General features: G+C 39.5%; 4 protein-coding genes and 3 non-coding genes across 7 annotated transcripts; 5 read left to right on the top strand and 2 right to left on the bottom strand.

Moving 5' to 3' along the window:
• The first annotated feature begins 46,566 nt into the window (after positions 1 to 46,566).
• Positions 46,567 to 46,639, top strand: trnar-ccg. The gene has a single exon. It is a non-coding gene; the product is annotated as a tRNA-Arg (tRNA).
• Positions 46,640 to 48,841: 2,202 nt separating this feature from the next.
• On the top strand, positions 48,842 to 48,914 carry trnar-ccg. The gene has a single exon. It is a non-coding gene; the product is annotated as a tRNA-Arg (tRNA).
• A 501-nt stretch (positions 48,915 to 49,415) lies between these two features.
• trnar-ccg lies at positions 49,416 to 49,488 on the top strand. Its single transcript has one exon. It is a non-coding gene; the product is annotated as a tRNA-Arg (tRNA).
• A 1,824-nt stretch (positions 49,489 to 51,312) lies between these two features.
• Positions 51,313 to 56,361, bottom strand: slurp1l.S (secreted LY6/PLAUR domain containing 1-like S homeolog). The gene is made up of 3 exons (NM_001088645.1): positions 56,301 to 56,361; positions 53,821 to 53,940; positions 51,313 to 51,576 (listed from the first exon to the last, which is right to left on the bottom strand). Exons 1-3 carry the CDS (start codon positions 56,347 to 56,349, stop codon positions 51,479 to 51,481), a joined length of 267 nt encoding a protein of 88 aa, NP_001082114.1. The 5' UTR covers positions 56,350 to 56,361; the 3' UTR covers positions 51,313 to 51,478.
• Positions 56,362 to 67,269: 10,908 nt separating this feature from the next.
• pde6h.S (phosphodiesterase 6H S homeolog) lies at positions 67,270 to 77,459 on the bottom strand. Its single transcript, NM_001094262.1, has 4 exons — positions 77,420 to 77,459; positions 70,263 to 70,444; positions 69,443 to 69,483; positions 67,270 to 68,008 (listed from the first exon to the last, which is right to left on the bottom strand). The coding sequence occupies exons 2-4, from the start codon at positions 70,406 to 70,408 to the stop codon at positions 67,932 to 67,934; spliced, it is 264 nt and encodes an 87-aa protein (NP_001087731.1). The 5' UTR covers positions 70,409 to 70,444; positions 77,420 to 77,459; the 3' UTR covers positions 67,270 to 67,931.
• Positions 77,460 to 89,399: 11,940 nt separating this feature from the next.
• On the top strand, positions 89,400 to 104,647 carry arhgdib.S (Rho GDP dissociation inhibitor (GDI) beta S homeolog). Its single transcript, NM_001087191.1, is given in 6 exon segments — positions 89,400 to 89,421; positions 99,538 to 99,721; positions 100,616 to 100,699; positions 102,236 to 102,312; positions 103,288 to 103,351; positions 104,163 to 104,647. Coding segments are annotated over 5 exon segments (603 nt in total). The 5' UTR covers positions 89,400 to 89,421; positions 99,538 to 99,543; the 3' UTR covers positions 104,363 to 104,647.
• A 2,448-nt stretch (positions 104,648 to 107,095) lies between these two features.
• Positions 107,096 to 127,849, top strand: erp27.S (endoplasmic reticulum protein 27 S homeolog). Its single transcript, XM_041561696.1, has 7 exons — positions 107,096 to 107,246; positions 111,458 to 111,549; positions 112,816 to 112,953; positions 113,177 to 113,293; positions 115,262 to 115,387; positions 122,325 to 122,522; positions 127,751 to 127,849. The coding sequence occupies exons 1-7, from the start codon at positions 107,144 to 107,146 to the stop codon at positions 127,790 to 127,792; spliced, it is 816 nt and encodes a 271-aa protein (XP_041417630.1). The 5' UTR covers positions 107,096 to 107,143; the 3' UTR covers positions 127,793 to 127,849.
• Positions 127,850 to 130,515: the final 2,666 nt, after the last annotated feature.

Genomic DNA, 130,515 nt, shown 5'->3' with positions numbered 1-130,515 from the left:
CGGCGACTGGCGCGGCGCTTTGTCGCCGCGACCGCAAACGCAAGGCTATCTCCCCGTGTGGAATAGCCCTAAAACGTATATATTGGTGTCCACTTCGAGAGTCTGTTTACCCTCCATGTATGCAAAAAAATGATCCTCAACATAATTGTGATATACTGGCATAGATGCTATAATTCATCAGTGCAGTTGCCTATATAAATCAATCAATGGCTTGAAAATTAAAGCAAAGGTCCAAATTGCTGTTATGGGGAACCACTCTGGTGCAATTTAGCATCTGTTAGTAAATCATTCCCAGTGTATTTGAAGTTTTTTTTAAAGAACTACCCTCAAACCTTCCTGTTGTATGGTAAATAGTGCAAGAGAATACCTATGCTGACATGGTTTTCTGGTATCTCTCTGTACAGACTATGAGCAAACTTAGGGACTGTTCCTGCTTAATTGTGCTTAGTACAGGGGAATACCTATGCTGCCATAGTTTTATGGAATCTCTCTGTACAGGCTATGAGCAAACTTAGGGACTGTTCCTGCTTAATTGTGCTTAGTACAGGGGAATACCTATGCTGCCATAGTTTTATGGGATCTCTCTGTACAGACTATGAGCAAACTTAGGGACTGTTCCTGCTGAATTGTGCTTAGTACAGGGGAATACCTATGCTGCCATAGTTTTATGGGATCTCTCTGTACAGACTATGAGCAAACTTAGGGACTGTTCCTGCTGAATTGTGCTTAGTACAGGGAATACCTATGCTGCCATAGTTTGTGTATAAATTTAAATGTATGTATAAATACCCCATCAGGGGTGACATCTGTCAGATGAGTGGCAATTCCATGTATAAATACCAACAAAAATCATAACAGAAAAATGGCACAACTGCAATTTTTGCTAGCAAGGAAAGGGTTAAAATTCACAAGGCCGTGTAATAAACATGATTTGTAGCCTTAATTGGCCAGCATTCTTTCTGCACTAATAGTCTGGGGGGGGGGGGAGAGGATGAATCTGCAGCACCATGATTTCTCCTCTCATGAACCCACTATTACTATTATTCTATGCAGGGGATTTCCAGACGTGCTGCAAAATCACTTTGTCAGGCTGCCAGCAGACAGAAACTGTGGGTACCAGCCCGGCAATGCAACAAGTGCCAGTCCCGGTCTAACAACATACCTCGTCATTTACTGCAGTGTGGGCCTGGCCGGCACTTTTTGTAACTCGATCTGACTGCTGCTGCACAGTCTCTATGTCTAAACGGACTAACCCAGGCTTCTCTCACAGCATTTCCAGCCGGAACGGATTGGAGCAGGGGAGTAAAGAAGCACCCGGTGACGAACGATCCTTTTCCCATCCCACCTCTCCGCCGCTCACTCGCTCAACCGCATCTTAATCTGCTGCTACAGTCAGCCTACGGCCAGCACTGGTTAGCGCACGCAGGAGTGTGCGTGCATATTCTGCTGATGCTGTGCTAAAATGCTTGCGGCCCATTTGACCTGTAAATTGAGCGGCCCTTCGGGCAATTGCCCGAACAGGCAAATTGCCAGTCCGGGCCTGACGGATAGACAGACAGACAGACCCACAGAGAGACAGGGGTCTATCGATAAACAGACAGACACACAGAGGTCCATGGATAGACAGACACTAAAAGATAGTTGTAGATGTTTAATAGACAGACACACAGATAAACGTCTCTGGATAGATAGACAGACAGACCCACCGAGAGATAGGCAGAGATGTGAGTGCACAATGCAGCATTCCTTTGATTCCTTTTCAGAAGATCAATTTCCCCTTCCAGGAACGTCTAATATTTCCCATGAGTCCCTGCGGCACAGCAAGGGGGGGAGAGGCAGCAATGATAAATGGGGTATAAGGTACAAGACAGAAATAGAGATTCTCCCATAGACACAACCAACATTCAAAGCTCATTAACTGTTCTCTGGTTTCCCGGGGGGCATAGTGAGCCCCCAATTACATTTATTTGATTAGGCCTGCAATTAAATATTAATTAAGACTGCTCTTTCCTCCCCTGTTGCTGAACTACAACTCCCGGAACCTCACTGAGTGCAGTAAGATCATGGATGTGATAATAAAGCCAGATACCAGCTGACCTATTTTTGTTACAACAGCGCCACCTTCTACATTATAGGGGTACTGCAGCTCCACATAGCAGTGCTGCATCAGTGTTATACGGGACAAGCTGGGCAGGCTTACTTTCTGGCAGTCTCCCGTTACAGGTTCAGACTTTATTATTACATTATCTGCTGCTTGTTCATCCCATTTAGCAATCTGGCCAGACTCACTTTCCTTGTGATAGTGTCAACCCAAATGCCTGAAAACCACTCCTCGATTCAGCATCAAAGTGAGCCTGCCCAGTTTGAAGCTTAGGATTTCAGGCAACATTATGATTGGCTCTTACCAGGACTGTAACAATTATACATCTAGCCAATGTAATTAATTCACAACTTTTGATATAAATTAATTTTCAGCGCAATGAACAGAAAAGACCCAAAGGTCTCGACCAAGCAGGAGACTAGTGCATCATGAAAGCGAGTGATGATAGATAAAATCTCATATAAAGCAGGGGATCGTGCAAGATGTAACATCATGGGGGTACAAGTCGTGTGGGTGCAGGATGCGGCGCGATCTTCGGGCTCCGGCTGGCCCCGAGGTGGAGTGGACCCTGGTGCAACTGCACCCTTTACTCCCCCAGTAGTTACGCCACTGGGTAATTGGCATCAATGAAATGGAGCCCATGGCATCAATGAAATGGAGCCCATGTCTTCAGAACAGCTTAGGGCCCAAGGTTTACTTAATGCCCAAAGTGTGGCATTATGAACAAGGCCTGTTCGGAAGAGCGCTAGCATTACCTTCATTATTGTGAGGGTGACCTGTTTAACTTGGACTGACCCAAGAAGTCCAGCCTGATTGGGAGACACTTAATATGTCCATACAAGGGAAGAACCACTAATGTGATGAAGTTTGCCACCACTGCTGGACCAACTCAGGCTGATTCAATCCCACCCAGACCAACAATGGCATCACATGGTGGGTATGAGCAAAGCCTAAATACCATTTCCTTAGAGATAGTAAGCTCTGCAGCATTCGTCCCTCAGTTTGTGCAGCAGCAGCGCCAGTACGGAGGAGCCGTTCTTCTGGCCTCGTCATACAGCAGCACCGTGTCATAGTTACAACGCCTGGAAATCACTCCTTGTCCAGGTCGTTCATCAGAAATCTTCTAACCTGTCCAATCGACTTAATGACGGATTGCTGTGGTATGGAAAAATGTTGGGACAATCCACATACAGTCCAAAAATCTTATGAACCTTCGATTTGTAGGACGTCATCTTTGTGTCTATGGCCAGCTTTAAAGGAAAACTATACCCCCGAAACAATGTAGGTCTCTATAAATAGATATTGCATAAAACAGCTCATATGTAAAACCCTGCTTCATGTAAATAAATCATTTTCATAATAATATACTTTTCTAGTAGTATGTGCCACTGGGTAATCATAAATAGAAAATTGCCAAGTTAAAAAATAAGGGCCGCCCCCTGGCATCGTACGATTCACTGTGCACACAAACATTCCAAACAAAGCATACATGTTCCTGTTACAGTTAAAGCTGTAGTATTTCTGGTCAGGTGATCTCTGACGCAGCACACACACCAGCACAAAATGGTGGTTCAAGGCAAGAGATGGAAAAAGGCATGTTTATTAAATATATATTCCAGTTTGGTAAGATTCTTTAATATTCAAATTAATATGATGTAAACTATCTGTTACTTAAGTGTTCATTTTGGGGGTATAGTTTTCCTTTAAGTTGGCCATAGATGTAAAGATTTTTTTAAAAGATCTTTTCGTTATCGTGAGATTATCTTGAAACAATCATTTAAATGTACGATTTGTCCATCAACTAAAAGGACCATTTCAAGCAATATTGTCTAGTTGAAGTCAGGAAAACTGAGGGGAGCTGCCTCCTTGGCCCTGCAAACATAGATAGATTTCACTGTGACCGCTGAAATTTTTTTTACCTAGCCGATCAATTTTCTGACAGATGTCGGGCGAAAAATCATTAGATGCACGATCGTTCGATTCCCACTAACCTCACGATAATTTGATGGATTGGTTGGATTGCACTAAAATCGGTTATTCACCAAAGAAAAATCTTTGCGTCTATGGGGGCCTTTAGCCACTGTACTGTCTGTGCTGGCTCTGCAAGTGTATAAGTGTGAGTGTCTGTGTAAGTGTGCGTCTGTCTGTGTAAATGTGTTTATGCAGGGTCGGACTGGGGGGTCAGGGCCCAACGGGGCTGCCACATCAGGACCCCCATTACTTCCCAAGGGCTCCCTGTCCCCAGTCGCAGGCCCCCCTCCCCAGCAAACCCCCCTCTGCCCTCTCCTGCCCTCGCAGCACGTACCTACTTTATCTCATTAGTGGGAGGGGTGGATGGAGCATGCGGGCAGAGCCTGACAACTGGGAGGAGCAGAGTTCACAATATGTGGAGCGGGTCTGGGCCGGAGGGGCCCACGAGGGGTGGGGCTCATCGGGTTTTGTCCCGCCGGCCCATTTCGAGGCTGTGTGTATGTCTTTGAGTATGTGTGTGACTGGTTTTGCCTCTATATGAGTGTGTCAAGTTGTGTCCCTGTTCTTGCCATATTACCTTGAGGGGTAATGTGATGTGGGGGGACTGACAGGTATATACATGTAACCCTTTTGACCCTTTTTTTAGTGTTACACATGGGGTGCTTACCTGATGGCACGGGACAAACCTGAGCCACTCCGCAGTGATAATGGCAGATACTGGGTACTTGGTACTTACTAGCGCAGTGCCTCTGCCTATTGAGATCCGGGAATGCACCTACAGGTGGCCTCACTAGGAAACACAATAATAATTCACCCACAGTATTTGGTAAACGAAATAACTGTTTATCTAAAAGTAAATAGCCAACTAATACAAGCAGCACTCCTAACAAGGCGGTAAAAGGGGCCTTACTATGTAACTCACTTGCGCTAACTCCTTTAATGTATTTCCACAACACAGTTTCTGTACTCTTCAAGAGATCCTTTATTATATTGTTACTTAAAACAGGATACTCACTCCAAAAGTCTCTTTTAATGATTCACACAGATCCTTCAGACGAGTCCAGCACTTGCAGCCCTGTAGTGTGACTACCAGCCCCTTTGGATATTCAAATAGAAATCCCCTACTGATGCTGGTTTCTCTGATCTGGATTTCTTTCACATTCTCTGTAACTCCAGGCACAGTATCTGGCATCCATGTGACAGCCTGGTCCGAATGTCTGCTTTGGTTGGGCCTTCCAGCTCTCTGGGCCCACCAGCAGTTCCTCTTTCTCTCTCTGTCCACTGCATGGTTCTCTCTGCCAGGTTGCTCTCTGCCAGGCTATGTTGCTTCCTTTTCCTCCTGGCCCCTCCCTAGCTGCTGTGTAACTTCCTGCAGCACTGAGATCACTGTATAGCCAGTTGCTTACAGCACTGGCTTTGTGCCAGCTCCCTTACAGGCAACTATTGCAGAGGGATAAGTGCAAGGATTTTGCACTACTTCCCTATATACAAATGAAAGAGTTGTGGATATAGAGAAAAAATGCTTGACAAATAAAAAAATAATGAACCAAGCATGGGCTACAACTCATAAATACCATAATTCGTATAATATATTTACATAAATAATTATACTCAGTAATTGTCTATGAGGGATGGGGGACCTTAGCAAGGAAAAATTCAGCCCTAGAACTGTAGAAAATGATTTCTATAGACAGTAGTCACACCAGTGACTAAGTGATTAAAGGGCATGTAAAGAAACAATCTTTATAAATCTGCCCCTAAATAAACCCAATAGGCTGGTTTTGCTTCCAATAAGGATTAATTAAATCTTAGTTTGGATCAAGTACTTTGTGCTGTTTTATTACTACAGAAAAAAAAAGAAATAATTTTTTAAAATCTGGATTATTGGAGTCTATGGGATACAGCCTTTCTGTAATTCAGAGCTTTCTGGTTTAATGGGTTTCCGGAATACCTGTACTAAAAAATGCAGAGACAGTTAGGGTTGCTGACCCACTGGGCCTTAAAAAAAAAGCTGTTGAACTGAAGCCTGCCTAGCAGTATAAAGATGACAAATGAGCGAATGTAATATTGGTCGTTAGTGAAAAAATTATTCGCAATTGGTTCCCAAAATGTATAAAGAATATAGAATTTTGCATTTGACACCTTTGCCTCTGACTTGACAGTAGGCTAGCCTCCTTGAATGACTGGGAAGTTTTTTGGGGTGATATAGGTACACAGTTGCTGATTAATGAGATGTAAGGCCCCTAGGCTACACTTTCCACAGGCCCCTCTTTTAGGCTAGTCCCACAAATTTAGAAATACAGTTATATGAAAAAGTTTGGGAAACCCTCTTAATTCTTTAGAGTTTTGTTTATCATTGGCTGAGCTTTGAAAGTAGTAACTTCCTTTTAATACATAATATGCTTTATGGAAACAGTAGTATTTCAGCAGTGACATAAAGTTTATTGGATTAACAGAAAATATGCAATATGCATCATAAAATTAGAAAGGTGCATAAATTTGGGCACCCCAACAGAGATATTACATCAATACTTAGTTGAGCCTCCTTTTGCAAATGTAACAGCCTCTAGACTCCTCTTATAGCCTTTGATGTCTGGATTTTTGATGATATTCAGGTTCGGGGGACTGTGACGGCCATACCAGAATATTGTACTTCTCCCTCTGCATAAATGCCTTTTTGTCGATTTTGAAGTGTATTTAAGGTCATCGTCTTTTTGGAATATCCAACCCCTGCGTAACTTCAACTTTGTGACTGATGCTTGAACATTATCCTGAAGAATTTGTTGATATTGGGTTGAATTACCCTCGACTTTAACAAGGGCCCAGTCCCTGAACTAGTCACACAGCCCCACAGCATGATGGAACCTCCACCAAATTTGACAGTAGGTAGCAGGTGTTTTTCTTGGAATGTGTGTTCTTCTTCCTCCATGCAAACTTCTTTTTTTTAGGTTATGACCAAATAACTAAATTTTTGTCTCATCAGTCCAAAGCACTTTGTTCCAAAATGACTGTGGCTTGTCTAAATGAGCTTTTGCATACAACACGCGACTCTGTTTGTGGCGTGAGTGCAGAAAGGACTTCTTTCTCATCACCCTGATATACAGATGTTCTTTGTGCAAACTACTGTGAATTGTAGAATTATGTAGAGATACACCATCTGCAGCAAGATGTTCTTACAGGTTTTTGGAGGTGATCTTTGGATTGTCTGTAACCATTCTCACAATCCTTCACATATGCCGCTCCTGTGTTTTTCTTGGCCTGACAGATCTGGGTTTTACAGCAAATGTGCCTGTGGCCTTCCGTTTCCTGATTTCATTTCTTACAGTTGAAACTGTCAGTTTAAACCTATGAGATAGCTTTTTGTAGCCTTCTCCTAAACCATGATACTGAACAATCTTTGTTTTCAGATCTTTTGAGAGTTGCTTTGAGGATCCCATGCTGTCACTCTTCAGAAGCACAACTTGAAATTGGCCACCTTAAATGGGAACTCCACAAAAACATAACTTGAGCTTTTTGAAAAGTAAACATAATTTTAAGCAACTTTGCAATACACATCAATTAAAAAATATGCAGACATTTTGTGATTTTTAATGGTTTCTGACAGTTACCTAAGCCTAGCCCCCTGCTTTCCTGCTGATCTTTCTGACTACTTTGCTGAGCTGGCTGACTACTGTTACTTTGTATCAACAGCCAGCTGACCTTAGCCTGCATCCTCCAACCCCCTCAATTCCCTGCACATGTGATTTTAATAAGGAACATAACATCACAGTGCAATGCATTGTGGGTTATGAAGTTCCTGCATGCTGTCTGTAAGCTGTGGAGAAGTTGTTACAAATTGTAACATCAGTATTTAGTCCCACCTTCCCTGCCAGGATTTCACATGATGCAGAAAGAGAAGAACTGTCTACTTTTTGAAGAAACAGGTAACTGTGATTGGTATATTAGGGTTTTCTGTGTTATGTGGGCCTCTTTATCAAATTTTGGTTTGGAAGCCGGAGTTCCCCTTTAAATACCTTTTCTCATGATTGGACATACCTGCCTATGAAGTTCAAGGCTTAACAAACTAATCCAACCAATTTGGTGTTGCCAGTAATCATTATTGAGCAGTTACATGCATTCAAATAAGCAAAATTACAAGGGTACCCACATTTTTGCACAGCCAGTTTTTCACAACGGAATACTGCTTCACTAAAAATCTTTGTTCAGAAAACATCCCAGTACTCAGATTTTCCTGGGAAATGAAAGACATACCACTGTTATCTTTTTTGTTGAAAGTGGAGTAAATTATTGTGCATGCTGAGAAGGGTTCCCAAACGTTTTCATATGACTGTATACAACAACGAATCAGGATCTAGGGTGCAACACAATGGGCCCATGATCTAGCTTTTTCAATTATTATTTAAAGTTTCTTTTCTTCTTGCCAACGACTGGTGATCCCAGAACCCAACGGGTCTTAGAGAGCTCAGACACATGTCACACACTTACATGCCTTCCCTGGCTGCCTAATCTTCTCCCAGCAGGTACAGTGCACCCATTCTGACTTGACCCAAGCCCAGCAGTGTAGATAAAAAAAAATTTCTTTGAAGAATATACAAATAATAATTGAGAAAACTAGATGAACCCGTAATCACTCTTGGCCCCCTTGACTATATCCTAGGTGTAGCCTATTGAACAATCTGCCCCTGTACCCACAGCTGTGTGACACAAACTCCTTGTGGAGTCTCATACCCCCAATCTATTGCCTCTCTAGCTACAAGCACTCCATAGGGGGGTTTATTAATACTGTAACTGGGCTCTCTACATGGTTGCAATTGGAACACGTTTTAAGGATCATATCATGACAATTTCACCCTTTTGAACTCATAGCTTCACCTGGCCAAGTAAAAACAATGTAAGGGCTATTCAGGGCCCCAGTAAAACAGACACCTAAGCTTCTGATATTTATCTCTTCAGCATTCACCTCTGGGGCTTAAAGGATAACTAAAGCCTAGGTAAGTAGGCTAGAAATGTTGTACATTATGTATTGGGCTTCTGTACCAGCCCAAGGCAACCACAGCCCTTTAGCAGTAAAGATCTGTGTCTCCAAAGATGCCCCAGTAGCTCCCCATCTTCTTTTCTGCTGATTCACTGCACATGCTCTGTGCTGCTGTCACTTATTGAGCTTAGGGACCCACTCACAATATACAGTACACATACTGTAGAATATAAATGTCACAATATAAGGCTGACATTAATAATCAGCCCTGTACCATCAGCTTTATTACAGACAAACTTCATTTTCTGCTTGATAATTTGTGACGACCCCTAAGCTTAGCTTCTCAACAGCTGCTCAGAGCCCACTGAGCATGTGAGTGACACAGACACTTTCCAAGATGGTGACCCCCTGTGACAAGTTTGAAGTCCTGGACCATTGCTGCTATTGACAAGCTGAAACTTTAGACTGGTGCAATAAGTTCATAATATAAAATATGGCATTTTTAACCATATTAATTTTTAGGGTTTAGTTCTCCTTTAAATAATTTGAGAGAAGCATATAATACATAAATTTAATGGCACCTCAAAGAACAAGGTATCCATAAATATATTTGTTTCTATCAACAAGGAGAAACAGTTAATACTATAAGTGGTGAGATACTTAAACTGGTTGTTCACCTTTAAATTAACTTTCAGAATGGTGTAGACTGATATTCTGAGACAAATTGCAATTGGTCTTTGCTTTTTATGATTTCATGGTTTTTGAATTACCTTTTTTATATCTGCATCTATCTGATTGCTAGGGTTTAATTCTATCTGCCAAGCAGGCAGTGGTTTGAATGACAATAGTGTTGTACCTGTCTCACGGAGCAATAATTTTGGTTTTAGGTGGGGGTGGGGTAAGTAGAAAAAAGCAGAACAGAAGGCAAATAATTATAAAAAAATATTAAAAAATTAGACCAACTGAAAAGTAGCTAAAATGTCATTTTGTAAAGTAAACTACACCTTGCATAATAAGTTTATTCAGTTGGTGTTATATAGAAGTGCATACAAACTCTGTTCTTCCTATGCTAAGAAATGTATGGTCTTAAAGTGGATAGTAACTAGAACACCATTAGCAAGGCTTGATCAACTCCTCTCCCCTCTCTATCAGACCGGCTCCCTCACCTTGTTTCACTAAGTCGCCACCACTACCTACGATGAAAAGCAGAGGGATTCTAAGCCCCCAGATCCCATCATTTCCCAATGGAACAAAGGGAGTGAACGTTTGGATTACACTATAAGCCTATGGTATTTTGGGAAATTGTTAGACTATCATGATTTCCTTTCAATTTTTTAAATCTAGTTGGTTTCTGTAAAAAGAAAAACAAAAAAAACACTGAATGAGAAACATGAGCAATCCCTTCAGCTTGTCGTCTATGAGCAAAGATATGTATTTATTTGTATGAACAAATTAAAGCACAGTGAATTCTATTGAAATCCCTTGAAAGTACAGTAGAACCCCATCACATTTTATATAGCCAGATTTTGTTTCCCCATGATTGATACAATTTTTTTTTTTTTTTGCAGTCTCATACAGGCAAGTGGTCTTTTCTCCCGATTTCATGCCATTTTGATATTGTCCCCTGGGAAATGTTAAATCTGGGTTCTACTGTACATCTGAAAAAATGTTTGTACCTGTACCTATCTTTGTTCTTTAATTCTAATTTGGCCAAGGTACTGGGGTCCTAAAATCTATATCTACTAAATAGTGCAAAAGAAATGTAGGTTTGAAAGCTGCTTATTTTAATCCCAAACGTTTATGAGAAGCCTTTCTGCTCATTTAACAGAACAGCATTTGATTTACTCAGGATACCCGGTTTTCCCATTGTATATCTATCTGTTTAAAGGAATACTGTCATGGGAAAACATGTTTTTTTTCAAAACACATCAGTTAATAGTGCTTCTCCAGCAGAAATCTGCACTGAAATCCATTTTTCAAAAGAGCAAACTGATTTTTTTATATTCAATTTTGAAATCTGACATGGGGCTAGACATATTGTCAGTTTCCCAGCTGCCCTCAGTCATGTGACTTGTGCACTACTGCAAGTACTACTGTACTGCAAGTTGGAGTGATATCACCCCCTTCTCCCCCCCCCCCAGCAGCCTAACAGCAGAACAATGGAAAGGTAACCAGATAGCAGCTCCCTAACACAAGATAACAGCTGCCTGCTAGATCTAATAACAACACAAAAACATTTTTTTAAAAGCCAAGTCCCACTGAGACTGATTCAGTGATTCAGAGAAATAACAGCCTGCCAAATAGTTCTTCCATCCTAAAGTGCAGGCGCAAGTCACATTACTGGGTAACATACAATATGTCTAGCCCCATGTCAGATTTCTAAATTGTATATAAAAAAAATATGTTTGCTCTTTTGTGGATTGGATTTCAGTGCACAATTCTGCTGGAGTAACACTATTAACTGATGTGTTTTGAAAAAACATGTTTTCCCTTTATGTATCCCTTTAACATGGCAAAAGTAGCAGAACATTTCACATTGTGAACTTTGCTTGACAAACTTACGTTTTGTTTTTTTGTAGTAGAAGCTATTCCTTTAGCCCTCATGACATAAGGCAGTACTTTACAGTACTTTGAATCACACACTTTAGTACTGTACCAATGGAGCTTACAATGGAATTTCCCTAGTACAGACAAATTTAGTCATTTACTAAAAGGCAACTGACGCTACAAATATGTGAATAAAGCTGAAGCACCGACTCACACAGAGGAGCATAAAGACTGCACGTAGAAAGCACTTTTGTTCAAAGCCAAAACCAGTGCAGCAATTAAGGGCTGGGACACACTGGGCGATTTGGGGAGATGTAGTCGCCTGGCGACTAATCGCTGCGACTTTCCACGACCAATCTACCCCGAATGCCTCCCCTCGCTCTGCGCCTGGCTAAAATGAAAAATCGCCTGCGCTAATCACACGCGGCGATTCGTTTTCCGAAGTCGCCCGAAGTTTCCTCGTGAGGCAACTTCGGGCGACTTCGGAAAACAAATCGCCGTGTGTGATTAGCGCCGGCGACTTTTCATTTTATCCAGGCGCAGAGTGAGGGGAGGCATTCGGGGAGAAAAGTCGCTGCGATTAGTCGCCACGCGACTAAATCTCCCCAAATCACCCAGTGTGTCCCAGCCCTAACCCATAGCCAGCTATTTATTCTGAGCACAGCCCCTTTCAGGGTAGAACTCCACGGGAGATTTTACCTGCGATACCTTCCGTTCCGATCTGACACGACTGTCGGATGCAAACGCTGCATGTTGCGTCTTCACCCAACAGTCATGTTGTATGCAATCAGCTTCTACGTGTGACATTACTTACATTAGATTTGGCGCAACTGACGCAACACCTGATATTACTCTCATCGCGTCAGAACGGAAGGTATCGCAGGTAAAATCACCTGTGGAGTTCTACCCTAAATGTGTTTTTTGTTATTTGTTCAGATAAACAGGGCAACAGAGACACTGAAACTATTTAAAATGTCCAACTTTTTGGTTCTTGCCACAACTATGGGAGGGAATTGTAGCAGAATGCCACGTCTTATTTTTAAGTCACAAAGATTAAGGAAGGGGTGGTATATTCAGTGTTCATTATCTCTAATTAAATAAAAATTATACCTTCAGAATGAATCAACAGATAATTTATACCATAATCAGTGACATTAATATCAGTAATTGTTGCCATTTTACTGGTCTGTGGAGATCACCTGACAGGAAATAATGCAGCTTTTACTGTAACAGGAAGTGTGAGAGTAATAAACAGAGCTCTGTCAATTCAATTCATAACCTAGCATGTATGTGTGTGAACACAGCAAATCGCATGAGCTAGGGGTCGGCCCACAGTATTTAAAACGGCATTACATGTATTACATACGAGCTGTTTGATGTAATATATTTTTATAGAGACCTGCAATGTTCATGGGTATAGTTTCCTTTTAAACAAAGTCAGTTAATAATGAGCGGGTGGAAAGCAGATAGAAACAAAGCAATGATCAGTCAATGCTTTATAAATGGATAAAAAAGGTTTTATTTCACTAAGTAATAGGGATATACCGGATCCACTATTTTGAACTTGACCGAACCCCCTGAATCCTTTGTGAAAGATTTGGCCGAATACCGAAGCAAATCCTAATTTGTGTATGCAAATCAGGCAAGGGTAAAAAAAGGAGAAAGTTCTTCAAAACTTTTTTTCTTCCTTATTTTCTGACGAAAACCAAGTGATTTTTAGGGGCAAATTTACTTACCTCCATAGATCCGCCAGCATTGTATTCGTCAGGACATCACAAATTCACAAGATCCGAAGTTCCGCACAAGTTACCAATCGTTTCCGAAGTTGCGCTAGCGAAGTTACGATGAGTGGTCCGAAGTTGCGCTAGCGAAGGCTAATTTGCATACGGCGCCAAATTTTCATTTCAATGGACGTGTATGCAGCAGCGCATACAGAACACTACACAAGCGCAGGGAAACTTAATAAAAGTTTATTTAGGTGTTCTAATGCCCTACACATGTGCCCACAGTATAGTTTAAGTGCCACAAATGTAGGGGGGAAGGTGGGCACCCTAAAATAAATTTCGATATTTTTCAGACTATCAGCGTTTTTTGGGACTTAGAAAAAATTTAAACTATTTTGGGACTTAGAAAATTTTTCAACTTTTTTTTTTAAAACTCCTATCTACTCTATTGTACTTCGCCTGCTCTAACCTGGCGAAGTAAACTCTGGCGAAGGAGGTCACATTCAGAAAAAGACCAATGTTAGTAAATTTGCGTATTTTCACCCCATTCGCCAGAGTGCAACTTCGCAAGCGTTAGGGTGCAAAGTTACGCTAGGCTATCATCATCGCTGGTGAATTTTTGCCAGGGTGACTGATAGTAAATTTGCGAAGTTGCGAATTTTCCCCAGCGTTAGTCACTTCGCCCTTTAGTAGATTTTCCCCTAAAGATTCAGTTCGGCCAGGTACGAGGATTTGGCCAAATCCGAATCCTGCTGAAAAAGGCAGAATCCTAGCCGACTATCGAACAGAATCCTGGATTTGGTGCATCCCTACTATGTAGGGATGCACCAATTATTATTATCAATTATTATTAACAATTATTGTTATATTATTAAGTACTTGTAAATGTATTTCCCTGGCCATCCCCCGTCAGCATTAACTGACGGGTATCCCCTCCCACTGACAGATGTGTCCCCTAGCAGAGTTTAAAGCCCCACCTACCTACTTCCTCCCTGTCTTCTTTTTCTCTCTGCGGTGTCCTCTGCAGGAGGTATATTTTTTCTTTTGTGGCTCACCCGGTCCTTTTTAGGGCTGGAATCCAGGCGCAGTTGGCCTCTCTCCGCCTGAAGCTCCAGGTTAGCGTTCGCCTTAGCGCATTCGCTCTGGGGATCCCTCTTAGCGGCCGGGGATTACAGGTCTGTTGACTCTAACTCGCTTGGCGTTTGTTTGCCGTCGCGCGTGCGTTTTTCGCGCGCGCGTTACTTCTGACGCCCGCGCCGGCGTCATCACGCTGCGCCTTTTGGCGCCAGTTCTTAACCGGTTTTCGGCATCCTTGCCTTTGGCCTGGTAGTTTTTACTGTGCTTAGGCTCCTTAGGATTGCCGGCTGCCGAGAATTGTGCCGCCCCTCAGGTTATGGTGAGTCACTTTCAGGTAAGTGTTTACTTCGAAAAGAGGCATTATCTGTACTGAAAGTAAATTGTTTCTTACAGATGGAAGATTCATCTGGGAAAAAGAGGTTGGCTTCTGGATCTGAATCTGATGTTGTGATAGTCTGCAGAGCTTGCAAGAATCCCGCTGTTAAGGGGAAGAGGCTCTGCAAACAATGCATCCTCGAGTTGCTTGACAAGGACTTTGGTCAATCTGCTCCAGCTAGCAAAAAAGCAAGATCCGTAGAGCTGGATAGTCAAGCTTCCCCTTCGGGGGCTGAGTCTGCCTTATCTGATCCGTCTCCAGCGGATATCTTGTCATGGATTTCTCAAGCTGTGTCACAGGGCATTAAGGAAGCAACGGTGAGTCCAGGCCCTTCAAATCCTAGACAACAAGTACCGTATGAAGAGTCTGAGGAAGAGGAAGATACGGAGGATGAATCCGATCCCTCTTTTGATGTCAAATTAATTCCAGCCTTGATCAGGGCTGTGAGGCATTCCCTTACTCTGCAGGATGAGGAGCAGACATCCACGCCCATTTTTGTCTCCAAAAAGGTGAGACAAACTTTTCCTATGCATAAGGAAGTTGAGGAGTTAGTATCAGCCGAGTGGCAGAAGGGACCAAGAAGAGTTCCGGTCGAACCTAGATTGGAGAAGTTCTACCCCTTTCCTGCTGGAGTCTCCAAGGTTTGGGACTCTCCCCCTACAGTAGATGCTCCTGTAGCACGTCTTTCTAAGAAGACGGCATTACCAATTGATGATCTCTCAGCACAGAAGAGGATGGAGACAGAGTTGAGGAAAACCTATTTGGTTGCTGGGGCAATGTTGAGGCCTTCAGTCTCGCTAATTTCAGTAATCAAGGCCATGTCTCTTTGGACAGAGTCAGTGGCTGTTGATACCAATGAGGAGACTTTAAGCGAGCAGTCTTTGCAGGTTCTGGAAGACATCAAGATGGCATGCAATTTTTGTCTCGAGGCTGCTGTGGATTTAACCAGATTGGCGGCTAGAAGTATGACTTTTTCGGTCGCAGCCCGTAGAGCCTTGTGGCTTAAAGCTTGGTTTGCGGATACTGCCTCTAAGAATGTTCTATGTAAACTTCCTTTTGAGGGGCAGATGCTCTTTGGAAAGGCGTTAGAGGAGATCATTAATAAGTCTTCAGGAGGGAAGAGCACTTTTCTCCCTCAAACTCCCAGACGTTTTAGGAACCCTCCTAGACGTCAGGATTGTTTCATGCCTAGACGTAGGGATGACTCAAGATTTTACAGACCAGGCAAGGAGTTTTTTCGTGCCAACACTTGGAGGACAGGGCAGTCCAATGTGTTCAAGGGGTTCAGACCCAAGGAAACTAGATCCCCCAAAAGGCAAGCCAAGCAACAATGATATGAGGCCTGTCCAGATTCCTGTGGGAGCAAGATTATTAAAATTTGCAGGGGTCTGGGCAAAGGAGACGAAGGATGTTTGGGTAAAAGCTATTGCGACCCGAGGTTATATGATAGAGTTTCTTTGGAAACCCAGATACAATCATTTCATCCAGACTCCGGTCCCTCGGGAGGAAGACAAGAAGGTTTTTTTAAAGGAGTATATCCAGAAACTAATTCTGAAACAAGCAGTGATTCCAGTGCCCAAATCTCAACAGCGAAAAGGCTTTTATTCTCCCCTGTTCCTGGTCCAGAAAAAATCAGGCGATATGAGGCCAATCCTGGATCTCAGGAAACTAAACAAGTGCGTGAGGGTTCGCTCCTTCAAGATGGAGTCCATCTTAACCATCAAGAGGGCAGTAAGTCCTGGAGACTGGCTCATCTCAATCGATCTAAGAGACGCATATCTGCATGTGCCCGTCGCGGTAGAACATCAGTGTTTCCTCAGATTCTTTTTTCTAGGGCAGCATCTACAATTCACCTGCCTTCCGTTTGGCCTTTCCACGTCACCCAGAACATTCTCAAAGGTCTTAATAGTTGTCATTGCAAGGTTAAGGAAACAAAACATAGAGGTTTATCACTATTTGGACGACCTATTAGTTGTAGCCAGAAATCCAGAGATCCTAGAAAGACATCGAGACACAGTGATGTCAGAGCTACAGAGGTTCGGATGGTTGTTAAATCTGGAAAAGAGCCAACTTGTACCAACTCAGAGATTAGTCTATCTGGGAGCTCAGATAGATACATGTCTAGGGATGATTTCCTTGTCTCAGGAGAGGATCTTCAAGATAAAGCAAATGATGACAACGGTGGTGTTTTTACACTGTCTTCCAGCAAGACAATTTATGCAGGTTTTAAGCAGTTTGACTTCAACAATTGGAGTAGTTCTTTGGGCCAGATGGAATATGAGGAAGATTCAAAGGCTATTTCTGATGCAGTGGGATCGACACAGGAAAGATTGGAACCAAATGATTTACTTTTCAGTGGAGGCAAGGAATCAGATGTTATGGTGGCTGAATGCCTCAAATCTTCGGAAAGGATTCCCTCTGCTAGATCAAAGGCCATTAAACATCTACACAGACGCTTCGGGCTCCGGTTGGGGGAGCACATTGCCAGCAGTGGTCAGTCCAAGGTCGTTGGGAGAAAGATCTATCTCATCTGCAGTCCAACATCCTGGAATTAAGGGCAGTCTGGAAAGCTCTACAGGCTTTCGAACCTCTACTTTGGGCAGAGGAAGTCTGCATAAGATCGGACAACGTCTCAGCAGTAGCTTATATCAGGGGTCAGGGAGGCACCAGGAGCAGGGCAATGATGAAAGAATTGAATCCCATTATGGAATTTGCCCAGTCATGTCTCTTGGGGATAACGGCAGTTCATATTCCCGGGAATCTGAATTGGAAGGCGGACTGGTTGAGCCGCAAGCAAGTAGATCCTGGAGAATGGAGCCTCAACAGCCAGGTTTTTCGGAAGATATTGGGAAGATGGGGGAGACCCGATCTGGATCTCATGGCCTCTGTGAACAATCACAAACTTCCAATCTTCTTCTCCAGAGTTCCATGCAGGGAAGCGTGGGCGACGGATGCATTTGCCCACAGTTGGAACAACCTTTGGGCTTACGTATTTCCCCCATTCGCAATGATCTTCAAGGTTTTGAAGAAGATTTTGAGGTCCCGGATCGAAGTTGCCGCAGTCCTACCGGATTGGCCGAGAAGGCCTTGGTATCCGTTGTTAAGGAGGTGGCGGTGGACAAACCAATGAGACTCCCTTACAAACCAGACCTTCTGTTCCAGGGTCAATTTCTTCATCCTGCTCCTCAACAACTAAAGCTAGCGGCATGGAGACTCAGCTCAACAGGCTGAGGGAAGAGGGCTGTTCGGAATCCCTTATAAATACTTTGTCAAAATCTCGGAAGAATAGCACTTCTTTAAAATACGATAGGATTTGGAGTGTTTTTCTTCTTGGGCTACGAAGGAAGGATTCAATCCTGAAAACCCAGAGGTGATTCAAGTGTTGGAGTTCCTTCAGTTGGGTTTGGATAAGGGCCTCAGCACTAGTACCCTTAGAGTTCAGGTATCGGCACTTTCAGCAATTTTGGGAGTTCAGTTTGCCAGCAATCCTTTGATAGTTCGCTTTTTCAAGGCTGCAGTAAGAATTAGACCACCAGTTAAGGAGCTTGCTCCCTCTTGGGATTTGCCGCTTGTGCTGGAAGCTTTTTCAGTATCTCCTTTCATTCCTGAAGAGAACATATCCATGTGGGATTTAACTCTGAAGTCGGTATTTTTGGTGGCTATAGCTTCAGGTCGAAGGGTCTCCGAACTGCAAGCTCTGATGGCTAACCCTCCTTACACAGTTTTCAGTGATCAGGGAGTGACACTCAGACCAAGTTTATCATTTCTGCCGAAGGTGGTGTCTGAATTTCACCTAAATGAACCGATATGTCTTCCAGCCATTGACAAAAATTCAGATCAGGAGAAGGATATTCCTGAAGTTCTGGATATAAAGAGATGTTTGGAGAGGTATCTGATCTCTACAAGACCCTTTAGGAAGTCTGAAAGCCTGTTCATTATCCCTTGTGGAGCTAACAAGGGTCAAGCGGCTTCGATTTCCACGATTCGTAGATGGATCATTACTATGATCAAGAAGGCTTACTCGCTAAAAGGGCAAGAAGTACCTGAGGGGGTCAGGCCCCATTCAACCAGAGGTATGGCGACGTCTTGGGCGGCAGAAGCAGGAGCACCTACAGATGCCATTTGCAGGGCAGCTACCTGGGCTAGTCCTAATATTTTTGTTAAACATTATCGTTTAGATGTCAGGCTAACCAAAAGAGCTGATTTTGGTCGTAAAGTTATTCAAGCAGTACTGAATTCTAAGTAAACTGTTTGATTCTCCCACCCCTTGTTTCATTGCTTGGGTATTACCCGTCAGTTAATGCTGACGGGGGATGGCCAGGGAAAGGAGGAATTCTATCATACTTACCGTGATTCCCCTTTCCTGGCCATCCCCTAGTCAGCATTCCCTCCCGAATCTTAGAGCTTTTTACAGAGACAGGGAGGAAGTAGGTAGGTGGGGCTTTAAACTCTGCTAGGGGACACATCTGTCAGTGGGAGGGGATACCCGTCAGTTAATGCTGACTAGGGGGATGGCCAGGAAAGGGGAATCACGGTAAGTATGATAGAATTCCTCCTATATAATATACAGTGATGTGCCCTAAAAAATGTATGGGTTTTACATTTTCAATTAGATACACCCTATTATTTTCCAGCTGGCTTCTTTTATAATTGATCATGTTATCACTTATGTCACAATCCCACTCCATATAAACACTCTCTGAAGTTGAATGCAGGGGGAGTTATAACAGTGTTTAGTGTGGGTCATGTGACCAATGATGTCATAATGCTGACTCCAGATACAAACTCTCTTATAGCGTCTGATTTCAGTTGTGTCAGTTAGAGTGAGGAAGCTGAAGAGTGTGGATGTGCAGGTAAGAGACCTGCAATATATTTATATTTGTGATGATCTAAAATATATGTTAGGGCAGCGTGGCCATTCACACCACTTAGGTGCTGTACTAAAAGAGAATGTGGTGTTCCCCACACTATAACTTCTCCAAAAGGGCTGTTTAAAAAGATGGTTTAGTTAGGAGTTGAATGCAGAGGGAGTTATAACAGACAGGGTCATGTGACCAATGATGTCATAATGCTCACTCCAGATACAAACTCTCTTATAGCATCTGATTTCAGTTGTGTCAGTTAGAGTGAGGAAGCTGAAGAGTGTGGATGTGCAGGTAAGAGACCTGCAATATTTTTATATTTGTGATGATCTAAAATATATGTTAGGGCATCGTGGCCATTTACACCACTTAGGTACTGTACTAAAAGAGAATGTGGTGTTCCCCACACTATAACTTATCCAAAAGGGCTGTTTAAAAAGATGGTTTAGTTGGGAGTTGAATGCAGGGGGAGTTATAACAGACAGGGTCATGTGACCAATGATGTCATAATGCTCACTCCAGATACAAACTCTCTTATAGCATCTGATTTGAGTTGTGTCAGTGTGAGTGAGGAAGCTGAAGAGTGTGGCTGTGCAGGTAAGAGACCTACAACTGAACTGAACAGAAATGTTAAAATGTAAAAAGGGTCACTTTTATCTGAATTGCACAAAAAAAGATAACACCATGTCTTTTACCACAATATACCTGAAAGTAGTGGTTAGAAAAACTTACACCTAGACTTACACCTCCTCAAAATAGATTGTGTCATCATTTGCAATTGAGTTTTAGTATTTGGGAAAAAGTGGCAACTGAGGAAGGCACATTGGGTGGGATGAGTTTACGATTGTCTTGACACCGAGTGAATTTGTAAACATCCTGCATTACTTCAAATAAGTTCATATAATGGAAAAAAATATTTTTGGGAACAACAGCCTCTCTGGTGATATTAAAGTATGATTAGACAAAGGAAAAAAATCACCATTTCTCTTTCAACTGTCTGGGAGAGTAACCTCTTTGGGTAGTAAGCCCCTTCCTAACAAGTCAAGTTTTCTGTTTGGTATGTCTGTGATTAATTGGGACCATGTCGTAATGTTGGGTCCTCAAAGTAACCAAGTTTCCCCCCACCTGTTAGCATTTGATAATTAGGGTCAAGGGTAGCTGAACTTATATTGTCATGCCCATCTTTCAAAAGGTCTTTACCAGTCTCACCAAAGAAAAAACCCTAAAGAGAGTAACCCCCAATATAAAAAGAGGCCAACTAAATTGGTACAAACAAAGTTAGTGATCAGGTGAGGGTGGTCTATGATACAGTTCACTTGTATTGTTCACAATAGTCTTGTGCTTGGTCTAAATCTGCACCTTTTTGTCAGATAACCAAAAAATATATAATTTATTCCTGATTGTGATTGTGTGTTTTTGATATTACTGTATTATGCGTATGAAATTGCAAGAAGTTTATTTGCCTTGTCATGTTTTCATATTGTGTGTTCAGTCTATTGTTTTAGAAAGTTATAGAGTTATTGTCACTAAGAATGAGTTGACATGCAGAGAGTGTCTTATTGAGGTTGATATAGAGCTTTATGTTGTTGTGGTGGTCATTTGAAATTGATACAGTGTAGAAATAGGTGCAAATAGGCAGTATTGCAGGATTCATGAACATAGAGGGGTGGAGAGAGGTGGCATCAGCGGGGGGTGACGTGTGCCTGGGACTTTTACTTCACACACAGGTCACTCCATGGCCCTTTCCTTTACTCTTGTATCATCCAGGAGCAAAGTAATGGGACTCACTGACAATTTTAAAGGCTAACCCGAGCCTACCTTTAATTTGACTTTTCTCCTTTTAAGAAGTAGTAGGTAAAAAGAGCTGAGTGGCTCAAAGGCTCGGCCGAGCTTACCTTTAATTTGACCTTTCTCCTTTTAAAAAGTAGGAAAAAAGCCTGGGGGCACAAAGGCTCAGCCGAGTCTACCTTAATTTGACTTTTCTCATTTTAAGAAGTAGTAGGTAAAACGCGCTGAGCGTCTTATAGACTCGGCCGAGCATACCTTTAATTTCACCTTTTTCCTTTTAATAAGTAGTAGGTAAAAAGCCTGGGGGCACAAAGGTGGGGGCACAAAGGCTCGGCCGAGTCTACCTTAATTTGACTTTTTTCCTTTTAAGAAGTAGTAGGTAAAAAGAGCTGAGCGACTTAAAAGCTCGGCCGAGCATAACTTTAATTTGACTTTTCTCCTTCTAAGTAGTAGTAGGTAAAAAACGCTGAGCGGCTCAAAGGCTCGGCCGAGCTTATCTTTAATTTGACTTTTCTCCTTTTAATAAGTAGTAGGTAAAAGGAGCTGAGCGGCTCAAAGGCTCGGCCGAGCCTACTTTTAATATGACTTTTCTCCTTTTAAGAAGTATTAGGTAAAAGGCGCTGAGCGGCTCAAAGGCTCGGCCAAGCCTACCTTTAATTTTAAAAAGTAGTAGGTAAAAAGCGCTGAGAGGCTCATAGACTCGGCCGCGCATACCTTTAATGTCACCTTTTTCCTTTTAATAAGAAGTAGGTAAAAAGCCTGGGGGCACAAAGGCTCGGCCGAGTCTACCTTAATTTGACTTTTTCTCCTTTTAAGAAGTAGTAGGTAAAAAGAGCTGAGCGGCTTAAAAGCTCGGCCGAGCATATCTTTAATTTGACTTTTCTCCTTCTAAAAAGTAGTAGGTAAAAAGCGCTGAGCGGCTAAAAGGCTAAGCCGAGTTTATCTTTAATTTGACTTTTCTCCTCTTAAAAAGTAGTAGGTAAAAATCGCTGATCGGCTCATAGAGTCGGCCGAGCCTACCTTTAATTTGACTTTTCTCCTTTTAAGAAGTAGTAGGTAAAAAGCGCTGAGCGTCTTATAGACTTGGCCGAGCATACCTTTAATGTCACCTTTTTCCTTTTAATAAGTAGTAGGTAAAAGCCTGGGGGCACAAAGGCTCGGCCGAGTCTACCTTAATTTGACTTTTCTCCTTATAAGAAGTAGTAGGGGTAAAAGAGCTGAGCGGCTTAAAAACTCGGCCGAGCATACCTTTAATTGACTTTTCTCCTTCTAAGTAGTAGTAGGTAAAAAGCGCTGAGTGGCTCAAAGGCTCGCCCAGCTTATCTTTTAATTTGACCTTTTGTCCTTTTAATAGTTAGTAGGTAAAAAGCGTTGAGTGGCTCATAGACTCGGCCGAACCTACCTTTAATATGACTTTTCTCCTTTTTAAGAAGTAGTAGGTAAAAAGAGCTGAGCGGCTCAAAGGCTCGGCCGAGCTTACCTTTAATTTGACTTTTCTCCTTTTAAAAAGTAGTAGGTAAAAAGCCTGGTGGCACAAAGGCTCGGCCGAGTCTACCTTAATTTGACTTTTCTCCTTATAAGAAGTAGTAGGTAAAAAGAGCTGAGCGGCTTAAAAACTCGGCCGAGCATACCTTTAATTTGACTTTTCTCCTTCTAAGTAGTAGTAGGTAAAAAGCGCTGAGTGGCTCAAAGGCTCGGCCCAGCTTATCTTTAATTTGACTTTTGTCCTTTTAATAGTTAGTAGGTAAAAAGCGTTGAGTGGCTCATAGACTCGGCCGAGCCTACCTTTAATATGACTTTTCTCCTTTTTAAGAAGTAGTAGGTAAAAAGAGCTGAGCGGCTCAAAGACTCGGCCGAGCTTACCTTTAATTTGACTTTTCTCCTTTTAAAAAGTAGTAGGTAAAAAGCCTGGTGGCACAAAGGCTCGGCCGAGTCTACCTTAATTTGACTTTTCTCCTTTTAAAAAGTAGTAGGTGAAAAGCGCTGAGCTGCTCATAGACTCGGCCGAGCTTACCATTAATTTAACTTTTCTCCTTTAAGGGCTCTTACACACGGCCGTTCCGACCTGCGCTCCCCTGCGTTCCGTTTGTTGGCGTTCAGCCGCAGGGGAGCGCAGGAATAGACGCAAGTAATGATTTGAAATGGGGCTGTACTCACTCAGGCGCGTGTAGGCGCCGAACGCAGGAAAAATGCAGCATGTTGCGTCTGAACCTGCGTTCGGCGCCTACACGCGCCTGAGTGAGTACAGCCCCATTTCAAATCATTACTTGCGTCTATTCCTGCGCTCCCCTGCGGCTGAACGCCAACAAACGGAACGCAGGGGAGCGCAGGTCGGAACGGCCGTGTGTAAGAGCCCTTAATAAGTAGTAGGTAAAAAGCGCTGAGCGGTTTAAAGGCTAAGCCGAGCCTACCTTTAATTTGTCATATCTCCTTTTAAGAAGTAGTAGGTAAAAAGCGCCGAGCGGCTCATAGAGTCGGCCGAGCATGACTTTAATTTGACTTTTCTCCTATTAAGAAGTAGTAGGTAAAAAGAGCTGAGCGTCTTATAGACTCGGCCGAGCCTAACTTTAATTTGACTTTTCTCCTTTTAAGAAGTAGTAGGTAAAAAGCGCTGAGCGTCTTATAGAATCGGCCAAGCATACCTTTAATTTCACCTTTTTCCTTTTGATAAGTAGTAGGTATAAAGCCTGGGGGCACAAAGGCTCGGCCGAGTCTACCTTAATTTGACTTTTCTCCTTTTAAGAAGTAGTAGGTAAAAGGCGCTGAGCGTCTCATAGACGCGGCCAAGCATACCTTTAATTTCACCTTTTTCCTTTTAATAAGTAGTAGGTAAAAAGCCTCGTGGCACAAAGGCTCGGCCGAGTCTAATTTATTTGACTTTTCTCCTTTTAAGAAGTAGTAGGTAAAAAGCGCTGAGCGGCTCAAAGGCTCGGTCGAGCATATATTTAATTTGACTTTTCTCCTTTTAATAAGTAGTAGGTAAAAAGCGTTGAGTGGCTCATAGACTCGACCGAGCCTACCTTTAAAATTGCTTTTCTCCTTTTAAGAAGTAGTAGGTAAAAAGAGCTGATCGGCTCAAAGGCTCGGCCGAGCCTACCTTTAATTTGACTTTTCTCCTATTAAGAAGTAGCAGGTAAAAAGCGCTAAGTGTCTCATAGACTCGGCTGAGCCTACCTTTAATTTGACTTTTCTCCTATTAAGAAGTAGAAGGTAAAAAGGGCTGATTGGCTCAAAGGCTCGGCCGAGCCTACCTTTAATTTGACTTTTCTCCTTTTAAAAAGTAGTAGGTAAAAAGCCTGGTGGCACAAAGGCTCGGCCGAGTCTACCTTAATTTGACTTTTCTCCTTTTAAGAAGTAGTAGGTAAAAAGAGCTGAGCGGCTTAAAAGCACGGCCAAGCATACCTTTAATTTGACTTTTCTCCTTTTAAAAAGTAGTAGGTGAAAAGCGCTGAGCTGCTCATAGAGTCGGCCGAGCTTACCTTTAATTTAACTTTTCTCCTTTTAATAAGTAGTAGGTAAAAAGCGCTGAGCGGTTTAAAGGCTAAGCCGAGCCTACCTTTAATTTGTCATATCTCCTTTTAAGAAGTAGTAGGTAAAAAGCACTGAGCGTCTCAAAGGCTCGGTCGAGCATATATTTAATTTGACTTTTCTCCTTTTAATAAGTAGTAGGTAAAAAGCGTTGAGTGGCTCATAGACTCGGCCGAGCCTACCTTTAAAATTGCTTTTCTCCTTTTAAGAAGTAGTAGGTAAAAAGAGCTGATCGGCTCAAAGGCTCGGCCGAGCCTACCTTTAATTTGACTTTTCTCCTATTAAGAAGTAGCAGGTAAAAAGCGCTAAGTGTCTCATAGACACGGCTGAGCCTACCTTTAATTTGACTTTTCTCCTATTAAGAAGTAGAAGGTAAAAAGGGCTGATTGGCTCAAAGGCTCGGCCGAGCCTACCTTTAATTTGACTTTTCTCCTTTTAATAAGTAGTAGGTAAAAAGCGTTGAGCGTCTTATAGAGTCGGCCAAGCATACCTTTAATTTCACCTTTTTCCTTTTAATGAGTAGTAGGTAAAAGCCTGGGGGCACAAAGGCTCAGCCGAGTCTACCTCAATTTGACTTTTCTCCTTATAAGAAGTAGTAGGTAAAAATAGCTGAGCGGCTTAAAAGCTCGGCCGAGCATACCTTTAATTTGACTTTCTCCTTCTAAGTAGTAGTAGGTAAAAAGCGTTGGGTGGCTCATAGACTCGGCCGAGCCTACCTTTAATTTCACCTTTTTCCTTTTGATAAGTAGTAGGTAAAAAGCCTGGGGGCACAAAGGCTCGGCCGAGTCTACCTTAATTTGACTTTTCTCCTTTTAAGAAGTAGAAGGTAAAAAGAGCTGATCGGCTCAAAGGCTCGGCCGAGCTTACCTTTAATTTGACTTTTCTCCTTTTAATAAGTAGTAGGTAAAAAGCGTTGAGCGTCTTATAGACTCGGCCGAGCTTACCTTTAATTTGACTTTTCTCCTTTTAATAAGTAGCAGGTAAAATGCGCTGAGCGTCTTATAGAATCGGCCGAGCATACCTTTAATCTCACCTTTTTCTTTTTAATAAGTAGTAGGTAAAAAGCCTGGGGGCTCAAAGGCTCAGCCGAGTCTACCTTAATTTGACTTTTCTCCTTTTAAAAAGTAGTAGGTAAAAAGCGCTGAGCGGCTCATAGACTCGGCCGGTCATACCTTTAATTTCACCTTTTTCCTTTTGATAAGTAGTAGGTAAAAAGCCTGGGGGCACAAAGGCTCGGCCGAGTCTACCTTAATTTGACTTTTCTCCTTTTAAGAAGTAGTAGGTAAAAGGCGCTGAGCGGCTCAAAGGCTCGGCCGAGCCTACCTTTAATTTGACTTTTCTCCTTTTAAAAAGTAGTAGGTAAAAAGCGCTAAGCGGCTCATAGACTCAGCCGAGCCTACCTTTAATATGACTTTTCTCCTTTTAAGAAGTAGTAGGTAAAAGGAGCTGAGCGGCTCAAAGGCTCGGCCGAGCTTACCTTTAATTTGACTTTTCTCCTTTTAATAAGTAGTAGGTAAAAAGCGTTGAGTGGCTCATAGACTTGGCCGAGCCTACCTTTAATATGACTTTTCTCCTTTTAAGAAGTAGTAGGTAAAAGGAGCTGAGTGGCTCAAAGGCTCGGCCGAGCCTAATTTTAATATGGCTTTTCTCCTTTTAAGAAGTAGGAGGTAAAAAGCGCTAAGCGGCTCATAGACTTGGCCGAGCCTACCTTTAATTTAACTTTTCTCCTTTTAATAAGTAGTAGGTAAAAAGCGATGAGCGGCACATAGAGTCGGCCGAACATAACTTTAATTTGACTTTTCTCCTTTTAAGAAGTAGTAGGTAAAAAGCGCTGGGCATCTTATAGAATCGGCCGAGCATACCTTTAATTTCACCTTTTTCCTTTTAATAAGTAGTAGGTAAAAAGCCTGGGGGCACAAAGGCTCGGCCGAGTCTACTTTATTTGACTTTTCTCCTTTTAAGAAGTAGTTGGTAAAAGGCGCTGAGCGGCTCATAGAGTCGGCTGAGCCTACCTTTAATTTGACTTTTCTCCTTTTAAGAAGTAGTAGGTAAAAGGAGCTGAGCGGCTCAAAGGCTTGGCCGAGCCTACCTTTAATTTGACTTTTCTCCTTTTAAAAAGTAGTAGGTAAAAAGCGCTGAGCGGCTCATAGAGTCGGCCGAGCCTACCTTTAATTTGACTTTTCTCTTTTTAAGAAGTAGTAGGTAAAAAGCGCTGAGCGTCTCATAAACTCGGCCGAGCATACCTTTAATTTCACCTTTTTCCTTTTAATAAGTAGTAGGTAAAAAGCCTGGGGGCACAAAGGCTCAGCCGAGTCTACCTTAATTTGACTTTTCTCCTTTTAAGAAGTAGTAGGTAAAAGGAGCTGAGCGGCTCAAAGGCTCGGCCGAGCCTACTTTTCATATGACTTTTCTCCTTTTAAGTAGTAGTAGGTAAAAAGAGCTGAGCGGCTCAAAGGCTCGGCCGAGCTTACCTTTAATTTGACTTTTCTCCTTTTAATAAGTAGTAGGTAAAAAGCGCTGAGCGTCTTACAGACTCGGCCGAGCATACCTTTAATCTCACCTTTTTCTTTTTAATAAGTTGTAGGTAAAAAGCCTGGGGGCACAAAGGCTCGGCCGAGTCTACCTTAATTTGACTTTTCTCCTTTTAAGAAGTAGTAGGTAAAAAGCACTGAGCGGTTTAAAGGCTAAGCAGAGCCTACCTTTAATTTGACTTTTCTCCTTTTAAGAAGTATTAGGTAAAAAGCGCTGAGCGGCTCATAGAGTCGGCCGAGCATAACTTTAATTTGACTTTTCTCCTATTAAGAAGTAGTAGGTAAAAAGAGCTCAGCGTCTTATAGACTCGGCCGAGCATTACTTTAATTTGACTTTTCTCCTTTTAAGAAGTAGTAGGTAAAAGGCGCTGAGCGTCTCATAGACTCGGCCGAGCATACCTTTAATTTCACCTTTTTCCTTTTAATAAGTAGTAGGTAAAAAGCCGGTGGCACAAAGGCTCGGCCGAGTCTACTTTATTTGACTTTTCTCCTTTTAAGAAGTAGTATGTAAAAAGCGCTAAGCGGTTTAAAGGCTAAGCCGAGCCTACCTTTAATTTGACTTTTCTCCTTTTAATAAGTAGTAGGTAAAAAGCGTTGAGTGGCTCATAGACTCGGCCGAGCCTACCTTTAAAATTGCTTTTCTCATTTTAAGAAGTAGTAGGTAAAAGGAGCTGAATGGCTCAAAGGCTCGGCCGAGCCTACTTTTAATATGAATTTTCTCCTTTTAAGAAGAAGTAGGTAGAAGGCGCTGAGCGTCTCAAAGGCTTGGCCGAGCCTACCTTTAATTTGACTTTTCTCCTTTTAAGAAGTTGTAGGTAAAAAACGCTGAGCGGCTCATAGACTCGGCCAAGCCTATCTTTAATTTGACTTTTCTCCTTTTAAAAAGTAGTAGGTAAAAAGCGTTGAGCGTCTTAGAGAGTCGGCAGAGCATACCTTTAATTTCACCTTTTTCCTCTTAATAAGTAGTAGGTAAAAGCCTGGGGGCACAAAGGCTCGGCCGAGTCTACCTTAATTTGACTTTTCTCCTTTTAAGAAGTAGTAGGTAAAAGTAGCTGAGCAGGTCAAAGGCTCGGCCGAGCCTACTTTTAATATGACTTTTCTCCTTTTAAGAAGTAGAAGGTAAAAAGAGCTGATAGGCTCAAAGGCTCGGCCGAGCTTACCTTTAATTTGACTTTTCTCCTTTTAATAAGTAGTAGGTAAAAAGCGCTGAGCGTCTTATAGACTCGGCCGAGCTTACCTTTAATTTGACTTTTCTCCTTTTAATAAGTAGTAGGTAAAAAGCGCTGAGCGTCTTATAGAATCGGCCGAGGATACCTTTAATCTCACCTTTTTCTTTTTAATAAGTCATAGGTAAAAAGCGCTGAGCGTCTTATAGAATCGGCCGAGCATACCTTTAATTTCACCTTTTTCCTTTTAATAAGTAGTAGGTAAAAAGCCTGGTGGCACAAAGGCTCAGCCGAGTCTACTTTATTTGACCTTTCTCCTTTTAAGAAGTAGTAGGTAAAAAGCGCTGAGCGGCTCAAAGGTTCGGTCGAGCATATATTTAATTTGACTTTTCTCCTTTTAATAAGTAGTAGGTAAAAAACGTTGCGTGGCTCATAGACTCGGCCGAGCCTACCTTTAAAATTGCTTTTCTCATTTTAAGAAGTAGTAGGTAGAAGGTGCTGAGCATCTCAAAGGCTTGGCCGAGCCTACCTTTAATTTGACTTTTCTCCTTTTAAGAAGTTGTAGGTAAAAAATGCTAAGCGGCTCATAGACTCGGCCGAGCCTACCTTTAATTTGACTTTTCTCCTTTTAAATAGTAGTAGGTAAAAAGCGTTGAGCGTCTTATAGACTCGGCCGAGCATACCTTTAATTTCACCTTTTTCCTTTTAATAAGTAGTAGGTAAAAGCCTGGGGGCACAAAGGCTCGGACGAGTCTACCTTAATTTGACTTTTCTCCTTTTAATAAGTAGTAGTTAAAAGGTGCTGAGCAGCTCAAAGGCTCGGCCGAGCCTACCTTTAATTTGACTTTTCTCCTATTAAGAAGTAGTAGGTAAAAAGTGCTGTCTCATAGACTCGGCCGAGCCTACCTTTAATTTGACTTTTCTCCTTTTAAGAAGTAGTAGGTAAAAAGTGCTGTCTCATAGACTCGGCAGAGCCTACCTTTAATTTGACTTTTCTCCTTTTAAAAAGTAGTAGGTAAAAAGCGCTGAGCGGCTCATAGAGTCGGCCGAGCTTACAATTAATTTGACTTTACTCCTTTTAAGAAGTAGTAGGCAAAAAGCGCTGAGCGTCTTATAGACTCTGCCGATCATACTTTTAATTTCACCTTTTTCATTTTGATAAGTAGTAGGTAAAAAGCCTGGGGGCACAAAGGCTCGGCCGAGTCTACCTTAATTTGACTTTTCTCGTTTTAAGAAGTAGTAGGCAAAAAGCGCTGATCGGCTCAAAGGCTCGGCCGAGCTTATCTTTAATTTGACTTTTCTCCTTATAAGTAGTAGTAGGTAAAAAGCGGAGTGGCTCATAGACTCGGCCGAGCCTACCTTTAATATGACTTTTCTCCTTTTAAGAAGTAGTAGGTAAAAGGCACTGAGCGTCTCATAGACTCGGCCGAGCATACCTTTAATTTCACCTTTTTCCTTTTAATAAGTAGTAGGTTAAAAGCCTGGTGGCACAAAGGCTCGGCCGAGTCTACTTTATTTGACTTTTCACCTTTAAGAAGTAGTTGGTAAAAGGCGCTGAGCGGCTCATAGAGTTGGCCGAGCATACCTTTAATTTCACCTTTTTTCTTTTAATAAGAAGTAGGTAAAAAGCCTGGGGGCACAAAGGCTCGGCCGAGTCTACCTTAATTTGACTTTTCTCCTTTTAAGAAGTAGTAGGTAAAAAGCGCTGAGCGGTTTAAAGGCTAAGCCGAGCCAACCTTTAATTTGTCTTTTCTCCTTTTAAGAAGTAGTAGGTAAAAAGCGCTGAGCGTCTTATAGACTCGGCCGAGGATACCTTTAATTTCACCTTTTTCCTTCTAAGTAGTAGTAGGTAAAAAGCACTGAGCGGCTCAAAGGCTCGGCCGAGCTTATCTTTAATTTGACTTTTCCCCTTTTAAGAAGTAGTAGGTAAAAAGCGCTGAGCGTCTTATAGACTCAGCCAAGCATACCTTTAATTTCACCTTTTTCCTTTTAATAAGAAGTAGGTAAAAAGCCTGGGGGCACAAAGGCTCGGCCGAGTCTACCTTAATTTGACTTTTCTCCTTTTAAGAAGTAGTAGGTAAAAAGCGCTGAGCGGCTCAAAGGCTCGGCCGAGCTTATCTTTAATTTAACTTTTCCCCTTTTAAGAAGTAGTAGGTAAAAAGCGCTGAGCGTCTTATAGACTCGGCCGAGCATACCTTTAATTTCACCTTTTTCCTTTTAATAAGAAGTAGGTAAAAAGCCTGGGGGCACAAAGGCTCGGCCGAGTCTATCTTAATTTGACTTTTCTTCTTTTAAGAAGTAGTAGGTAAAAAGCGCTAAGCGGCTCATAGACTCGGCCGAGCCTGCCTTTAATTTGACTTTTCTCCTGTTAAAAAGTAATAGGTAAAAAGCGCTGAGAGGCCCATAGACTCGGCCAAGCCTACCTTTAATATGACTTTTCTCCTTTTAAGAAGTAGTAGGTAAAAGGAGCTGAGCGGCTCAAAGGCTCGGCCGAGCCTGCTTTTAATATGACTTTTCTCCTTTTAAGAAGTAGTAGGTAAAAAGCGTTGATCGTCTTATAGAATCGGCCGAGCATAACTTTAATTTGTCTTTTCTCCTTTTAAGAAGTAGTAGGTAAAATGCGCCGAGCGGCTCATAGAGTTGGCCGAGCATACCTTTAATTTGACTTTTCCCCTTTTAAGAAGTAGTAGGTAAAAAGCGCTAAGCGTCTTATAGACTCGGCCAAGCATACCTTTAATTTCACCTTTTTCCTTTTAATAAGAAGTAGGTAAAAAGCCTGGGGGCACAAAGGCTCGGCCGAGTCTACCTTAATTTGACTTTTCTCCTTTTAAGAAGTAGTATGTAAAAAGCGCTGAGCAGCTCAAAGGCTCGGTCGAGGATATCTTTAATTTGACTTTTCTCCTTTTAAAGGAACAGTAACGTCAAAAAATAAAAGTGTTTTAAAGTAATGAGAATATAATGCAGTGTTGCCCTGCCCTAGTACAACTGCTGTGTTTGCTTAAGAAACACTACTATTGTTTATATAAATAAGCTGCTGTTTAGCAATGGGGGCAGACATTCAAAGGAGAAAAGGCTCAGGTTACACAGCAGATAGCAAATAAGCTCTGTCTGTCTAATGGTGTTATCTGTTATCCATTAGTTAACCTGTGCCAAATAGCCATTTTTCAATTTCCGCCATTGTTCCACCGCAGCTTGTTTATATGAACTATAGTAGTGTTTCTGAAGCAAACAGATCAGTTTTACCAGTGCAGGGCAACAGTACATGATATTTTCATTATTTTAAAGCACTTTAATTTTTTGGTGTTACTGTTCCTTTAATAAGTAGTAGGTAAAAAGCGTTGAGTGGCTCATAGACTAGGCCGAGACTACCTTTAAAATTATTTTTCTCCTTTTAAGAAGTAGTAGGTAAAAGGAGCTGAGCGGTTCTAAGGCTCGGCCGAGCCTACTTTTAATATGACTTTTCTCCTTTTAAGAATTAGTAGGTAGAAGGCGCTGAGCGTCTCAAAGGCTTGGCCGAGCTTACCTTTAATTTGACTTTTCTCCTTTTAAGAAGTTGTAGGTAAAAAGCGCTAAGCGGCTCATAGACTCGGCCAAGCCTATCTTTAATTTGACTTTTCTCCTTTTAAGAAGTAGTATGTTAAAAGGGCTGATTGGCTCAAAGGCTCGGCCGAGCCTATCTTTAATTTGTCTTTTCTCCTTTTAAAAAGTAGTAGGTAAAAAGCGCTGAGCGGCTCATAGAGTCGGCCGAGCATAACTTTAATTGGACTTTTCTCCTTATAAAAAGTAGTAGGTAAAAAGCGCTGAGCGGCTCAAATGCTTGGCCGAGCTTATCTTTAATTTGACTTTTCTCCTTTTAAGAAGTTGTAGGTAAAAAGGGCTGATTGGCTCAAAGGCTCGGCCGAGCCTATCTTTAATTTGACTTTTCTCCTTTTAAAAAGTAGTAGGTAAAAATCGCTGAGCGGCTCATAGAGTCGGCGAGCCTACCTTTAATTGGACTTTTCTCCTTATAAAAAGTAGTAGTTAAAAAGCACTGAGCGGCTCAAAGGCTCGGCCGAGCATACCTTTAATTTGACTTTTCTCCTTTTAAGAAGTATTAGGTAAAAAGCGCTGAGCGTCTTATAGACTCGGCCGAGCATACCTTTAATTTGACCTTTTTCCTTTTAATTAGTAGTAGGTAAAAAGCCTGGGGGCACAAAGGCTCGGCCGAGTCTACCTTAATTTGACTTTTCTCCTTTTAAGAAGTAGTAGGTAAAAAGCGCTGAGCGGCTCAAATGCTCGGCCGAGCTTATCTTTAATTTGACTTTTCTCCTTTTAAGAAGTTGTAGGTAAAAAGCGCTAAGCGGCTCATAGACTCGGCCGAGCCTACCTTTAATTTGACTTTTCTCCTTTTAAGAAGTAGTAGGTAAAAAGCGCCGAGCGGCTCATAGAGTCGGCCGAGCATAACTTTAATTTGACTTTTCTCTGTTTAAGAAGTAGTGGGTAAAAAGGGCTGATCGGCTCAAAGGCTAATGGGCAAATTTACTTATCTCCGAAGTTGCGCAAGCGACAGTTTGGTCACTTCACAACACTTCTCTAGGCATAGATTCGCCAGGGCAGCACAAATTTACTAAAATCCGAAGTTGCGTCCAGGGAGCCGAAAGGTATCGAAGTTTCGCTAGCGTTAATTCGTCAAGCAAAGCCAAGTTACACTAGCGATGCCTAATTTGCATATGGTTGTAATGATATGTTAGGAAATGTAGGGGGGAAGGAGGGTACCCCATAAAAATTACGATCTTTTTCAGCGAATCACCCTGAAAAAAGTAAAGGACACCAGTGTTTTTTGGGACTTACAAAAAAATTCAACTATTTTTAGAGAAACTCCTATGTACTCTATTGCAGTTCGTCTGGTCTGAGCTGGTGAAGTAAAGTCTGGAGATAGAGGTAACGTTCACGTTCAGTAAAATCCACATCTTAGTGAATTAGTCTTTTCACCAGAGCGCAACTCCGCCTGGCATAAGGGAGTGAAGTACCGCTAGAGTCTGTCTACTTCGCTAGCGAATTTACACCAGGCACCGTTATTAAATCAGCGAAGTGCCAAGATGATGTAACGCTGGCGAATTTTCACTAGCGTTCGACACTTCGCCCCTTAGTAAATTTCCCCCTAAGCCGAGCAAACCTTTTTTTTTTTTGTAACTTATCTTTTTATTTGTTTTTACCAAAAAGCATTTGCATTGAAAGCTACATAAATCCTGTTTTAAATCATGTAATAAAAATGTACTGTAATATCATTACTAATAAAACATAAATAAAATATCATACATTTCGTATTTTGTGTCTTTCTTTTATACAATATGTTCCGCATATTATACTTCAGTTACAGTTCAGTTAGCTGATAGAATCACACGTTGCTTATTCCAAACCAGAATTAACAAAAATTCTTAATTAACAGTAGACACTCACTCATAAGGCTGGTTAGAGATGTTAAAGGAAGTTACGTATACATAATAACAGGGAATTTTATGCTCTATATATAACCAAAACAATAAGGTCAAAACTTTTATCCAGAAACAACGGTAACAAGTCGTTTGTTATAACCATGCTTCCTATTTACCATTATTCCCTGACACATTTATCATTCTAATGTCTGTTCAATTGAAATGAGTTCCCATGCTGACCATTTCTTCAGGAGATCGGACACTGTGTTATTGATAAGTGAAATCCTATGTTCAAAGTTTTTATTACTGTTTATTTCTGATAAATTTCCCTTAGGGAGGGGATGTTTGATGTTTTCCATTTAGCAGCAATGTATATCCTAGCTATAGTAAGTACATGATGATTAGTAACCGTTGTTGAGCATTAGCAAGCTCTATTACAGGTTTACCAAGTAAGAATGTAAGGATATCTCTCTGTATATTGTCACGTGTAAAACACCTTATAAGGCTTAGAATGTCGTCCCACAATGGCTGAATCAGTGCACAATTCCAGAACATATGAAGTACATCTCCTGGAGCCTCACCACATCTCCAACATAATTGTGAAACTGCAGGAAATGTTTTATGTCATCTAACTGGGGTTAGGTACCAATGCATTCATATTTTATAAATATTTTCCCTTTGCTTAGTACATGTAACACAGCACTTTGCATTTTTCCAAATTAATTCCCAGTCCTTTTTTGCAATCTCCATGTTCAATACTTCATCCCATTATACCATGTAAGAATGTTTATAATCTCCTACTAAAAAGGGGTCATTTTCAGGCGACTGTTGAAAAGCGCATCGCCTCGTGTGGTTAGCACAGGTGTTTTTACATAGGCGCCCATACAAAACTGTCGCCTGCGCTGGTCGCGGCGACTGGCGCGGCGCTTTGTCGCCGCGACCGCAAACGCGTGGCTATCTCCCCGTGTGGACTAGCCCTAAACTTCAATTTTGTCCTATTCCAAATTGCTATAGTAAGCAGTGTTGTTTTAAGCATTGGGATTGCTAAATTTGGAATTTTCAAAGGTGCCCAGAACCACACATTGGGGTGATACAGTTGAAACTGTGCATTTTCAATTCTTACCCAGACTAGTTCGGAGGACCAATGTGTCCAAGCAAACACTTGACGTAACTGAGCAAGGTAGTTTGGAAAGTCTGTAAAAAATACGTAGGAATCTCAATGGGCAAAGTTTCAAAAAGATACAGGAATTTAGGAAGGACATTCAATCCGATTTAGGAAATTTTGCCGAACCAGGAAATAGCCATATTTGCCCACTTAAGTAGATGCGACTTGACTGTTTTAGCTAGCGGGATAAAATTCTGTGTGAACGAGTCTTTGTATGTAGGGGTAATTTTAGTACCTAAATATGTAATGTAATCCGTTTTCCATTTGTAAGTATAGGCGGATTGTAAAATGCTATACATTGCGCTTGTCATATGAATAGGTAAAGCCTCAGTTTTAGCTATATTTATCTTATAATGGGATATTTCACTATATCTATCTAAAAGCTCATACAGTGCTCTAAGAGAACTATTGGGAGAAGTGAGAGTCTTTAAGATGTTCATTCCCTATCTTGAGGCCAATAATATCAGGATTAGATCTTATATTTGCTGCCAAGGGTTCTATGCTCAAAGCATAGAGCAAGGGGGATAAAGGGCATCATTGTCGCGTTCCGTTAGAGATTGTTATAGATTATATAGATCAGTTTTCCAGAGTAATTTAAGGTAAGCACTAGGATTAGCAGATCACATTCTCAAAGCTGTAAGGTAAAGGACCTTGTAAGTTTAAATGTTTTAGGAGAGCAAACATGCTAGGGATGGGCGAATTTTTTTGCTTTGTTCGGCGAAAAAATGACGTCCATAGATTTGTATGGTGTTGTGCATCAAAATAAAAAGATGCGCGTCCATAGACTTTAATGGGCGTCAGCGACATTTCACCGGCTGCGAATTTTTGGCGAAACTAAACGGGTCAAATTCGCCCATCCCTATGTATGACCACTCCAAGCGGTCAAAGGCCTTTTCCTTTTCAGAAATGTCTGTAGATGAAACATCATAGCACACACACCATACAAATATGTAGAGAAGGAGCCTACAGTAAATTGTGTCCTCATAGCTTGTGGTTTACTACAATGCATTAATGTCATTTTAATTTGGAATTCTACAGTGCATACTATACTCACCAGCAGTGTTCTTTTTTATGCATATTTTTTAAAAATGTGTGTAAAAGAGATTACTTTTCCACATCACATTTGTTATGTTTGCTGGCCTCAAAACACTAGTGCACTGCTTTGAGGGAACACTGATCACTTGTAACTACAATTCACATAATGTAAAACTCTTAGGGCCTATTTTTCAAATTGTGCAAAAGTATGCAAAAAATGGTGTAATAATTAGGGATGTTAGGGAATTGTAGCACTTTTTGCAGGACTTGAATTTGATAGGATTTTAAAGGGATTGTCCACCTGGCAATTGGTTTTTAGTTTTTATTATTAGTGGTTTTTGGGTTATTTAGCTTTTTATTCAGCAACTCTCTAATCTGCTATTTCAGCAATCTGGTTGCTAGGGTCCAAATTACCCTAGCTATGAACTGGAACGGACCTAAATAGAAATTCCAGTAATAAAGGGGGAGATGACCAACCCATCATTTGGAACGTTTTGAAGGCATTCCCGCATAAGGGATACCATATTTGTTTGTTAAACTAAAGGTAGACTACCCCTTTTAAATCAGAGAAAATGCATTCTGTATTATATATATTGGTGGAACCTCAAAACAATGTATAAATTGTGGTAAATATTGGTTGTTATTTACTCTCACTCTGAAAACCAACTTAGATTACAACTGTTTTACCAGGTTGGGGTTCAAACATAATTCAGTACAGCTGAGATGTATGTATATTTTTATTTGTGTAGTGCTCCTTGAAGGCAAAGCACTGTGCATCAGAACAATAAATTAGTAGAACGAATTGGGGGGTCATTGCAATAGTAAATACAAATAAGCAGTGCCGGGCCAAGCCGACCAGGTGCCCTAGGCATAAGGGAAGTCAAGGGAAGGAGACGAGAGTGATGGATGGGAGGGGACTGAGGGGAGAGTGACGAAGGGACGGGGATAGAGGGGAGAGCATTGGGAGGGGAGAGCATCCGCTGGGAGGAAAGAGGAGGAGAGAGCCACAGAGAGGAGGGAGTACAGCAGGACAAAGGGCAACAAACAGGGACTGGAGGTAGGCAGAAGATGGTTTTACAGGTCTTTGCCCGGCACCCCCCTTTTGTTGCGCCCTAGGCAGGTGCCTCTTCTGCCTACCCCTAGTTCCGGCCCTGCAAATAAGTACAAAAATACAATACAAATAAATATAAAGTACAATTACAATACAGATTACAGACACAAATCTGGGCAATATTAAGTGCTGTAGGTTACAGTGGATGACACAGCCATATAAATGCCAGTTTCCAGTTCAGGTGTTATGCTAAAGCTCCAAGAGGTAGTCTTTTTAACTTCTGAAGATACTGAGAGAGGTCTCTTCCGGGCCCAGATGCGATTTCCTTACTGCGTTTGCTGCTGTGTGGTCTCCAGCGGACCCCCTAGAGGGAACAGGCCCATGTGCAATCACACATCCCATTCCCCTGGTACTTACGCCACTGGGTGCAACCAAGCATGCTCTGAGAGGAGCCGAGGATTCGGCCAGGAACATACAGAGAGATGAAACGTAGTTAGCTGCTGAAGAATGCAGGGCTTTAAAGTTTATGAGGAGGAGTTTGTAAGTTATTCCTTGTTTTATGGGAAGCCACGATAAGGCCTTCAGCAGGAGATGGGCCTGTACCCTTTTGGATGAGAGGAGGATAATTCTGGCAACAGTAATTAATTCAAACTGTAGAAGGAAGTAATGGGAGTTAGGGAGGCCAGTTGATTACAGTATTCTAGTTGGGATAGGATGAGAGCATGCATGAGTGTTTTGGCTGTAGCAGGTGAAAGAAAGGGACGGATTTTGGCAATATTGTGTAAGAAAAATTGACAGGACTTGAAAGTGGTGTTAATGTGATCAGATAAAGAGAGAGAGAGGAGTCAAAGATTACCTCCAGACAGCGTGCTGAGTTGACAGGATTAATGAGCAAACAAACAATAGAGATAGTAAGATGTAACTAGGCTAGATATTATTTCAGTGGTTATTAAATATGGGGGTCCGTTTACTAAAGCGCGATAGAAATATTCGCACAAAATATAGACAAATTTGTCGGCAAATATGTTTTCGCCAGTTTACTAACCTGCGGTAAATATAAATTTCCGAATTTTCTTGCGCAAAAATATGTTTTCGCCAGTTATCGCATTCGCTGAAAATAAAGCTACGTACACATTAACGCCTGGTTTACTAAACAGCGAAATGTGCAAAAGACAAAAACTTACCCAAGAATATTCGCAATATTTTACCGCCACCTATGTAGTGGCGTAAAAGTATTTTTTCACCAGAATATTCTCAAGGGGCAGGAAATATCCCATTATACTGTTTTTTTTTACCCATCATTCTTTGCTGACAGTCGAGAGATCTGTAGCTATTGCTGACAGGATGTTTTGGCTTCTGCTTCTATCTGTTGCAACAGCAGCAGTTTCAGCTCAGAGTCGTATTATTGGCAGCGGCATCACAGGATTCGTCAGCCTCTACACTTTTTTGGTTTCATTGTGATTGGCTACATTAAACTGTGCATTTCACATATGACTGGTATGATTTCTTGTTCCTATGATTCTGTTGGCAGAAGGGTTTATATGATGCAGACATGTTTGATTGGTGTTACTCTGGTAATGTTGTTGGATGGTATAATCATCAGTCAATGAAGTTTATGAGTTTTGAAGATGCATTTCTGGCCATAAATATCACAGTTAAAATTGCCATAATGACCGTCATAAAACAAGACTATTTTATAGCATAAATATTCGCAAAAACGTAATTTGTCACCAGAAAATTCGCAACTCGCTAAAATTACTGCTAATGTAAGCAGGTTCGCTAACGTAGTTACCACAAGTGATCGCAATGACTTCTGAGTGCGTCGTTGTTTAGTAAACTTAGTCGCTGCGAATATTCTGGCGTAAAAATATTCTCAGCGATAACATGCGGAAACTTAAAGTCAGATTTACTGCACTTTAGTAAACGGACCCCATGGTGTGATCTGTGAGGGTATAACTACAAGTGGTTCCACAGCAAAATCTTTTTAATACGCCCAGACATTAGGGAAGTTGATATGCTTCCAATGCTCCCACAGTTGGTATGTCTTCCATGTCTGCCATACCCTGATTATAAGGCCTATCTACTATACTGGTACTATAAGTCATTTTTTATAATCCCAATGCATCATTTTTACCAAGCATTCCCAGCACTACTACCCCACCCCTAAAAAAATGTTGTGTTGCATAACAGGAGCTTTCAGTAAGTTGCACTAATTTGGTAGAGCTGATACTACTAGGGTATGACAGATCATGTGGTGTATAACAACATTTATATTAATTCTCTTATCCTGGAAATACCACCTGCTGGTGGCAGGTAAAAGGTAAAGGTCAAGTTTGCACCACAGTGCACTGTGCCCAATTTTTTATAGCAGTTCCAAATGGCACTTTTTTTTGTTGCACTTTGGAGCAGACACAAGAACTTTTGTGATGATATTGTATGTGGTGCAATTTTGTGCTGAATGTTGTGATTGCAAATCAGCACTTATCTGTCATGTTTATCATACATGTAGAATTGTCTGTATGCGGGTTTGATATTTTAGAGCTTTGCAGCTGTTACGGTTCTTTTAAAAGACAATATCAAATTTTAATGTTTCATTGTATCGTAATCCTCATAAATGATCAAAACAGCACAAGTCAAATAATATCTGCCATAGAAGCTGATACAACAAGACTGATTAATAATCACAATGTACGGACTGCACTGGGTCTGCGGATACGAATCTCTACATGGTCGCTGGTTGCTCTACAGGGAAATAAAAAAAGCTGCTCGAGTTCTGGGAAGTAAGGTGTGGGGGCTCCACCCTGCCATTTGAAAGTATGATTTTATTTTTTTGCCTTTTAAGAGAGTGGTGCCCTATTGATAAACTTTAATTGTTTTATTTGCCTCTAAAAGAGATATGGTATGGAAGTGACCCACATTAAACTAGAACCCGATTTCAACTTGACGGCTTCCCTTCTGGCTACACAGCATCTTATGCCTTGAAGAGTAACTAAACACTATATTTAAATACTGATCATTTAGTTAAAACATGTTACGTATACAAGTGGCTCAGTATAAAGATATACAATGCCACCAATGGCAAGAGTGGATATAAATAAGTGCATATTTATGATCCGTATACATGCTAGGAATTCTTACACAAACTTACACTGAAATTCTACATTCTGATTTCCCAACCCGTTACTTTGCTCTTAGCAATGTATAAATCATTTTGCAACTGCAGAGATAAGCAACTTCCTCCCTAGTGTACAGTACAGTGAAAGATTTAGTGGGGTTGTTCACCTTTCTATTAACTTCATTAACTAGTATGATGTAGAGAGTGATATTCTGAGTAAATTTTGCAATTGGTTTTCATTTTTTATAGGGATGCACCAAATTCACTATTTTGGATTCGGCCGAACTTCGGGAATCCTTCTTGAAAGATTCGGCAAATATCAAACCGAATCCTAATTTGCATATGTAAATTAGGGATGGGAAGGGGGAAAACATATTTTACTTCCTTCTTTTGTGACAAAAAGTCATGCAATTTCCCTCCCCGCCCCTAATTTGCATACGCACATTAGGATTCGGATTCGGTTCGGCCAGGCAGAAGGATTCGGCCGAATCCGAATCCTGCCGAAAAAGTCAGAATCCCAAACCGAATCCTGGATTCGATGCATCCCTAATTTTTTTATTTAGATTTATTCAGCAGCTTTCCAGTTTGGATTTGGACCCTAGCAACCAGATTCCCAACCAGTGGCTCATAAGCATCATATTGCTCACCAACCCCTTGGATGTTGCTCCCAGTGGCCTCAAAGCAGGTGATTATTTTTGAATTGCTGGATTGAAGCTTTTGATTTGTACTGCCAAACCCAGTCTCTTGGTGGCTGCAAGTTCACTTAGGGGCCACAAATAGCCAATCTGAACCCATATTTGGCACCCCCGGAACTTTTTACGTTCAAATGAAAAGGTTGGGGAACCCTGCTCTACTGTATACACTGAGGGGCATATTAACATTGGAGACAAAGATCACCAGTGGTCTTGCAACTTGTCACATCTTTGCTTTTGATTTCTAACTGTTCGAATCGAATTGGTTTGTACAGAAGGCCTTTTCAGCAACCAATGGAATAAAAAGTATTTTAGTCTAGGGATGATAGGGATGCACTGAATCCAGGATTCGGTTCGGGATTCTGCCAGGATTCAGCCTTTTTCAGCAGGATTCGGATAAAACCGTGTTCCTGGACGAACCGTATCCGAATTTGCATATGCAAATTGTGGGCAGGGTGGGATTTCAAAGTAAACAAACTTTTTTTAACTTTTTCTTTTCCCGCCCCTAATTTGCATATGCAAATTATGATTTGGATTCGGTATGCCTCTTACTTAAAGGGGTTGTTCACCAGCTTTTTCCAGTTCAGTTCTTTTTTTAATCACTATCCATTTTTAATTTTTTACCGTTTTTCAAAATCGAAGTTAAAAGTTGAATGTCCCTGTCTATGGTGTCTCAGTCTGGCAGCTCAGTGATTCAGGAGCAGATTCTGCAGTTACAATTTGCTACATTTGGTTGATACATTTCTCAGCAGCATCTCTGGAATATTAGCAACTATTGTGTCAATTCTAACAGCTGCCTTTAATGAAACTGAGGGATTCTGCTCAGCAGCACCAAAGGAAATAAACATTTCAACTAAATGTATCTATTTAGAACCATTTATAGGGTCGGCGACCCCCCCCCTCCTAGAGCTGCTTTAGAAGACGAAAAATTACACTTTACACTTCAAAATGAGAAAATCAGCCACACATAGAAAAAGTCTTTATTTCTGGTGAACTATCTGAAACCAACTGAACTGAAAAATAAGTGTTGGAAGGTGAACAACCCCTTTAATGGTCTTAATTGTGCTCAGCTCACTTTTTCACATTTGAGGCCTTTTACCCATTCACAAATATTTTATTTAAACAATACATTAAAATATTTACAGTAAAAATATATACTCCATAAAAACAGTCAAATCTTGAATAAAAAAAGAAGAAGTGAAAGATCTCTCAGTCAGTTAAAAGGATGTTTTTTTTTTAGCACTGTGACTGAACAGTTGCCTGCTGCTTCTCAATGCATTCTTTTAGTTTGTCTTCTGTTAGGGAAAGCCTTTGCTCTAAAATCTCCACCGTCGGGAAGGAAGAAAAGTTTTTTAATATGGATTAAATATTATACAATCATTGTCATATAAAATGAAAATTCATTTTTGAGTTGTTAATGCATTGTCCCTTTCCCACCACCCCATGAGCACCTCATGCTTTGGGTGGTTAGTTCTGGTTCTACCTGATGGAATATATCCCTATCAGGGACTAATATTGGGGACATGCCGTCACATCTGCTCATTTGATGACCTTGTGACACAAGCAGATCTTGGCTCGATTTGACCAGACTTCTGGGGTTTTCTAACCAGTCACATATGAAGCCGGAGATGTAAACAGCTATTTATTTAGTAATTAATTAGTATAACAACAGGTATGTTTCCAACTGGTGACTATACTGCAGCACAGTTTAATTTCCCTGCTCAGTCATTAACATTCCATTCAAAGAACGGAGGACTAGAAGACAAAGAATGTCAAAGAAAGGAGGCTTGTGATGATGCAGTGGAAAGGGTTTTATTGTTAGCGAGCTTTGTAGATGTAGATCTTGTTGTCTAGAGAGGATGTATTGTAAATGAGTGTTCAAAAGAATAGGTTACCAGATCAGCACTATAAATGTCAAATATGATTAACCCATTTGCTGTGAAGGAAAATGTGACATACACAGAGCTGTCATTTCCCTTGTGATGAGCCTTCTGCCATAAATAGTGATGTGAGGGTCGGGATTTCCCGCAACCCAACCCTAACCCGCCCTCCCTTAGCCCTGGCTTCCGGGTTGCTTTTATAGACCAGCACCAACCTGCCCCACCAATGACGTCACAAAAGGGGCAGGAGCAACGTCTATAAAGGACGAACCCTGAAGTCGGCATTTGACGGTGGCGGGAGAGCAGGAGAAGAGCTCAACCCACACCTGCCTTTCACCAGCGAAGAAGGGTGCAAGGACGGCCCGAACCTGCCCGACCTGCGGGCGGCACACATATCACTAATGACAACCCCTTAATAGTGCAGAGACTCTCTCCAAAGTTAGAGGTGACTACCAAATTCTGCTAATTATAGGAGGAAACTATCATTTAGTCTTATCTGAGAACAGACCCTTCACCCCCTCCTCTACTCAAACAATATAAAACCCAATACCAGAGGTTTCGTCAACTGATCCGTAGACTAGATCTAAGGGACCTGTGGCAAATACATCACCTCAATGAGAAAGCCTATACCTTTTACTCTGCCTGCCACCACTTATACTCCAGACTAGATTTCTTTCTGATTTCTAGAAACCTCCTTCCCTAACAGGCTTCTACTGACCTAATTCCTATTATGTGGTCAGACTATCACGCTGTCACACTAGACATCCACTTGTCTTCCACGTTAAGGAAAGCCACCCATTGGCGCCTGAACGAAGGCCTCTAAAACAACCCCAATATATATGCGTTGATCTCTCTCAGACTATTAAAAATGATTTCATAGATAACGCTCAATCAGTGGGAAGATCTCTGTTTTATAGGAAGCACATAAAGCGGTATTAAGAGGCAAATTCATCGCTATTGCATCTGCCAAGAAGAAGGGGAACCAATGTGTAAAAGAAACGGATCCGCACACACACCGATTAGTGCAGTCGGGGATTATCCCCTTTTATTCAGCCACCAAACATCAATGTTTCGGGGGGGAACACCCACCCTTCATCAGGATCAGGATGAAGGGTGGGTGTTCCCCCCCGGGTGGGTGTTCCCCCCCGAAACGTTGATGTTTGGTGGCTGAATAAAAGGGGATAATCCCCGACTGCACTAATCGGTGTGTGTGCGGATCCGTTTCTTTTACACATTGGTTGCTAAGGGACCCGGCCGGGTCAACGGAAGGAACGCACCACCAGCTTGCAGGATTGGTGAACTACAGGTGTGCGGTAGGATAATTACATTGTAATGAAGAAGAAGGGGAAGACACTCACTAAGATAACCATGCAACATAAACTTAGCCTTTTGGAAGGTAAGGCACACTCCAACCCAACTACCAAATTACGCAAGGAGATCCTTGAGGTTCACAGGTGGCCATAGACGTAACAATTACAATCTTTCTTGGAAAAGATCTTTCCAAGAAAGATCGTTTGTTTCAACACACACGTGTAGAACTGAATCATCAGATATACAGATAGAAATAATAGAATTCTACCTGTATCTGACAATTCAGCACTAACAATGGGCGATGTTTGGGTGCCTTCAAAGGCGTCCGATCAAAATTTTCCATCCAGCCCGATCGATGAGCCGACCGACATACAAGTATTCTGCCGATATCGGTCGGCTCTTTTCCCACCATATAGTCACCGAATATCGTATAAAAATTTGTTTTGTACGATATTATCTGTGCGTCTATGGCCACCTTTACTCACATCAGGAGAATTGAAAAAGCCTTAAAGGGCAACTAAAATAGAATAAGGCTAGAAATGCTGTATTTTGTATACTAAACATAAACTTAATGCACCACAAGCCTAATAAAACAAATAATTTATGCTTTCAAAGTTGGCCACCATCTTGTAACTTTGTTAAACATCTTTGCAAGACCAAGACTGTGCACATGCTCAGTGTGGTCTGGGCTGCTTAGGGAATTGTCTTAAATGATCAAAACAGCACAAGTCAAGTAATATCTGCCAGAAGCCGATACAGCAAAACTGATTATTAATCAGAATATGCAGACTGCACTGGGTCCTGTGTTGTCATGTTATCTAATGTGGGTTTTATAGTTTTTGTATTGTTTAATACAAACTTTCTCCAACTCTGCAGAACCAGTGGCTGCAGCAAAATAATCCTCCAAATAGAAGTTAATCTGTTTAAATCTGGCTCCATCATCTTTGTCCCTGGAGCTGGAGCAGTAAAGGGGATGTAAAGGCAAAAAATAAAATCCAATACAAATCTGTACACAGTCACGACTGCTCAATGGAGAAAAAAACAAAGCTGCTTGAGTTCTGCATGGCTGGGAAGTAAGGCAGGGGCTCCCCCTGCTGTTCATAAGTATGATTGTTTCCCTGCAGAGCAGTTAGGGACCGTCTGACAATTCCTATCCACAGCAGTAAATGAAGGGAGAATTTCACTGCATACAGTCAGGTTTCTTATAAAAACTGTTCATATTTTTTAATTGAAGTATATTGGAGATAGGTTTCTTTTTCATTAAAGAAGGTAAAAATGGGATTTTATTTTTTTTTGCATGCCCTTTAAGCGCAACTTTCCATTTTTTGATGTCTATATAAGTGTAGTGGGCAGCTCCATACATGTAGTACATGTACCTTTCCCAGATACAGTCAGGTGATCCTAGTAGTGGCCAATTAAAGGGCAACCATTTGGGTTGTTGGTGTAGTGGTGTAGCATCACTGAATAGGTTATCCACTTTATTGTAATGGCTAAATGAAAGTCTCAAAAAGAACTCTGTGAGGAATGTGGAATAAACTCAAAGGCTTCCAATGTTATATACTGATGGATTTTATTCTAATATGACTTTAATGCAAGGGGTTGCACAAAGTACATAATGATCATATATCTTTGTAACAATAATACATCCTAGGCCTAAGTGCATTTTTCCCACCTCCTCATAGAAGAACTCATTTACACATCTATAGATAAGCACAAGGGCTCATTAACACAATCAAAGGGTTAATTAACACACTAACTCACATAAACACTGATTTACACATCTCTACTATAATACAACCACAGATAAGGAATGATTTGACTGGGGCATTCTTTGTCTATTCCATGGTTTTGCCTTTGTGGAGCCCTGCAGAAGTTATAATAGTGAACAAACTCACAGTTTGTATTTGTACAAACAAGGGGTCAAGCATGAAGCCAACTTTACAGGAACTTTTCTGTCTCATTCCAGTCCTCAAAGTATCTGCCTTTCTGTAGGAGTTTCTAGTAAGTAAATCTAGAGCAACTGGACTTCCTGAGTAATCAATGATGACGTTGCACTACTCATCCGAGCAGCTTCTTAAGTTACTTGTAATTTCCACAATTTTTTATTAGATAAAATTTGTTTACGTGGTGCATTATCATTATAGTAGGAAGGTATTTACATGTATTCAGAATATAGAGCTTAGTATTCTCCACCATTTACATAGTTCAAAAGTGAGTTTTACCTAACTCATGATTTGTCTTCACTGTGCATCACCAAGGCCCAGTGGCCTAATGGATAAGGCATCAGCCTCCGGAGCTGGGGATTGTGGGTTCAAGTCCCATCTGGGTCGTGGCTTTTGAATAGATTACATTAACAGCAGATACAGTATCATGCTTCTCAACAACAGCTGTTTATAGTACATTGTAACTACATAATACAAAAGAATAATTCCATGAGAGATGATAGTATTTGCATATTATGATATGTTTCTCCATAGCCTTTTAAAGCCTAAATTTTGAGGGGCATGAAGACAAAAATGTTCTCATCTTTCAACATTGTACTGAAAGCTTGATCTGAAATCAGGCATTTATTACTGGCAATGTTGAATGTAAAAAGAAAGTGTCTCATCCAAAATATTGGTCTGAATATAATCAACTGCCTTTATTGTAATAGCTGTAATAATTTGCCAAGTGTCCCAATGGATAATTCATGAGTCTCTGGAGCTGGGGATTATTAATTATATTCTGACCTGGGTCACAGAGTTTAAATTAAACAAACAATGAATAAATTCATACTTATCAACAAGCATTAGTTTATGATATGTTGTCGTTAAATGTTACAGAATAAGTGTTCATATAGTGATGATAGTGATATCTTTATTCTCCTACCACTGTGCACTAATACATTTCTCAGTATGGTGAATTGTACGCAGCTTTTGTTTTGGTTTAATGGTTTCTATCACTCAAATTGTTTATACCGTATATACTCGAGTATAAGCCGACCCGAGTATAAGCCGAGGTACCTAATTTTACCTACGAAAACTGGGAAAACTTATTGACTCTAGTATAAGCCTAGACACAACTACAGCCCTGTCTCCCAGCAGTGCACATTCCGCCAAAGCGACCCCCCCCAGCGATCAACCGGACTTCTTTGCAAAGTTGATGGTGACAGAGAATTGCCAAACGGATTACTGTGTGCATTGTCCCACTGTCCCACTACCATGTGCAGAGGGTGATGTTTGATATTGCCATCACTGTTAATCTTTCGTATAACCAACAGAGGGCGCTGTGTGATATTGCAGTCACTGTTATTCTTTCATATAACCAACAGAGGGCGCTGTGTGATATTGCAGTCACTGTTAATCTTTCATATAACCAACAGAGGGCACTGTGTGATATTGCAGTCACTGTTATTCTTTAATATAACCAACAGAGGGCGTACTGTTATTCTTTCATACAACCAACAGATGGCACTGTGTGATATTGCAGTAACTGTTAATCTTTCATATAACCAACAGATGGCGCTGTATGATATTGCAGTCACTGTTATTCTTTCATATAACCAACAGAGGGCGCACTGTTATTCTTTCATATAACCAACAGAGGGCATTGTGGGATATTGCAGTCTCTCCCCAAGTGTACTGTTGGTATAGGAATGATTAAAAGTGACTGCAATCTCGGCTACGCGGGTCGGTACCGCTGACCCGAGTATAAGCCGAGGTAGACTTTTTCAGCACATTTTGGATGCTGAAAAACTCGGCTTACACTCGGGTATATACGGTAATTAAGGCTAGTGATGGGCGAATTCGACCCGTTTCGCAAAATATTCACGAAACAACGAAAATTTGCCAAAATGCTTTAAAGTATATGGTTGCCAAATGTTTTTGTCGCGCGATGCGGAGTGTCAATTTTTGTGTTGTTGCATGACAATTTTTTGCACCCATTGAAGTCTATGGGTGTCATTTTTGAGGCGAAAAGCAACTAAAAATATTGCTCATCACTAATTAAGGAAATTGATTTTTTTTTTTTTAAATAATGTGCTTTGATTCTCGGTTCTACTTACATTTGTAATCTATAGCTATAAACAACTGAGTTTACATACTTAAATGCCATTCAAATGGTTTACTGAAAGTTCTCTCATTAATTTGAATGAGTAAGTTGTGTATCTGGAAAACCCCAGCTGCTGGTTTTATCAACCCACCACCAGCAGCCCACAAACCCAAACTGGAGATGATATAAGCAATCCACCTTACCATCTTAAAATATTTATTTTACAAAAATATAAACAAAAAAATAGTATTTTTAGTTTTTAACATTTTTAAACAACCGAGTTTACATACTTACATGCCATGCAAAGGGTTTACTGAAAGTTCCCTCGTTAATTTGAATGAGTAAGTTGTGTATCATCATAATAAGAAGGTATTTTCCATGTATCCAGTATCCTTCACTATAAACATTGTTAAAACTGGGGTTGCTTGTCCAGAACTCACAGTGCAAATGCATTTCATTGATATGTGCACAGATTTTATAACAAACAGCAACAGCACAACACTGGCCCAGTGGCCTAATGGATAAGGCATCAGCCTCCGGAGCTGGGGATTGTGGGTTCAAGTCCCACCTGGGTCGTTGCTTTTTAATTAAGCTTCATTAATGGAAAACAAGAGTAGAATAATAGTCAGTACACTGTTAACAACGTAGGCGTTTCTACTACACTTTGGCCAAAACATGTTACATGTGGTAAAAACACCAAAGTTTCTTTTAACAATTATTTTTAAAGGTTGCAATGGCAAGGATTTGCCTACTATTCTTAGAGCTTATTTCTGAACAATGGTATTAAAAAAACTGGCTTTTGCTTGCTACTTTGCATCTTTTTCCAGTGTGTTTTTCCAAACCTGTGTTTGGGTAAAACTGCCCATTTCAATGTTACAATTTTTCCAACTTTGCAAATACTGTGGGTCATGGGTTTTCCATAGGCTTTTAATGCACGGACTTGTTTGCCTGCCTAGAGGGGCATTGAAATGTTCTAATTTTACTTGTTTACATGAATTTGGTAGCACTGTTTCTCAGCCATGAATGTAGCCTGAAGGTGTTGCATCTAAAATACTACTATCAATCAGCTATAAGGTTGGCCCAGTGGCCTAATGGATAAGGCATCAGCCTCCGGCGCTGGGGATTGTGGGTTCAAGTCCCACCTGGGTCGGTCCTTTTAAGTTAATGATGCGTGGTCTAACTGACAAGCAGATATTTACGTTGTAATGGAATGTTACATTCATGTATTATTCAATCAAAGATGATACTCACATAGCTGCAGTATATACTGCTTGTACTGTGCAGTGAAATATTTCTCAGTATAGAGAATAGTTTTAATTTGCATCTTCCTCAATGTATTTATTTCATTAACCCACAAAGCAGTTTTTTTTTTTGAATAAATGGTTTCTATAAGTCAAGTTTTCATATTCTGTCTTTTTCCATCCTTGGGGTAAATCTTGAAAAATGTTAGGTTTTTTTCCACGAAAAAATTGGATTTCATAGAATGTATTGTGTTTTTAGCATTCAGACTTTAATAAATAACCTCCTGGGTGTCAAGTTTAGCTTTTTCAAACATTACCAACTGGAGTAAATTACAAAAGCTATCATATTTTCAGCTTCTTAAACCATTTTTTCAGATTTTTGACCACACTCCAGCCCTAAGAGTCCTTTACCTAGTAGATTTTCACCATAATATAAATGCATATTCTATCTTCCTTTTGTGTGGATTTGTCTATAGCTTAATACAGGTATGGAATCCGTTATCAGGAAACACATTATCCAGAAAGCTCCGAATTACGTAAAGGCTGTCTCACATAGGGGCAAATTCACTAAGATTCGAAGTTGCGCCAGGCGCAACTTCGCCGCGCTTCGCCAGGCGTAGTTTCGCCAGCGCTCCGCAAATTCACTAAAATCCGAAGTTGCGCACAGGGGTAGCGTAAGTTTGCGAAGTTGCGCTATCGTTGATTTTCCAAGCGAAGCAAAGTTTCGCTAGCGATGGTTCATTTGCATACGGAACCAAATTCAAATTTCAATGGAGGAATACGTATCAGCAGTACAAATGCCTATAAAACCTTCAAAACATCAAATAAAATTTTTATTTTGCCCTACACATTGCTACACAATATGTTGGCACTATATAAATACATGTTAATAATAAATACACATGTGCCCACTGTATAGGTAAGTTGCCATGAGTCAGGAAATGTAGGGGGGAAGGAGGGGAGCCCCAAAAAAATTTTCGATCTTTTTCAGCCTATCACCCATAATGTAGAAAACACACCAGCGTTTTTTGGGACTTAGAAAAAATTTTGACTTTTTTGGAAGCAATCCCTATCTACTCTATTGCGCTTCGCCTGGTCTGAGGTGGCGAAGGAAGTCTAGCGTAAAAGGTAGTGTTCAGTACACTGCGCGCGTTAGTGAATTTGCGTAGTTACGTCCGTAGCGAAAATTCGCCAGGCGTAAGGGTGCGAAGTAACACTAGTGAATCAACGCCAGCGTTCGTTCACGCCAGTGAATTTGCGAAGTAACGATAATGCCCAACGCTAGCAAATTGACGCTAGCGTTCAGCGCTTAGTGAATTTGCCCCATAGACTCCATTATAATCAAATAATCAAGATTATTGAAAATTATTCCCTTTTTCTCGGTAATAATAAAACAGTAGCTTGTACTTGATCCTAACTAAGATATAATTAATCCTTATTGAGGCAAAACCATCTTATGGGGTTTATTTAATATTAACATGATTTTCTGGTATACTGAAGTTATGAAGATCCAAATTACAGAAATTAGGGAAACTCTCAGGTCCAGACCAGTCTGGATAACAGGTCTCGTACCTTTATATGACTTCCTATCTTTTCTTTATAGGAAACGGACTTCCTTGTTGAAAATCATTATCCGGAAAACCCCAGCTGCTGGTTTTATTAACCCACCACCAGCCCACAAACCCAAACTGGAGATGATATAAGCAACCCACCTTGCCATCTCAAAAAATGTATTTTACAAAAAAATTTTTTTTATTTTTAACATTTTTAAAAGCTTAAGCATTAGGAACTATTGGTAAGAACAAGTTAATAAAATGTAAAACCAATTTCTAATCATTGCAGAATTTTGGGGTCTTTGCGTGGTTCTTAGCTGCAGAGGATTGTAGCAAACTTCTATACTTAGTTGCAGAGGTCAGTAGAACAGCACCGAACATTAGGATCAAAGCTCTTCAGTATTGCACAGTTTCCCTCAGTGATGCACCCACGAGTCAATGAAACTAATAAAAAATATAATGGAGAAGAACAAAATGAATGTTATGTTTGCTGGAAGGCATTGCTTTGACAGTGAAGGTCTTTTGTTCCGAATATATATTCGAAAAGGATGTGTCTACTTTCTCTCTCTACTCAGTTTTGGGCCCCATAATCTGACCTGTATCCATATCACTTACAGTATCATGTTCTATAACATTTCTCTGGATGACTTGGTCAACCGTGTTTTGTGAGCACTGAAACATCTTTGTGGTACATATGCCATTAAATGGTTTGGGGACATTACCAAGGGCTGTCCTACTTAAGTTTGTCATTATAAAATATCAAAGTGACAGGACAACATCAGAACACATAGCCTCAACCATTTACCCCTAGCTGCAAAAACTGCCTCCAAGTGTGGGCTCCCACCACCAACAGATTATATGCATTGGTATTAAAGGAGTAGTTCACCTTTAAATCAACTTTTAGGTGCTAAAGAATGGCTAATTCTAAGCAACTTTTCAATTGACCTTAATTTAGTATTTTAATTATTTGCCTTCTTCTTCTGACTCTTTTCAGCTTTCAGATGGGGGATCAATGACCCCATGTAAAATAACTAATGCTCTGCAAGGTTACATATTTATTGCTACTGCTTATTACTCATCTTTCTGTTCAGAGCCTCTACTATTTATATTCTAGTCTCTTATTCAAATCAGTGCATGGTTACTAGGGTAATTTGGACCCTAACAACCAGATTAATGTAATTGTAAACTGGAGAGCTGCTAAATAAAAAGCCAAATAACTCACAAACCACAAATAATAAAAAATGAAAACCAATTGCATCATACTAAAAGCTAATTTAAAGTTGAACAACTCCTTTAAGAGGGCAACATTTCTGCACTTTTTTCTAGGCATCCATGAGGAGTAATTGATATGTATTTTAATATGACAGACTAAACAGATATTTTTATAACTGCATGAATATAGAGAACACTTTATTTGATTTATAATGTGTTACCTCAGTTTGGTCACTAGGGGGTCTCTATCATGCTTAATTCCATACTCTATATATTGAATATAGATTCTGTAGCCAACCAATTTTTTGAATACTAAGAAAGGGCCTCAGAAGAATGCTCACATGAAAATTTATGAACCTCTGTATGATATACATTCATGCAGACAATTTCTTTTGATATAAAGAAATAAGCTGCAAAATGTAAGAATGGCAATTGCACCTTAAAGGAGAAACAAACCCTTAATTAAAAAAATCCTACCCCCCTACCCAACATAGACCCCCCTACCCCCAGCCTAGCTGCCCCCCCTGGGCAAATGGCCCTGACTCTTTACTTACCCCTCCGTGCAGATGTCCAGCAGAGTTCATGGCAGCCATCTTCAGCCGCTTCGGTAATCTTCGGAATGAGACCGGCGAAGCGGCGCATGTGCAGTTGGAGAAATTTTCCGCTTCGCGACAAATGCGCATGCGCCAAAACTCATGAAAATTGCTGAAACAACGGTCTCATTCCGAAGATTACCAAAGCGGCTAAAGATGGCTGCCGTGAACTCCGCTGGACAGAATCTGCACGGAGGGGTAAGTAAAGAGTTAGGGGCATTTGTCCGGGGGGGGCAGCGAGGCTGGGGGGGGAGGAGGGAGGGAAGTCTATGTAGGGTATGTTTTTTTTTTATTAAGGTTCTGGCCACCAGGGCAGATTAAGGGAGATTAGTCGGCAGGCAACAAATCTCCTCTTCTTCGTGGCGACTAATCTCCCAGATCTGATCTAAAATAAAAATCGCCTGGGGGCAGATTAGTTTTCCGAAGTCGCCTGTAATTGCCTCACGAGGAAACTTCGGGCGATTTCGGAAAACAAAGCGCTCCGAGTGCCTGCCCCCATGCGATTTACATTTTAGCCGGTGGAAGGCAGATCGGGGAGATTAGTCGCTGCGAAGAAGAGGAGATTTGTCGCCTGGCGACTAATCTCCCCGAATCTGCCTATGTGGCCAGACCCTTAGGGTTTGTTTTTCCTTTATGTGATGCCAAGAAATAGTAATCATGATCAGGAGAACAATGCCATTCAAACGATGTCAGTTAATGGTTCATCCAAGTAAAAGACTACAATTACATTGACAAAGATGAACTTTAGTCTAATGCACCATGCATCCGATCAGGCAAATCTAACTAAAGGGCACGGCATGATAAAACTGCCCCCTTTTAGAATCTGCAAAGTTAAATCACCTTCCCAACTATCTGTCATTTCTTGTTCATTGTAGACACTTACCTATGGGCTTGGAGCGCAACATGACAAAGCACAGAGTGGAATCTCGTTCACATGTTACTGTAGTAGATGAGCATGGTCTACTGCCACTGCATGCGCTTTTCCGACACTTCAAAGCTTCAGCTGCATATAAAGAGAAAAACAAAACTTAAAACACTCAACAGAAACTTCCCTACCTTCTCTTGTAATAGGTTAAAGGTGACCATTCCATAAGCATCAATCCCACATCACAGATTATACTGTGCTAGTTCCTTCTGGAGGTCACATCATACTCAGATACCAAACTCTCTATCACAGCTTCAGTCTGTTGTGAATGTGGACACTCAATTCAGCTCATCATTCTACATTAGTACCTTGTCCTGGATCCCAACTAAAATATAATTAATTCTTATGGGAGGCAAAATAATTATATTGTGTTAAATCAATGTTTAAATTATTTTTTAGGCTATCACAATTATAGTGTGTTGAATTAATGTTTAAATAATTTTTTAGTCTATCTGAGTTATGGAGATGCAAATTACAGAAAGCCTGGAAAACCCCAGGTCTTCAGCAATTAGTATGAAAACTCACATCCAAGGTCCTTAAAGGGATACTGCGTATCTTGACAGCGCTATATAAATAAATGATGATGATGATGATGGGAGAAATTTTTTTTTTTCAAAAGGAATCAGTTAATAGTGCTGCTCCAGCAGAATTCTGCACTGAAATCCATTTCTCAAAAGAGCAAACAGATTTTTTTTATATTTAATTTTGAAATCTGACATGGGGCTAGACATATTGTCAATTTCCCAGCTGCCCCAAGTCATGTGACTTGTGCTCTGATAAACTTCAATCACTCTTTACTGCTGTACTGCAAGTTGGAGTGATATCACCCCCTCCCTTCCCCCCCAGCAGCCAAACAAAAGAACAATGGGAAGGAAATCAGATAACAGCTCCCTAACACAAGATAACAGCTGCCTGGTAGATCTAAGAACAGCACTCAATAGTAAAAACCCATGTCCCACTGAGACACATTCAGTTACATTGAGAAGGAAAAACAGCAGCCTGCCAGAAAGCATTTCTCTCCTAAAGTGCAGGCACAAGTCACATGACTGGGGGCAGCTCAGAAAATTGACAAAATGTCTAGCCCCATGTCAGATTTTAAAATTGAATATAAAAAAATCTGTTTGTTCTTTTGAGAAATGGATTTCAGTGCAGAATTCTGCTGGAGCAGCACTATTAACTGATTCATTTTGAAAAATCTTTTTTTTCCCATGACAGTATCCCTTTAACAAGGAAACCTCTCCCTGCATTGCAGCTTGATCTGGGGAACACTTGCTTCCCAGGATTGAGAAATTACCCTTAGTATGTCAGAAAGCTGATCACCAGAGGACAGACTTGAGTTTGATGCACACATAATTTTAGTATCAGATTTATTTTTATAATACACTATTATTATTATTATTATGGGTTATTTATATAGCCCTGAACTACGCTATCGTTTTTTGCACAGCTTATATAATTTACATCAGCCCTGCACCAGTGGAGCTTACAATCTAATGTCCCTCTCACATTCATACAACACTATGGGGGAAACGTAATTAACTCTCAATCGCTATTTAAAATGGCGTTTTGCGAATGTTTAGCGCTACTCAAAATGAAAAAACATTCACTGTTGAATATTATATTGCGCATTATCACTAAGCAAAAGTTAGCGTTAACGCCTGCTCTGTAATTTGGTTAATTATTTTGTCGCGAAAAACAAAATTTTATTACATACACTGCAACAGCCATTTGGTTGCAAACTTTTCGAGGAAGACGTTGAGGTCTCAAATTGGTCAAAAGGATGCTAACATGTCACATAACCTGCCTTTATGTTTTTGGAAATGTTGGAGGAAAATCTTCACAGAAAAAAAAAAAAACACAGCAATGGTAACCACTGAGCCACTTGTACTGCTCATTAGGATTGGCGAATTTGACCCAGTTTGATTCGTCAACAATTCCCCGATGCCTATTAAAGTCTATGAGCGTCAAATTTTTTTTGATGCGTCACCATTCAAGTCTATGAGTGTCATTTCCGCGGCAAAACATTCACCTGTCCCTACTGCTCATAGCTTGGCTTTTGTCTAAAAGCTGACACTCTTCGTGCTATGTGATACTTGAGGTAAGTGTGAGAATCATCTCCCAGAGAAATGGATATGCATGTAATAGTAACAGAGAACCGACTCGCAGAAAAGTGCATTTGCTTGCAGACAATGTATATATGTCTATATGTCTCATAAAAAAAACACAGCCACACACCCATTTAGGAGGGTTGTTATAAAAGGCAACCCCTTTGAAACTGTGAATTTGTAAAACAGTTGTTAAAAGAAAAATCTATTTCAAACCTTCATGTATTTTAAATAATCTATTTGCCAGTAAAGCCCTAATTGCAAGTGGATCCATTTATAAGGACAGAAATACACAATAGAAGCTGAAGCCGCGCATGGTACAAAAACACTCACCATTTAGCAGCAACATCCCCAAAACGACCAAAACAACTGCAGTTTTCATAGTGGGTTTCTAAGTCAGCTCTTCTGTGAACTCTGCCAGCAAGATCCCCTTTTATCTATATGGATTGCACAATCACTAAAGGCACGTTATATTTCTGGGAATTTGTGTAACCCTTGATCAACAAGGGTAAACACTGAAATAAGCTGTTACAGGAAATGTTGCAAGGTCACTAACCGAAAAAAGTAACAAACAGTGACATACCTACCAAATCTCAAATTAGGTGGTCCTGATATTTTCCCCATTTATACATACTTTTCTGACAGTCTGTAATGTTTTCAAAGGGGTGGTTTACCATGAAATCAACTTTAAAGGGATACTGTCATCAGAAAACATGTTTTTTTCAAATAGTTAATAGTGCTTCTCCAGCAGAATTTTGCACTGAAATCCATTTCTCAAAAGAGCAAACAGATTTTTTTATATTCAATTTTGAAATCTGACATGGGGCTAGACATTTTGTCAATTTCCCAGCTGCCCCAAGTCATGTGACTTGTGCCTGCACTTTAGGAGAGAAATGCTTTCTGGCAGGCTGCTGTTTTTCCTTCTCAATGTAACTGAATGTGTCTCAGTGGGACATGGGTTTTTACTATTGAGTGTTGTTCTTATATCTACCAGGCAGCTGTTATCTTGTGTTAAGGAGCTGCTATCTGATTACCTTCCCTTTGTTCTTTTGTTTGGCTGCTGGGGGGAAAAAGGGAGGGGGTGATATCACTCTAACTTGCAGTACAGCAGTAAAGAGTGATTAAAGTTTATCAGAGCACAAGTCACATGACTTGGGGCAGCTGGGAAATTGACAATATGTCTAGCCCCATGTCAAATTTCAAAATTGAATATAAAAAAATCTGTTTGCTCTTTTGAGAAATGGATTTCAGTGCAGAATTCTGATGGAGCAGCACTATTAACTGATTCATTTTGAAAAAAATGTTTTTCCCATGACAATATCCCTTTAAGTATGATATAGATTGGCCACTTCTAAGCAACTTTTCACTTGGTCTTCATTATTTTATTTTTTTATATCGTTTTTTAAATGACTTGCCTACTTCTTAGGAGGCTTTTCAGCTTTCAGACAGGGGTCACTGACCCATTGGATCCTAATAACCAGATCGCCAGAATTGCAAACTGGAGAGCTGCTGAATAAAAAGCGAAATAGCTCAAATACCATAAATAGTAAAAAAAATAAAAACCAATTGCAAATTGTCTCAGGATATTACTCTCTACATCATTTTAAAGTTTAACCCTTTAACTAATAGACATATTTAAAAAAGAAAATAGCTGTGTGAGTTCAGCAGAATTAAGATGGCAGTTTTCATTGTTGTTCAGCAGCACACAGTTCTAGCACCAATCCAAATTCTTGTTTTCCCCACTGCAAATTGCATGCCCACTGCTTGATAAAAAAATATCAGGACTGTGGACAAAGACAATAGATGCCCTATGTCAGCTCAGGGGTGCCCAGACTTTGTTACCCTGTGTTTTAATTGTGGTTCTATGAGTCTCTCGGAAGTAATTCAAACACACCAGCTAGTATAAGCAAAGGTTTATTACATACATAGAATGAAGAAGATATACATTACCGAATGAGTAAAAGAGCGAAGCAAACAATCTGCAACCAAGTCTGGGAGATCCCGGAACAGTCAGCAGATTGAATCCCTCAAACGGAGCACGGATGGTCCTGTGGCGGCACGCGTCAACCCCACAAGTGAGATCTCAACTGACCAAATGGTGACCCCCAGTTTATATATGCTTTCAAACAGTAAGCTCATTGAGAGGCTTAGTCAATAACTCATAATGATTTGGTTAATAACAGATCTTGTTTCCAACAAGCACATCCGAAACAGAGATCTTATCTTAGCTAGCTGGTAGCTGAATAGCATATTGTGCCCCTATTTATAATAAAGAAGAGTCTGATAAGGGCTTCAGAAATCATAAGCATATTAGATAATACATGATTTCTCTTGCACAACGCTTCATTATACAGGATTATGGGTTATAAGGCTGCCTTGTATACTATCATACAAAGCTTTGTTATACACAATTATACGTTATAAAGCTGTCTTTTTACTCTATATTGGGCTCAACATACGACATCGGGTTCAACAGCAGAACAGTTCTTTGTGTTATATTTTTATACAGTTCTTTATCAAAGTATTGCAATGAGCTATTGAGTTTAATCAGAGTATTACCATGAGCCATTATTGTAAAAACTCCTATTAATACACCCTGGGATAAAGTCCTGCAGCAGGTCGGGTAACTTACAAAGCTTTCTTTTTCAGCATGAAAACCAGCGTGAGTTAGGAAACTCTTGAGGGGTTTTCTTAAAGATTGATTGTGCCGTAAAAGCACAAGCAGTATTAATTGGGCCCCTGTATTGGACAAATATGTGTTTAGAATTTAACTTACTGTAGCTGGTGTTGTCTTTATACAAGACAGAGATTTTGTAACACACAGCTATTCATTGGCACACCAGAAACATTGTGATGCATGCTATTATTTTCTTTATACTTCTTCTCTGTTCCAAGTTCCTGTACATTTTCTGACCAGAGCATGAAGAGTCCCTGCTCCACATAAAGTTGTTCCCACGCACATTGTTTTTGACAGCACAAAACTGAATCCTGATTGATGGATCAATAAAGGACGGCCTAACCGATGAATTATTAACTTTGAGGGCTTTGCTAATGTTTTGCTTAAAAAATATCTAAACGGCCAATAGCAACCAAAAACAGTAAGAATTTTGTATTCATTTACATAAAATAAACTTTAATCCTCTACTGGTAAATTCTGTGTGTTCATTTTCGAGTTTCTAATATTGTTTATAGAATTAAGCTTAAATAGCCACAGGGCCGCCATTCAAGTTCCAACAGAGCAATGCAATATCAGCTGTTCAGAATACAATGATTTTAGAATTGCAGGTGCAGAATAGACAGATTTTAATAAACAGATGGCAATAAAATATTTTCACTATGTTGTGTTTTTTTATTTATTGTTGCTTTTTACTACACCACTCAGGTTTCCACCCCTTCATTTCTAGTCCTTCTTTTTCTCACTTCTTTTAGCCACCCAGTTTTGCCTTCTCCGTTTTCCTGCAAACTGATATACTTTTTCTTATTACAGTGCATTGGCGGAGTCTCCTAACTTTAAAATTGATTTTAACAAATCTGTTCTCTACCAATCCCTTTTTAGAATTGGCTTGGTTCTTTTAATTAATATCCAGAGCTGTTAGCCTTTCAAGTACCGCATTTGATTTTCTCTTTCTTTAAATTCTCCTTACTTTCAATGACACTGAAGGATCTGTGGTTTTATAGTACAGCTTAGCCTCTCCACAATGAGATAGATACGGTTAATTTGAGACCACAGTCCCCAGTGTTTGTCTTCTCCATTGTGTGGAGTCCCAGGGCATAGAAAAACCTCTTATAGAAGTTTTTGCGACCTCTCCACCTCTATTATTTTCCTTTTCCTACCTTTTTTCAGATGTCGGTCCTGGACATACATTTTTAACTTTCATTGAATTAATTCACCTTCTAATTAATTATATTTGCACTAGCACTTTAAATTAATGAATTCAATTTGATATTGTTAATTCAATATAATTGCTACCGTCTGTAATTACACTCGGTAATTCCACTTATTAGATGAATTTAGTTAATTAGATTACAAGCAGGGAACAGCTTTTTAAATTTAATTAGTTGAATAATTTTTTTCAAGATAATTAATTAATCTTAAAATCATGGACATTGATTGCACTATTGAAGCACTGGCACTTTGATTAATCAATGAATTTCTGTACACCAATTCACAAATACGAATTAACACCACATTAATTGTGTTCACAATCTTTTTTTATACTGTATTAAAGAGAGTGGGGGATTTACTACTTTTTCTCTTTCAAATAAATTAACTGATATTAGTAAATTATACCTCCCTCCCTCTTAAAGGTGAATTTCCTAGAGTAACAGGCCTGCCTCTCTTTTTTTGTTTTTTAACAGTGCATTGTTTGTCACTATTTGCATGTGCTTTTCTTTCTGATATATTCCCGAATATGCCATTTTGTTCCCCTGTAGTGCAAATTACCAACTAGGATGTCCCATATACTGTATATCACAATCACAAGGAAAATAACTAGATCTAGGTGCTTAATCTCCAGGTGTTAATAAGCTTTGAGAAAGCTTTGCTAGTTGAGAAACGGATGTTGAGTTGTACAACAATTACCACTAGGAAGCAGAGGTCTACATATTTTACTGATGGATAGGACCTCTACTACAAACAGGAGATACATTTATCTCCCTATGTTATCCATGATATGGCATTCCTTCCCCTTCTAGCTCAATATGATCTTGCATTGGGTTGATGCACTTTAAGACTGAAGGAAGTGTACTACTTAATTTATCTTTAGTGATGGGCGAATGTGACTCGTTTCGCCAAAAAGTCAGTAAATGCATTGAAGGCGAAGGGCGACAATTAATTTTTTTGTTGCGCACAATTTTTTTCACCTATGGGCATCTTTTTCACGCTGAAACCTGCCGAAAAATGTAGCTAATCACTATTTATCTTTTATTCAACACTGCAAACTTAACCTCATTCTTGCGAACGAGCAAGATGAGAATATTTCACTATTTGTAACTGTGTAAATATGTCCTCTTAAACATGGAACTTTTTAAGCATCGCAGACTTTTTGTCATAGGCATGGGGAGATATGTTGTTGTTTGAGACTGTGTAAAAATGCTCGTCACATTAAGAATACATGGAAACACCATAATTGAATGAGTGACATGTAGGTAGCAATATAACCCCTTTTTTGTATATGAGTTATAAGATGCTATTTTAAGACAGATGTTATAAATGTGCAAATAAGTCATCTTTAGCAAGGACCCGCCTTAAAGGAGAACTAAACCCTAAAAATTATTATGGCTAGAAATGCAATGTTTTATATACTGAACTTATTGCACCAGCCTAAAGTTTCAGCTTGTCAATAGCAGCAATGATCCAGGACTTCAAACCTGTCACAGGGGGTCACCATCTTGGAAAGTGTCTGTGACTCTCACATGCTCAGTGGGCTCTGAGCAGCTGTTGAGAAGCTAAGCGTAGGAGTTGTTGCAAATTATCAAGCAGAAAATGAGATTGGCCTGTCATATAAGCTGATGCTACAAGGCTGATTAATAAATTCTGACGCTAATTGCACTGGTTTCTGTAATTCCATGTAGTAATTATCTGTATTAATTACTAATCAGCCTTATACTGTGAAATTTCTATGTGTACTGTATATTGTGAGTGGGTCCCCGAGCTCAGTAAGTGACAGCAGTACAAAGCATGTGCAGTGAATCAGCAGAAAAGAAGATGGGGAGCTACTGGGGCATCTTTGGAGACACAGATCTTTACTGCTAAACGCTTGTCTGGGGCTGGTACAGAAGCCTAAAACATAATGTACAACATTTCTAACCTACTTCTTGAGTTTAACTTTCTTTGTCCTTTAAAACTGTTTTGTCATTATTTTTCTTTGGGTAAGGGTGTTTTAACTTTGTTGGTACAATCATTACTAAACATTGCTTTTTATATATATGATAAGTAATGGTTGGCTATGCCCCTAGTTGCTTTCCTATAGACATAAAGCACACTGGGTTTCAGTACCACAGGGCAAATAGAAATGGTCACATGAATACCAGAATTACATTTCCCATGTACAGTAAGCATTTAAATGATTTATTTCTTGCCCATAATGGCTTTATATCATATTGCATATTGTTCTTTAGGTAACCGTATGCTTTGCTCAAGTTTTAAGTATTCTAGTAAGTATGGCCATCTCTTGCATGAAGTAAATGGGGGTCGCCATGTCAGCTTCCAACATTCATGGCAGCAGTTTCTGTTTAATGACCGCTGGCTTCACCTGTAAACTGGCTGATTCGGCTTCTACAACAGCCATGAAGCACAAATTAATTTAGTAATTGTATTTATTAAAATAAAGAAAGGCTTACATTCTTACATTTCTAACATAAATATCTTGTGTAGCACACCCGTGAGTGGGCTTTGGCTATGTGAGTATACAGCTGCTTGTAATCCACTTGTACCTGGGCTATTCCCAGCAACTCCATGTACCTTATGTGTTCCTCAGGGCAGCAAAGGATCCAGTCACTGAGAGATTTTCTTACAGCAAAATAACTGGTTTAGTAACAGAGAACAGGGTAGAAGAAATATTCGCTTTAGGCACATCACAGTCAAATGCAGAAACACAATCCCTCACATAGAGATCCTCAGCCAGGGGTCCTGAGTCTTGGCACCCTACCTAGTCCTCAACTCACCCACTAAAGACCCTGCACCAGTGGTTCACATACCACGGGGCTCTAGCACCATTATTCCTCCTCGTTGGAGCGGAAGCTGCTCGCCAACTCCCCTGAGCCTTAAGGTGGCCATACACAGGCCAATAAAAGCTGCTGACAGACCGAGGGCCCTCTGACGGGCTTCCCCGATCGATATCTGGCCGAAATACGGCCAGATGTCAATCGTCGGATCACGCCCGCATCTGTTCGTTGATTTGGCCCCGCAATCCGACCGCCCGTTAGCCATCATTAGGATCCGATCGTTGGGCCCTAGGGCCCACGATTGGATCAGCCCGATATTGTCCACCTCAAGGTGGGCATATAGGGGAGAGATCCGCTCGTTTGGCGACATTGCCAAACGAGCGGATCTCTCCGTGTATGGCCACCTTAAGTTTCACTCCTAGAGTGACTGTAACAAATCTACCCAACACTAATTAGCCTAATCTAACTTAAACAACTGGATCCCTGGGCCTCTGGCGACATTGCCAAACGAGCGGATCTCTCTGTGTATGGCCACCTTAAGTTTCACTCCTAGAGTGACTATAACAAATCTACCCAACACTAATTAGCCTAATCTAACTTAAACAACTGGATCCCTGGGCCTGTATCAACCTCCCATGGAGGTGAGGTCCCAGGAAAGACCTTGAGAACATGGTGCTATATCCTTTTTTACTTTCTAACACTACCCCCTACTGGGCAACTCTTGAACTACAAGGGACCCAGGAAAAGGGACATAGCAGCCTGTGTGAATCAAAAGACCACTTTAGTTGTCCAAAAATTCAAAGGGGAAACTGTCTGAGAAATGTCTCACCTTCAGGGTATCTACACTTGTGTCTTGTAATCTCCTGTCTTCCATTCATTAAATTTAATGGTATTGTTAACTGCTTTGCATCATAATGCAAGAAAATGTTTGCTAATTTATACCGTAAATTGTCACAGTTACATACACATTTGTTAATAATTTGATTTGCTCACTGCAGCTAATCCAACTGACCACTAATTGCTTTGGGTTCTTGGGATTTAGTATCTGTCTTCCTTCCTCATGAGTGTCAGTTTGAAAATTAATCTGTGAAGGTGTAGACTCTGGAGTTAGAGCTCACAACAGAGGAAAAACACTCACCCATTTTCTACTCATTCCTATGGGATTTTTAGAAGCATATTTATCAGTGGGTTCACCGTTTGAGAAATAAGCTTCTAAAAATCCCATAGAAATAAACAGAGAGAGACCTTTTCTGTTGTGAGATCTAATTTCACAAATCTGCCCTTGAGCACTAAGGTTTCATATCCACTTATTTGGTTTCTGTATTTATATTAGAACTAGTACCCTTTATGTTTGTGACCGAGAGCTCTCTTTTCTCTATTCCATTGCACTCTTTTTTAAAGGTTACAAAATATACAAAACGGTGAAAAGTAAATAATAATCTCAATGATAATTATTTTAGGATCTGATTCTAAATCTGACTTGCAAATAGAGAAAGGCAATCTGCACTAACCAATAAAAAGCGCAAGAGCACTGTAAAAATAAAAAAGTGCAATACTTAGTGCAATAACATAGTAGTTATGGTATATTATGTAATATATTTAATACAACATGTAGTATACTAATAACATGTATCAAGCAATGGGAAATAACTGCTAATGAAAATGATAATATATATATATTATATATTTTTTATATGTTTATATAATAATATATATAAAATAGTTGCAGATGTTTGATGTTATGTTACTTTTCTTTGTATTAAAACTAACTTGCATCCATTTAAATGCAATTTCTAGACCCCTGCTGCTTGAATCTTAGATCTATGATAACATACAATTTTGTAAATTTAATGAGCCATAAATATGCATTTTGAAATATACGACCCCACCCCCACTGTGTTACTCCTCGTCCTGCAAAATTATAGTTTAGAGTTTAGGTATTTAATAGGAAAGAGAGAAAGAAACACTTTGTCAGCATTCTGATTAAAGAGAACTAAGGAGACTTTAATCAATTCAATTCAAGCAAAACAATAAATTGCACAAAAAATACATTTTCAGCTGCTTCTATGAGTCCAAGTTAGACTGCCAAAAAATAATGCTTTTGAATGCAAAGCTTCACATCACACCTGCTTAATATCAGTAATGCAAACATAGCCATGTGATCTATTTTCTGGAGAAATGCTTAAAGAAATTCTATACCTCCCCGATCCATAGCTCATAGGTAAAACCCTGTGTCATCTAAATAAAACATTTTATACATTTTTAGTAGTATGTGCCAGAGGGTAATCCTAAATAGAAAATTGCCATTTCAATTACTTAGCAGCGCCCCCTGGGATCGTACAGTTCCCTGTGCACAAAAACCAAACCAAGAGCTCATATACATGTTAGGTCACATAAGCCAATGAATGGACAATGTTTTGTCTTTTACTCCCATATTTCTTCCTGTTACAGTTAGAGCTGCAGTATTTCTGGTCAGGTGATCTCTAAGGGAGCACACAGACCATGACAAAATGGCGGCTCAAGGCAAAAGATATAAATTATATGATTACAGTTGACAGTTTTCATGTCATTTGTTGTTCCACATGACACAAAAAAACCCTTTGCATAAAATCCCAGGTCACTAGCATTCCAGATAATAGATCACATGCTTGCAAAAACAATTAATTAGCTTCTATAGGGTAATTAGCACAATGACATCTTTTGAACCATAAAGTTAATTTTACTACTTTAATTAATGGAACCTCAATACGTTGTCACTATTTTTGCCCCTGTATTGCAATGCCACAAGGTGGATTTTGAAATGAACATTCCCTGCCTATACATCAGAGTGATCATACATTATCAGTTGTTTATGCTTTCATCTGATGTAGAGCTGTTGAAATATATAACCTCCAGGTCAGACTCTTAACCCAGTTAAAAATAGATGGGACATGACAATGCAACAAAACTGGTCCATCTAATCTAATCATATTACCAAAGCATCTCTATATATGCAAAGCAAGGCAAAACATATACTGTAGCTATAACCTTATAAAGAATATAAATATCATCATTAGACCTGGTCAAATACAAATACTGCAGTGTTTCTGTGTAACTTGCCATGTGCTTAATATATGAGGATTTAAGTCTGATGCCTATGGAGTGAAGAGTCGCAAGATGCTGGGATGGGAATCAACTGAAAATGGCCCAGTGCCAAGTAGTGCAGTGCTGGCTTTTAGGAATTGAGAGAGGACTGCAATGCATTATTGTTGGGCAGGCCAAATGGTGGGTCAAGATTCCTATAATTGTTGAATACAACTTACACTTGCGCACCCTGGCGCTCCGAAGACATAAATCCCTGATGCACAGTGAAAGAGGTATCGGCCACCTCAAAACCAATATGGGAAAGGGAATAAAATCACCGGCACACAGGGATAAGACTAGCAGGGCAAGCCCTTGAAAGCATTCCGAAATAAATCTTGTAAGGCGTTGCTCTGCTAGTATTATCTCCATGTGCCGGTGATTTTGTTCCCTCTCCCATATAATTGTTGAATGCCATCATCATTTTATTGGGATCTTACTTTTAGTTGTGTCAGTAGAACAAAAAACTCAAATTTTGGACAATTATGACCCCTTTTCAGCTTTTAAAACGAAATAATGCAAGAGTTTTGATGATTAAAGGACAAAGAAAGGCTTCAACTGCACCCCACACAATATCCTTTTTGCCTTTTTGCCTGCCTGTGCAACTTTATTTTTTAAAATTCCACTGTTTAATTTTTTAAATTTATGCTGTTCTCCCTTTGTTGAGGCTGCCATTTTAGTTATTAATACGTCATCAATATGGCGCTGTGGAACTGAAAGTGCACCTGTGTAAAACTACCAGGACAGCAGAGCTAACAGAACAGGGCAGTATGGCAGACGGATGTAGAAGCAGCATTAAAACACACCGATTGGCTCACGGGAGAATTTACTACTAAGAACTTGCCAATCAGTGTGTATTCTGTAGAGACATGCGTCACCGTGGAAAACATCATAGGCTGCTGTCATTGATGCAGGGCTAGGAGGCAGGGCTTTCTGGGGTTTAGTGAAATTTCTTGAGAACTAAAAGGTGCACTCACAAATATTGCTTATGTGCATGCAATGCCTGTACTCAATTGTTCTGTGCATATCAGAAAGTCCTGATAAAATGGTAAAGTGATATACTATGGGAATTTTCCATAAAGGAGTAAGTGGTTTTTCCTCTAACATGGGGACTGCACTGACAAAGCACTTAATCAAGAGAGGAATGGGAAGAATGGAGGGCATCACTGTATGTATGGCTTTTAATAGAGGTTAAACTCATTCCTACCCTTTCCTTGTCCTTGCAAAGTAACTACATGATTTGGAAATAAAATAAAGTTATTATTCATGCCAGTTTTTGTAAATGTTTAAGAACGCATATCAAATTGTTCTTTTCATCCTTTACATTAAAAGTCTCTGTATTGACAGTTACCATGGTGAACAGAAGACAAAATAAACATGAATAATTAGAAACATATTCCTAAAAACAAACACCTGCTGTTCTCTGTTTTACATTTTTGTTTAAAATCAGGGAAGCTTTAATAAGCCAATAAAAAACAAAACAAAATTTGTAGATAAAGTAAGACTCAGAAAGCCCTTTTTAGTGCTTGTGGATTGTAATTTAATCACATAAAAACGATTTATTTTTTAATGTCTGTATAAGGTAATGTGTACTCACACCCCATTTCATTTCAGTCAACCTCTACTCTGTAGATCTTATTATAAATAATTTCCATTACTGTATATCCTCCAGTGGTTGATAATAACAATCCCAAATTTGCTTATCCCTTTGTCAAATTGTAGGTTCTCAAGGATTGTGTCTTTGCTTCTTTTAGTTTCATTACTATTCTTAATATAGTTTGTTAGAACCACTGTTGTGGCCTTTTGACGAATATTAAAACAAACATTCTAAATAATTACAATATTAATTAATAATAATGTATTATAATGATAATTGGTTCCTTTGTGATTTCTATTTATGGATCCCCACATCACATTTTATACTGTTAAATAGACATAACTGACATTCTTCATAAACCCTGTGAGAATTAAACAGCATTTAACAAACAGCCCAATGATTCAGAGTTGGAGTTCAGTAGTAGCTTGTTGAAGATCCCTGGATTACACTGAGGTTGGTTAAATAGAAATTGTACATAATGTAATCACTTATTTCCAGGTTGTGTGTTATTTAACAGGATAATGAGAAAGTCTGATGATAACCCAGTGAAGCTGTGTAGATGGGTAAGGCTGCTGCAGAAGTTAAATGATTCCAAATTGAGCAAGCTCATGGAGCTCCAAGTGGCCGAACGCCTCCCAAGGGCAGATCACTGTGATATCTGCAAATAATACAAAAAAAGTGCATGTTGCATGTCAGTAATACTGCAGTACAGATATCTATTAAAAGTCATAACCATAGGAACACGTAGGCAGGTTAAGTTAAAGCAACATCCCTAAAAACAGATTAGAACAAATAGCATTTCTAAGTACCATAGTCTTTGCAGTTTTTAGGTGTGTGTAAGCTTATAGTAAAATGAGCAGCACTGTTGGTCTTCACTAGTAGCTATACCTCAATATGTGCTCTGGATAAGAACCTGATTCTCACGGAGTAACTCCTCGCAGAGGTGTGGAGGCAGGGTGTAGTACAACTGTAACAATAATCAATAATTGGGCACCAGTGGTTCTTAAACATTTAATCATAGAACCATTGAAGCTCAGAATAATCCACATAGGAAATATAAGCCCGGAACATTGAACAACAGTGGACAGGCATATACTCACAAGTACCACTGGTCAGTTTAAGTTCCCGCAGGAATGACAGCATAAACAGATTCTATGAAGGTACACCCAGCTTTCAGTATTTTCCCTAACGGAGCAAACTCTAACGCTTAGTCCCTACTTCAGGGCAATTGGTACCTGGGATCATAATTCCACTCACACTTCTGCTCACACTAATGGAGCTTCAGCTGCTCGGCTAACAGCCTAACTATCTATCACAGCTAGAATGATCTATGAAAGTGAGCTAGCCTATCACTTACTAGACCTGACCTGTCTAGGTTCCACCTCACCCTTTCTGCCTGCTCAGGTAAAGGGAGTAACCAAATGGACCCTAAGCATATGTTTGCTCAGATAATATAGTTTCACACAATGCCACCCAGTGGCTAAACCCAGGATAATTAGGGGTCAGGTTTTGACCCAGGAGATGGAGTATAGCTCCTGTATAATTAGGGGCCCTTAAATGGCCAAATTTTAGGGGAGTGCAATATAAATGGGCAATACATTTATCAGTCCCCTACATGTGCATTAGGTAAATATAATTTTTGCTTATGTACTTCATTTTGGGGATGGAAAATAACACCTGGCAATGCTACTATACATTGTGCATGGGACTTTAGGTAGCCAGACATGTAGGGATCTGTCTACCTTTAGCACCTACTGCTTAAATACATATATCTAATGACAATTGTATTTATAGTCTGCATTCTTTACATTTGAAAGAATAAAATCAGTGCTTAAATGGCCTAACTAGGTGATTTCAGTGCTGAGATATGTGTAGGGACTAAAAGCTCTATTAAGCAGGATCCTCTCTTTAGCCTCTGTATTGATTAGTATTTATATGTAATTTGTATGTATTATGAATATACCCTTCAATTGTAAAATGCTGCAAAATATAATGGTGTTTTATATGCACAAATAATAATAATGATATTATGTCTTTATAGTTATTTACTACTTTAAGATAAATTAAAATTAATGTTGAAGTTGCTTCTTACCAGTTCCTAGTCCTTCCATCCCTGGGATGTCGTCGCCAAACCTACAAAGTCAGTAATTTATTTGATTTAATAAAATTATTGTCTAAGCAACATATAGCATAATAAAACAAAGGTATTAAAAACAGTCTTAGGTAAAAATGTTCAGTAACTCCATAGGGCTTGTTTACTATGACCCTGGTGCAAGTGAAAAAGTGTGCCCCACCTACAGCAGTATTTATAATGTGACCCTAATTGCAGAGTCCAGGACTGATGGGCACAGAATTTCCATAACCTTGATGTCTACCATAGGGCAGGCAGTAAGTACAGGTCTCAGTTGCAGATGTGCTACATGGAACTCCCTTGCACGTCTGAATGACACGTAAGTTAGAGAGGAGCGCCTATGTGACTCCCTCTGCCCACCCTTGTAAATACAGTCCTTCCAATTGCAGGCAGTGCTGTATTCATTAGGGGCCACAGATCTAACATGGAGTCAAGGACCTTCACAAAAGTGCAGAATAGGATGCAAAGTGCAAGAAACATGGTGGATTGTGTATTTTCTCTCTGCTTTGTTTTTTGTTACTTAGCCATTTCACAGGCATTTCAGAATGTAATTAGAACTCAAGAACAGCACCTATGGCCCACCGCAACAGTTATCAAGATTGCTTCATTGGATGTCTAAGAATGTCCACTAGCAACTAATCTGACCAAAAAGTCAGCAGGCTGTATTTCCTTCTTATGGCTTTATAGGTCACAGCTGTTGACTTTTCATGACATTTGCAGTAATATGAGTTAATGCACAAAAATACAACTGTTCTCAAATAATAATGTCTCATAAATTTACCCTTTTACTCCTTTTTTAGGGGGCTTGCTCTTGAACTGACGGGTTGCCCTTTGCTTGAACTTGGGGGGTCCCTTGCGTGGAGTGGTGGGACCTCCAGTATTGTTGATAGGAGCCAGAGCACTGGATGCTGGTGAGCTGGGGTTCATCACCAAGATAAAGTGTTGTAATTCAGTATTAAAATTCTGTGGATCAAGAATAAATACAGGTCATTGTATTGCATTTCTGCACAACGATCCCTATTACGCTGACATTTACTGTATCTGACATATACTTATAATACACAAAAGCCATGAATATCTTGTCAATTATATCCTTATAAACGGTGACTAGTGATGTCATCAGTTATAAATGGTGAGTAGTGATGTCATTTTTGTCACATGACTCACTAAAACTTGTGTATTATAATAAATAAAGTACCTCCTGTTGCAAAATATGAGGATATCAGAAGTAACCTCGGAGTTCCATGACCTGTATAAAAACACTCGGCCTTGTGCTTTTATATAGTCATGGAACTACTCTGTGACTTATAATATCCTTATATTTTACAATAGGGGGTACTTTATTCACTATATAAATACTATTTTATAATTTGGATCTTCGTACCTTTAAGTGTATTAGAAAATCATATAAACTTTAAATAACCAAATGGGTGAATATTTTGAGTATATGGGAGATGGCCTTGCTGTAATTCAGAGCTTACTGGATAATGGGTTTCCAGATCCCGTACCTGTACTATAAATTATAAATGACATGTAACTAAAGTGAAAATAGAAAATCACCCGTTATATAAGGGGAGGTAATAAAAAAGCAAACATTTGTAAAGCAAGTTGCAGATAAAACGATCCTGGTTCAAATGGGAGGACATTCTTTTGGTCCGTGGACCATTTTTTTCTTTAGATACGTTTAAGATTAGCCAGTATAAGTTACCCTTTCTACATTAAGAGCAAATGTGATTCCAAGAGGAGGTTAAAGATGCCCTAGCAGGTGACAATGCTAATACATGTAATTACTCTATCACATATTAGAAACAACTGAAAAGAAATGAATGATATTACTTATGGTGGGATTACTGTATGCAACATGAGGAGGCCGATTCACAAAGGGTCGAATATCGAGGGTTAATTAACCCTCGATATTCGACTGGGAATTAAAATCCTTCGACTTCGAATATCGAAGTATTTTAGCGCAAATAGTGCGATCGAACGATCATTCCTTCGATTGAACGATAAAATCCTTCGAATCGAACGATTCGAAGGATTTTAATCCAACGATCGAAGGAATATCCTTCGATCAAAAAACTTAGGAAAGCCTATGGGGACCTTCCCCATAGGCTAACATTGAGTTCGGTAGCTTTTAGATGGCGAACTACGGGGTCGAAGTTTTTTATTAAAGAGACAGTACTTCGACTATCGAATGGTCGAATAGTCGAACGATTTTTAGTTCAAATCCTTCGATTCGTAGTCGAAGGTCGAAGTAGCCCATTCGATGGTCGAAGTAGCCCAAAAAACACTTTGGAATTCAAAGTTTTTTTACTTCGAATCCTTCACTCGAAGTTAGTGAATCGGCCCGAGGTGTTTAGATCACTAAAATCAAAACATATTGAATTATCCAATCTGATAGTAATGGCAATTTCTGAAATCAGTGTAGCCATCATGATTATTGCTAGATATGATGCAGGCTGCAAAAGGCATAGGTTTTAAAAAAATATTCTGGGTTTTTACATAATCCTTTTTTAAAGATGTTATTGTGTAAGTGTTTTATACAGACAAAAAAGATGCAAGATTTGGGATCAATACTCCCCTGAACCAGCTTGGGAGAGGGCAGCATTACATCAAAGCAGACTTTGTTTTTTCCTGTCTCTCCATGACAACAGAAAAGAGCAGAAGTCATTATTTATTCTTTTAGGTTGATCAATTGTGATCCCACAACCGCTTTATTGGCCAATTGGCACAGCAGCGGGATCAACAAAGACAACGATAATTATATTTTTGAAAAAAAATACATTTCTGGAATGAATATTTTGCATTTCAAGATTTCACATTTCCAAAATAAACATTCTAGTTTATTTTAACCATATTCCCCCATTCTTTGACTGAAGACTGAATCTATTGAAATGGTTGGAGAACATTCAGAAAGTGCATTTAGTTAATTGCCACTCTCACTAATTAAATTCTTTGCCTCATCAGATCTGCTTAGGCAACTGCCTCTTTTAATCATGGGTCAAAAGAGCATCTGACTGATAATTATAATTTCTTAATCCAACCTTAAACTGTTACAGTCAATTCTGGTCACCCTCAGGAAGAGCAGGATAATACATCCACTTAAACTAAATCAGGATCAAGCCTTGAAAAATGCCCAGTGCTTACATGGAACAATCTTATGCCAGGACTACTGTGTGAACTGCGCATCTCTCTGCTTAAAAAATACTCTACATAAAGAGCATGAATATAAGGAAAAATAAATATCTGTGCTCATATTGGTATTAATATTTGCAAGCACGGGTGTGTCATTATTTAGTTATAAACAAATCCTTGTGAACATATATGCAGCATACTTATGCACTTAAATAATAATGGATCAGTGTTGGGTTACTTATCTAAGCAGGGTCTTTTTGTTTTTCAAACTGTATAGGTCACAATATATTAAGTGGTGCACATTATTAATGCTGTTAAAAAAATTATTTGTAACCTAAGGCCTATGACACACAAGGCAAAGGAAACATTCCTGGTGTTGGCAGTTTGAGAACACTCACGTTTGCCATAAAGATGACATATACTGTATATGTTTCTTATGCTTTTAAAGGAGAAGGAATAGCATTTTACACTTGGGGGTGCCAAAAGTTAGGCCCCCCCAAGTGACTTCTTTTACTTACCTGACACCCAGGGCCAGGGGTTCTTCTAGCGACCATCATGGAAAGATCCTCTCCCTGCTTCTTCTGGTCTTCTCGCGGTTGCGCATTCGCAGTAGGGCGAAAAGCTGAACTTTAACGAAAAAGCCGGCTATTTCGATCTACTGCGCATGAGTCTGCACTGGGAAATTTGAAAACCGATGAAGCAGGAAGAGGATCACTACATGGTGCTTGCTAGAAAAACCCTGGGCTGGTGCGTTTTTCTGCTGATCTGGACACCAGCCCGGGGTGTCAGATATAGGCACCCCAATTGTAAAATGCTATCCCTTCTCCTTTAAATGGGACGTGCTTTTAGCTGGGGAAAGGTACTATGTCCACAATGCTAATCAAATCAACTAGTGTCCCATGGGCCTGAACAGCTCAACATCTACGGCCTTATTTATCAAAGTCGGAATTTTTCTGATTATATTAATGATAAAAGTCCGACCAAACTAGAATCCACGATTTGACATTATTTATTATTAAAAAGTCATGATTTAATCAGATCAAACGAAAATCTGAATCATATCATCATTCATGAGTTTAAGTACAAAATACAAAAAAATTTTGAGGAAAAAAATTACAAATGTTAATAAATAACCCCAAATCCCCTAACTGTGTGCCATATAAAAACAGGACGTTTTGCAATATTACATGGATTTTATCATTTTCTATGTTAACAAAATGCATTTTTGCAGTCACAGAATATGTGGTCAGCAGGAAAAATATTTTTCACTTTATAAAAATCAGAAATTAATTTTGGGCCGTCATGATAAATAATATTTTTTTTTTAGTTCATGGAATTAATGTTGTAGCTCTAAAATGTTTTTTTGTGTTCACAAGTTAATTTTACCCAAATAAAATTATTTAGCGTTTGACAGAATCTGACACCACTTGACTTATTGCCTTTTATGACATATATATTAGGCCCATTATTCGTGGCATCTCCAGAATCTGCTATTTTTAATGGACCTAGAAACATGCTGACAATTATAGCTATTAAACATATATTGTTTGGAAATTCTGACATCCATCAAAAGATATAGCTTATGGATAGGAAATGAGGATAGCAGTGTAGACTGTGGGTCACAAAATAAGTTACTCTTCCTCCCATTCCAAATATTAAACCACTTTCAATTTAATCATATTGCCACTTACAGTTTTTTACAGTGAGAGCTGTATCCTCTGGATAAACTGGCATTTAGACATATTACCCTATATAATAAAGTTCAAGTGTCTCTGCGTCCAGTCCCTGTGTCCGTGGGATTGCGCTACTGCGCATGTGCCCCACGGACCGTCTATGGCTACATATGTTCTAGCGCCCGTTAATTTAACGGGCTTAATGTCTAGTATATATATAATTTGCAATAAAGATATTGTTTTATTACACTGGATAGTGGGTCTGAGCAGGAAAAACTGTGGTTCACTCAATTCGATAAGGAGATCTCTTATTCATGATTCCCACCAATAGTCATCAGTGCTAGAGTATGAATTCGATGACCATTTTTATTGCAATCAATTATGTGTTTGTTTGTTTTGGTTATTCTCATCAAAAACTGGCCATACAATACTTGATTTGCTTTTTAGACCTTAAGCTGTCCATAGATGTTGAGATTTTTAAAAGATCAGATCCTGATCGTGAGACCACGATCTTCTCAGAACGATCGTACGAATTGACCGTCAACTAAAAAGACCAATTTGCTAGGAAAACAAAGGGGAGCTGCCTGCTTGGCCCTGCAAACATAGATAGATTGCACTGGGACTGACAAAGATTTTTTGACCTGGCCGATCAATTTCCTGACAGATGTCGTCCGAAAAATCGTAAGATGTACGATCGTTCGAATCCCACTAACCGCACGATAATTTCGAAGGATTGGTTGGGCTTCCCTAAAATCGGTCGTTTGGCAAGAAGAATTGTCACGTCAATGGGGAGCTTAAGGGTGGTGTGAAAGCAATATGCACAGTGTTTCCCTGTCCAGGGACAATGTTCCATTGGCTCCAGAACCACTGCAAATAGCAGTTAATCAATTGTTATTTTTCCATTGCAGTTAAATGTACTAAATATGACACAGCATGACATATACTAAACGGCAAAAGTAATTAAGGACCAAGTGCTTGGAAACCAGAATAAAAAAGCACCACCTGCTTTAGCACACAGATATAAGTGACATAAAAGCAGAAGTCTAGTGAATAGTTGCACTGTCAATAGCTTAAACGTCAGCTTCCCCTTTTCTGATACTGAGAGCAAAGCCGTTTCCTGTTTGCACCAGCCTTAACCCTTATAGTCTCCTTATTACAGATGACAAATTACATACGTACCTTTTTTTTTTTGCAATTCTGATTACTATAATGCAGCAGACACTCAGAATGAAACATGTTCTCCTATTCATAGATATCTAATAAGTAAGTTAAATAATATTTTATCCATGGTTATTTTAATCTGCTTACAAGCCTAAACACCCTAAAGCCCATTAGCTGTGGTTTATATGATTCTAAAAGAACATAACACACTCCACAAGAGGTGGGACTACAAGACTTACAAATGTTGAGCTCAACACACACAGCCAATAAGATTCTTTATACTTCATCTAAAAGTATGCCATAGAAACACATAGAAAACATACATCATTAAAAAATAGGCCACTGAAATGACCTAGTGGGTGATTCCCAACTGAAAAATTTGATAGCTATAATCAATATATACTATAATATTTGTAACTTTGTACAGAGAAAATGGTTAATCCAAGATCCCAAAATATAATAGTATATGCCCCTGACTTTACTCTCTGCAAAGACATTTAAGAAAGCAGGCTTTAACTTAAAACTAAATTTGGTTCCATTGTGCATAGACTGGATAACATTAGCGATTTGGTACAAAAGCAAAATAGCAATTAGGACACATTTTTAGGTATATAGACATGGAGCTGGGATCCACCAAGCACTGCCACTATACTATCACAGCATTAAAACCAGTTTTAATAAAGTATTTTAAATCCCTTCTATCAGGGACCTCTTCCTGTCTGAAATTGTTCCACTGATTGCAACAAGCTTTACCAGTTCCAACAATAAAATGGTTGTGTAAGTTCCGCAATTACAATTCACATGTAAGAATTTCAGTGGAGCTTAAGAAATGCACTTTGTATTTCACACCTAATTTTGTATTGTTTTTGTAGATAAAATGTTTAACAAAACTTTGCAAAACTCCAGGATATATTGGGATCATATTTTTCCAGTGCAACCTAAAGAACAATGGCAGTAAAGTAAGGCTGAATATCCCCACATAAAGACAAATCAACTTAATGCTGGCAAATAACAACATGATAGCATCATTTCAATTTCATCATCATTTTATGCACTACAATTTAGAGCAAACCTGACACCTTTCAGCTTGAACAGCTCCATGTAGTTTCATAAACTGCACCCTGTCCTGCTAATGTAGGGGCAATAGCACTTGAAGGGGCGCATTTACTAAGCTCGGGTGAAGGATTGAAATAAAAAAACTTCGAATTTCGAAGGTTTTTTTTTGGCTACTTCGACCTTCGACTACAACTTCAAATCGAACGATTCGAACTAAAAATTGTTCGACTATTCGACCATTCGATAGTCGAAGTACTGTCTCTTTAAAAAAAACTTCGACCACCTACTTCGCCACCTAAAACCTACCGAGCATCAATGTTAGCCTATGGGGAAGGTCCCCATACGCTTTCCTAGCTTTTTTTGATCAAAGGAAAATCGTTCGATCGATGGATTGAAATCCTTCGAATCGTTCGAACGATTATTCCTTCGATTGTATGAATAACGCTAAATCCTTTCGATATTCGAAGTCGAAGGATTTAACTTCGAGGGTCGAATATCGAGGGTTAATTAACCCTCGATATTCGACCATTAGTAAATGTGCCCCGAAAAGTCCTGTTGCCAACACTATCCTAATTCCCTATTTAGGAACAATCTCAATAAAGTTATCAACATCCAACATCTCACTTCCGCTTTATTTAACAAGAATTAAATAAAACTAGCCTTGAAACCAGCTGAGGGAAGAAATGAAGGGCTTCCTGGGGTTAGATCCCAATGTACTACCAGATACATTCTACTCTGCCAACCTGACACTTCAGAGAAAATATCCAGATCATTCCATCCCAATTTTCCACACATTTGTATAGCCCTCTAGTGTATGTTAGCATTTGACAAATAACAGACAACCAGCCCATCATGCTAAATTATGAATCCTAAACCTGAAACAGTTGTTTGTATATCCAGAAGTCATACTCACAAATCCAAGTGCTGGGATATGACATGTAACCTCCTGCTAGTTGCACACAGATATCCATCATGAACCAGATGATCCTATTGAAATACCCTGGAATGCGTAATCTGATTTACCGGAGATTACAGAAATAGCCAATAAGGAGGCCTGGAGAATTCTTGGCTTTGACAGATGGAAGCTAAGAAACACTTTTGTTTTGCTGCACATGTCCTGCAGTAACTACAAAACAACAACTTAACGTGATTACAATCGCTGTATCAATCTTATAGAATCAAGAATCACAATTTAACTTCTATTTCACGTATAATGTAGCCGTAGTATTTGTGAATTTGTTTATCATAATACATATAATTTATTATAACAACTGAGTGCATGCTTACTGTTAAACCAATTTATTTCACAAGACTCCCATTATATCTTTAATTTTAAGAGAATCCGGAAAACCCAATATTCAGAAAGTCTCCCATAGACTCCATTTTATCCAAATAATCCAAATTTTTAAAAATGACTATTGGAAGATTGAAAGTAAAGCATTACATTTTTCTGTTAAAGTTTTAAAGAGGAAAACATTTTTAGAGGGATTTATTATACTCCAAAGCTGTTGAAAATTAAAATCTGAAAATAATCAAAGCATGTTTTTTACCTTTAGGATTCCATAATAGTATAATTCAAGTTTTCGAGGCAACGACTCGAAAAAGTCGAGATTTCGGAATGTCAATTCAAAAATGTAACATGATTCCAATTGACACTTGATTTTGTTGCTCAGTTTTTTTGGAGAAACATTTTGTAAATGAAGGTCATTCAGGTTTGGGAGTTTGGTCGAATTAAAGTTAGAAAAATTCGAGTTTTAGTAAATAACCCCCTAAATGTAGGTCTTGCCTAAGCAGCTAAGTACAGGGCTCCAGAGAACCTTGCATGCCCATGTTGATTTTCTGGGATGTACAAGAGACATCCACGTCCCACCCATGTGCCACCTGAAACTGTGCTCCATTTCATAAGGTGTGTCTGTCAGTAGTAGACACTAGTTATGTGCGGGCCGGCCCTATACCCGCGGGACCCAGGGTTGGGAGCGGGTCCGGGTTCAGCTCTTCTTCCTGCTCTCCCCGCCCGCCACCTTGCACTGCCAGCTTCCGAGTTCCTTTTTTTATAGATGCACGCCTGCTTACCCCTCCTCTTTTGTGCCGTCATCGGCGGGGCAGGCGCGGGTCTATAAAAGGAACCCGGAAGTCGGGTGTGGGTGGGCTGAGGGAGGGCGGGTTAGGGTTGGGTGCGGGTCAACTAGTAGACACAACCACCAGGAAAAATTGCAAGTGTATTATAAGCAGAAGACCTGGCTTGTTGCCAATTGGATTTTGAGAAATATCAAAGCAGATTTGCTACAATGTATTTTTATACAATAGTCATAGTACAACTAGGAGCAACCTTTGGTTCTCAAGTAATTGCAGAACTATACCAAGCTTTGCTGGTGAAGAGTGAGATGTATAGGAGTAGCAAAGCTTGTCTATCATCTTTCTTAAGACAATACAACTGCTACAGTACATTCCTGGCTGTACTTAAGGCAGTGCGGCTAAAATCACTTCTTTTAATTAGTTAATGTTATGTAGTATAGTCTTTGATGATTTATTTAAATTCTGGAAGATTAAAGGGAGATGCTTTTTGTTGCTGTTGGATGGTACAACTTGAAAAATAATAAAGAAATAAACCCAATATAACAGTAAGCAGTGGTGTAACCAGTGGCGTAACTAGATGTTGCTGGGCCCCACAGCAAATTAATTTTAGGGCCCCCAACATATCCAGTATTTGTCCTGTTTTACCAATATATGTTCAAATTGCTCATCAATGAGAGCCTCATGGGGCCCCCTGTACCTCCTGGGCCCCCCTGCAGCCGCAGGGTCTGCTTCCTCTGTAGTTACACCCCTGGGTGTAACTAAATGTCCCACAGCAGATTAATTTAAGGGCCCCCAACATATCCAGAGGTTGACATGTTTTTCTAATATATATTGAAATTGTCCAATAATTAGGGTTTCATGGGGCCCCTATACCTCCTAGGCGAAAATAGTTTTCTAGTTTCCCTGAAAAGGAAAAAGAAATACAGTTGTACATAAAGGTCACAGACTCCTCTTCTATTTTTTATATTGTAATATTATTGGTAGGTTAGTGTATTTAATATTATAAAAAGAGTTTTTTTTAAAAAATATATATTGTTTTTATATTTTGCATCACGAGGACCTAGGTGAGATTTCAATACACTCTAACAAGTATATTGACAATAAAGTTTTCTTGATAATTAAGACTTCTTTGTATTATATTATTATTATTCTTCTTTCTTTTATATTATTATTATTGGGTTTATATGTCCAAGCCCTTAGACCTCCCTCTTAGTGCTAAAAGTCATGACTAGAGAGGACAGTGCAGAAAATGCACAGCTAACATAGCACAACACCCCCCCCCCATCTATAAAATACTAATATATTCTGCAGCATTGTACAGAAGGGTGTATACATTAAATATATAAATTATATACAAATACTGGTCACTACAAGAAGTAAAAAGGGCCCTGCTAGTACAGCTTACAGTCTAAAAAGCGATAGTACCATTACTGTATAAAAATATAGGAACATGTCAAAAAGCAAGTGAAAAACACCTGTTCATTCTCATTTCTCACATCATTTCTTAAATAATCCAGACCAGATGGAGAGTAATTGGTAAATAAAAGCAGTCCCCTGCATTAAAAGGCATCTGCTGCAAGCAAATTTGCTACACTACGTAACTACTCTATTTTGAGATAACAGGAAATCAACGATAGTTGCCAAGTCAGTTAAATTGCATTAGTGGCAGATGGTTTGATTTTGGTCATCTAAGTTGCTGTAACAAGGTCTCCTCTGCTGAGGAACTCATTCTGTACACACATTAGAGAGACTACTGAAGGCTGTGTATATCCTTTATAATTATGTGAAAGGATTTGTCACTTTTTAACTTTTGTAGTGTTCTTTTAGTTAAAGGGAGTGTTGCAGTTAAAAAATATTTGAAATATGTGAAACATGACAATATGTTTTAAATTGTTGAATGTTGCCCCTGATATTGCTCATTACATAACAAAGAAACCAAGTACAAGTATGGGATTCTTATTCCGGAAAACCGTTATCCAGAAATTACGGAAAGGCCATCGCCCATAAATTCTATTATAATCAAATAATCCAAATGTTTAAAAATAATTTCCTTTTGATCTGTAATAATAAAACAGTAGATTGTACTGAGATATAATTAATCCTTATTGGAGCAAAAAGCAGCCTATTGGGTTTATGTTTTAATGTTTAGATCATTTTTTAGTAGACTTAAGGTATGAAGATATAAATTACAAAAAGATCCATTATCCGTAAAATCCCAGGTCCTGAACATTCTGGATAACAGGTCCCATACCTGTGTACCATATTAAGTTTGTATAGGTTTGGCACTTCGTATCTGTATCCCTTTCATGAAGAACGCCTATAGTTTATATAGTTTACAACAATGCAATTCTAAAGCAAATAAATTAATTGTTCTTCCTCCTACACCCCTGCTAAAATCCACCCAGACTCTTGGTCACTGAAGGATCTTAAAACCACAGTTCATTAATTGTCAACAATGGCACTTTGATTTAGGTCCAGTACAGCTCAGTGAGGATTTCACAGCTCATATTTGTATTCTAAGGAATTGGTTTGTCGTATTTTAGCTAAAAATTCACTGCCGCTTGTCCTGGTGTTGAGTTCTGCTCTGTATGAAAAGCATAGTTATTGCACCATTTTCCGACCAACAGCAAAAGAAGCTTACACCATTTAAATAAACTTTTAGTATGACGTAGACAGTGATATCCTGGTAAACAACATGCGACTTTATCTCATCTGACTTTACATTCTAGCCTAAGGGCATCAGATTTTGTAGTATCCTACAAAATCGTATGCCGTTGTGCGTCGTTGTTTGGTGCTGCATGGAGGATCAGATAAAATCTGGCCCACAAAATCTGATGAAAAGCACTCGTGGCATGTTATCCTTAGCTAAATTTTTCTGTCGGAACGGCAAGTTGTGTCTTCATCCGACAGTCTTATTGTGTGTAGTTTCTATGTGCAATTTTTCATTCAGTCCCATTATATTTTGTCACATGCCACTAGATCCGATTTGTCACCTGCGTTTTGCCGTTCCAATGGAAAACATTCGTGGAGTTCAGCCCTTAAGACTGCAGTGGTCATAGGAAAGGGGATTTAAGGCTTTTACACAGGGGCGTTTTTTGCTGCTCTCCCCTGTGTTCTGCTTTCTTCCGTTCAGCAGCATGTTGCAGTCCACCTGCGTTCGGTACTTACAGGCGTCTGTGTGAGTACAGCCCTCTTGACAATAATTGAGTGCGTTTACTCCTGCGCTCCCCTGCGGCTGAACAGAAGAAAGCGGAACGCAGGGGAGTGCAGCAAAAAACACCCGTGTGTAAAAGCCCTAAGGATTTCACCCAGCAAGACCTAATTAAATTTTTTTCAGCTGAATGAAAGTTATTATCAGTGAAACTGATACAGGCTGCATAGCTTTGGAACTACTCAGGTGTCATTACGGTATTTTAACGACCTAGCCGGTAAAACACCAGTCAAGGCCGGGGCAGGTATTAGAAATTTTATCGGCAATGTAGCTGCAAAGTAGTAGTTGTAGTTGTAGTAGCAAAGCCCTTGGCCCGCCCCCAATTTGCTGTCCATCGCGCTTGTTGCGCCGAACCCTTTTTTCGTCCACCCCTTTTACATAATGAACCGGCCCTTTTGCTCCCACCGATCGGTATTTTTTTTTAGAAAAGGTGGCAACCCTAGGGGGCAGATTTATCAAGGGTCGAATTTCGAAGTAGAAAAAAGTAGAATATCAGAGTCGAAGTTTTTTTACATCGAATTTGGCCATTTGCGGTCGAAGTAAAATAATTAGATGGAACGCTGAAATCCTTCGAATCGAACGATTCGAAGGATTTCATCCTTCACTTGATTTTTCTTTGACTTCAAAAAACATAGAAAAATTGCTCTAGAAGGTCCCCATAGGCTAACATAGCACTTCGGCAGGTTTAATTTGGCGAAGTATTGAAGTCGAAGTTTTTTTAAAGAGACAGTACTTTGATTATCGAATGGTCGAATATTCGAACAATTTTACTTCGAGACGAATTTGAAGTCGTAGTATCCTATTCAATGGTTGAAGTACCCAAAGAATTACTTAGAATTTCAAATTTTTTTTACTTTGAAAATTCCCTCGAATTCACTTCGAACCTTGATAAATCTGCCCCTAGGTGTCATGGATGTATGCAATAAACATGCATCCAATAAATACACACGCTTAATCATATCTCAATAAACATTTTTATGGTAAAGAATATTTACACCTCAGCCCACAGAAGATCTTTTTTATATACAAATGATCCATGTTATTTTGTAGGCGTGGTTCCTAATGAAATCACACAGTAGCCTTTATTTATGGCAGTCTACAATTAAACCCTTAAAAGGAAATCAAAGCCAATGTGTGGCGCAATGACAAGGGGTTTTGCATGAAGTGCAACTCTCTGTGCCAATTTGAGCAGGAAGTTTGTGGTAGACTACGGATATATCTTGCTTGCTTCAATGCACATTACTAAAGCAGGTTGGCTGGGGAAGCCTTGTCACAGGGCTCGTCTAAGGCTCCCTAAAATCAGACCAGATGGTGTTTTGTTCTACTAAAACATGAATTATTTTAATTATAATTTTATCACTTATATATAACAGTTATTCAGTTATCAACAGAGAATGTTTAAAGCACCTTAAATTGAGGTGTTTTAAGGAAAAAAGTGTCAAAGTTAAAAATATCAATTGTCATGCTCCAGCTAAATTAAGCTGGACTTGTGCATGAATTTGATATAAACTTAAAGCGGTATCTGCTTGCAGCAATGGTGTTAATGAACAATGCAATCCACCATGTTCGTGTAACCGCCTATTTTATAATATCTCTGTGATCATTCCTCTAACAAAAGCTAAAACAAAACTGATTTTGTTCCACTCTTCCTCAAAGCAACCAACACTAAAGAATATGTAGATCTTAAACTGCACCAAGTTATCAAGGGGCATAGATGCTAAATTGCAAAAGACTGTAGAACTATAGTGAATTATAAACAAATGCAACACTACTAAGCTCCAAGAATCATTCATGAATGCAGTATAATGCAGTGTAATCCAGTTAGGGGACATGGTCCCAATCTGGACTAGGGGTAGGATACAGAAGATGTATGTCCTGGTACCCCCTCCCCCCAACTTTGCACCCTAAGCATGTGCCTCTTCTGCCTACCCCTAGTTCCGGCCCTGGTGCAATGTGCAAATTGTCTTATTTTTTGCCCATAATGCAGTGTTTTTACCCAGAGTTCCAGCATAGCTGAGAGCACCTGCTAAGCTCCAGTATGAGGCATCAAAAATGGCAGTTGCGACTATTGACAAAAACCTGCTGATGAGTATTGGAACATTTTAAAAGTTGTAAATTTACAAGTTGTAAACCGTGCATGGATGCTGATACCTTTAGGAACATCAAATTAGATTTTTAGAAGGCGCACACCAATTTTAATTCAATAGTGAGGTGCTTGTCCCATGAAGACCGCCCAAGTAAAGTCTCCCAAAAATTCAGTATAAAGATAAATATAGGGACTGCACACTCGAATTTAAAAATTCTAAATTTTATTACATTTACAAAAATACACTTACATTTTCAGCTATGGCCCAATATTGGCCCATAGCCATAAACTATTGCAAAAAAGATAAAAAGGCCTTTTTATCTTTTTTGCAATAATTTATGAATTTTGCCCCTGATGAAGACCACGTTAGTGGTCGAAACGCGTAGGGCCAATACTGGGCCATGGGCCAATATTGGGCCATAGCTGAAAATGTAAGTGTATTTTTGTAAATGTAATAAAATTTTGCCTTTTTAAATTCGAGTGTGCAGTCCCTATATTTATCTTTATACTTTTAGGAACATCGTGATTGCTCACTTTGTATCCATTTTACTGTTTTATACTTCCCACACCTCTTGCATTTGTAAATGCGCCAGATCTGATAGCTGAATGCAACTCTTTTAACAGCACAAACACAGGGCTAACAAAGTTGTCTATTAAGCAGCAGTTTGAATACCTAAGCAGCTTTGTCTGCAGCAGATTTCCAGGGTGGAGAGATCAGGCCCGTCATGCGTCTGAACATTCTAAAATCCTGTCTGAACTATCCTGGGAAAGCAACAATGTGTTAAGATAAGGGATCATTTATCTAAGTCGATACTGCTGATGGCACGTTTTAGTAGTCTGAGGTGGTTACTTTTTAAACGTCCCGTTCGGTTCATTTCCAATTTATTTTGGTATGACAAAACAATAAAACACAAACTGGAAAGCGATAATCGAGCCCCACAATGCATTAACTCCAGTATCTAAAAAAACCTGAACTGCAGAGCCTTGCTATAATCTTCAGGTATTGTGATGATTGCACCCCACAGGATAAACTGCAAAATAATATGTATCCTTGAACTGCTGCCTCCTTGCATTAAACTATAATAGGAGGAGCATGCCATTGGTGTCTCCATCATCTTCGCAATACTCCTTTGTGCCATTGTCCATAATCAGTATTGTAAGAAGAGACCCTGCTGCAGGGAAGCTCAAGTGGAAAAGGGTCCATAAGGGTGGTGGCAGACGAGGCTACTGGGGGAATTAGTCGGCCAGTGACAAATTGGCTCTTTGGGCGACTACTCTCCCCTAAATGCCTTGCCGCCAACTAGAATGTAAATCGCCAGCAGGATGGCACTCGGATCGCTTTGGTGTTCCGAAGTCGTCCGAAGTTTCCTTGTGAGGCAACTTCGGAAAACTAAACGTTCCGAATGCCATCCCGCTGGCTGGAAGGCATTTAGGGGAGAGTAGTCACTCGAAGAAGAGGTGATTTGTCGCTGGGCGACTTATCTCCCCCAGTAGCCTCGTCTGCCACCACCCTTAACCTTTCTTATAACATCAAGTTGTTATTGCCCAAAGGTCCGTGCTATGTACATGTAGGGGCATTGCAGGATGCAGCTCAATCATATCAAGATGGGGGGCGTATTAAAGAAATTTTGTGTGAGGTCTACAGGGACTTCAAGTGACACGACTGTAATTGCCCTGTGTCTTAGGTGTAGAGGTCATAACTGACCCTTATTTAAAACTATAAAGAAAAATGGGAGTTCATTTTATACAACACAAGAGGGGTGAGGCCCTTAAACATATATAAAAGGATTACCGTATATACTCGAGTATAAGCCGACCCGAGTATAAGCCGAGGAACCTAATTTTACCTACGAAAACTGGGAAAACTTATTCACTCGAGTATAAGCCTAGACACAACTACAGCCCTGTCTCCCAGCAGCGCACATTCCACCAAAGCGACCCCCCCAGCGATCAACCGGACTTCTTTGCAAAGTTAATGGTGACAGAGAATTGCCAAACGGATTACTGTGTGCATTGTCCCACTGTCCCACTACCATGTGCAGAGGGTGCTGTGTGATATTGCCATTAATGTTAATCTTTCGTATAACCAACAGAGGGCGCTGTGTGATATTGCCATCACTGTTAATCCTTCATATAACCAACAGATGGCGCTGTGTGATATTGCAGTCACTGTTATTCTTTCATATAACCATCATCATCATTTATTTATATAGCGCTGTCAAGATACGCAGTGCTTTACTGCAGTTATAGCAAACAGGGAATAAATGGTGGATAACAGACAAGGATTACAGAATACAATAGGGTTTACAAACTAAAAGGTTAGGGTACAATTGAGACATTAGGATTGTATAAACTATTTGTCATTTTTGATACAGCAATGATTAATTAAGGTACATCGAATAGGCCTCTTTAAACAGATGGGTCTTTAAGGAGCGCTTGAAAGTTTGGAAGGAAGGAGAAAGCCTGACAGCTTGTGACAGAGAGTTCCAGAGAAAAGCAGAAGCCCGAGAGAAGTCTTGTAGACGAGAATGGGCAGAAGTGATCAGAGGAGAAGTGAGGCGAAGATCAGAAGCAGAGCATAGGTTTCGTGAAAGAGTGTATTTGGAGATTAGAGATGAAATATAGGGAGGGGTTTCATTATTAAGGGCCTTGAATGTGAGTGTAAGTAATTTGAATTTGATTCTAGAAGAGATTGGGAGCCAGTGAAGGGACATACATATGGGAGCAGCTGATGTTGAGCGGCGAGCCAGATGAATGAGTCTAGCGGCCGCGTTTAGAACAGATTGGAGTTGTGAAAGGTGACTTGTTGGAATACCTGTGAGGAGTAAGTTGCAGTAATCAAGGCGGGAGATGATGAGAGACTGAATCAGTGTTTTAGTTGATTCTGAACTGAGATAGGGTCGTATTCGAGCAATGTTGCGCAGTTGAATACGGCAAGATTTTGCAAGTGTTTGAATGTGTGGTGAAAAAGACAGATGAGAGTCTAAGATGACTCCTAGGCAGCGTGCCTGTGTGGTGGAATGAAAGGTGGTGTTGTTTACGGTGAGTGATATCTGAGGGACAGGGGAAGATCTTGGAGGAAATATGATGAGTTCTGTTTTAGAAAGGTTCAGTTTCAGGTGGCGCTGTGACATCCAGGAGGAGACAGCAGAGAGACAGTCTGTGACTTGGGAAGGGATAGAATTAGAAAGATCAGGAGTAGACAAGTAGAGTTGGGTGTCATCAGCATAAAGGTGATACTGAAGTCCAAATGACTGAATACGTTTTCCTAGTGAAGTTGTATAGAGGGAGAACAGCAGGGAACAGAGCCTTGAGGAACTCCAACAGAGAGTGGGAAAGTAGTAGAAGTAGAGTTAGAGAAGGAAACTTTAAAGGAACGGTCAGACAGATAAGATGTAAACCATGAAAGAGCAGTGTCCCGAATGCCAGATGAGTGTAGAATGTCAAGGAGGAGTGTGTGGTCAACTGTATCAAAGGTTGCAGAGAGATCTAGAAGGATTAGAATGGAATAATGACCTTTAGACTTTGCCAATAGAAGATCATTGGTTACTTTGGTGAGTGCAGTTTCAGTCGAGTGTGATGGGCGGAAGCCAGATTGCAAGGGGTCGAGGAGGGAGTTGTGAGTGAGATGCTGGATCAGGCGTTTGTAAACAAGCCTTTCTAGTAATTTGGATGCGAATTGAAGAAGGGAGACCGGTCGATAGTTAGTGGGAGAGCTGGGATCAAGGGAAGGTTTTTTGAGGATAGGAGTGATTAGTGCTTGTTTGTATAATGATGGAAAGGTACCAGTCGAGAGTGAAAGATTGAATAGGTGGGTAAGTGCCAACAGAGGGCGCACTGTTATTCTTTCATATAACAAACAGAGGGCGCTGTGTGATATTGCAGTCTCTCCCCAAGCGAACTGTTGATATAGGAATGATTAAAAGTGACTGCAATCTCAACTACTGCCCACTGACTCGAGTATAAGCCGAGGTAGACTTTTCAGCACATTTTGGATGCTGAAAAACTCGGCTTATACTCGAGTATATACGGTACTGTGTCATTTGTATTTGAAGTGCATCTGTCTTTGTTATACATATACAATCCTGTCATTGCACTTTTTTATTATTTGGATTCTATCTATGCATTAACCACGCGAAAAGGTTAATTGGCTCCTGACAAAATCAAAGTTTGCTTGAATGTGATAGGGACCTTTTATAAGCTCTATAAGGGTGGTGGCACGCAAAGAGATTAGTTACAATCGATAAACCTTCACTATTTCAGGCGACTGATCTCCCACCAGCAAGAATGTGAATCACCGGTAGGATGGCACAAACGTCGGAAAACAAAGCAACGCACATTAGCCACCCGCAGTAGCAAAGATTTATTGCTTGCAAACTAACCTCCCTGTGTGGCACCACCCTTAGGTGTGGTACTGATGTAAATAATGTACAGTATAATCTTGGCAATATGCAGAATAGACGATTGAAAGGATAGACACTGGGGCATTTTAACAGCACTGAGAAAATAAACTGAAATCTGTACCTGTATAATTCAGGCAAAATGAACATACGAAGAATGAGTTGTGCAACTCAAATAGATTCCATTCTTTGGTGATAAGACAAAAGCACTTTTATTTTACAGTTTTCATGCATTTTCAGAAGTTCAGATAACCGAAAATAAATATGGTTTTTAAACTGGCAATACCATAGCCCCTTATTCTGCAGAATAAGTGCCGTTGGCTGCTAGGGGCTGTATTTTATTCACAGCTTGTAGACCAAATGTGTCACCTGTCTCTGAAAAAAAAACACAGAGACAGATAAAATCAAACAGTATAAAATACACAATTAGACCTTTGTTCTTTGTTAAGGTGCCACTTCCTCATTCTTAAACTGGACAGTATTTCGGTACGACTGTGAGATATTAATTCAATCAGTACAGGTATGGGACCTGTCATCTAGAATACTCAGGGCCTGGGGTTTTAAGGATAATAATTTGGATCTTCATATCTTTAATCCATTAAAAATTATTCAATAAACATTCAATAAAAATCAATAAGATTGTTTTGCCTCTAATAATGATTAATTATATCTTAGGTTGGATCAAGTAAAAGCTACTGTTTTATTATTTTCTAAAAAATATAAATTATTTGGATAAAACGGAGTCAAGGGAAAGGGCCTTCTTGTAATTCGACATTTTCTGGATAATGAGTTTCCGGATGATGGATCCCAGTTGAATTTAGTGGATAAGTGTCATCCCCTTATAGGCTAATTCATATCCCAAACATATACACTCCCAACTAGCTGTTTAGCCTTGCTATTAGTGAGCACCTGATGATTGCTGTCCTGTTACTGATATCTCTGGGTATAATGAAGAGATGCTGCTCTTGTCATTTTTTTTAAAACAGAAAGGCGATTAAATTTGCAGCACTTCCTGTTAAAGTGGTTTCTACAGAGAAGGGGGGTGATTGCTTCACCAAGTTTCCTTCCCCTTTTCAACCGACAGACAGAGAAGAGCATAGAGGATAGTTTCTCTTGCAAGAGCGACACATACGAAAAACTAGGTAAGTGCTTTTTATTTTAGATAATCAAATCATGTTTTGTGAAGGAGATATTGTGAAATAAACAGTAATGCTGTTATAGAAAGTAGAACAGTTTGCATTTATAGAAATACGATAAATCTACTTCACTTGCGTCGTGTGAGCATCACAAGGATCTATAGAGCCGGTTCATTGAGTTATTGTGGCTTATTCATTTCACTGATCCCATTGGTTCCCACAGGGCTTTGAAACCTGTTGACTAACTTTAAACTCCTAGCCCCCTCCAAAAGCAGAAAGGAGACCCTGCTGCAGGAAAGATCAAGTGATTCAAACTGCAGTTTAGGACTAGCAGTAAAGCCATAGGATGGACATAGGCATTTAACACTAGACTGTAAAACCTGCAAGACTCATACAAATGTTAGTAAAGAAAATATTAATGCCAAGACTTACCTATTAATTGAGTGTACAGGGCCTTCAGGAAATATGTGCCAAGGGCACGTTAACCACACTCAAATGTGTTTATTGCCATAGCAGCTGCATCAAATAATACAAGTTTCTCTGTGTCAATAAATACCAAAGGCGCTAAAATAATCAGTAGAGTTTTAAAGATTAAAATTGTGACTTTCTGTGTTCTCTGCATCACCAGTACAAGACAAGATATAATTATATGAGCAGCAGCTAAGCAGAATGTACACTGGTGTGCCAACAGAACAAAGGCAGGGCCCCATACTGGTGTGCCAGCAGAATAATAGCATGGCCAACCACAGTCATAAATAGTAAAGTGACTCTTAGATTTAAATTGCAAAGTGACCCCCTCCACCCCCCATATGGCACGTTGAACCACATCATTAAATGGTACAATGACCCTCAACATGAATGATACAGGTTTGGGATCCATTATCTGGAAGCCCATCATCCAAAATGCTCAGAATTACGGAAAGGTCATCACCAATAATATCCATATTTTTAAAAATGATTCCTTACTTCTCTGTAATAATAAAACAGTATAGGTATGGAATGCATTATCCGTAAAAAGAGAATTGCATTCAGGGCGAGGTAAAAAAAAAAAACCTCTTTTCCGGTTATTAGGGAGAGTTGTTCTCATGATTCGTTGGTATGTACCTTTAATTTTGTTTATTCTTTCTAAACATTAATGATGTGTATGGACAATGATTTACCACATGGACAATATACACTGAACTTTTTTTTTGAACACTATCCTGAAACCAGATCTTGTGGATAATGGACGCTTGTTTGTTCATGAGGGGGTGGGTTGTTTGGTTATTTAAACCTTGTGCATGTAGTTGGTTGTATCACCTGACGAAGGGGGACGCCCCCGAAACGTTGTGACGTAAATAAACACACAATGGGTTATCCCCTGTTTGATTCGCCTTGAGTGCCGGTACTTAATTTTGTTCTTGTATCTAATTTGGAAGTGCTGTCTTCCCAGGGTCCATGTACCAGGCAGTTATCTAAAGGGAGAGGTCCGGGTGTGCACGTGACTCTCGTTCTTCAAGCATTTATCCAAAAAGATCCAAATTACGGAAAGGCTGTCTCCAATGGATTTCATTTTATCCAAATATTCCAAATTGTTCATTAAAATTTCTTAGAACAGTGACTCCCAGCATTTAAATGGTTGCGTGAACCACAGGATTTAATGGCTTCTCTGTCTCATTTTATCATGTATTTCCCTCTTCCTCCTGTGCTCTCATTTATTTCTCCTTGTTCTCTGCTTCATCACTTCCTTTTTGTGTTTTTATCTTACTCCCTTGCCAATTTCTCTTGTTCCCACATCATCTCTGATGTATTCTGCTAGGGACACAAGCTGACAATTAAACAGTACTGATTAAGATTAAATTAAAGATATCCCCTGGCATGTCCGTGTATATTATTGTTTTACAACAGTAGTGTGCTTACCCAGAGTTTCATTTTGACAATATCAAATATCTTACCATTGCAGTCATTTCCCTTTACGGGAATGGGAGTGAGAAAGGTGCTGCTCTGCAGCTTATTGTCATATCAACAAGTCAGGAAAACAATACTCATGTTGGTGGCATTAAAATTCTTTAAAAGTAATTCACAGATCTGAACCTACTTTTATACTAATCTATGGTATAAAATAAAATATCAAGGGTTATTACATAAGCACTATAACCAAGTACCCCTGGGTTTCAGTTAGTAACTACAGAATATTATTTTTCAACTTAGAATTTCCTAGACTGTAACTTAGCACAAACTTCTAAAATATTATGTGGAAATGTGCTGCTCAACTGATACTGTAGTATGAATGTGCATGACGTACAATAATGAATCTCCTGAGATGGGGCCAGAACCAGAATGAAACTTTCTGCACAGAGACGCGTTATAACAACTTTAAAGATGAGCAGGTGGTGCTTCACCAAGTTTTTTTCTATTTTTCAACAAGCAGAATATAAAACAGCCATCCTTTCCAACAGAAGCTGGTCACTTATTGCTGCCTTATCTGTCTGGCATATTCTAAGGTCCCAACATCAATAGCATTACCAGTCATTTTTATGTTTCTGTATTTTGGGACTTGTAAACAGCCTTGCAGCAATGTGTGCATTTCAGTACAGGTATGGGATACGGAAAGTTCAAAATTATGGAAAAACTGCCTCCCATAGACTCCATTTTATCTAAATAATCCAAATTTTTAAAAATGATTTTCTTTTTCTCTATAATAATAAAATATTACCTTGTACTTGATCCCAACTAAGATATAATTGGAAAAACCAGTCTATTGTGTTTATTTAATGTTTACATGATTTTCTAGTAGACTTAAGATAAACATCCAACTTACAGAAAGATCTGTTATCCAGAAAACCCCAGGTCCTGAGCATTCTGGATAACAGGTCCTATACCTGTATATGGTATAGATTTTTGCACAGTTCATGTGAGTTTCAGCTATTCAAACCATCTTCAGTAAAACCATGCAAAAATATAGGAATCGTTAATGCATCATCTGGCACCAAAAATAAAAATAGTTGTTTCATTCTGTGTCTATCTTATTTTAACGGCAGCTACTAGAAGTAGATATAAAGGGTCACTTACAAACAGAGACAGAGACAAGTGTGGCCATGCTAAAATGGGTGCAAATGTTGCATTGAAGAATTTGCATCCATACTTGTTCCTTGCACTCCATTTAATTGCCAATTTGTCTGTCCTGCCTCTTCTGCTATATTGCATGCTAGTGCACCTACTGATGTTGAGGCCACCCAGACCATAATTCCAGGATTCCCGCAAAAGGTTATAACAATAGATGGAGCAGACAAAAAAGATCACATGCTCTAGCCATTTTAACACTGTGCAGCGGAAGTGAGGCAATCCCTGCTCTGAAATGTGTGAGCTGAAATTTACATCCAATAAGCACTGGATTATATTTTTTAAATGCAATGCCCATAAATGTGGTTGCGAAATACCCTATGTCACTGCAATTGTGGGTAAAAAAACACGGTGATTGGTGCCAAAATTGCACTTTGCACACTCCATTGCATTTTTAATTACCTTTTAGCATGCTCCGGCTATTACCCTGTATCATCAATTGCTGTTACAGGTATGGGACCTTTTTGCTAGAATGCTCAGGACCTGGCAGGCCCCGGATTTGTGCAAGCCCACAAAGGCCCGGGCCTAGGGTGGCAAAATATTAGTGGCAGCATGCTGCCCAGACGCTTTCTGGAGAGCATTGGGGTCGCGGAGCTTCCCAGTGCTCTGGCGCATGCGCACGTGTGCTTGCAGGGGGGTAGTGCATGCGGGCAGGCGCTATGGGCGCCCGCCCAGGAAATCCGGACCTAGACTTGAGGTTTTCCCATATAAGGATTGTTCCTTAATTTGGACGTTCATACATTAAGTCTACTTAAAATTAATTGAAACATCATAAATATATCCAATGGGATTGTTTTGCCTCGAATAAGTATTCATTACATCTTAGTTTGTATCAAGTATAATGTACTGTTTTATCTTTACAGATAAAATCAATTTCAAAAATCTAAATTATCTGATTAAAATAGAGTTTCCTATAATTTGGATTTTTTGGATAATGGGTTTCCGGATGATGAATCCCATACCTGTACCATTAATGTTGAGGGTCATTGTTCCATTTAATGCTGGCAGTCCCTGTGAATACTAGGTAACTGTACCATGTTGTGGTTAAATGTGCCATATAAAACTGGGGGGTGGAGGGGGTCAGTTTGCAATTTAAATCTGAGAGTCACTGTACCATTTATGACTATGGTTCGCCATGTTATTTTTCTGCTGGCACACCAGTGTACATTCTGCTTAGCTGCTGCTCATATACTTATATCTTGTCTTGAACTTAGGCTATTGGCCTAATGAGCTATTTAGCATCTAGTGTAAAAAAAGAACAATAAGGCTGCACATCTGACTCCTTTGTTGTGTAAACAACATTTGAGAGATGAAACATTTGTACCAGCTCCAGGAGATAAGCAGATATTGAGATAAGGGCTGCTACTTTAGTTTGCACTCTGCCCCTCTGGTCAAATGTTTTAAGCTGCGACACTTAATGCTTCTCTAATCACTTACGTTCATGATCCTCTAATAGGATCAGCCTTCACTAAACTCAATGTCCAGGAAGAGCAATGAAGCAAAGTTACCACTCACGAGGCAAAGCATCTTGTGCATTCTAGGCCTGAGAAGGCAATGACTCACGTGTGCCAGTTGTTATGACTGTTAACTTTCTAAAAAGAATACAAAACAGATCACAAGCGTGGGGAGGGGGTGTTTTATGTTTTTTTTTCAACTTTTGGCTCCCTTGTGTACTGTCATTTGCCCTTCTCTTGCCTCATTTAACCTTGCTCAAACCAGTTTTTAATATATCATAGTCTTTATTCTGCTATGTCTAGAATCGAAGTTTAATAAATAAAAATGTTGGCACCGATTATAGCTTTAAGAACAGTGGACGAGAGATCCTTGAAAATGAATGGCAGCCGCTGCTGCAATAACACCCACACACATATATAAATAAGAGGACATTTGTGTCACGGCCGGCACCCGATACCAGAACAAGTGCCAAGCACCCTGGTCTCGGATCGGCTTCATCCAGTAGTGTGACCACCGTTGGGCTTCGGGAGGAGCCCTCAGCTTACTTGGGTGCCACCTGAACTTAACGAGGGGTACAAGGCGATATGTTCTGGCTGGCAAAGGGGCACGGCTGGAAGCAGAGTCTTTTGGGCCGACTGTCACAGCACAAGAGGATTAGGCAAGCGGATGGTCAGACAGGCGGATATCAGAATCGTCAGGCAGGCAAGGGTCAAAACCGGGTAGTCAATCAAGGGGATAAGCAGGAGAGTTGTCGTAGGCAGGCAAGGGTCAGGATACAGATTGGAGAGTAGTCAGGAACAGGCTGGGTCAAACACAGATAATCAGATCAGAATTTTCAAGACAAAGCTCAGGAAAACCACTTAGAACAAGTTCTAACGGGCCAGGTGCTGTGGACTGAAATGGGCTTAAATAGTTTTTTTTTAGTATGATGGTGTCAGTGATATACTGAAACACTCTGCCGTTTACTTTAATTTTGTTTTATAGTTATTTGTGTTTGTCAGAAACGACCTGAAACCAAAATACTGATCAATCTTGAGGTTACATTTTATAGCTTTTATTTTTTTACTACTTATCTATGTAGTCAGACCCAATCTTATTTGTATTTCAAAATAATGACAAACAAGCAGGGATGGGTGAATTTGAACCGTTTCGCCAAAAATTAACCGCCGGCGAATTTTTTTTGACGCATCTATCTTTTTGTCATACAAGTCTATGGCCATCATTTTTTCGGCGAAACAAGGCGAAAAAATTCGCCCATCCCTACAAGCAAGTCATTGTCTGGTTGCTAAGCAGAGTTACCCCAAACTCTCTAGTTGACACTGAGGTAACAATGTGCTTTTTTTGAGCCCTGGTCTACATGGCCCACAGAGCAATGTCTGGCACAGTCTGTTATCATGAGGAATCTTATCAGACTCAGAAACTAAAATCTGGGGACAGAAATCAATTCTTTTAGGCTATATCCCACTACGAGTCCTTTGTTATAAACCAAAGTCATTCAGGGACATGCAAACCGATATTTTATGGCTGAACTAAAACTCAAAAAAAAAGAACTAGGCTAGACATCAGACAACTTGGGGGTCACTTACTGAGACCCAAGAATCAAGTGTAAGAAGATTATGGGGTGAATGCAGACAGAGCATGCATTTGTGGAGCGAATGCATGTCTCTGCAACTTCTACCTGTATCAGTTCTTCTACCTGCAAATTGCACCTGTTTCTTGCACCTTGGTCTGCAGGTAGTAAACGACCCCTCTTTATGTATTTTGCTTGTCTTAAAAGAGAAATATTGGGCGAGATTCAATTCAGTAAAGAGAAACATTTATCACCGATGGACTAGATTCAATGATGAGATGAAATTCAATTCAGAAAAACTCACTTTATCATGTAAAAAACTCACATGAAAAACATGTGATAACTTTTTTTCATTGAATTGACTCTGGTCCAAGAATGCGCCAGTATATTATACTCTTTTCAATATAGAAGTGCTTAAAGGGGAACTATTGCGAAAATTAAAATTTAATATAAGATTCAGCATGTTAAAATAAGAAACTTACTAAATCCAATCAATTAAAAATTCTGTACTGTTTCTGACATAATCAAGTTTATCCTCACTATTCCTCTCTCTCAGCATCTGTCTCTCCTCATTCTGTCTTCATTCAGGAGTTGGGTGTCAGATGAATGATCCAATATATCTTATAGAAGATGTATTACAGCTCACTCTATTAAAATCACCAGAAATCATGTCTCTCTACTTGCAGAATTTGTAAAAAAGGCAGTTGTTTTGTTTGATTTTGTTTGTACTGGAATCAGTTATTTGAGTAAACTCTAATACATCTGCTAGGAAAGGAACCCCCCTATAAGATATATTGGATCTAACTGTCAATGATTATCTGACACCCAACTGCTGCATGAAGACAGAATAAAGAGAAACAGATGCTGAGAGAGCAATAGTGAATATTAACTTGATTATTTCAGAAACAATGCAGAATATTCAATTGATTTTATTTTGAACGTTTCTTATTTCAGTATGAGGGAGCTTATATTAAATTTTCATTTTTCACGATAGCTCCCTTTAAAAGGGGAGTGTTTTGGGTTGATTTATTGAAATTTTCTTCAAAACCATATTAGTCCTGCCCAATTGTTCCACTTTCTGCTGCCTCCTTTCCCAGGCCACACGGAGAGCTGGTGGCACTCAGCACACTGCACTGTAGGATAAGAGCCAGTCAGGAGTTAGGCTGACCTGATAGGGAACTGGAGCCAGCCTTTGCTTGTGTGACTTCAGGTCCAACAACTGGGCTATTTTTTAAAGATAATATTTATTTTTAGCTCAAAGCAAACCAGCACCATATATTATTCATTAATCCCTACAATGTTATGGAGGGGGTTCACTTATCCTATGTCTCCTATAAGACAAATTTACCAATCTAAGTGTATCACAAGACTTAAGCACCAAGCCCACCACTTTAACAGCATAGATTTGTGCCTTCCGAAAATGTTCCCAGTAGCTACCCGTCTTCCTTTTGCTTAATTCACTGCACGTGCTATCACAATGTACAGTATATATACAAATTCATAATGCATTACTGCTTTCATTGTGTTCTCCTAGTAGAAACACCCCTGCTCTCACATGAACACAAAAATTGCTCTCTTCATCAAGATAGGACCCCACAAGATGACACACCAACATACTGTATAGTGCCATACAAAAGAGCATCCAGTAAAAAAAATACCATTTGTTTTGCTTTGTGCTGAATGCAAATTGTCCTAGAGAGGGTAAAGTAACCTTGGTGTATTCCTACATGTTATTATGGGGAAAAATGATAAAGAATTCTTAAAATAACATTTGTTTTTACAGAAGTTTAATAAGAGGAAGTGTAGAAATTACCCGCATTTCTAAGTTTAGTATGATTACACTGAGTTGGGAAATAAACAGCCCGTAACCACATGGAATTCGTAGTATTATAAACATATATAAGCTGTGTATATTTATACTTGTTTATCTTATATGAGCATTTTTGGGATTCTGTAAATACTAAAGTGAGAAGAACTTGTCTTACCCTCCTGTGCCAGTCAGACTAGCTTCATCCTCCTAAGCTCTCCATAATTCCCTCTTAAATGGGGATACATAAGCCATAAAGCATTCACAGAAAGCATTAAGAGAATTAGGAGCATAATGTAACATGTTAGAGATTTAGAGATAACATTTTCAGATTTTTTTCAATTAAAAAAAAGTCCGACCAAACTAGAATCCATGTTTTGGCCTTATTTATTATTTAAAATCACAAATTAATCGGTTTGGGGGAAAAACAGAAAAAAAATTGTACGAAAAATCATATCGTATAATTTTTTGGGGATTTTTTTTCATAATTTTTGACTGGAAAAGTACAAAATAGTCGGAGTTTAGGGCTAATTCCAGCGCAGAAACTGCCAAATAGGATAGGGTCCTCACCCATTAACTTTTTTTTCCCACTACAATTTCAGATTTTATAGTAAAAAAAACTCAAACTTTTCGAGTTTTTGACATTCGGACTATAACCTCCTTAATCTTTTGCACTTTTCCTTCCTAAAAATAATCTAAATCTCACAAGAAGTGTGTATATGGGACAGCAATCTTTTAAGGGGGCCAGTTCTACATCTTGGGAACCACTGCAATAGATTATTTATTGTGTTGAAAATGTATATTATATGCCTTAACCTAACAGCAGAAGAGCAGCGGTGCAAGTGTCAGTCAGTGAAGAACACAGTGGGGCTCATTTATCAACACTGGGCAAATTTGCCCATGGGCAGTTACCTATAGCAACCAATCAGTGATTAGCTTTTTGAAGCCAGCTGCAAGTAGGACAATGAATGCAGCAATCTGATTGGTTGCCATTGGTTACTGCCCATGGGCAAATTTGCCCAGTGTTAATAAATGACCCCCAATGTCTCTTTTGTGGTTTGTCCACTCCTGAAATGACTATACTATAACTAACTTTTTTCTAATTCAATGTTTCTTTGTTTTGGCTATAATGAAATTTTCTAGTTGACTACTAGAGTTATGTATTTGCTTTTTTTCCAGACATATTTGTGTATACTTGTGTAACTTATTATGTAACATAGAAGACTGATACTCGTTAGCCTTTAATAAGATCATAAAAATTACCTCAAGTGTTGAAGCTCAAGAGAAGCTATAGCTCAGGACCAAGTGATTAATTATATCCGTCCTTCAAAAGGGTGTCTTATATATATGAGATTTTTTTTTAGAGCAGAAGGTGTTTGGCACAGGTTCTCATGTAATTGAGACACACCACTACTACTGCTGTGAGGGCATCCCAAAGACACTGAGGGGGTTATTTATCAAAATCCGAAAAGTTCTCACTATTTTCTGAAAACCACTCTGACCATATCCCCCTATTTATCAATACAATTTTTCGAAAATTTCTTGTGCGTGAAAAATATCAATAAAATCGTGAAAATACCGAATTCTACAAATTTTTCAGTTTTGTTTACTGAAACCTCTGACTTTTTCGAATCTGATGCCCGAAACCACAAAATCTTCAGATTATTAAATTAAAACCAGCGCAGATCAGGATATTAACAGGACATCTACATGAACGTGGCGTGTCTGAGTTGGAGTACATTTTTTATTCATCGGAGTTTAATAAATCTTAGTTTTAGGTTTTTTTTTCATACGAAAAAATTGTGTTTTGTCCAACCAGAAAAAAAATCAGCTATATAAATAACCCTCTGAGTGTTGGTGGGACATTAAAATATTTCTACCTAAGGCAAAACAACTTTGCCTTAAATTATTTCTACTATATTGAATTACCAAAATTTAGCATTTTTAAGTACAGAAGAAATAGTACAAATCAGCTTTCAGCAATAAGAGAATAAGTGGTAATAAATTATTTCTCTGAAATAAAATACACATTAAACAAACTGAACTAATAAGGTGAAAATGACTATTTTTCTAAAATAGCTTTTGAAACCTAAAAACCTATTTATTGGCACATGTTTTAAGCAACCATTTATTATATATTAGGCTGAATAGAAAATAGTAGAAAACAAGTGTTTTTGCATGTATGCAGATAAAAATGACTGAGAATGAGCCAGTGCCACATGCAGTGGAAGATGACGATGAGCTGGATGGAAAACTGAATTACAAACCCCCACCCCAGAAGTCCCTACAGGAAATACAAGAGCTTGACAAGGACGATGAGAGTTTAGCCAAGTACAAGAAATCATTGCTAGGAGATGGACCAGTGGTAGCAGGTACATGTTCTTCTCTGATATTTCATATATAATTGTTGGTAGGTGTTTTTTTAGTTAAAGGACATGTCAACCCCTCTAACATAAATTTTACCAGCAAAAAGGCTTTTTAAATGGTGTACATACCGACCACTGAAGTCCTTGGCAATGAATCCGTGAAGCAGCAATGTTGTTCTACTCTTCCGTCTGGTTTCCAGCACTCGCAGCCTCTCTCCCCCCTCCCTTCGGAATGCACGCTGAAATTTGGCGATGCGCACATGCGCAGTTCAGCAAAAAAAATCTAGCGCATGCGCACATTCTTCTGCTAAGCGTCGGCAAAATAATCAGAGTGACCTCCGAAGACACGCCTGCTTCTTCGTTGAGCCAATAGTTAAAATAGTAATTTATTGTTGCTATGCGCGCTGTATTCTGCCCTTTTTAACTCTCTGCTCCGCTGCTGCTAGCCCATATTTCATCTGACTGCAGCTAGTAGAGTAAGGGAGCAGAGAGATTAACCATTGGACTGCCCAAATCAAAGTAAGGTATTTTTAAAAAAACATATTTTGCCCCATCAAATCCTTTTTGATCTTTTATTTTTGTACAGCTATAAATGATGGGGCAATTGGCGCATGCGCATTAGAACAAGGAAGCGCGCACATAGCAAAAAATGGCCGCCGGGTTGATCAGTGCGCAGTGGTGAATACAATGCGACGGTGCAGGGAAACTGGAGTGCTTTTCAAAGCGCAACTAATGCGTTTCACATTGGGCTAAGGTAGGCTACACAGTAATACTAAAATGACAAAGCGACTTGACTTTTCCTTTAATGCAATTATGGGTCAGGTTTATCAATTATCAAACTACAAGACACAGACGGATTAATCAATTATTTGATAAGAATTTTTTTTGTTGTTTTTATAGATCCATCAGCCCCAAATGTGACTGTAACTCGCCTCACATTGGTTTGTGACGCTGCCCCAAAACCAATCACGATGGATCTTACTGGTATGTGATAAATTGTCTAGCACTTCTTTTATCCCTAGATTCATATTTTTACCTTGTGGGGTGATGGGGCTTTACAAGGACAAGAAATATCAACTAGGGAAATGACTCTGAGCATTTCAGAGTAGGGGTTTAACAAAAGGCTGTGAGACGAGGCAGGACCAAAAAAAAAATAGTGGCCCATAATTAACCAATTTGCACAAATATTGTTTTTGAAGACCAATACAGTTGGCCATGGTCTATATATGGTCATAAGCCTACAAGATCTTTTAACTTGTACAATTAATTTCTAAACAAGTCTAATCACGTTATTTGAGATAAGTCCATCATTTTGGTCTCAAACTTGACCTGATTCTGCCGGTTCTGTTAAGAAAGGCAGAAGTCAATATCTCCCATCTATATGCATGCTAACAAGATATTATAAAGTCCATTTAATTTTGGTAGTAAAGAAGCTACATGGGAGTGTAGAATGCCTATTACGGTTGGCTCACATGTCTAGGTTACTAAACCTGTCTGCACTTAACATAGGTTTAGTAAGTAGAACACTAACCAAAACTATAAATATGGCTACCCAGAGGCAGCAATGTCAACTTACTCCATGTCATTCGGTTAATAATGACCCAGACCTGAATTTATTTAAACCTAATTCCACATTAAAAGGTAATATGATATTACCAGGAATTGATCATTATCTTCTCAATGACTTGGGGATAGTTAACTTGTGTTTAGAGGCATCTTATGCCAGTAGTAATAAAATAGTTGTTTAGAAGGTGCAGATCTGCCAATAGATCACAGCTGTCACTTATCCAACGGGATGCCTCACAAATAAGACAGGGCTTATCTTTCCTGTATTGGATAACGATAATGCTGGAGATATATTTTGTAAATGAGCAATAATGGTTTAATACACAGCCTTTCTAAAGCTGGCCATACACGGCCCTTTAAAATGGATGTTAATCGATATCTGGCTGAAAATCAGCTAGTTTCAGAATCCCAATAAGTGATGACAGCATTGGGGCATTGATGTTGGCCCCGAGATCATCCCGATTTAGAACAGACTATTGTGGATAAATCAGGTTAACATTCTGTTTGGTGACCCTGCCAAATAAGCAAATCTTAATGTGTATGCCCAGTTATCTACTGCATGGAACTATATGGTTATATAATTATATATACTGTATATAGAGAGAGAGATGGCATGTGAGATGCTCAACAGCCATAGTCGGAGCAGCCTAACAATGCCTATACTAAGGGAATTAGCCCCTCTTGAAACCCATGTCCCGAGTTCTGTTTGGCTAGTCACTATGATGTCTTCTAGCCTAGGCACCTAATTATTAACTTTCTGAGCTATGATCATTGAAGCCACACTCTATTCCACCCCTTATACAAAAGTAAAGAGTACAGCCATAAGTAACCGTAACATTTAGGTATCAAAACACACTTATCTGAAACCTATAATTTACATTGCATTAAATAGTATCATAGTATGCATTTGACAGCAGTAACTCAGCAAATGGTATAAAACATCTGTTTCCGCAGGAGATATAACAAATTTGAAAAAAGAGACTTTTGCTCTCAAAGAGGGAGTTGAGTATAGAGTAAAAATCCACTTTAAGGTAAGTGATATATTGACTTTAATTATATTATTTCCTCCTTGGACAGACATAATATCCAAGGCCATTGTGAAACAAAAAAATTATAGTTAGTATAATTATTGGGTATATATAGTTAATGTACGTGTATGGAGGGGTCAGTGTCATTGTATGTATGGATGCTGGGTTTCATTTGGAGGTGTTGAACTGGATGGACTTTGGTCTTTTTTCAACCCAATTTAACAATGTAACTATTAAAATATTAGTTAAGGAAATGTAGAATTTTAAGTTGTTTCCATGCAGAATAAAAGTGTGTATGGTCACAGTTTGAATCTCACTGGCAAAAGGAACAAACAAAAGCATCCTTACTGGGAGTCTAAATTGTAGTAGATAAATGAAAACACCAGAGTTCAGAGTTCCTCCATCAGGGCATAGTCAGCCTCATTTGTTTCCAAAGGGCAAATGTGACTGCTTTCAAAAAATTCTGCCAAGCCTGGAACAGCATGCTTAGGAATGGAGAAGTTGGAGAAGAATGAAAGTAAGCTGACTCCGCCACAGATTAAAGGAAACGATGATACCGGTATAAACCAATTGCCCACAAGCTCACAGTGTCATGCAGCTCTTCCCTTGCCTTGCTCTATTGTGAAGTGAAATATTCTGGAAGCTGAAGTCCCTCTGCTTTCCAGAGAATTTGTGAACTAACCACTATGGAAAGCAGAGAGACTTAAGGTGGTTTATGTGAGTCAGAGATAGCTTATTATGGTGTCCTTTTCAATCTGCGGAATGGGGTATAGTAAGTACTTAAAATGTATGTTTATTTTTGGCAGTTAATTGTGTGTTTATGCAACTTTTCTTCAAGCCCAGTTGAATGATATTGTGACAAATGGGGGTATTTTTTCCCTTTAATTGATACCTTTATACAAAATACTAGCCATACCATTAGCATATGTTACTACCCTTCCAATTTGTCCAATTGTATATATAATTGTCTATTTATAGGTCAATAAGGAGATCGTTTCTGGACTAAAGTATGTGCAGCATGCATACCGGGCAGGAGTGAGAGGTAAACAGATTGATTCATGAATTCCTTATTTCTTTTTAATGGGAATTTAATGGACTTTTAAAGAGGGAAAAACAACATTTTTTGTAGAAAAAACTTTTATTTTTCGAGATTTATTAAACTACGATATAGAAAAAGTCAGAATAAAAAAACACTCCAACTCAGACCTGCCGAGTTCACGTAGAAGTCCATTAGTTTACAGATATATGAAAACAGTATTGATATGCAAGACACAGAACAAAATTATGATCTAAATGTTTTTGGAATATACATTTTCTAGAACATGCCTACCCCTCCCTTCTGCAATGAAGGTCCTAGGGTTGCTACCTGTCCGGACAGCCCGGTTTTGGATGGGCTGCTCGGCTGAAAAGTTCCTGTCCGGATTTAGGAAATCCAGACAGGACATTGAAGTGAATGACATGACGATCAGCCAATCGCTGATTGCCACGTCATCAGTCCAGCCCCTGACTTCACCCACCCCACCCCTGACATCACCCGCCCCCTATGTCACTGGCCCGCCCCCTATATCACCAACCCGCCCCTGCTCATTTTCGAACAAAAAAAGGTGGCAACCCTAGAAGGTCCCAAGCACTCATGAGACACATACCAATAAAAGCAGGGGTGTTTCCTTTACTCTCATAGGGATGCTGTATCTCTAGTCAGGGCCTGCTGACCCTACACTTTTATGGATTTTAGGGGCTATTTAATAAATGGAATTTGATCATTTGCAGTTGATAAAACTAATATGAAGTAGCAGATTCATTTTTTTAACGTATGATGATGCCTCACTCTCATATTTCTGATTTTATTGCAGTTGCTAAAGCTACGTTTATGGTAGGCAGCTATGGACCACGACCAGATGAATATGACTTCCTCACACCATTAGAAGAAGCACCTAAAGGAATCTTGGCACGAGGAACTTACCTTAATAAGTCACACTTTACTGATGATGACAACCATGATCACCTCACCTGGGAATGGAACCTGAGCATTCGCAAAGAGTGGAATGAATAGAAAGCCTTATATCAAGCCTTAGATCATACATGTTAAAGTTTTTTTTTTTTTGCATTTTTCTCTTAATGCTACTGTATTCCAGGGGCACACACTGGGCTATCTATTAACTCAACACTCTGCTCTGCTGCTACTGGTTGAATGTTATCCTTTGGTGCTTTATCTCTTCTCACAAGCAAGGTTATAGTTAAACAGAGATGTATTTGCTTATATTTAAAGTGCTGACCAAAGTGATATTTTAATGTGTGTCACTATTATTCCTAATAAAATAAGAATTACAATTCTGCATTTATCTGCTATAGTTCTTACATTAATATTACATTTACAGATAAGAAATTATAGCACAGTCAAAAAATTATTATACACTTTAGCCCTGCTGAAACTATGCTTATCCCTCTGCCCTGTGGCTGTATGTACAAAGTGACAAAGTGACTTGTTTGGCATTGATGGATATACAGAATATGCCCAACACAAGCCATTCTCTCTGTTCACCAGTTGCTGGTGTATATACCATATTAGCCATCTGTGTGCCAAGTGTTGAAATTTCCACCACTAATATAGTGGCAGAGATTTCTTTACCCCGTTTGTAGTAGCATGGTTAAATATGAAACAGCTGTAGTCTTCACTAGTTTATTTCAATAACTTGTGCTTGAACCATATTTAGGACCATTATAATTGTGAAAAACAAGCAACTGAATGACCACTTGTGCAGAAGCGACAGCCTTGGTCCCTCTTTGCAGGTATTAATGTTCTGCACTTTTTATGGACAATATTATAACATACAGAATCACTGCAGATGAAACATAGTACTGATCATCTGAAGAAGCAGAAATTGTATGCCATTTTCCTCAAGCCATTTCAGACGACTAAATATGCATGCAAAGGAGGATAAAAGGGGAATTAAGGGGAAGCAGTATGCTAGAAGAGATCTGTTTCTCCAAAGATGCCCAAGTAACTTGTCTGTATGTAAAGCTTTATTTAAGTGCTGTAAGCAAATGCAACACTGTACATTATTACAATATATAAAAGTGCACACAGGGAGAACAAGTAACATAATAAATTATATATATAAATTTTCCCCTTGGAGGGTTGTGCGGCAATGCATTTATTTTTAGTATATATAGCTGAATGCTAGCAGAAGGATTTTCTATGCTATCCTTTGCATAACAGGCAGCGATGCTATAGATTTTACCTGGGGTTGAACAGGTCCCTTTTTAGGAGAGAGCAGGTCTGGACTGTGAGTCAAGATAGGCCCTGGCATTCCAATTACAGAGAGGCCCACTCAGCTCTCCACCAGCCCACTGAATAGTGACTTTCTATGGCATCTTATGGCAGCCTCTCTGACATTTGCCAGATCCCACAGATTGCCAGTCCGGGCTTGGGAGAGCCTGGGAGGTGGGAGCCTGGGAGACTGGTTAGTAGGAGATTGCAAGTCAGAATGGGATAGGATAATTGAATGGATTAATGCTTTGGCTATTTGTGAAAGAAAGGGGTTGATCTAGGATTCTAGGCAATACTGCAGATGAAAAAGCAGCAGGTTTGGCAGTAGTATAATTATGAAGGAGGGATTCCCCCCCCTCCCAGGCAGAGTGCTGAATTAACAGAGTAAATTATAATGCCATCAATTGTAATGTTGAAAGGGAAAAAGGGGCTAGGTTTAGGCAGGAAGACTGTGAGGGCAGTTTTTGCCAGGTTGAGTTTGCGGTGGAGTTGGTTATGTAGGACGCAGTTAGCATTCTGGGTTTGATATTCTCTGAGCTCATATAGGAAGGGACACACACGCTTATATTTATTTTGTTTTTATATACTTAATAAAAGGAAATACTGATGACACCTCATCAACTTCAGTTGGCAAAAAGAGGTATGATAGCTGGAGCAGATAGATACAAGCAATGGGCTCTTTACAACTCACAAGAGTAGAAAGCGAGTATCCGTTTGTGTAAATATTGGAGTCTTGGGGAAGAAGTCGCCGAAATCTATATATTAACAGTTATTATTTTTTCTTTAAATTAACAAGTCATCCTAAGAAGCTTCCCACTCTTCTTTGAACCCATGGATGATGAGGATCTTCCAAAAGTAGGCTGCAAATAATGGACATGAAGAAACTGGTCAGTCCTATACTCTCATCAGCCACAATCATCAGGAAATGAAACTTCAGTGGAAATTTTGTGGCACAGTAGTACAGTAGTCTTTAAGTGAAATTTTGACCAAATGCTTAAAACAAATCAAATAAGTGACCTAAAAAACCAATATGTTGTTATTACACAAAGATAATAAAAAAAGTGATTACATTTTGTAAAAAGACAAATAAAAGCATATGGAGGAGGAACATGGCACTACAACACCTCATAACTGTTTTGTGCAGTTAGGAAACTTTTGAATTATTTCCAGTGCATTATTATACAATTCTTCATGTTTTGCATGTAATCTTCCATGCTGTGAATAATCCGTTTGCACAAAATTAACATTTTACTTATATTTCTATAACTTAGGGACCCAAAGGTAATAAAGGACATTTGCTGAAATACTTTCAATGATGGCACTCTAAGAAGAAAAAGCCTTTCCTATCAAGACAGCTTGTTTTATACTGAGGCATCTCATGCATTTGAATAATGTCCTAATAATAGCTACATTTGTGTCCTGTTATCACAAAGTGCAAAGTTTATAAAAGCAGATGTGATGTTCCCATGGTTTGTAGGCTTCCCTACTTTATTTGCTCTTGGAACAGTCACAAGAATCTTTTACACATTGAGGAGTGGGAGGGAGCAGTCACCAGTAGCAGTAATGTTAGGAAGCATGACAAGGCCAAGCATGAGCTGTCTCCTGCTTGTAGTACTCATTGGTACTTCATCAGGCACAGATGTGGGAAACTCCACGAAAAGTGAAGGTAAGAAATTCTATCAATTTCATATTATTGTGAGAGAGGACAAATGATATCAAAATCAGAACCGATACATTGCCAACATCTTAAATGTAACACTCAGACTAAACCTAAAATAAGTAAACTTAAAAGAATATCCATGTTACCATTTTTATAAATATCCTGGTAGGGATAGGGAAGTCCATAAGGTAGACAGAAGGAAAGCTGGATCATCCTAAATTTATAGAGCTGTCTTAAAAAATCCAATCCAATGTTGGTCATACAAATGCCGGCCACATCTAGATATTCTGTAAAAACAAAAGAGTCCCCAAGCAATTTTTATCAAGCTTATACAAAAAGTTCCCCAGGTACCTACAGAAGTCAATTATCTATTTGTGAAACCCTACCAATTCCTATTTTTTTATGAATGACCTCTACTCTCACCCTATGGCATGATACAACAAACCTGCAGTATGATGACTCATTAAACTGCACCGAGGAGTTCAGCCCCTGCTAATGTAAATAGTCACAGCATTTTGGAATACATATCTGGGAAAATATCTTACTTACGGTTTATCTCATTTATCACAGTGAGCAAAGGATCTCAAAAAGCCATGTGACTGTCCAGGATGAACACTGAGACCTGAACAAACACTAAAGTGTCTTGGGCTCCCGGCTCTCATATGAAAATAATCACATATGGAGTTTTTGCTGCCCACGCTAATGATTTCACTATCCCTTTTGTACATATTATACCTTTCTACAATTTATATAGGGGTTCCAAATATGGTCATACTCTTCATTTTTTAATTTCCAAGTACACACATATATATGTGTATAGCATTACCATTTACTGTGCAAACTGATGACATATGTTTGATGCAACATGCTAACTGTATGTTGTATGCCCCCTAATAAGATACATGATATATCTTACTTTTGTAGAAAAGCATATGGGTAGATTCACTAAAGGGTGAATTGTCCCCAGTGACCACTTCACAAACCTCGCACCACTTCGCCAGGTGCAAATTCACTACCACTATGCTATTTCACTAATAAGCAAAGTTGCGTCCTGGGCGCCGAACGCTGGCGACTATTCACTAGCGTTACTTCGGCAGTGCAAGCATTTCATAGCGAAGATGTGATAGCGTACGTTTGTGCCTAGCGAAAATTCGCTAGTGATCTTACAATGAGTTCAATTTGAATAGGGCGGGTACATTAAATGCTTGAAGTTACCACTTGTTATTAAAAATGTCCATGGAACCTTAATAAAGACCAAAGAGTTATTATAATGCCCTACACATGAGCCCACTGTAAAATGAATACTCCATATGTTCTCAAATGTTTAGCCAAAAAAAGTTTGTTAGGACTTTTGCAGGCAATCCCACTTAAAAAACGAAAAGTCGCCAGCGTTTTTTCAACTTTAATGCATTTTCAGCAGACTGGATATGATGTAACTGACATCAGATTGAGGAAGATCTAGCTTTATTTTTGCAGTTCACCTGGTCTAAGGTGGCAAAGTCAACTGTCGTGAAAGAGGTAATGTTCAGTAAAATATGCACTTTACTGACCATTCGCCTGAGCGAAAAGTTGCCTGCCGATACAGTGCCAATGAACGCTAACGACGGTCCCGTTCACTGGCGAATTGTTGTCTGCGCCTGTTAGTGAATTGGCGATGTGGATTTCTAGCAAAATTACGATACTGACGCCCACTTCGTCCGTTAGTGAATCTGCCCCTATAAATACTGGGCTGACAGATCACATGACTGTGCTACCATTATTAATATGCTCGGTTAGCCATTTAATAGCATTTTGTCTTTGTCTGGATGATGTATACCAGGGACAAATAATGTACTCTATCCACCAACACCCATCAAGAAAAGTGATGGTTGTATTTATTCAAAGGATAAAAACTTTCTAAATACTTCCTGAACAAAATGAAGGAAAGAATGAATATACAGTTTCTTCTTGTGTGATTTGCGTGACTGCAGCTGTTCTATTTCCCATTGCTGTTGCAATGCCCAAATGCATCAGGTGGAAAGGGAGGCACATTTTTCTTGTTATATCCCCAAAGAAAACACAGATAAATATTGCATATACATTTTGGATGGAATGAAAAAAGAAAAAGGACATGATTACAATACGTTGGGGCATTGTTAACTACAGTTTGTTGCAATGGCAACAAATAATGTTGTTTAATTAGATAATAACCTAAGGGATAACAAGCTCCCTTAGAGACTCTATGCTAGTGTTGTACAATGGAAAGATGTACTAAATATTACTGAACTGTTCTGAATATGGAAATATACAGTATTGATATACAGTATATATTGATATAATGAGTAACTAAATATTTCCAGTACTTATATCTACCCAATATGCCTTACATATGGTCAGGTTCTACTCTGAAGTTAACTTCTCTCAATTCCTATGGTTCTGTCCTCCTGTCAGAAATGGGAGTATGGGATGCAAGTGGTTTTATCATCACATCACCCAGATTCTGTTTGGCAGGCTACAGATGATGTTATGCAAGAGAGATTGCCAGCGCATGGTTTGTCTTTAAAAATAATTATACAATTAATAATGAATGGAGGGCACACCAAAACTTTCAAAGGTTAGCGAGAGGTGCAGAAACAAATGTTACCCCTACTAAAGGTAACCCATATCAATAATTAATCTGCATGTTTGCACACCAAAACAGAAACAGTTTAACGAAAGGGTGGTTTGAAAAAATAATTTTTACTTTTGTTCAAAGAAAAACATTTTATATGGACAACGCCATACAACACATGGCATAATTTATACAATGTTAAAAAAGTAGCATAGAATATCAACCACCCATTAGTTATATGTAGCAAGCAAGAAATCAGCAAGGGAGCGGATACACCTACCAGAAAAATGAGAATGGCCCCAACGTTTCGGCACCAAGGCCTTTGTCAAGGGGATTAAAAATAATTATTACAAAAAATGAGGTGTACCACACTTTGGCCAAAATATGCAAGCTCACGTGCCACGTCAATGCTCGGTCAACGCCATAGTGTGGGTTAGACCAAGCGATTCTGGTTTAGTTTAAAGATGATTTCGGCACCAAGGCCTTTGTCAAGGGGATTAAAAATAATTATTACAAAAAATGAGGTGTACCACACTTTGGCCAAAATATGCAAGCTCACGTGCCACGTCAATGCTCGGTCAACGCCATAGTGTGGGTTAGACCAAGCGATTCTGGTTTCGGTCACAGGGGGTCACCGTCTTGAAAAGTGGCTCGGTCAACGCCATAGTGTGGGTTAGACCAAGCGATTCTGGTTTAGTTTAAAGATGAATTATTATTTTGTAATAATTATTTTTAATGTAGCAAGCAAGAAATCAGCAAGGGAGCGGATACACCTACCAGAAAAATGAGAATGGCCCCAACGTTTCGGCACCAAGGCCTTTGTCAAGGGGATTAAAAATAATTATTACAAAAAATGAGGTGTACCACACTTTGGCCAAAATATGCAAGCTCACGTGCCACGTCAATGCTCGGTCAACGCCATAGTGTGGGTTAGACCAAGCGATTCTGGTTTAGTTTAAAGATGATGTTATACCAGAATTGTTATACTTTGCTCACATTGTGTAGCGGATAAGAGGAGAACATCGTTCCACTTGCTTAATGTATATCTTGCAATGAGGGCATCGGGGGGACATCAATTATTAATATCATTATTATAAACACATATTTATAAAATGCAGACAAATTTACACAATGGTACACATTTTGTATACTTGGTTTATTTTTACTAAATGTTTTTATTTGTCTGTGATCAATATTGTGTGTAATCAATGTCTATGTAAGGCATCTACTACTGCATACAATATATCTATCAATGTATCTATTATTGGAAAAAAAAATTATTGGAATGAACTGACCACCAGTTGGGTCTCAAATGCTGGAGGCTTCACTTGCATCCCCCAATGGCCACTTGTCGGTAGCATTTCACCTTTTTGATGGAATTTGTTGTAAGCTCTTGTGAGCAGGGTCCTCAAATCTTCCCCCCCCCCTGAACCCTGTCTATTTACTGTAAGAACCTGATTGTTATAGTAACACCAAAACACTGTTTAACTTGGCATTGAGATTCTACAGCCAGACAACCTCAGTGATGGAAACATTTAGTGAATTCCCTATCAATGAAAAAGTATATGTAAACATGGGGTCAGTGCATGGAAGATAATTTTGCTCTGCTCTATGTGCTTTACTCTAGAGCCTGTTAGAAATGCTAAGGTCCTTGCAGATGTCCCATCTACCAATGTCTTTATAGAGTCTTCAGAACTTGCTGTGATTGGATTTATCGAGGTATGTTACAATACTTTATGAACAGTGTTCTTCAAGACAGTAATCTACCCACACACATATTGGTATTATAAAGCATCCATACAATCTGCTAGTTGCCTATCTGGATATTGTACTATTTGGTTAAATACATAAATTACCAGATTGCACTGATCCAGTTGACTGGCCAGAGAGATTGATGCGAGCTGATCAATCATAGTAGTTGCTGTTGTAAAATACACAGTTCAACCTTGTTTCAATCTGGAGAACAAAGAAAGGCTAAATACTACGTCCAGAAACAATGCTTCACAACAATATTTGGAGAGTTCTTGTGGTCATGCCTAAACATATAAATTATTATAGTCATACCATATACATTTTTAATCCTGAACCAACAAGTGTATTTGTTTAAGCTATAATATTGGTGCTTTGGCCGCCAACTCAGGTCATTGTACCTGATCCTGTGCTTTTTGGAAAGAGCCAGCACTTGGAATTGCTTTCAGATAAGCTATTGTTTCTCCTACTCAATGTAACTAGAGAAGTTGCAGTGGGACTTTGATGTTTATTAATGAGTGCTAGTCTTATATCTTTACCTAGCACTGCAGGTGTCAGGAAGCTGTTATCCTGTTACCTTCCCACTGTTCTGTTTATAGGCTGCTGGGGGGGGTTGTCACTTTAGGTTGCAGTGCAGTAGTACAGAATGACTGAAGTCTATCAGAGCACAAGTCACATGGCTGAGGGCACCTTGGAAACTATGTCAGATTTCAAAATTAAATATTGAAAAATCTGTTAGCTCTTTGGAACAATGGATTTTATTATAGAATTCTGTTGGAACAGCATTACTAACTGGTGCTTTTTTTTAAAAAAAAAAAAAACCTGTTGTCACATGACAGAAGAGTTTTGTGTAGAGTCATCCACAGTTCATAGTTTGCTGTTTCTTTTAAGAGAATGTAAATCATTCTGGCATTGCTCTGATCCTTTTGGAGAAGGTTATCATACGTGGGACTCTGTAGAGGCTGAGAGAGAACTGTAGAGGCTGAGAGAGAACCAAAACAGATAGAGAGGCTGCTCCTAGAGCTAATTTTAAGCAAGAAAGCTTAAAAGTAGTTGCAGGTTTGCAAAATATAAGTAGGTGTCAAAAACTAGCAGAAGAGTATTGCTCTGTTAAGGGAATAAGGAATTAACAGCAATGATGTACTAGTTTCCATTTAAATTTAGTGTACATATTCCCTATAATGATAAGTATCATTATACTGACAAGCATCTGATTGCTTGATATCATTTTCACAGGATCCAGAAGCACCAGAGGTTCAAGAATTTAATGCACTTGTGAACAAGCACCCAGAATGGGATTATGGAATAAGCACCAGCAAAGAAGTTTTAAAGCACTTCAAAATCGAAGGCAATACAGTGGCACTGTTCCGCCAGGTAAATTATGCATTACCCGGTTGAGTTTAAATTATTTGACTCCCAAAAAGTCAAAAAATATTCTTTTCTTTCACCTTTATGAAAGTCTAGTCTGCTCTGAGGGTTCAACACATCTACAATATCTGTAACTATTGGCACTACCTAATATTGTCTTCAACAATTGTCTTTAGCCACAGTGACCAATATTTTTGCTTTATATTATTGCTTTTTCAATTAACTACAGGTAGACAACAAGAGAGATGACTTAATATTAAAAGACTTCCCAGGAATCAATATTGAGAAGCTCTTCCGTTTCTTGACCATAAATGAACTGAGAATGGTGACAGATTACAATGCAGTGGTAAGAGACAATATTTGTTATTATAAGAATTAATTAAAGCTCATATTTGGTCTATCAGTCTGTTATACAATTAGTTCAACATATTCTACTTTGCAAAATAGTTGAATAGAAAATGTTTGCTTTTAGTTTCTGCAGGATTTCCGAATGTTAATATCAATATATAGTGAATAAAGTACCCCCTCTTGTAAAATATAAGGATATTATAAGTTACCGAGGAGTTTCATGACCATATAAAAACACGAGGCCGATACAGGTCATGGAACTCCGAGGTAACTTCTAATATCCTCATATTTTGCAACAGGGGGTACTTTATTTATTATGATACACAAGTTTCAGTGAGTCATGTGACAGAAATGACATCAGAACTCACCGTTTATAACTGATGACATCAGAACTCACCGTTTATAAGGATATAATTTACAAGATATTCATGGCTTTTGTGTATTATATGCATATAAACCAGATTATTGCCATGTCTTTGGGGGGAAGGTTTGTCCAGGAGTATATGACCCATTGGGTTCCTAAATCATATACAGTATCAACATATGCGTATCAATTTTATTGTTCAGGTTTAGTAGAAGAGGTGGCTCTGGAGAAAAGGAGTCCCAGTGGAATTACTTACTGATGTACAATAACATTAGATGTGTTTCAAACAAATCATTATCCCTTGGTTTTTGGAGGATTGTGGCCCAGGAGTATAGAGAGTTTATGATGAATACACAGAATCGATATATGTGCTTGTGAGAAGTAGATTATATTTTCAAATGATATGGGGAGGAGAAATATGAAAACACTACCCTGTGGGAAGTTACACTTTCACTTACAGTGAAACCCCAATTTCAGATTCTGTGATTTTATACACTTTACACTATTTTGTGCTCCCGCCAATATACTATATAACACAATAAATTTTCCTGATTTTTCCATTGCCCTGATTTTCCACCATTTTTTTTCTGGTCCCCTTTAAAAAAAAGTTAAATATTGGTTCTACAGAATTAACAGATTTTAGTAACAAAAATCAGCAGCTGTCCATAGAATAATGGGACTCCCTGATTCCCAGCAACGGCCAAAATTACATTGAAATTAAGCAAAAAGAATGCAGGATCACTTAACTGGAGTGCAAAGGGACAGCGATAAGTATACATTAAATAAATTCAACAGAATGCTTAAGCTGTTGAAGTGTAGTACAATAATATTGATCAAAGATAACATGTACTAGCTATCACTGATTTCAAAATTTCAGTTTTACTTGTATGTTTCTTTGAATTTTTTTTAAAAATGTAAATACATAGAGGGACATATCTATTATGCAAATCTGGGGTTTGCATGGAGTAAAATTACAAACACCTTGATAAGTTCACCATTTATGTTACACAAATTTTTAAACCGTTTTTACGTCTAATTTCATTTTAACAGCATAATAAATATGCCCCATAATGTCTAACTTGTCTGAGTTTTAGTATTATCATTATCTATATGTATTAATCAACAGATATCTTCTTGGAGTTTACTTATTCTCTTTAAACTAATTGCTTAACCACCAGCTTAGCAATGGGACAGCTTTCAAATAGGTACAGGTGGTGTAACTGTAGAATTTCTGTCATTGCAAGGGCCTTGAAAAACAATATTTTGTATACTTCAGATTGTGAAGTCCAGGGCCTAAAGTAAAACAAGTAGATCACTCATTGTCAGCATATTAGGCCCATTAAGAGATTAGGGGTTTCTTTAAAAAAGTTGTGCATGAAGTAAAACACAATTCTGATGCAAAATTCTACTGGCACGTAAAGGGTTTAAATAACACAGTGCAGCCAAAAAGCATCCTCCATGCATTAATTGCAAAAATGTACTTTGAAATCCTTATAAATACAGTAAATAATACTCAGAGTGTATGCTTATTTAGGACTAAAAGATGCATTTTCCATAAATATATTTTACTTTGTATATTGCCTTGTGTTTATTAAACCACAGACAGCTATTGGACTTTTAAACAGCAACATTCAAATCCACCTGCTCCTGTTCATAGACAAAGGATCACAGAAACAAGAGGAAATACTGAAGGAATTTCGAGAGGCAGCAGTGGAACTGAAGGGAAAGGTTAGTTTTTTGCTTGAGGAATAGGCACCTGGCAGGGGGTGGATCACAAGTTGTACCCCATGTATGTGTCCAGGTAATGTTAGGTAAGCAGTGCAGCAACAATATGAGCCTGGCTGATCATTGTACTTCTATAAATTAAAGTAGCATAGTATTGTTTTTTTTTTTTGTAACTTAGATTTTTATTGGTTTTACAAAATCATAGTAAACAGTACAGCTTAACATTTCTGTGGTTCAGCAGAAATAATGAAAATAGATACAGGTACAAGAAAACAAATATATGAAAAAGCACCAGGGGAGAAACTTAATATAGCACGGTAATTGGCAGAGCAGGCAGATGTAAGACAAGTAGCAAACAAAGCTGATGTCCTAAACCTGGGGCAGATTGTATCAGAATAGGAAAAGAACTACTCTAAAGAAAATCAAATCAAAGAACAATCCACCAGGCCTCTCACGACTAAGTGGCAGATGGGGGGTGGATTCCTTGCGACCCATTGACAACTAACTCTCTTAAATCCCATATGTCCCAGATATTAATAAACCGCTCCATAGTGTTAGACAACATGGCAATACCAGCTTCAAAGGTTCTGTTAGCCTTAATTCTGGAAACTATCTCAGACAAAGTAGGTGGCACAGGGTCTTTCCAGTGTGAAGAAATGGCCAGACGGGTTGCGGTCAGTATTTGGTTCACCAAAGCTTGACCACAATTGCGAAGTCGTGATATAGGTTTCCCCAGTAATAAGACAATAGGATCCATCGGAAATGGGCTATGGAAGATACGGCTCAAAAGCTGAGAGATTTCAGTCCACAGCGGCTGTATCACTGGGCAATCCCAAAAGATATGAAGCATAGTACCCTGAAGCCCACAGTTCCTCCAGCATAGGGGCGAATGTTGCGGAAATAATTTGTGCAGCCTGTCCGGGGTATAGTACCAATAGGTCAAAATTTTATAAATGTGTTCTTTCTGTCGCACACAAGTGACCATACGTTTAGCGTTGTTCCATATCAATGGCCAATCTTTAGGCTGGACTGGGTGTGGGAGGTCTCGATCCCATTTCTCCATGTACTTATGTCTGGGCAGATCCAAGTCTGGAGGAGCAGACAACATATTGTAGATCCTGGAGATAAGGCCTTTCTGTGGTAGGCCTGGAAGTGCCAAAGTCTCAAACATCGTGGGGGGATGTGATTTGAGATATGTGACATAGGGAGCCAAAAAATGCCGTACTTGAAAATATTCAAATAATTTTATATCCGTTAGGGGCTGCTTCTCCCTAATCACTTGGTAAGGCAACATCCCATAAGCGAGCGGAGTGAGCAGGTCTTTGACCGTAAAGAATTGTAACCTAGACCATCTGGTACAAAACGATGGCTCAGTGCCAGGCGAAAACATCGGATTGTTCAAAAAGGTTGTTACCAATGATTTAGCGGAGACCAATTTGTATTTAAGCCGGGTCTTCAGCCATATAGAGTAGGAAAGCCTGGTGGCGGAGAGGATAGATGATGGAATCCGCAGAGAGAAGGCAAGGTCCCAAATGAGAACATTTAAATGATAGTCCGTCACCATACTATTTTCAATGTGACCCCAGGTGGTAGTTGGAAAATGGTGAGACCATGCTAAAAGTTGCCTCAACTGCGAGGCTTCATAGTATCGTCGAAGATTGGGGACCCCGAGACCTCCCAAGCTCGTATGGGTCATCATCACTGATTTAGCCACTCTGTGGCTCCGGTGGGCCCATATAAAATTGTGAAACAAGGCTTGTAGTTCCCGAAAGACTTTGGGAGCTATCGGAATCGGCAGAGTCTCAAACAAGTAAAGATACTTGGGTAAAACCGACATTTTTAGAGCGGCTATCCTGCCGAGCCAAGAAATAGGGTAATTAGTCCATCGCATGAGAGAGGTCTTTGTTTGCTGAATGAGCGGTTTAAAATTCAGATCATATAACTGAGCATGAGATGCTGCCATCTGGGTCCCTAGATATGTCAAGGAATCCACCCTCCATTTGTAATTGAATTTAAGTTGCAATGCTGCAAGTTCCTGAGGTGGTATGTTGAGTGGGAGAGCTTCCGTTTTATTAATATTAAGTTTGTAACCCGAGATCTTACTATAGCCATCTAGGACGAGGTGGAGGTTCGGAAGGGAAACATATGGATTAGTCATGGTGAGTAGGACGTCGTCTGCAAATAGGGCTATCTTATAATGCACAGAGTCCACTAAAACCCCCCCTATGTCAGGATGTGACCTAATGGCTGCCGCTAGAGGTTCGATGCTTAGAGCATAGAGAAGGGGAGATAAAGGACACCCCTGCCTAGTGCCATTCCTTATCGGGATCGCTTTACCAGATTGACCCGAAAGTTTTAGATGGGTGGATGGGGTGCTATAGAGATTGCGAAGAGCAAGCAGGTAGGGGCCTGAGAAATTCAAGTGTTCCAAGAGTTTAAAAAGGTAAGTCCAGTCTAATCTATCAAACGCCTTTTCGGCGTCTAGGCTAAGAACTAACGAGGGAGCTTTACGTCTCTGAAGTATTTCAATTAGGTCTACAGTACGTCTAGTGTTGTCACCCGCTTGGCGCCCCAAAATGAAACCCACCTGATCCCTATTGATAAGCCTAGGTAGTATTGGGGCCAAACGGTTTGCAAGAATTTTAGTGAACAGCTTCAAGTCCGAGTTCAGGAGGGCTATCGGTCTGTAGTTGGAGCATAGTGTAGGGTCTTTACCTTCCTTGGGCAGCAGTGTCAAGTAGGAGGATAGCACAGAGGGAGGGATGGGTTCACCGTGCAAGTATAGATTAAACAGCTTTAACAGGTAAGGTAGAAGAATATGTTGGTATAATTGATAGTATTTATACGGCAACCCATCTGGACCCGGAGTTTTGCCACTCGGCATAGTCTTAAGGGCGAAGGACAATTCCTCCATCGTAATATCTTTATTTAGAATTCCTAAGTCGTCTTCTGTAAGACCTGGGAGCTCTAAATTCTCTAAAAAGCCAATTATAGACTCAGAATGTAGCCTGGTGTCAGTCAAGGTCGGGGACAAATTGTAAAGCTTGTGATAATAATCGTAAAACAGGGAACCGATCTGGTAAGGGTCATAGGTTAAATGGCCTGCAGGGGTCATCAGAGAGGTTATTCGAGATTGGACCTGTTGGTCCCTCAACTTTTTGGCAAGCAAAGTATGCTGTCTATCAGCCTTTTCATAGAAACGCTGCCGCGTCCAAAGTATGGCCTTCTCAGCCTGTTTTTGCCGTAAGGCGGCTAGCTCTGTACGAATGTGTCTAATTCGGGCCAGTAAAAAGTCACTCTGATTCAAGTTGTATTGTGTTTCCAAGTCTCTAAGTTGCCTATGGAGTGTAAGATAGGTAACATTAGCTGTCCTGTTTTTGTGTGCTGTCAGTGCTATCAGCTGGCCCCGCAAAGTGGCTTTATGGGCTTCCCATAGCGTGGTTAAGGAGGCCACGGAGCCCTCGTTTATAGCAAAATATTCCTTCAGATTACCCTCAATCTTAGCAAACACGTCTTTGTCATGCAGGAGCGATTCATTGAGGCGCCAATGAGGCTCTCGGGGAGGGGATTTAAACAGTTCTATGGTCAATGTGATCGGAGCATGATCTGACCAAGTGATTGGCATAATGTCTGAATCATAAGGTAAGTGTAGGCAAGAGTAGGATATAAAAAAGTAGTCAATACGCGAATGCGTTTTATAAGTGGGCGAATAGAATGTAAACTGTTTATCACGAGGGTGTTTCGTTCGCCAAGCATCAAAGAACTGAGATTGGCGCATAATCTGCCTAAAAGAAGTAGAGAGGGTATGGGCCATCTGGTTTGGGGAGGGTTCCGATCTATCAGTCCCCTGAGAGTATGTCAAATTAAAATCACCCCCTATTATCACATATGTGGAGTGTAATTGTTGGGACTTGGTGATGAGTTTGCGCAGGAAGCTGATCTGCCTTTTGTTAGGTGAGTATACATTGACCAACAATAACTGCACATTAGCATACATTCCTTTGAGCATCAAAAAATGGCCATTGGGGTCTGTGAGAGTCTGGTCAACTCGAAAGGGGCAATCCTTATGGATAAGTATGGCAACCCCTGCTCTTTTATAGGGACCAGAGGAGTAGTAGGCAGTTGGGTAGAGTTTGGAAGCAAGCTTGCTATGATTGTCTTTATGAAAATGAGTTTCCTGAATAAGAGCTACGTCTGCCCGAGAGTGTTTGAGCTCTTTTAAGGCAAGATACCTCTTATGGATACTATTAAGGCCCTTGACATTCATAGATATAAATTTAGCCATAGTATTGGAAGGATAAGTGAAGCTCATCTGGATGGTGACCCGGAGGAGGGAAGGAAAGGGAAAGTAAGCGACCAGACTCCCACATCCCCCCACAACATGTCATAGACCCCCGAAACACATTATAAGTACCCTGACAATCGGGAATGAGAAGAACATGAACTTTGCAAACATACAATAAGCTCCCAAATAAGAGGTGCAAGTACCAGTATCTGAACCAAAATAGCATAATAAACCACAAACAAAAAAGAAAAAAGAGAAAAAAGGAAAAAAGGAAAAATGAAGAAAAAATGTCAGTCATCTCCGCCTAGAGTAGAACCGAATCTGATGGTTGTCCTGTAGAGAAAAATTGAGAACAAAGCCCTGACAAGACGTCAAGAGCTTACGAGGAGCAAAACAAGCACCTCTGGTGGGGGGTGAGGGTCAATATCCACGTAGGGGTCGTGCAGACCAAAAAGAGAAAAGGCAGGATGGGAAAGTGGCCTATCCATCCCTGGATCCAATAAGTGGCTGCTGGCAATAAAGTAGAAAAATAGGGTATACACCCAGCTTGGAAACAATGAGGCTGATGCAAGTCGCCACTCACCCATCGCGAGGAGGCGAAGGGCTGAGGGCTAGCCGTGGCGGTGAAGCTTTCTGTCGAATGGTGGACCATTGAGGCGCTAGCGGTTGCGAGGGCTCCCTTTGTGGGGGATCTTTAGGCGGGTCTCGAGCAGACAGTCCAAGTGCCTTGAGAAATCTGTCCCCATTCCGGGGGTTGTGTAGCGTATAGGTCTGACCCGTGCGTACAACAATCAGCTTGAAAGGGAATCCCCAGCGATAGGGTATGCCGTGATCTCTGAGTGTTTGTGTAACAGGCCGCAAATCTCTCCGTTTGGATAGAGTAATCGGAGAGAGATCTTGAAATATCTGGACCTTATGGGAGCGGAAGGCCCATTCACGGGTAGCTCTCGTTTTCGCCAGGATAGCTTCCTTCCCTTGATAGTAATGAAAGCAGGCAACGATATCACGTGGAGGTTTCGATGCAGCAGGTTTTGGGCCTAGAGAGCGATGGGCTCTATCAAATCTCCATAATTCACTTGGGGTTGTCGCGCATATGAACGCACACAAATCAGCAAGGTAGCCCGGTATCTCGGAAGGGGTTACTTCCTCAGGAATCCCCCTAAATCGCAGATTCTGTCGCCGCGACCTGTTCTCCAAGTCCTCACACATGTCGCGCAAATCACAGACTTCCCCTCTAAGAGTTTCGTTATCTTCCTCAACATACATCAGGCGTTGAGCAATATCATCAGTATAAGATTCCAACTTATCTGTGCGGTCTCCCAGATCGTTAACATCCCTTTGAATCTCTTTTAGTGCTGCATTCACGGCCGCCGACACAGACTGCGTGATAGTGGAAGTCAGCGAGTCCTGCAGTGTCGCTAGCTGGGCCGCTAAAATCTGTGGCGTTACTGGCTGATCGTCCGGCGATTGCGAGGGATCAGATGGGGACCCTTGCGGGGAAGTCTGAGTTGGGGTGAGTGCCGGAGACATACTCACTGATCGCGTGGGTGAGGCAGGTATGCGCGGGGAAGTGTGAGATGCGTCATCGTCCTCACCGCCATCTTGGAACTTCGCGTGTTTGCCTCTGCCAGGGGTTTTGTGCAGGAAAGGTGACATAGTTGCACGTTGTGCCCGGGTTCCACGTTTACCCATGCTTCGGCATTAATCAGAAGTAACCCGGAGTAAAGTGGTGTGCTCTGCAAATAGCGTAATGTCGGGTTAACAGGGATCCAGTGGAGGAGCTCTTAAAGTCTGCGTCCGGACTCCACCATGGCTAAGGACCGCCCTCCAGCATAGTATTGTTTTAATATCAGCCCGGTATCAGTATGTGCTGAAATGTAAGATACTGTAGCTTTGGCTAGTGTTTTAAGCAACCACTACATTTTTGTGTTGAGAATAATGCTATGTACTCTTATGGTAATTTCCTTCATGCCTGAAACAACCCTTTTGCTTCCACATTAAAGAATAAATTGCAAAGGGAGCCCTGGAATCAACAGATGCCTTGAGGAGTTGTTAGTTTGGCAGAACCATTTTGTTTTTTTGTACCTACTCAACTGACTTGCACCTAATGACATATGCTATTTTCATTGCAAACTGGTATGGCAGATATTATATGCTTGACAAAGGGGTTACGCCCCGAAACATTGCATCCACAATAAATGAGCAAGGGTTTTCCCTGCTAGAAATAACCCAAGTTGTGCCAGTGATTTCTCTGCTCTTCACGCTGAATTTGAGGTTGCCAACGCCTCCTTCATTGAGCACCTGGGACTCGTACAGATTGGGAAGGCCAGGGTGTGCAAGGGTAATTTCTTCTCTATTTCCCATGGCAGATATTATGCCATTTGCAGCACATACAATGTTAGGGGAAAATTAAAGCAAATTTTACTTACCAAATTGGTAAAGTAGAGGTGCGCACAACTTAACACTTGTCAGCAATTCCCCTGCCATTATGGGAATAATAAAGTATTACAGGTGAAAAACATCGCCCTTGAGTTAGGAAGTGGGCCCAATTAAATGTTACCTTTCTCAAAGTCAGTTGCACATTCAGAATTAGTAAATGCTAAGGCCGAATTCCTTTACCCCTTTAATATACTGTTTTCAACTCATATTTCACAGGTTCTGTTTGTGAAAGTGGATGTGACCATCAGAAGCAATGAAAAAGTAATGTCTTATTTCCAGCTCAAAAGAAGTGACCTACCAAGAGTGGTCATTTTCAATAGTGAAGATGAGAACAAAAAAATCATGGCTGCTGGTCCTATAACTGCTAAACACCTCAAAGATTTCTGTTATGGATTTCTGTCTGGGAAGAATTCTGTAAGTAATATGCGCCGGTTCAATTAAGTTTATTGAAGATATGCTGCCAAAAAGGATGATTACTATGAGAGCTTTGTATAAGTAAAGAGAATGGCCATGGTGTAAAGTCATGGGCTTGGCAGTTGAATAGTTGTGAAAAACCAATTCCTTATCTAGAGGATGTACATGAGGGCAAAAGGGGGCAAATGTAATCAATGAAATAAAAGCAAAGAATCTAATGAGAACCCTGAAACATTTTTTAAAAGTTATTGCCTACATTTAGGGGGTTGTTTATTAAAGTCTGAATGCCAAAAACTCGAGTTCTTTTTTTACTCTAAAATCCGAATTTTTAGTGGAAAATAAACTTCAAATTTTTCAAGATTTATTATACACCAAGGAAAGGTCAGAATCTGAAAATCCAGTATCTCAGACCTGCCAAGGTTATATATAAGTCAATTGGAGGTTTCTGCGGTCTTCGCTGAAATTAGCCTGAAAATCTGACTATTTTGAGCTTTTCGGACAAAAATCCCAAAAATTTGGGCTATTCGTGAAAAAGCCCAAAAAATTTTGGTTTCATTAACTTTATCGAGTTTGTCCCCAATCCGATTAAATCGTGCTTATTAATAAATAAGGTCAAATCCTGGATTCTAGTTCGCTTTTTTATTTAAAAACTCCGGGTCGAAAACTATTTCTTTTTTTTTTTCTGAAAGGCCCAATAACTTTTTGTTACGCAACTTAGTAATTCAAAGATACCACACTAGATGGCAATAGAAGGTAACAGAAGAAATTCCTTTATATCACTCCAACAAAAATTTACATATCTTCAAAATCCTATGTTTAAATATATTAACTATAGAAATTAGATGCACACATTCATGTCCCTCAGCTATCTGAACCAGAAATACCAAAATAAATCAAAGTATATCACACTATACTGTATACCCATTGCATAGTTGCATACAAGGGCCGGGCCAAGGGGTAGGCAGAGTAGGTACGTGCCTAGGGCGCAAAGCTGGGGGGACCCAAGCACGTACCTCCTCTGTCGCCTACCCCCAGTCCGGTGGCCAACTCTCGGTGGTTTTTACTTTTTCTTGAGTTCCTGCGCATGCGTGCAAACGTATGTTCTCGGGTATTCGTGCATGTACACGTTCGCGCCAATTCGCACATGCGCAGAAGCGCAAAAGAAGTAAAAAGCACCACCTTTCTTGAATGCGAGCGCCACCTTGCACATGCGTACTTGGGCTAAGCCGGCGCCGCGTCTGCCGGCTTGCCTTGGGCACCTGTGTGGCCCGGCCCTGGTTGCATAACTAAAATTCAGCATTTACAATTAAAGGGTGATTTATACATTTTTGAATTTGAGTTTATTTTCTAAACTCAGTCTCAAAATATTTTGATTTAACTCAAGCTAGGGTTTTCCACCATTGTGGGTTTTTTTTAACCTTGATCTCTACCACTTTCATGAAAATACTTCAATCAGAACAGCTCAATAGCATTGAAAAAAAACCCTGCCACTGTAAAAAGAAAAACACCTGCAATAGAAAGTGATTCAGACTAATTTTATTATATTATACTAAATAATTTTATTATATTTACTAAAGTCCAAATTTTTCTGGTCTGAGTTTTAAATTTTAAATTTATTATCTGAGGCTGCTAAAAGTTAGATTAAAAAAGTACTCCATCCCAAACCTACCGAGGTTATGTAGAAGTCAATGGCAGATGTCCCTTTTACAAATTGAAGATATCATGATCTGCGCTGGGTTTCGTACAGGAATCCTAAAAAAAATTGTGGTTTTTGGAGCGATAATTCGAAAAAGTCTGAGTTTTCAGGCGTCAAATCTGGAAAAATGATATGATTCGATTTTTTTCACGATTTTATCAAGTCTTTTCCCCGCACCAGATTTATCTGAGTTCATTTATTGATGAATATGATTAAAATGTGGATGGGAATTTGGTCAAAATGGTTTTACTGAAATATTGAGAATTTTTCGGACATTAGTACTGTATATAACCCCATTAATGTTGTTCTTTGCCATAACTTCACAGCAGTAATTGGCACAGGGAACCTGTGAGAATCCTAGAGATACCACCAAGTTCAGAGGTAGCAGTAGTAGGGAAATTTGTGCAAATTCATCTGTGGTAGTGGGTGTATATGAACCATATTCTATTAGTCAGTGAAGAGGCAGTAATAGAAGCTGAGGCAGGAAGAGAGAGTGAGCAATTTCTTTCACAGAGAATCTTGTTTGCATAATTGCACAATATCTGGGGAACATTTCGGTCCAGCAAACAAGAGTATTATAGCTACAGTAGCAGTTTAACAAGTGATAAAACTAGGGGTGGCCAAGAGGTCTCTGCAATCTACCAGTAGATCAATGGTAACAAATAGATAACAGCAACCCAACAATATCTATATACAGCTCCATTATAACTCAGGACTCTCTTGGGTATTTTCCATTTTGATTTTCAACTCAATGGAGCAAATTCACCCGAACACGGGCGAAGTTTTGCTAGCGTTAATTTATTAGCCCAAAATTTCTTAGCGATCTTTCGCTAGCGTTCAGTTCGTTAGTACTCTTACACTAAGGTCAATTTGAATAGGGTGGATAAATATATAATGTATACACTTCTTTATTAAAGATGTTGGTTAAAATGCATGAAGTGGCTTCTTATTATTACACATGTCCAAGGAAGCAAAATAAAGATTAAAGAGATCCTCTTATGTCCTAGACATGAGTCCACCCTAAAACAAATGTGGCATGCCCCTCAAATTGGTTAAAAAAATTGTTAACACAAAAATCTTTAAGTTTTTAGGACTTTTGAAGGCAATTTTAAAAAATGAAAAGACACCAGCATTTTTTACAACTTTTATGACTTTCCAGCATACAGGATATGATGTCACTGACATAAGATTGAGGAGGATGTAGCTTTGTTGAAAAAACCTTTTTCAAAGTTCTGACCCTTAAATGCAGAGAAGCGCATTTGCTTGGGTCTCTTTGCTGTCACTAAGCCTGCCAGTGCATGCACAGTTGGCCCAAGTCAGGAATCAGCTTCAACTGTGCATGTGCAAATTGGCGTGAGACACGAAGATCCTCAAGATGGTGACCGGGAGCTCCATTGCACCAATTCAACCAACCTCTCATGCACATTTGTATTGATCAGTAAATTTACTTGAAAAAACTGATCCAGGAAAGGCTCAATAAAATTGTGGAAAAATCTATTTTTTTTAGATTTGAGACCCGAAAACTCAGATTAATCATATTATTTTACGAAACCCAGTTCAGATCATGATATCTTCTAACTGTAAACGGGACATCTGCCATTGACTTCTACATGACCTCCGCAGGTTTGAGATGGAGTATTTTTTTATTCGGACATTTATCAGTGAAAAAATAGTGTTTCTCCGCTTTAGAACTCCGACTGAAAAAATCAGAGTTTAGTAAATAACCCCCTTAATGTATCTATGGTCTACACAAGGAACTGTTGTGTTTGGGACTTTTGAAACTTTGGTTGAATTTGGATTTTTTTCTATAAGTCTACTCACAGCGTCTCCTCTACTTTAAGAGGATTTTTTATCAAAGTTCAAATATCAAAAACTCAAAAAATTCTAGATTTTTTAACAATAAAATCTGAATTTTTTGTGAAAAAAACCCTCAAATTTTTCGGAATTTATTTAACCCCGAGGCTGCAAAAAGTCAGAATCCGACAATCCGGCATCTCTGACCTGCCGAGGTTGTATATGTCAATGGGAGTGGTCCCTATCCTAATTGGAAGTTTCTGTGGTCTGCATTGGATTTAGCCTGAAAATCCGACTATTTCCGACTTTTCAGGCAAATCCAAAAAATCATACGATTCGGAAAAAAAACATACAATGCGATTTTTCGTATTTTTTTGGGGGGTTTTCCCTGAACCGATTAATTTTAGTTTTTTTATTAATAAATAAGGATTCTAGTATGGTCTGATTTTTTTTAATCTAAAAAATCAGATAAATTCAGATTTTGATAACTATGCCTCTAATTGTTTTTTTTTACATAATAAAGCTTGAATTCTTAGAGCTTTTAAGAAATAAAGAAAAACCAAACATTTTTCGAGATTTCATTAATTCAAAAAAAAAATGAAATTTGTTTGTTAAAAATGGGTCCCATAAAGTGTATGTTAAGATGTAAAGCAACCACTATTTCAGTGTAAAATACAAATAATAGTGAATATATCAACAACTCTAAATGTTTGGTTGGTTTTAGGCCATTGTTTTTTACTACACTACAGTAACTCCTCTTAATGCACATGACTATGACATTTTCACCTACTGCACTTGGCATGTACCTGAACTAATCTTGGAGATTTAAGATCTAAGCAGGGAACACCAGGGTGCTTGCCCTTTAGAGTGAGAGCCATGAATTCTCCTACATAACTTGAGAAGCAACTGTTGTGGAAATTCAGGAGAAATGTGTTTTTTTTTACATAAGCTCTGTGGATTATGAGCTCACAGAGTCAGAAGCCCTAACAAAAAAATCACAGCATGTTTATAGACTTGGAAACATATGACATGAGACTGCACGGAGTACAGGAGTGAAAGGAGTTACCAGTGGGATAGCACAGAGATATTGCTCCACAGCACAGCAAACTAAAGAACTGCTCTTACAGCCAAGCAGGTGGCTTTGCCCTCAAGGCCAGGGTGCTTGTTTAGTTCAGTGTGAAAATATAAACTGTGTATATAGATAGCCTGTGCAAAATAAAAAATGTTTTTAATATAGTTAGTTAGCCAAAAATTTTATATATAAAGGCTGGAGTGACTGGATGTCTAACATAATAGCCAGAACACTACTTTCTGCTTAGTCAGCAACTTGAAGGGGGGCCACATGGGACATATCTGTTCAGTGAGTTTGTAATTGATCCTCAGCATTCAGCTCAGATTCAAAAGCAACAGATATGACCCATGTGGCCCCCCTTTAAGTCTCTGATTGGTTACTGCCTGGTAAACAAGGTAGTCAGTCAGTGGAAACCAAGAGAGCTGAAAAGTAGTGATCTGGCTATTATGTTAGAAATCCAGTCACTCCAGCCTTTACACATTACATTTTTGGCTAACTAACTATATTAGAAACATTTTTTATTTGTACAACCTATCTATTTACCCAGTTTTTATTTTTACACTGAACAATTCCTTTACATTTAGTTCATTGTACTAAAAAAAATTACTTTTTTTGGTCACCATACAGAAGCTCAAAGTATAACAGCAAAATTCTTTTCATGTTTAGGAGGAAGAGCAAGACAAGAAAGAAGAGAAAACAGAATTATAATATATCATTAACATTAAAATGTGTTTTGAAGAAATAAAATCATCTTTTTCTAATGAATTACAATGCTTTTGCTTGATTATTGAGGAAAATATTTTGAATTATTACTATTTTTTTAATGTTTATGAAACTCCCACATATGTATAGCACAGTTCTGTCAAAGTCACTCATGGTCAGGACTGGATAGTAAAGACTTAATATGAACAAGTACTGGGGAACAGGCAAAAGAGGCAAAGCCAGAACTGGTAACAAGCAGGATAGGAACAAAAGGGTTTAGTACTGATAACAGGTAGGACAGGCATTTCTAGCAAAGACGAATAGCATGGTAACAAAGAGGTTTAAAGGAGCCTGCCCACTGTTCATAAAAAGGCAAACCTAAGATGTTATAACTGTGCTTGGTACTGGATATTATCAATTAGGTGAACCACTTGTTTTGTCACTTTTATTTTGATACAAACATGCAAAAGAGGTGATTGATCAATGCAAACTCGCTGGTGCCCTGTTTTATTAGTACGGGTATGGGATCTGTTATCCAGAATGCTAGGCTGGTTTTGCTTCAATTAAAGGGGAACTATGGCTTCTAAACCAAAATTTGATAAAGAGGCCCACATAACACAGAAACCCCTAATATATCCATCACAGTTAACTGTTTCTTCAAAAAGTATGAATAAATGCCATTTTCTATGCCTAAATCCAGCTGTTTAACAATTCTTCTCTTTCTGCATCATTTGCAATCCTGGCAGGGAAGGAGGAACTAAACACTGATGTTACAAATTGTAACAACTTCTCCACAGTTTACAGACAGCAGGAACTACATAACCCACAATGCATTGCACTATGATATTCGTTCTTTATTGAAATCACGTGTGCAGGGAATTGTGGGATTTGGAGGATGCAGGCTAAGGACATCTGGCTGTTGATACAAAGTAACAGTAGTCAGGCAGCTCAGCAAAGTAGTCAGAGAGATCAGCAGGAGAGCAGGGGGCTAGGCTTAGGTAACTGTCCAAATGTTAAATGATGTATATTGCAAAGTTGCTTGGAATTATGTTTACTTTTCAAAATGCTTATATTATGTTTTTGTGGAGTTCCCCTTTAAGTATTAATTATTTCTTATTTTGGATCAAGTACAAGGTACAGTTTTTATTATTACTAGGAAAAGGGAAATCATTTTTTAGAATTTGGATTATTTGGATAAAATTGAGTCTATGGGAGACAGCTTTTGCATAATTTGTAGCTTTCTGGATAACAGGTTTCCGGATAATGGATCCTATACCTGTCATTTGTTCTGTGCACCCCTCAGTGAATATAATTTTACTGCACCGGTTCTCTCAAATCTGTACATCTAAATGATACAGTTAGGGGGTGGGAAGTAGGGATGGACCGAATCCAGGATTCGGCCTTTTTCAGCAGGATACGGATTCGGCTGAATCCTTCTGTCCGGCCAAACCCGAATCCTAATTTGCATATGCAAATTAGGGGGTGTAGAGGTAAATCACATGACCTTTTACTCACAAAACAAGGAAGTAAAAAATTTTCCCCTACCCACCCCTAATTAGGATTCGGTTTGGTATTCAGCCAAATCTTCGTGGGGTTTGGCTGAATCCAAAATAGTGGATTCTGTGCATCCCTAGTGGGAAGGGAAAAAAAAGATTCTTCTCCCATACCAATATAGCACTGTGCAATAAGAATGGTAATTTGTGTCCATATTTACACTACACCTTGTACTTATTAAATAATTACTTATTTACAATTTATATATGCTCTCTTTTGTAGAAACTGCTAATTAACTTTTTTATTTGTAGCTTCTTTAAAGAAAACTAATTGGATAATTGGAGATGCTTCACAGAATGCTAAATTCACTAAGGGGGATTCCTATAAATATTGGGCAAAGAAGAGGCCTTTGGTTTCACCATATGGAGTTAATTTATGATTAAGCCAGAAGAATATCATATTAATTTACTTTGGTGTTTGTGGCTTAATTTGGGCTGACTTAATGCCAGCTATAAATAATTTCTTGAGCAAATGGGGGGTTGCTTTTAAAATGTTAACCAATTCTGCGCAGTGGCTTGCCATGAAGCAGGATTGTGTGATGATAGAAAACATGTTCTCCCCCTGGACTTACAGAAATCCATTAATCTACTTTCCTGAGACTCTGTTACTTGAGTATCATCTCAGTAGATTTAATGTTCTATGAAAGGATACATTCATTTGGTAACACTGGTATCACGGATACGGTACTTCCAGCCGCACGTGACTTTAGGCGTGGCTATCAGGGGTCACTCACGCACCTTGCACACAGGTTAGACTAACACAAAAGCACCCCAAACACCAACCAACGCCCACAAAACTCATTCGCTGACACCATCTATCCTTCACAGGCGATAGAAACCTAATGTGACTATTTCCCCGTTCTCCCTAACAGGTAATAATTCACAATACACCAATGCATTAAACACTCTCTCACTAAAGTCAGTTAGTTCCTACTGATTCAACAAGTACTTCAGCATGCAGAGGGTTAAGGCTCACAGTTACACTCTTTCAGGCTAGGTTCGTTTAGAGCAAGACAATCTTATTAAATTCTCTTATTATAAAAGGTATAGTGCAATATACAAAAAGATGTTACAAAAAGAGACATACATTCAATAATACAATTACAAACAGTTGTAAAATAAAAGGGAAAACATGGAAAACCTATACTTAACTCCAAAGATATAGAATTCCTGGTC

This window comes from Xenopus laevis, chromosome 4S (genome assembly GCF_017654675.1).
Source record: "Xenopus laevis strain J_2021 chromosome 4S, Xenopus_laevis_v10.1, whole genome shotgun sequence".
In the NCBI taxonomy this organism is placed as follows: domain Eukaryota; kingdom Metazoa; phylum Chordata; class Amphibia; order Anura; family Pipidae; genus Xenopus; species Xenopus laevis.
This window is presented reverse-complemented; position numbering and strand designations above follow the sequence as displayed.

What these genes read in the sequence shown, in the direction of transcription:
- erp27.S (XM_041561696.1), top strand. Translation starts at nt 107,144, where the DNA reads ATGTTAGGAAGCATGACAAGGCCAAGCATGAGCTGTCTCCTGCTTGTA. An exon ending in AAACTCCACGAAAAGTGAAG is followed by an intron (nt 107,247 to 111,457) that starts GTAAGAAATTCT and finishes GCTTTACTCTAG; the next exon opens with AGCCTGTTAGAAATGCTAAG. An exon ending in TTCTGTCTGGGAAGAATTCT is followed by an intron (nt 122,523 to 127,750) that starts GTAAGTAATATG and finishes TTTCATGTTTAG; the next exon opens with GAGGAAGAGCAAGACAAGAA.
- pde6h.S (NM_001094262.1), bottom strand. Translation starts at nt 70,408, where the DNA reads ATGAACCCCAGCTCACCAGCATCCAGTGCTCTGGCTCCTATCAACAAT. An exon ending in CCTAAAAAAGGAGTAAAAGG is followed by an intron (nt 69,484 to 70,262) that starts GTAAATTTATGA and finishes CTGACTTTGTAG; the next exon opens with GTTTGGCGACGACATCCCAG. An exon ending in GATGGAAGGACTAGGAACTG is followed by an intron (nt 68,009 to 69,442) that starts GTAAGAAGCAAC and finishes TATTATTTGCAG; the next exon opens with ATATCACAGTGATCTGCCCT.
- slurp1l.S (NM_001088645.1), bottom strand. Translation starts at nt 56,349, where the DNA reads ATGAAAACTGCAGTTGTTTTGGTCGTTTTGGGGATGTTGCTGCTAAAT. An exon ending in GGGGATGTTGCTGCTAAATG is followed by an intron (nt 53,941 to 56,300) that starts GTGAGTGTTTTT and finishes CTTTATATGCAG; the next exon opens with CTGAAGCTTTGAAGTGTCGG. An exon ending in GTTGCGCTCCAAGCCCATAG is followed by an intron (nt 51,577 to 53,820) that starts GTAAGTGTCTAC and finishes ATTTTTTATTAG; the next exon opens with TTTCATTGACTCGTGGGTGC.